A 144,179-nucleotide genomic window follows, 5' to 3' on the forward strand; every position below is an offset into this window, starting at 1 on the left:
TCGATAAAAATATGATCAAGAAGTGATCCTAGAACAACCTACGTCAAGCATTACTCCAACATCGTGTTCACTTCCCGGACCCCGCCGAGAAGAGACCATCACGGTAACACACGCGGTTGATGTATTTTAATTAAGGTCAACTTCAGGTTTTCTACAACCGGACATTAACAAATTCCCATCTTCCCATAACCGCGGGCACGGCTTTCGAAAGTTCAATCCCGGCAGGGGTGTCCCAACTTAGCCCATCACAAGCTCTCACGGTCAACGAAGGATGTTCCTTCTCCTGAGACATTCCGATCAGACTCGGCATCCCGGTTACAAGACATCCTCGACAATGGTAAAACAAGTCCAGCAACACCGCCCGAATGTGCCGACAAATCCCGATAGGAGCTACACATATCTCGTTCTCAGGGCACACTCAGATGAGACATCCTACGAGTAAAACCAACCCTCAGGTTGCCCCGAGCTGGCCCCGCAGTCTACTCGGTCGGACCAACACTCAGAGGAGCACTGGCCCGGGGGGTTAAAATAATGATGACCCTTGAGTCTGTAGAACCCAAGGTAAAGAAAAGGCTAGGTGGCGAATGGTAAACCCAATGTTGGGCATTGCTGGAGGAGTTTTATTCAAGGAGAACTGTCAAGGGGTTCCCATTATAACCCAACCGCGTAAGGAACGCAAAATCCGGGAACATAACACCGATATGACGGAAACTAGGGCGGCAAGAGTGGAACAGAACACCAGGCATAAGGCCGAGTCTTCCAACCTTTACCAAGTATATAGATGCATTAATTAGATAAGAGATATTGTGATATCCCAACAAGTAAACATGTTCCAACAAGGAACAACATCTCCATGTTCCAACAAGGAACAAACTTTAATCTTCACCTGCAACTAACAACGCTATAAGAGGGGCTGAGCAAAGCGGTAACATAGCCAAACAATGGTTTGCTAGGACAAGGTGCGTTAGAGGCTTGGTTCAACAATATGGGAGGCATGATAAGCAAGTGGTAGGTATCGCAGCATAGGCATAGCAAAAGAGAGAGCATCTAGCAAGCAAAGATAGAAGTGATTTCGAGGGTATGGTCATCTTGCCTGAAATCCCGCAAGGAAGAAGAATGAGTCCATGAAGAAGACAAACGGACGTAGTCGAACGGTTCCCCACAAACGCGATGTTATCGGAACCAACCCGAAGAAGCAACACCGGAAAGAAGCACAACATAGTAAACAACCATCACATAATCATGGCATGATGCACAATCAAGTATGATGCATGTTCGGATTAATGAGGCATGGCATAGCAAAGTGCACAAGCAATCCTACAAATTAAGTGGAGCTCAATATGCAACGAGTTGCATATTGACGGAACACCACATCAATGATTTAGTTCACTCCCGGTTAGGTACTCAACAATATTAAAGGTTGGTTAACATGGCAAGAGGTGAAACATGAGTAAAAACATAGTTAGGCATTTTAAATGAGGCCAGAAACATCAAACAACAATTCCGGTATATCCTCATGTGCATTAGCAATTTAAAGCAAACAACAATTTTAAACATCTTAATGTTGTTAACATGATGCGGATGACATGTTCAAGTTTATGCACTTTTAAGAAAATGTTGACATGATAAGATATAAGGCATTTGTCATCGTGGCGGAAACGAAGGGGGTGCCACGACAACAATTCCGAAAATGATGCCACGGCAACATAACGGTTCCGGTAGCTCATGGATATATCGGTGCAAAGGAAGTGTGACGGGAGTGTGTCATGCAAGGATGGTGGGGTGCTCCCGGATACCGGGTTCCCACATGTCGACGACGGTGCCAAGCGGGGGAAACAACTAACGTTCGCGGGAGGATACAACATCCAAACATGCATCTCATACCACACAAGCATTTGTTCACGGGCGGTCGTCTCGGGGTTATACCTTCGAAGTGTGCGTTATCGGAGCGGTTCGAGTTCGATGCGGTGTAGGGGAAGTAGACGTTTTCGGGACATTCGTAGTGGAAGTAGTCATTCTCGCATGCTCTAGGGTCGACGGTAGAGGTTCTCGCGATCTCGGCGACGGTAGTGGTACATGTTTATCATTGCGCGAATTTCCGTAGATGTTCGGGGTCACGGCGAGGAACTTGATGCATCGTTGAACTTAGCGTCCGAGGAATCCCGCGTAGTCATACAAGAGTCATAGTCGAACTTAACGGTTCTGTTACACGGTTCTTCAGAGACGGTAGTTAGTTCTCGATTCGTAGACGAACTTGACGGATCCGAGGGCTCCGGCCATCGGGGTACTTGACGCAATGCCGAGTAGTTGTACATTTTGAAGAGGAACTTGGTGTATGAAGGTGTACTTGGCGGACAACGGTCGTCGTGGAAGTAGTGGTACTTAGGCGTTTCGGTCAGCACTCGTTCGGGCATCCAAGGTCTTCGGCTCTACGGTAGTCGAACTTGACGTTTCCAAGGGGCTCCGGGTGTCTGGGTACTTGGCGACTCCGCGAAACGGTCTTGGTGTCTTCGCGCATAGGGGTACTTGTTCGTTTACTCCACGGTCTTGGCGGATCCACGCGATGGTAGTGGTACTCGCGAAGAGGTACTTTGTAGTCTCGACGATGGGCATACACGTTTTCATAGATGGGGTGCTTGCAGGAGTGGTAGAAGCATGGGGCAAGGGCAGCAGGAGGTTGCTGGCTGGCGCGGGCTCATCGGAGCATCCGGTGCTCGCGGTGGCAAGGTGAAGCAGGGCTGAGCAGCAGCAGGAGTAGAGGCGGAGGCGAGCTCGCGCAAAGGAGGCGGCATCCGTCGACCCACGCCCTGGCGGCTCGATGTAGGGGCGCGGGGGCGCTCGAGGCAGTGCCGGAACCTGCGGGTGGCGACGCGAGAGGACCCGGGCGGAGGAGACCCGAGGCGGCGGGGCGCTCAAGTGGGGTAGGCAGGACGGCGGCGGCAGCCATGAGAGGTGGAGCTCGCGACAGGAGGGAGGCACTGCAGCGGCGCGGGAATGGCGGCACTTGGACTCGTTGGATCCAGTGCGAGGAGGACAGGAGCAGGCTGCCGGCGTGGTGCTCCTGGACGGGCAGCTCGGGCGCGAGGCTAGGAGGAGAACCAGGGGGCGACAAGGTCGCCTGCAGGTGACCAGAGGCTGGCCGGGGTGGCCGCCGGCGGCGTCGGCGGGGGAAGATGGAAGGGCGAGGAGAGGGGATACTCTGGCAGCGCGGGGGAGATGGTGAGGGAGAGACGCGGGGATCGAGCACAACACCAGGGGATCGGGCGCGGGGTTCTGGCGCTGCCCCTCTCTCTATGTGTGTGTGGCGGCGCCAGGAGGAAGGAGGGGATCGGGAGGGAGAGAGGCTGAGCGAGGCTAGGGTTGTAGAGGCGGCTGGGCGTAGGAGGCCGCGGGAGGCCTTGGGTCGAGAGGAGCAAATGGCCAGGGAGGAGGGCTCCCTCTTCTCTCTCTCCGACTCTAAAGAAAAAAACAAAACAGAGATAAGAAAGAAAAGAAAGGGAGGTTAGGGGAAGAAGTTGGACACGCGGATAATTTTCCCGGACTCGCAAAAATATGAGGAATTTAAATAAAATGGCAAGAGGATTTTTGGAGAACAAAAGATTCACACATGTTGAATTTAATTCAACATGTTTGAATTTTGAAACCCATTCAAAAGGACTCTAAATGGGCTGAGATTTTTTTTGAGGAGCCTCGATAAAAGAGATGAGAAATATTGGCAAGGTTTGAAGGTCAAACTCGAAGAGGAATAGACATGGAAAATATTTTGCACGTGTGTTATGGGTGATTCCGAAGATGGAATATTTAATATAGCTCCCTAATATCGGGAGGATATGTTATAAAGAGAATCACCATGTTAATTCCCTCGATTTAAATGGATCAAAGATCCATGCCATTTATTTAGTTGAGTTAAGAAAAGAAATGACATGATGGCATGATGACATGATGCAATGCACATGATGCAATGATGAATGAAATGAACCAAAAAAAACACACAACGAAACCCGGAAACCCTGGAAGGCATCTGAAGCTCCGGTCTTGGGGCGTTACAAGTTACTACTGAACCTCGTGGGTCAACCAGAGTAAGATCCGCACCGGAGTGGTACGGTAATCCTGTTTTGGAGGTCATGTTACTTGACCATGCTGAACATACGAGCTATGAGGAAGCGATGATGGGATCCATGTATGAGAACAAAGTGTGGACTTTGGTTGACTTGCCCGATGATCGGCAAGCCATCGAGAATAAATGGACCTTCAAGAAGAAGACTGACGCTGACGGTAATGTTACTGTCTACAAAGCTCGACTTGTTGCAAAAGGTTTTAGACAAGTTCAAGGAGTTGACTACGATGAGACCTTCTCACCCGTAGCGATGTTTAATGATTATGAAATTTGGCAAATGGATGTAAAGACTGCATTCCTGAATGGATTTCTGGAAGAAGAGTTGTATATGATGCAACCTGAAGGTTTTATCGATCCAAAGGGTACTAACAAAGTGTGCAAGCTCCAGCAATCCATTTATGGGCTGGTGCAAGCCTCTCGGAGTTGGAATAAACGTTTTGATAGTGTGATCAAAGCATATGGTTTTATACAGACTTTTGGAGAAGCCTATATTTACAAGAAAGTGAGTGGGAGCTCTGTAGCATTTCTAATATTATATGTGGATGACATATTGTTGATTGGAAATGATATAGAATATCTGGATAACATAAAAGGATACTTGAATAAGAGTATTTCAACGAGAGACCTCGGTGAAGCTGCTTATATATTAGGCATCAAGATTTATAGAGATAGATCAAGACGCTTAATTGGACTTTCACAAAGCACATACCTTGATAAAGTTTTGAAGAAGTTCAAAATGGATCAAGCTAAGAAAGGGTTCTTGCCTGTTTTACAAGGTGTGAAGTTGAGTAAGACTCAATTCCCGACCACTGCAGAAGATAGAGAGAAAATGAAAAGTGTTCCTTATGCTTCAGCCATAGGCTCTATCATGTATGCAATGCTGTGTACTAGACCTGATGTGTGCCTTGCTATTAGTTTAGCAGTGAGGTACCAAAGTAATCCAGGAGTGGATCACTAGACGGCGGTCAAGAACATCCTGAAATACCTGAAAAGGACTAAGGATATGTTTCTCATTTATGGAGGTGACAAAGAGCTCGTCGTAGATGGTTACGTCGATGCAAGCTTTGACACTGATCCGGATGATTCTAAATCGCAAACCGGATACGTGTTTATATTGAACGGTGGAGCTATCAGTTGGAGCAGTTCTAAACAAAGCATCGTGGCGGGATCTACATGTGAAGCGGAGTACATAGCTGTTTCGGAAGCAGCAAATGAAGGAGTCTGGATGAAGGAGTTCATATCCGATACAGGTGTCATACCCAGTGCATCGGGTCCAATGAAAATCTTTTATGACAATACTGGTGCAATTGCCTTGCCAAAGGAATCCAGATTTCACAAGAGAACCAAGCACATCAAGAGACACTTCGATTCCATCCGGGATCAAGTCCAGGTGGGAGACATAGAGATATGCAAGATACATACGGATCTGAATGTTGCAGACCCACTAACTAAGCCTCTTCCATGAGCAAAACATGATCAACACCAATACTCCATGGGTGTTAGAATTATTACTATGTAATCTAGATTATTGACTCTAGTGCAAGTGGGAGACTGAAGGAAATATGCCCTAGAGGCAATAATAAAGTTATTATTTATTTCCTTATTTCATGATAAATGTTTATTATTCATGCTAGAATTGTATTAACTGGAAACATAATACATGTGTGAACACATAGACAAACATAGTGTTACTAGTATGCCTCTACTTGACTAGCTCATTGATCAAAGATGGTTAAATTTCCTAGCCATAGACATGAGTTGTTATTTGATCAACGGGATCACATCATTAGGAGAATGATGTGATTGACTTGACCCATTTCGTTAGCTTAGCACTTGATCGTTTAAGTTTACTGCTATTGCTTTCTTCATGACTTATATATGTTCCTATGACTATGAGATTATGCAACTCCCGAATACCGGAGGAACACTTTGTGTTCTACCAAACGTCACAACGTAAGTGGGTGATTATAAAGGTGCTCTACATGTGTCTCCAATGGTGTCCGTGGAGTTGGCATAGATCAAGAATAGGATTTGTCACTCCGATTGTCGGAGAGGTATCTCTGGGCCCTCTCGGTAATGCATATCACTATAAGACTTGCAAGCAATGTGACTAATGAGTTAGTTGCGGGATGTTGCATTATGGAACGAGTAAAGAGACTTGCCGGTAATGAGATTGAGCTAGGTATTGGGATACTGACGATCAAATCTCGGGCAAGTAACATACCGATAACAAAGGGAACTGAAGGAAATATGCCCTAGAGGCAATAATAAAGTTATTATTTATTTCCTTATATCATGATAAATGTTTATTATTCATGCTAGAATTGTATTAACCGGAAACATAATACTTGTGTGAATACATAGACAAACAGAATGTCACTAGTATACCTCTACTTGACTAGCCCGTTGATCAAAGATGGTTATGTTTCCTAGCCATATACATGAGTTGTCATTTGATTAATGGGATCACATCATTAGGAGAATGATGTGATTGACTTGACCCATTCCGTTAGCTTAGCACTCGATCGTTTAGTATGTTGCTATTGCTTTCTTCATGACTTATACATGTTCCTATGACTATGAGATTATGCAACTCCCATTTACCAGAGGAACACTTTGTGTGCTACCAAACATCACAACGTAACTAGGTGATTATAAAGGTGCTCTACAGGTGTCTCTGAAGGTATTTTTTGGGTTGGTGTATTTCGAGATTAGGATTTGTCACTCCGATTGTCGGAGAGGTATCTCTGGGCCCACTCGGTAATGCACATCACTTAAGCCTTGCAAGCATTGCAACTAATGTGTTAGTTGCGGGATGATGTATTACGAAACGAGTAAAGAGACTTGCCGGTAACGAGATTGAACTAGGTATTGAGATACCGATGATCGAATCTCAGGCAAGTAACATACCGATGACAAAGGGAACAACGTATGTTGTTATGCGGTCTGACCGATAAAGATCTTCGTAGAATATGTGGGAGCCAATATGAGCATCCAGGTTCCGCTATTGGTTATTGATTGGAGACATGTCTCGGTCATGTCTACATAGTTCTCGAACCCATAGGGTCCGCACGCTTAAAGTTTTGATGACGGTTATATTATGAGTTTATGAGTTTTGCTGTACCGAAGGTTGTTCGGAGTCCCAGATGTGATCACGGACATGACGAGGAGTCTCGAAATGGTCGAGACATGAATATTGATATATTGGAAGCCTATATTTGGATATCGGAAATGTTCCGAGTGAAATCGGGATTTTACTGGAGTACCAAGGCATTACCGGAACCCCCTGGGGGCTTAATGGGCCATAGTGGGCCTTAGTGGAGAAGAGGAGAGGCGGCTAGGGCAGGGCCGCGCGCCCCTCCCCCTCTAGTCCAAATATGACAAGGAGAGGGGGGTGGTGCCCCCCTTTCCTTCCTCTCTCCCTCCTCTTTCCCCCCTTCTCCTAATCCAACAAGGAAGGGAGGGAGTCCTACTTCCGGTGGGAGTAGGACTCCTCCTGGCGTGCCTCCTCCTGGCCGGCCGCACCTCCCCCCTTGCTCCTTTATATACGGGGGCAGGGGGCACCCCATGGACACAACAATTGATTTGATCTTTTAGCCGTGTGCCGTGCCCCCCTCCACCATAGTCCACCTCGATAATACTGTTGCGGTGCTTAGGTGAAGCCCTACGTCGGTAGAACATCATCATCGTCACCACGCTGTCGTGCTGATGAAACTCTCTATAACACCCTCGATGCGACTATAGCTCCCACGTGTCGAGGCACGACTTAGAGACATAATCGCATTGAAGGCATATGTCGCAAGTTAGGCAATCTTCACAACATCCCATGTAATATAGATAATAAAAGGGAAGATAACATAGTTGGCTTACACTCGCCACGTCAATCAAGTACATAAATAGCATTACAACATTCAAACACTCATGGCCCGACTATGGCACCAAAATAAAAGACAACCCAACATGCGACACGGTCCCGATCACCCCAACTGGGCACCACTACTGATCATCAGGAAAACAAACATAGTATCATTGAGAGTCCTCGTCGAACTCCCACTTGAGCTCACGCGCGTCACCTGGAGCAGAATCATCAGGCCCTGCATCTGGTTTAATAGTAATCTGTGAGTCACAGGGACTCAGCAATCTCGCACCCTCGCGATCAAGACTATTTAAGCTTAATAGGTAAGGTAAGGTAAATATATGTGGAGCTTCAGCAAGCGACTAGCATATATGGTGGCTATCCTATTCGCAAAAGAGAGCGAGAAGAGGAGGCAAAGCGTGAGCGAGAAACTAGAGAACAACCTGCGCAAGCATTACTCCAACACCGTGTTCACTTCCCGGACTCCGCCGAGAAGAGACCATCACGGTAACTCACACTGTTGATTCATCTTAATTAATTTAAGGTTCAAGTTATCTACAACCGGACATTAACAAATTCCCATCTGTCCATAACCGCGGGCACGGCTTTCAAAAGTTCAAATCCCTGCAGGGGAGTCCCAACTTAGCCCATGACAAGCTCTCACGGTCAACGAAGGAATAGACCTCCTCCCGAGACGTTCCGATCAGACTCGGTACCTCGGTTCTTCAAGACACTTCGACAAGTTAAAACCAGACCAGCAACACCGCCCGAATGTGCCGACAAATCCTGATAGGAGCTGCACATATCTCGTTCTCAGGGCACACTCAGATGAGACATCCTACGAGTAAAACCAACCCTCAAGTTGCCCCGAGGTGGCCCCGCAGTCTACTCGGTCGGACCAACACTCAGAGGAGCACTGGCCCGGGGGGGGGGGTTAAATAAGATGACCCTCGGGCTTCGGAAACCCAAGGGAAAAAGAGGCTAGGTGGCAAAAGGTAAAACCAAGGTTGGGCATTGCTGGAAAAGCTTTAATCAAGGCGAACTATCAAGGGGTTCCCATTATAACCCAACCGCGTAAGGAACGCAAAATCCGGGAACATAACACCGATATGACGGAAACTAGGGCGGCAAGAGTGGAACAAAACACTAGGCGAGAGGCCGAGCCTTCCACCCTTTACCAAGTATATAGATGCATTAAGATAACATGGCAATATAATGATATCCCAACAAGTAAATAATGTTCCAACAAGGAACGGTCTCCAATCTTCACCTGCAACTAGCAACGCTATAAGAGGGGCTGAGCAAAGCGGTAACATAGCCAATCAACGGTTTTCTAGGACATGGTGGGTTAGAGGTTTGACATGGCAATTTGAGAGGCATGATAAGAAAGTGGTAGGCATCGTAGCATAGGCATAGCAAAAGAGCGAGCAACTAGCATAGCAAAGATAGTAGTGATTTCGAGGGTATGACCATCTTGCCTGCAAAGTTGTCAGAGTTGACTGGATCCTCGAAAGCAAACTCAACGGGCTCCTCGTTAGCGAACTCGTCTCCCGGCTCTACCCAAACAAGCAACAAGGACACAATCAACCACGTGCAAACTCAAACAACATGATGCAAGGATGGTATGCTATGCGAGATGCAATATGTGATGCAAATGCAAGATTTGACAAGGAAAGCATGGACCTGGCCTTAACTTGGAAAACCAAGTGTTCCACTGGAAAGATGAGATGAAATCGCTTGAAAACGATATAAAGAATGCCTGAATCGGAGTTACGGTTTGGAAATGGCAAGCAATACAAATATGACCACGATCTGCGATTTATAGCAAGTAGCCATCTAAATGCAAAAAGATGAACACGCTACAGCACCCAAACATGATAACAAAATACATGGCAGGGATGCATTCATGATGCTTAATAAAAGTCTAGCACTGAGCTACGGCCAATTCATCTATTAACAGGTTCAAACAAGCATGGCAAAAATGCATTTGGTAAACAGATTTCAGACTTAGTGAAATTAACACTTGTCTGAAATCTCAGATCAGATAGCACTCTTTGGAGCAACAAAACGACATGCTACATGACCTGGACATGGCAAAGTAAAACATGGCATGGAGCTACTCAAAAAGCTTAACAAAAGTCCCTTAGTGACCTTGAGCCAAAAGGGATCAGAAAACACATTTGCAAGCATGTGAACATGGCAAAACATCATCATTTCTCAGACTTAGTGAAAACTGGAGCATGCTGAAAACCGATATCAAGTAGGCATGTTTACGAGCTCGATGCACTCACTACAGAGCATGTCATGATAATCTAAGCATACACCCATCAAGAATACACAAAATGCAAGCTAGACATGACAAGAACATTAACATAGCATGCACGGATCAACTACAACATCCTCGGCAAAATTGCTAACAAGTAGAAAATCTGCCCGGATTCACGAAGTAGCAAAAGTAGAGCTCGATTGACTCAAGATAGGGTGCTCCATCAATGCAAACAAAGACATGGATGGATAGAGCACTACAATATTAACAAAACATCCTTACTGATCATCCTCAAAAGAGGCACGGATCACTAGGAAACAACAAGAACATATGGCATAATGAGATAAACAGGCCAAGGACTTAATGGAAATGCTAAGTCCCTGAAATCAGCAATACCAAGTGCCTCACTTTGCAAGCTTGTGATAGTCACCACACACATCACAAAAATACATGGGTTTCACCTCTGGATAGATGGCAAAACATATAACAAAACACATGTAGAGCTCATGGGCATATCATGCACACAATAATCATGGCAAAAATGACAAATATCTAAATGGAGCAGCGAATCTGACAATTATCTCAAATAGCACTCTTCTAACAGCATTTCGGGCATCAAGATGAACTCAAATGAAAATTATGCAATGAGATGAAATGATGTACTCTCTGAGGCGAACATTTTGATATGCTATATGCCAAAAACGGAGCTACGGATGCAAAGTTATAGCATGATGAACAGGGCAATATGAACTAGGGTTTCGGGAGAAAGTCAACCCAAACGTCCAGATCCAGATCCGGTGCACGGGAATCGAGGTCGCCGGAACAGTACGCCGGAGGTCGCCGGAGATGGCCGGAGGAGTCAGGGCGGTGGCCGGAGGAGGAGGATCCGGCCGCGGGGACGTGCGGCGGCGCGGCGATCGCCGGAGGGAGGTGCGGCGCCGTGGACTTGAGGCGGCGGTGGTCTAGGTCGGCGAGGTCGCCGGACGCCGGCCTCGGGCGGCGCGCGCTCTGGCGCGGCGAGCTGGGAGGCGGCGGGGCGTGCGAAGGGGCGGCGCGGCGACTCGGGCCCTCGGGGGCCGGCTGCGTGCCGGGCGGGCCGCGGCGGTGGGAGGAGGCGGCCGGCCACGTGGCGGCTCCTGAGTGGTCGGGCGTGGTGGCGCGGGCGTGTCCGGCCGGGGACGGACGTGTCCGGCCGGCGCGAGGGGTGGATCTAGGGTTAGAGAAGGAGGGGATCCAGGATTTTCGGGGAGGGACCTTTATATAGGCATAGAGGGAGCTAGGAGAGTCCAAATGAGGTGCGGTTTTTGGCCACGCGATCGTGATCGAACGCTCTAGATGATGGAGAAGGTTTTGGTGGGTTTTGGGCCAAATTGGAGGGGTGTTGGGCTGCAACACACACGAGGCCTTTTCGGTCCCTCGGTTAACCGTTGGAGCATCAAACGAAGTCCAAATGGTACGAAACTTGACAGGCGGTCTACCGGTAGTAAACCAAGGCCGCTTGGCAAGTCTCGGTCCAATCCGGAAATGTTTAATCCCCACACACGAAAGAAAGGTAGAAATGACCACCGGAGGAGAACGAAGCGCCGGAATGCAAAACGGACAACGGGGAAAGTGCTCGAATGCATGAGATGAACACGTATGCAAAAGCAATGCACATGATGACATGATATGAGATGCATGACAACGATACAACACACAGAGACAAAAACCCGAACCCGAGAAAATAAAAGAACTTAAGGCCGGAAACGACAAGAGTTGGATTACATATTGGGTAAATCATATCCAGGGTGTTACAACACTCCACCACTATGAAAGGATCTCGTCCCGAGATCTAGGACTAAAAGAACGCCGGGTACTCAGAACGGAGGTGATCCTCACGTTCCCAGATAGCTTCACGGTCGGAATGGTGTGACCACTTGACTTTGAGGAATTTGATTGACTTGTTGCGAGTCTTGCGTTCAGTCTCTTCAAGAATAGCAACTGGGTGCTCACGATAGGAGAGATCTTCTTGGAGCTCAATGTCCTCGAAGTTGACAGTACGGTCAGGAGTCTTGAAGCACTTTCGAAGCTGAGAGACATGGAACACATCATGAACATTTGCAAAGTTTGAAGGAAGCTCGAGCTGATAGGCGAGATCGCCTCTCTTGCTGACAATCTTGAAAGGTCCCACGTATCTAGGGGCAAGCTTCCCTTTGATACCGAAGCGACGAGTACCTTTCATAGGAGAGACGCGGAGATAAACATGATCTCCGATCTCGAAAGCCAAATCACGGTGCTTACTATCATAGTAGCTCTTCTGACGGGATTGGGCTGCTTTGAGGTTATCTCGAATGACTTTGCACATTTCCTCTGCCTCTGTGATTAAGTCATTTCCCAAAAGCTGACGTTCACCGGTTTCAGACCAGTTGAGAGGGGTACGGCACTTCCTGCCATACAGAATTTCAAATGGGGCCTTGCCCGAACTTGCTTGAAAACTGTTGTTGTAGGAGAATTCAGCATAAGGAAGACAATCCTCCCACTTCATGCCGAAGGAGATCACACAAGCCCTGAGCATATCTTCAAGAATCTGGTTGACACGCTCGACTTGACCGCTAGTTTGAGGATGGAAAGCTGTGCTGAAGCGGATGTTGGTGCCCATGGCCTTCTGAAAAGAATCCCAAAACTTGGAGGTAAAGATGCTGCCACGGTCTGAAGAGATCACTTGAGGAATACCGTGCAGAGAGACAATTCGAGAGGTATAGAGTTCCGCCAATTGAGCTGCAGTGATTGACTCTTTGATAGGCAGAAAGTGAGCCACTTTAGTGAGTTTGTCGATGACAACGAATATAGCATCATTGCCACGTTTGGACTTTGGAAACCCAGTCACGAAGTCCATCTCAATGTGGTCAAACTTCCATTCTGGAATGGCAAGAGGTTGGAGGAGACCCGCTGGCCTTTGGTGTTCTACCTTCACTCTTCTGCAGACATCACACTCATTCACGAATTGAGCAATCTCGCGCTTCATTCGAGTCCACCAATAAGCCTGCTTGAGGTCCTGATACATCTTCGTGCTCCCAGGGTGGATGGAGAGGAGAGAATTGTGAGCCTCGTTCATGATCACTTTACGAAGGTCACCTTTGGGCACAACAATACGATCCTCGAAGAAAGAGTATCCTTGTCATCAAGGCGGTAGCACTTGTACTTGGAGACTCTTGACAATCCCAATCTTCACCTTTTTCACCATAGCATCAAGAAGCTGGGCTTGGCGAATCTGGTCTTCCAAGGTAGGAGAGACTTTAAGGTTGGCGAGGAAACCTTGAGGAACAACTTGCAGATTAAGTTTGCGGAAAGCTTCACAAAGCTCGGGTTGATAAGGCTTGAGAATCAGACTGTTGCAATAAGCCTTTCTGCTCAATGCGTGAGCAATCACATTGGCCTTGCCTGGAGTATACTCGATACTCGGATTATACTCTTGAATCATTTCGACCCATCGAGTCTGCCTGAGGTTGAGATTAGGCTGAGTGAAGATGTACTTGAGACTCTTGTGATCAGTGAAGATGTCCACTTTTCTTCCCAATAAGAGATGTCTCCAAGTCAAAAGAGCATGCACAACTGCCGCCAACTCGAGATCATGAGTGGGGTAGTTCTTCTCATTGGGCTTCAACTGGCGAGAGGTATAAGCCACAACTTTCTTCTCTTGCATCAACACTGCACCAAGACCTTGGAGAGAGGCATCACAAAAGACCTCGTACGGTTTGGATTCATCAGGCGGAGTCAGAACTGGAGCAGTAATCAATTTCTCTTTCAAAGTGTTGAAAGCAATGTCACACTCCGGAGACCAAACGTACTTGACGTGCTTCTGGAGAAGATTTGAGAGAGGCTTCGCGATCTTAGAAAAGTTTTCAACGAATCTTCGACAGTAGCTTGCGAGACCGAGGAAGCTACGGAGTTGCTTCACGTTCTGAGGAGGTTCCCAATTCACAATTGCAGACACCTTCTCAGGATTCACCGCAATGCCCTTGGCAGAGATGATATGACCAAGATAAAGAACCTCATCGAGCCAAAATTCGCACTTGGAGAACTTGGCGTAGAACTGGTGTTCCCTCAGCTTATCGAGTACCAAACGCAAGTGCTTGGCATGATCTTCCTTGTTCTTCGAGAAAACCAGAATGTCGTCGAGATAGACCAAAACGAAGTCATTGGTGTAGGCGTTGAAGATGAAGTTCATCATGCGAGAGAAGTCGGAGGAGCGTTGACGAGGCCAAAAGACATGACAGTGTATTCATATGAACCATAGCTTGTCCTGAAAGCCGTCTTGGGAATATCTTGCTCACGGATTCGAATCTGATGATAACCCATACGGAGATCAAGCTTGGAGAATACTTGGGCACCTTTGAGTTGTTCGAACAGCTCGTTGATGTTGGGAAGTGGGTATTTGTTCTTGATGGTCTTCTTGTTCAATGGACGGTAATCAACACAAAGTCGGTCCGTTCCATCCTTCTTCTTCACAAAAAGAACACCACAACCCCACGGAGAAGAACTAGGCCGGATGAGACCCATTCTCTCTTGAATATCGAGTTGCTTCTTCAGCTCCTTCAACTCTTCAGGTCCGAGCTTGTAAGGACGCTTGCACACTGGTTCCGCGCCAAGCTCAAGATCAATAACGAATTCAACTGGCCGGTGTGGAGGCATTCCTGGAAGCTCTTCTGGAAAGACGTCTTGATATTCGCAAACAACTGGAATCTGCGAGATAGCATCCAGTTCACCCTTCTCATTGAGAGAGAACAGACGGATGGTATCATCACGAGCGGCAAAGACAATTATATCCTCAGACGAATGAGTCAATTGAATCTGCCTGGCTGCACAATCAAGATGCGCCTTGTGCTTAGATAGCCAATCCATTCTGAGAATAAGATCAATATCTGAGTTGCTAAGAACCACCGGAGAAGAGAGAAACTTGTAATCGCCCAACGTGATAGAGATGTCGGGAGCAACCAAACTAGAAGTCAAAAGCTTGCTGGGAGAAACAACTTGCATGACTTTGGGCATGATCTCAGTATCAACATTGTGCTTTGATGCAAACGGGCATGACAAGAAAGAATGCGATGCACCAGTATCAAAAAGTACTTTTGCAGGAACATCGTTAACAGGAAGGTTACCCATGATGACATCTGACGAATCCTCTGCCTAAGCTACATTCATCAAGTTGACCTTGGCGTGCTTGGGGTTATGCTTGACCACAGCTGTACTTGCCGATCTCACAGGAGAGGAGGAAGACGCCTCTGGTTGAAGCACTTGTTGGCATAGTGACCCTTCTGTTGGCACTTGTTGCACATGGCCTCTGAAAGCGGACGGTGATACGGAGCACTCGATCTTGGAGCTTGAGACAAAGTCTTGTTCTGAAAGCCAGGGTTGGGTGGGTGGGAAGATCCACTGCCACCTTTGCTCTTCTGCTGATATGGCTGACGGAACGGAGGAGGAGAAAGCCAATATTTCTGCTGCTTGGCCACTTGAGTAGAGGAAGAAGGAGTAGCATCTCTGACTCGCTTCTTGGAAGCATCACACCTTAGTTGAGCGGCCTCTTGCTTCAATGCCATGTTGTAGAACTCATCGTACCTCAAGGGCTCAAAGAGAACAAGAGCTAGCTGGATTTCTTCTCTGAGACCACCCCTGAACTGGTATATCATGCTCTTCTCATCAGGAACGTCCTTCTTGGCAAAGCGGGCGAGCTTTTGGAACAACTTGTTGTAGTCATAGACAGACAAAGAGCCTTGCTTCAGGTTGCAGAATTCCTCACACTTGCTTTCAACCACGCTCTGAGGAATATGATGAGCTCTGAAATCTTGACGGAATTCATCCCAGGTAATCACACGTCCTCCTCTGGAATCCTTGTACTGCTGGAACCATTCTGCAGCTTGGTCTTTGAGTTGGAAGGAAGCGAACTTGACAAAGTCCTCAGGCCTGACGTTACTGCACTCGAAATGCTTGCACAGATCCACGAGCCAATCGTCAGCATCAGTTGCCTCAACACAATTGCTGAAAGTCTTTGGCCCGTTAGCAAGGAACTGGTTGAGTGTAGCAAAGTGATTCTGATTGTTGTCTTGGTTCCCTTGATTCGCTCGATTGCGCTCTTGAAGAATTTGCATGATCAACGGCGTGTTTGCATTGGTTGCGGCCATCACAGCTTGCCATGCCTCCGGAGGAGGTGGAGGTGGTGGCGGATCAGGATTTGGAGTCGTGCGCGTTGGAGGAGCCATCCTAAAGAGGTTGACATCCATTAGCACATTGATAGACAAATATTGAAGCTGAATCCAACGGAATGAAAATTGCAACATATAGTCTTCACATCCGAACAAAATGAACGAATTCAATCCTCTTGAAATGGTCACATATCCATAAATTGAGAAGCCACGTAGAATTTAGGTAGAGAAATAAATCAACAAGGTACGGATCAAGAACGAATACTCGGTAAGAAATCCCAATCTCAAACCAAATATTCATGGGAGAAGAACTAGAGCTACAAGAATTCCCACCTATGAAACTCCCGAACCTTTCCGGTTATGCAATCAGGTGTTGGGGATACAGGGGAAGCATAATATCTCACCCAAATCTAGCAAATCCTACATCCAGCTGTATCCATCCTTCAACACATAACCGAGAAAAACTTCGGAAACCATCTACCTCAACCTTCGAAAAGCATCCGTTATACGAGTTATGGCGATATTCTCGAACTCCCGCCCCAGTACTGGGTGGCGTCGAGTTTATCTCACCAACGAACTGCATAAAAGAGATTTTCGATGTCGGCGTACTAAACTCAGGTATTCCAGAATTGCAACGATAAAATTGTGACGACAACACCTCGGAGCTCAACTCCCCGGGACACTGCCACAAAACCCCTCACAGTAGGCACCAAGACAATGTTCTCATCACAACACCATCGGAATGATTCCAAGATACCCGCATGATCCTAAATTTTTTTTAGTGAAATTTGAGAAGAGAAGAGTCAAAACTCTACGTCAGGATGCCTTACCAAAGCGATGAGGAGACTGGGAAGTAAAAAGAATTCCTAAACTCTCCGATATATAATTCCCAGATGACTCAAAACATTTTTCTAGACACAACTCGGCTGCTAAAAACGATCAAGCAATGGGGGCTCCTAAGGTCGGGGAAGGCTCTGATTACCAACTTGTAACACCCTCGATGCGACTATAGCTCCCACGTGTCGAGGCATGACTTAGAGACATAATCGCATTGAAGGCATATGTCGCAAGTTAGGCAATCTTCACAACATCCCATGTAATATAGATAATAAAAGGGAAGATAACATAGTTGGCTTACACTCGCCACGTCAATCAAGTACATAAATAGCATTACAACATTCAAACACTCATGGCCCGACTACGGCGCCAAAATAAAAGACAACCCAACATGCGACACGGTCCCGATCACCCCAACTGGGCACCACTACTGATCATCAGGAAAACAAACATAGTATCGTTGAGAGTCCTCGTCGAACTCCCACTTGAGCTCAAGCGCGTCACCTGGAGCGGAATCATCAGGCCCTGCATCTGGTTTAATAGTAATCTGTGAGTCACAGGGACTCAGCAATCTCGCACCCTCGCGATCAAGACTATTTAAGCTTAATAGGTAAGGTAAGGTAAATATATGTGGAGCTGCATCAAGCGACTAGCATATATGGTGGCTATCTTGTTCGCAAAAGAGAGCGAGAAGAGGAGGCAAAGCGTGAGCGAGAAATTAGAGAACAACCTGCGCAAGCATTACTCCAACACCGTGTTCACTTCCCGGACTCCGCCGAGAAGAGACCATCACGATAACTCACACTATTGATTCATCTTAATTAATTTAAGGTTCAAGTTATCTACAACCGGACATTAACAAATTCCCATCTGCCCATAACCGCGGGCACGACTTTCGAAAGTTCAAATCCCTGCAGGGGAGTCCCAACTTAGCCCATGACAAGCTCTCACGGTCAACGAAGGAATAGACCTCCTCCCGAGATGTTCTGATCAGACTCGGTACCTCAGTTCTTCAAGACACTTCGACAAGTTAAAACCAGACCAGCAACACCGCCCGAATGTGCCGATGAATCCCGATAGGAGCTGCACATATCTCGTTCTCAGGGCACACTCAGATGACACATCCTACGAGTAAAACCAACCCTCAAGTTGCCCCGAGGTGGCCCTGCAGTCTACTCGGTCGGACCAATGCTCAGAGGAGCACTGGCCCGGGAGGGTTAAATAAGATGACCCTCGGGCTCCGGAAACCCAAGGGAAAAAGAGGCTAGGTGGCAAAAGGTAAAACCAAGGTTGGGCATTGCTGGAAAAGCTTTAATTAAGGCGAACTATCAAGGGGTTCCCATTATAACCCACCGCGTAAGGAAGCAAAATCCGGGAACATAACACCGATATGACGGAAACTAGGGCGGCAAGAGTGGAACAAAACACTAGGCGAGAGGCCGAGCCTTCCACCCTTTACCAAGTATATAGATGCATTAAGATAACATGGCAATATAATGATATCCCAACAAGTAAATAATGTTCCAACAAGGAACGGTCTCCAATCTTCACCTGCAACTAGCAACGTTATAAGAGGGGCTGAGCAAAGCGGTAACATAGCCAATCAACGGTTTGCTAGGACATTGTGGGTTAGAGGTTTGACATGGCAATTTGGGAGGCATGATAAGCAAGTGGTAGGCATCATAGCATAGGCATAGCAAAAGAGCGAGCAACTAGCATAGCAAAGATAGTAGTGATTTCGAGGGTATGATCATCTTGCCTGCAAAGTTGTCAGAGTTGACTGGATCCTCGAAAGCAAACTCAACGGGCTCCTCTTTAGCGAACTCGTCTCCCGGCTCTACCCAAACAAGACAAACAAGCAACAAGGACACAATCAACCACGTGCAAACTCAAACAACATGATGCAAGGATTGTATGCTATGCGGGATGCAATATGTGATGCATATGCAAGATTTGAAAAGGAAAGCATGGACCTGGCCTCAACTTGGAAAACCAAGTGTGCCACTGGAAACATGAGATGAAATCGCTTGAAAACGATATAAAGAACGCCGGAATCAGAGTTACGGTTTGGAAATGGCAAGCAATACAAATATGACCACGATCTGCGATTTACAGCAAGTAGCCATCTAAATGCAACAAGATGAACATGCTACAGCACCCAAACATGACAACAAAATACATGTCAGGGATGCATTCATGATGCTTAACAAAAGTCTAGCACTAAGCTACGGCCAATTCATCCATTAACAGGTTCAAACAAGCATGGCAAAAATGCATTTGGTAAACATATTTCAGACTTAGTGAAATTAACACTTGTTTGGAATCTCAGATCAGATAGCACTCTTTGGAGCAACAAAACTACATGCTACAGGACCTGAACATGGCAAAGTAAAACATGGCATGGAGCTACTCAAAAAGCTTAACAAAAGGCCCTTAGTGACCTTGAGCCAAAAGGGATCAGAAAACACATTTGCAAGCATGTGAACATGGCAAAACATCATCAGTTCTCAGACTTAGTGAAAACCGGAGCATGCTGAAAACCGATATCAAGTAGGCATGTTTACGAGCTCGATGCACTCACTACAGAGCATGTCATGATAATATAAGCATACACCCATCAAGAATACACAAAATGCAAGCTAGACATGGCAAGAACAATAACATAGCATGCACGTATCAACTACAACATCCTCGGCAAAATTGCTAACAAGTAGACAATCTGCCCGGATTCACGAAGTAGCAAAAGTAGAGCTCGATTGACTCAAGCTAGGGTACTCCATGCAAACAAAGACTTGGATGGATAGAGCACTACAAGATTAACAAAACATCCTTACTAATCATCCTCAAAAGAGGCACGGATCATTAGGAAACAACATGAACATATGGCATAATGAGATAAATAGGCCAAGGACTTAGTGGAAATGCTAAGTCCGTGAAATCTGCATTACCAAGTGCCTCACTTTGCAAGCTTGTGCTAGTCACCACACACATCACAAAAATACATGGGTTGCACCTCTGGATAGATGGCAAAACATATAAAAAACACATGTAGAACTCATGGGCATATCATGCACACAATAATCATGGAAAAAATGACAAATATCTAAATGGAGCTGCAGATCTGACAATTATCTCAACTAGCACTCTTCTAACAGCATTTCGGGCATCAAGATGAACTCAAATGAAAATGATGCAATGAGTTGAAATGATGTACTCTTTGAGACAAACATTTTGATATGCTATATGCCAAAAACGGAGCTACAGATGCAAAGTTATAGCACGATGAACAGGGCAATATGAACTAGGGTTTCGGGAGAAAGTCAACCCAAACGTCCAGATCCAGATCCGGTGCACGGGAACCGAGGTCGCCGGAACAGTACGCCAGAGATGGCTGGAGGAGTCGGGGCGGTGGCCGGAGGAGGCGGATCCGGCCGCGGGGACGTGCGGCGGCGCGGCGATCGCCGGAGGGAGGTGCGGCGCCGCGGACTTGAGGCGGCGATGGTTGAGGTCGGCGAGGTCGCCGGACGCCGGCCTCGGACGGCGCGCGCTTCGGCGCGGCGGCGGATGGCGGCGGCGGAGCGAGCTGGGGGCGGCGGGGCGCGCGAAGGGGCGACGCAGTGACTCGGGCCCTCGGGGGCCGGCTGCGGGCCGCGGTGGTGGGAGGAGGCGGCCGGCCACGTGGCGGCTCCTGAGTGGCCAGGCGCGGCGGCGCACGCGTGTCCAGCCGGGGACGGACGTGTCCGGCCGGCGCGAGGGGTGGATCTAGGGTTAGAGAAGGAGGGGATCCGGGATTTTCGGGGAGAGACCTTTATATAGGCATAGAGGGAGCTAGGAGAGTCCAAATGAGGTGCGGTTTTCGGCCACGTGATCGTGATCAAACGCTCTAGATGACGGAGAAGGTTTTGATGGGTTTTGGGCCAAATTGGAGGGGTGTTGGGCTGCAACACACACGAGGCCTTTTCGGTCCCTCGGTTAACTGTTGGAGCATCAAACGAAGTCCAAATGGTACAAAACTTGACCGGCGGTCTATTGGTAGTAAACCAAGGCCGCTTGGCAAGTCTCGGTCCAATCCGGAAATGTTTAATCCCCACACACGAAAGAAAGGTAGAAATGACCACCGGAGGAGAACGAAGTGCCGGAATGCAAAACGGACAACGGGGAAAGTGCTCGAATGCATGAGATGAACACGTATGCAAAAGCAATGCACATGATGACATGATATGAGATGCATGACAACAATACAACACACGGAGACAAAAACCCGAACCCGAGAAAATAAAATAACTTAAGGCCGGAAACGGCAAGAGTTGGATTACATATTGGGTAAATCATATCCGGGGTGTTACACTCTCCCTCAACACTCGGCTGGATCGGAGTTCGAGGGACATCATCGGGCTGAACGTGTGCTGAACTCAGAGGTGTCGTGGGTTCGGTACTTGATCGATCGGATCGTGAAGACGTATGACTACATCAACCGCGTTGTGCTAACGCTTCCGCTTTCGGTCTACGAGGGTACGTGGACAACACTCTCCCCTCTCGTTGCTATGCATCACCATGATCTTGCGTGTGCATAGGAATTTTTTTGAAATTACTACGTTCCGCAATAGTGGCATCCGAGCCTGGTTTTATGCGTAGATGTCATATGCACGAGTAGAACACAAGTGAGTTGTGGGCGATATAAGTCATACTGCTTACCAGCATGTCATACTTTGGTTCGGCGGTATTGTTGGATGAAGCGGCCCGGACCGACATTACACGTACGCTTACGTGAGACTGGTTCTACCGACGTGCTTTGCACACAGGTGGCTGGCGGGTGTCAGTTTCTCCAACTTTAGTTGAACCGAGTGTGGCTACGCCCGGTCCTTGCGAAGGTTAAAACAACACCAACTTGACAAACTATCATTGCAGTTTTGATGCATAGGTAAGAACGGTTCTTGCTCAGCCCGTAGCAGCCACGTAAAAACTTGCAACAACAAAGTAGAGGACGTCTAACTTGTTTTTGCAGGGCATGTTGTGATGTGATATGGTCAAAGCACGATGCTAAATTTTATTGTATGAGATGATCATGTTTTGTAACCGAGTTATCAGCAACTGGCAGGAGCCATATGGTTGTCACTTTATTGGATGCAATGCAATCGCCCTGTAATGCTTTACTTTCTCACTAAGCGGTAGCGATAGTCGTGGACGCATAAGATTGACGAGACGACAACGATGCTACGATGGAGATCAAGGTGTCACGCCGATGACGATGGTGATCATAACGGTGCGTCGGAGATGGAGATCACAAGCACAAGATGATGATGGCCATATCATATCACTTATATTGATTGCATGTGATGTTTATCTTTTATGCATCTTATCTTGCTTTGTTTTGACGGTAGCATTATAAGATGATCTCTCACTAAATTTCTAGATAAAAGTGTTCTCCTGAGTATGCACCATTGCCAAAGTTCGTCGTGCCCAGACACCACATGATGATCAGGTGTGAGAAGCTCTACGTCCATCTACAACGGGTGAAAGCCAGTTTTGCACACGCAGAATACTCAGGTTAAACTTGACGATCCTAGCATATGCAGATATGGCCTCGGAACACTAAGACCGAAAGGTCGAGCGTGAATCATATAGTAGATATGATCAACATAGTGATGTTCTCCATTGAAAGCTACTCCATTTCACGTGATGATCCGTTATGGTTTAGTTGATATGGATCACATGATCACTTAGAGGATTAGAGAGATGTCAATCTAAGTGGGAGTTCTTAAGTAATATGATTAATTGAACTTAAATTTATCATGAACTCAGTACCTGATAGTATCTTGCTTGTCTATGTTGTTTGTAGATAGATGGCCCGTGTTGTTGTTCCGTTGAATTTTAATGCCTTCCTTGAGGCAAAGTTGAAAGATGATGGTAGCAATTACACAGACTGGGTTCGTAACTTGAGGATTATCCTCATTGCTGCACAGAAAAGTTATGTCCTGGAAGCACCGCCAGGTGTACCACCTGCGCCAGCAGCTGCAGACATTGTGAATGCCTGACAGTCACGTGTTGATGACTACTCGATAGTTCAGTGTGCCATGCTTTATGGCTTAGAACCGGGACTTCCACGATGTTTTGAACGTCATGGAGCATATGATATGTTCCAGGAGTTGAAGTTAATATTTCAAAAGAATGCCCGGATTGAGAGATATGAAGTCTCCAATAAGTTCTACAACTGCAAGATGGAGGAGAATAGTTCTGTCAGTGAGCATATACTCAAGATGTCTGGGTACTGCTATCACTTGATTCAACTGGGAGTTAATCTTCCGGATGATAGAGTCATTGACAGAAATTCTTCAATCACTGCCACCAAGCTACAAAAGCTTCGTGATGAACTATAACATGCAAGGATGGATAAGACGATTCCCGAGCTCTTCGCAATGCTAAAGGCTGCGGAGGTAGAAATCAAGAAGGAGCATCAAGTGTTGATGGTCAATAAGACGACCAGTTTCAAGAAGAAGGGCAAAGGGAAGAGAAGGGGAACTTCAAGAAGAACAACAAACAAGTTGCTGCTCAAGAGAAGAAACTCAAGTCTAGACCTAAGCCTGAGACTAAGTGCTTCTACTGCAAGCAGACTGGTCACTGGAAGCGGAACTGCCCCAAGTATTTGGCGGATAAGAAGGATGGCAAGGTGAACAAAGGTATATGTGATATACATGTTATTGATGTGTACCTTACCAGAGCTCGCAGTAGCACCTGGGTATTTGATACTGGTTCTGTTGCTAATATTTGCAACTCAAAACAGGGACTATGGATTAAGCGAACACTGGACAAGGACGAGGTGACGATGCGCATGGGAAACGGTTCCAAAGTCGATGTGATCACCGTCGGCACACTACCTCTACATCTACCTTTGGGATTAGTATTAGACCTAAATAATTGTTATTTGGTGCCAGCGTTGAGCATGAACATTATATCTGGATCTTGTTTGATGCGAGGCGGTTATTCATTTAAATCGGAGAATAATGGTTGTTCTATTTATATGAGTAATATCTTTTATGGTCATGCACCCTTGAAGAGTGGTCTATTTTTGATGAATCTCGATAGTAGTGATACACATATTCATAATGTTGAATCCAAAAGATGCAAAGTTGATAATGATAGTGCAACTTATTTGTGGCACTGCCGTTTAGGTCATATCGGTGTAAAGCGCATGAAGAAACTCCATACTGATGGACTTTTGGAACCACTTGATTATGAATCACTTGGTACTTGCGAACTGTGCCTCATGGGCAAGATGACTAAAACGGCGTTCTCCGGAACTATGGAGCAAGCAACTGATTTATTGGAGATCATTCATACTAATGTTTGTGGACCAATGAATATTGAGCACTACAAAAAAAGACACATCCGTGACATTTTGGGCCGAACGAAAAAAAATTCTATCATACATATGACACTTCTATGACAATAATTGTGACAAAACCCGGTATCATCATAGATATGGTGGGCTCCAGCTTCTATGACAAAAAATCATGACAAAAAATGGGCTTTTCGTCCTGGGCAGGCCGAAGACGCAGCTGCATGACATTCTTTGGGCCGTCCATGACGGAAAAAACCGTGGTAGAAGTGAGGGCGAGGAAAATTTTGGGGAGTTCCCGGTTACGGTGGGATGTCGGGGGCCGAGCGATGCGCGTTTCTCTCGTACACGTACGCGCGTGTGTGTGAGGCGTTGGCTCTAACTGAACCCGAGCGAGGCATTGGGCTCTCACTGAACCCGAGCGATTGCACTGCAGGCTACGCGTTACTGAACCCGAGCGATCGATCGATGGCTGTTAACTGAAGCCGATCAAGAGATTCCTTCGCTACGACGGTGGAGGGGTGTCGTGGAGGGGTGGTTGAACAGGACCCCGTGGTGTGGAGGGCTGGATGAACAGTAGACGGTGGAGGGGTGCCCGTGGAGGGGTGGTTGAACAGTAGTCGATGGAGTAGCGCGCGGTGGAGGCTGGATGAACAGGAGCCCGTGGAGGCTGGAGGAGGTCGACGGTAGCCCGTGGAGGCTGGAGGAGGTCGACGGTGGAGATGAACTGTATCCCGTGGAGTCCTGTTTTGCGGTACGCCACACCCCTCCCGATGAACAGGACCCCCGTTTTGACCATAGGAGGTCCGTTTCGTCCGTTTTGCGGTACGCCACACGCCTCCCGATCAACAGGACCCCCGTTTCGACCGTAGGAGGTCCGTTTCATCCGTTTTGCAGTACGCTACACCCCTTCCAATCAACATGACCCCCGTTTCGACCGTAGGAGGTCCGTTTCCTCCGTTTTGCGGTATGCCAGACCCCCCCCCCCGATCAACAGGACCCGTTTCGAATGTAGGAGGTCCGTTTCCTCCGTTGTGCGGTACGCCAGGCCTCGTTTCCATCGCCTGTTCCATCCAAGCCCTCCCGATGAACACAACCACGCATTCCGTTCCGACCCAGCCGGTTGGCTCCCATGCGTTCCGTTGCCTCCCAATGAACATGACACATTCCGTTGCCTCCCCATGAACACGACGCATTCCGTTGCCTCCCCATGAACACGACGATGTTGTTTCTCCGTTCCGACCCAGCCATGTACACGAGCCCTGGTCGTACGTATGCGCGAGTAGGCGTTCGAGACCCCGCCCGTATGTACACATACGTGGCCGTATTTTCTTTCTTGCACCCTGGTCGCTGTACGTACGCGTACATGCTACGTGCGCGCCTCTACTATGACACGTGCGCGCCTCTACATCCACCAGTATATATGTACATACACGTTCGCGACCAGAATGACAATGCTACGTACGCTTCGACCAGGTGGGTCCCGACTGCCACACACTTCCTTGCCTGCGAAGATGTAGCTGGTGGGTCCCAGCAGTCAGGGGGGCGAATCGTTTTTTTTGCCCGGACGCACTTCCTTGCGTGCAGAGATGTAGCTGGTGGGTCCCAGCAGTCAGGGGCAAACGTTTTTTCGCGAAATACGGTGGCCCGTCCGGTGGGTTCCCGTTGTCAGGTGGAGGAATAATTATTTTGCACGTAATAAGGAGGCAATTCCTTGCTGCGGCCGTGGACCCAGCTATCAGCCTCTCCACGTACAGTCCACGTCTGTTGGAAGTCGTTCCTTGACCACGTTGACCACGCCGTGTCGAGAGCACCAGGGTGGTGGACGACGACGAGGCCTAGGAAGGGCCGCCACGAAGCCGGGGAAGATGCGGCAGTGGATGCCCACGCGTAGAGGAGTACGAGGGTTCACTGGTTCGCTGCGGTGTGAGGCTGTCGTCGCCATAGAATAACAGGGGGTGTGGGTGAGTAGAGGGATGGCTGGCCAGCGGTGGGAGTAGTAGGGGCGGTGAGGCCTCCGCCGCATCGCAGCCGGCCACGGGAGGCAAGAGCACGAGGCACGACCGACGCTGGTTTGGGCGGCTGGAGCAAGAAGACAAGAGGTTGAAGAAGCACTACATCCATTGGATGGACATCGTACGGTCACTGGAGCTAGAATCGTGCATATTGACTAAGTTGACAAGTCCCTCCGTCCCCGTCAACTTAGTAGGCCCACAAGTCAGCTTGCCACTATACTGGGTCCCAACTAACAGGGGGAGTATTCATTTTTTTGTGCGTAATAAGGAGGCACTTCCTTGCATGCGAAGATATAGCTGGTGGGTCCGAGCTGTCAGCGGCGGTAACGGTTTTTTCGCGAAATACAGAGGCCCTTTCGGTGGGTCCCTGATGTCAGGTGGAGGAATCATTATTTTGCGCGTAATAAGGAGGCATTTCCTTGCATGCGACCGTGGACCCAGCTGTCGGCCTCTCCACATACAATCCACTTCAGATGCATGTCGGTCGTTGACCATGTTGACCAGGCCGCGCCGAGAGCACCAGGGCGGTGGACGACAGCGAGGCCTAGGAAGGGAACGACACAGAGGCAGGAAAGACTCGGCAGTTGTTTCCCACGCGGAAGGGAGTACGACTGTACGAGAGTTTACTGGTTCGTCTGCCATCGCTGGAGAATAACAGCAGGTGTGGGTGAGTAGAGGGATGGCTAGTCCAGCGATGGGAGTATGGTGGGGCGGTGAGGCCTGCGCGGCAGCAGAGCCGGCCGCATGGAGGAGGGAACAGGTAGTCCCGCCGGCGCTTGCTTGAGCGGCTAGAGCAGGAAGAGCAGAGATTGAAGAAGCACGACGGCCGTTGGATGGCCATCCAATAGTCACTGCTTGTGCGTTAACCTTTTTTTAGGAAAGCCTCAAATCTGTGGAAAACATCATACAACCCATCTGCCATTATTTCTAATAATTTATAGCCCATTTGCTAATTATTAAGGTTTTTTGGAGCCCATATTTTTTTGTTAGCATTACAGCCCATATTGTGGCCATGGTTAAAAAATTATACGAATTTTTGCATATTTCGGTGCGGTCCGAACTGTTTTTAATCCCGAATTTTGACTCACATTCAAACTGATTTTAAAAATAAATGTATATCAATATAAAATCCAACAGATTCTCCACGCATAAAAATTAATGTAATTTAAAATCTCGAAATGAAAAAAAGATATTTGAAACTAATTGCCGGTTTGATGTGTTTTAAAAATGTACAACCCATTTCTCATTACTGATGGGCCATTTTCTCAGCTAGCCGAATGAAAGCTCTCCTTGTCTTGAAATATTTGCAGCCCAACAGGCCTAACAAAGCGACTTACTTGTTAAATCACAAAAAACTGGGTTGTGGCCATGGACCTAGCTGTCAGCCTCTCCACGTACAGTACTCTTCTGATGGAATGTCGTTGACCACGTTGACCACGCCGCGGTGGACGACGACGACGCCTAGGAAGGGGACGACGCGGAGCCGGGGAAGACGCGACAGTGGATGCCCATGCGGAGAGGAGTACGAGGGTTCACTGGTTCGGCTGCGGTGTGAGGCTACCGTCGCCGCAAGGCCTGGCTAGCAGTGGGAGTAGTAGGGGGCAATGAGGCCTCAATGGCAGCACAACCGGCCACTGGAGGCAGGAGCAGGCGGTTTCCCCGGCGCTGGTTTGAGCGGCTGGTGCAAGAAGAGCAGCGATTGAAGAAGCAGCAGGACCTTTCGATTCAAATCCAACGGTTACTGCTGCTAGAATCGTTTGTTGACTAAGTTGACAAGCCATGCGTACACGTCAACTTAGTAGGCCCACAGGTCTGCTTCCCAACCGCTGCGCCCCAGATGTCAATGGGAGGAATCATTTTTTCGCGTAATAAAGAGGCAGTTGATTGCATGCGGCCAGGCCAGCGGAGGGAGTAGGGTGGGCCCTGGAAGCCTGTGCGGCAGCACAGCGGACATCCAACAGTCACTTATGCTAGAATCGTGTGTTCACTGACAAAGCCTTGCGTAAACAAGTCAGCCTCGAAATCTATGGCGTGTACAACCCATTTGCTATTATTTTTATAATTTTTACTCATTTTCTAATTCATATGGAATTTATTGTAGCCCGTTTTCCATTTCTAGAATTGCTGGCCATTTTCTGGTCAGTACCAGGGTCAAAAAATCAACTAAATATGTGGGAAATTGTCAAAATTCGCAAATTTTTGCTGGGGAACGAAATATTCTTAATCCAAAAATTAATAGCCGTACTAAAACAAATTTAAAAATAAAGTAGTACTATGTCATGTTAAATCCAATGAAATACGTATAAGATATCAGTGAAGAACAAAAACTAAAAAGAAACTTATATCCCATTTGCTATAATTTTTTTGGAATTTTCAACCCCTTTTGATATTACTTTTAACAGACATTTACCATACTCTTAAGCCAGGCCGGAATGCATCCCTCCTCGTCTTGAAAGATTTGCAGCCCAGTAATTCGGAGAAAACAAATAGGCCTAGCTTGGGTATTCTTCAAAAAGAAATACTGGGCTACCTATTTTCCCAAAGAACTGGTGCATGAGCATTTAGCTTTATTTATTTATTTATTTATTTACTTATTTATGTTTAGGGGACCATGAGCATGTACCTGGGTCAGATTCATGTGATAGCCTCCCTTCCAGTTAATTATGGGCTTCTCTATTGGGCCTTCATCAGTGGGCTGCATGTTATCAATAAGTGGAAAATGTGTTCCGTACGAAAAATAGTATGCGCTACGTACGGTACGAGGCACTAAAGGATCGAACCATGCAAGGACTTCCAAAACATTGTGTTTGTCGTTCTAACAACACATTTATTCAACCAACAGACGAAATATACTACTGATTTACATTGAAAACAGCAGCAGCAACAACCAGGGTTGGGGGTGCAACAGAAGCAGTAAGCAGGCCAGAAGAGTGAAGACACAGCTCTCTCTTCCAAACCAAACACCAGCCATCATTACAAAAGGGCTACCAAAAAAGAACAAGTGTATGCATCAAAGTAAATAAAGATCCTACTACACCAAGTGTACGCATCTAACTAACTGGCTCAGTTAGACGTTACTATTTATTAAGCTGTGGAGATTGGCTGACGGCTTGAACCAGATGGGTGCCTGACGGGGGAAACTCCAGCCAGCAGGTCCAAGTCTGATACTTGCGACCCTCTCTCATACTTTGGGATGCAGAGCATGGCGACACATATCAGGGTATGGTGCATGCAGAGACGCATGGTACGCTGTGTATACACAGTTTTGCCTGATGAACGAAACCGCGCTGCCATGATGATCCTTGCCGTCGATTATCTCCTGGTTAATCGGATAATTCAGTCCGACAAACAGAGAGCGTGTACCAAGGCTACTTACCAGCCTCCAGTCAAAAATTCCTGAAGGCCTAGAGAAGCTGGGATCCTGCTCAAAGACCTTACAGTGACTGTGATTGTATTCCACGAAACAACACGTCCGGTACGTGCGAACGATCATCAATCTTTCGTCATCGTCTGATTGAGCCAGGAACCACCTGCAACTGCCATGCCGCTTTTCTTTGAAAGGTTCTAGGATTAGGAAGGGTAGGGACACCAGGCGGCCTACAACATCATATCAAGTTGGAGTCAAATAAAAAAGGGCTCTTGATTTAAACACATTTGCATTGGTAAACACATTTTTTGTGAAGAACGACGGCACTAGTTGAGTACTTTTGCAGACTTCAAAAACTATTCGACCGCCTCTACTATCTTGCTAAGAGTAGGTGAATTTTTTGAATCGAGCCCTTTAAACTAGAAGGGAGGTAGTGGTACTCTAATAGCTAACCTTGTTGTGATGACAAGATAGGACATGGCACGCACGTGGACGAAGGAACTAGTCTGCATTGTGCAGTTAAGTTTTGTCTGAAGTCAATGTACCTCTACTTACACCAGACTTATAGAAAAATGTGTTAACATTCACAATGTCAAATCAATATTTTTACACTCATTATAAAACGTAGTTCTTATACTCATTATAATCAGTAGTGTAGATATTGATATTTTTAGTATAAATTTGGTCGTGGGATTTCATTGATGCCTGTCAAAGCGTGGAGGAAGCGAAGCTTAGGGCTTGCATTGCCGGTCTCTACATAGGTATTTCTCTTCATAATCCTGTAATTTTAGAGACTGATTGCGCTTTTGTGGTAGCGTCTCTTGCATCGGGGGACTATGACAGGTCTGCTATGCGTGACCTGAAGATGAAAGCGTTGAGCATCTCGAAGTTGATCAGCAATCTTAAATTGTCAAAGATTAGTCGTTCGTCCAATAAGGTGGCACACTTAATCGCTAAGTATAGCTTTGACAATAGATTAGATGGTATCCTTGTAAATAACATACCGCCATGTGTGGTGAATATTGTATCGAATGAGTGTACTGGTGTGGCTGGTTAATTAATATAAGGTGGTCTTAAAAAAGTATAAATTTGGTCAAACACTTTGCAAACGGTTGATGGGAGTAAAAAGGACCAGAGGGAGTATCATGCATGCGGAGTAGGCAAAAAAATTGCTTGTCTAAAAAAAGGCAAAAAATATTGCTCATTTATAGTCGGTCGAAGTCTGAAAGGGCGCGACCGCACGAGGGAAGCGAAGGTCATGGGAGGCGCAATGTTTGACGGAATTAAGTGAAGTTACATCCACGCGCCAGCTTGGCGTGCGAACAGGCAGAAGCTATACCGTCAGGTCTACGATATGGGTCTAGTAGACATGACATCTAGTGGGTCCCGCATAGTTCTCAAGAACTCTTTGGGGGCTTGCAGCCATTTATCCACCGGGTAAGCCAGCAACCCCATGCCGTTCGCACGCCCTACTCGTCCCCGTCTTCTACCTTACAATAGTTCGCTCCCAGTCGTCCTGTCCTTTCATATTAGTTCGCTCCCAGTTTTTTTGCGGGGTACAATAGTTCAACTTCTCCTAACCCTCCTCCAAAATCCATGGCCTCCCAAATCTCCATGGTCGCCGCTGAGTACCAGGTTAGAGCCATCACCGGCGATCAGTTCATCGTCATCTACACACGTGGATCCGAGATGGTGAAAGCATGGCTTGCTCGCTTCCTACGCATGTTCAACAGTTCAACGGATGAGTGGGTCGCTGGGCTAGATGTTGAGTACACCACAGTCCTGGGACGAGAGAAGGATCTAAAGGACGAAGAGAGGAAGAAGCCCGCCATGATCCAGGTTTGCGTACATAACATTTGCTTGGTCTACCACATATGCCATGCCGACGTTGAGTGCCAGGATTTTAAGAACTTCCTCAAGGACAAAAGAGTGAAATTCGTTACTGTAGGCTTTAAGAACGACAGGGATGTCCTGCGTCAGATAGGTCTCGTTGTAGGCCAGCCCTTCGATCTCCAGAAGGCAAGCCTGGTGTCCTCCTCTCAACCTTCAATGCTGACCCTGGCAGCAGCCATGATTGATCCTTCGTACGCTAAACTAAAGAAACCTCATCACGAGTTTCATCATGCATGGGAGTCGAAGACATTAGATGAAGATCACATCCTGTACGTAGCAATGGATGCCTACCTTTGTTTAAATATCTACAAGGGTTGGATGAAGAAGCAGAGCCCAGTGTCCGGTTCAAGCAAAGAAGCGTCGGTTAAGAGGAAGAGGAAGAGGGACGAGGACGAAGTCGAGGACGTGGACTCGGACTCCGAGTAGGTGGCAGTGTGGTCGCTCATGCTGGTTCTACTACAGTTTCAAGCGGACTAGTTGCTTAGTTTATTTTCAACGGTGTTGTGCTGAGGCCCCAGCAGAACTATGTTTTTGTTCTTTCTCATTATTTGAACTCTTTAGTACGTACAATAGTACTAGTACTATGTCTTACTACTGTTCTTCTTGCAGTTGGTACTACTGCTCGTATCTTCGTGTTCCTACTGTACTTAATACGTTCGTACTAGTAGTATAATTTGGGTCAGTCGATTTGTGAAAGAAGTTCGACGGAGCGAAGGAAGAAGATGGCAGAAGAGGTGGAAGAAGCCTTTCTAGCCATCCATGTTGCATCAAACGGCTCACATGAGTCGACTGACCCAAATTGTTCCTTCAGATTGCAGGATCCACGTGGCATTCAAGGTCTCGAAGGTAGATTCTGCGTCCGCACCCGGTTTGCGGGCTCGACGCGCGCGCGACCGGCTTCCGCCGCGACAGCCACCATGCGCGCCTCCTCCGCGCGGCCGGAGACGACAATGACATGGTAGTTCCTCCTCGCCGGCGTGCTGGAGCACACGCTCGTCCTCCTCTTCGTACGCTGCATGCATAGACGCGGCTCCACCAGCTGCTCGCGTACTTGGCAGCGCGGCGGCATCGCGAGGAGGGACTGCAGATGACGTGAGCGGGTGAGCCTTCGGCTTCATGGCACAGGGATGGCGGCGACACGGCGGTGATGGACGAGAAATTGTTGGCCGGAGCAGGCGGGCGTCGGCATGCGCAACGGCGGCGGCATATTGATGAGTGCGCGTGTGGGAGCTTACTTTAGTTATATATATATATATAAGGTTCGTCAAACTTAAAAGAAAACCGTACTAGTACACGTAAACATTAGACTTAGGCAACGCTTTTATTAGTTGGTACCACAGCCACGATACGGAATCCTGTGCAAGCGCGTGAACCGCGGCCGCGCGGTCGATCGAACGGTGCGTCACCGTGTCGCGCTCGAAGGACATCCACCGAACCTTTTTGTGTGTGTGAAAACAATCCTCGAATATTACTCAACTTTTTTTCCTATGAAAGTTCTTGACGCTGCAATATTTCCATATATTTGAATTTATCTCTAGTTCGTGTTTATTTGGATTTGGACATTTTAGGTGCGCCCTAGTTTTTTAATACTGATTTTGTGTGTGTGACTGAGAGAGAACGTGTGTATGTGTCCATATGTGTGTTGTGGCGGAAGGGCAATGTGGAGACGGTGTGTGTGTGATACAGACATAGAGAGGTGTGAATGTGCAAATGATCATGCATGAGTGAGACATAGACAGATGCCGATACGTTGTGTATACATGAGAGAACGGTCTTCTAGTTTAGGGCATGTTTGGTTCCAATAAGTCACCTGACTTATAAGTCAGGTGACTTAAAATCATTGACTTATAAGTCACGCCTGTTTGGTTGTCATCTGACTTATAAGTCACCTGACCACACCTTCCCACCTTGTTTTTTAATGTAAAGGTGATGGGACCCACGTAAAAAGGGGTGACTTATAAGTTTTAAGTTGGGGTGGAGCAACTTATGACTTATAAGTTGGGGTGACTTATAAGTTGGGTCCGTTTGGCAAAATAAGTCACTTTTTGCACTTTTCGACTTATAAGTTGGTGACTTATTTGGAACCAAACAGGGCCTTACTTGTGTGTGTGAGAGAGAGAGAGGGAGAGAGAGAGAGACAGAGAGAGGAGCATCCGTAACACAACAACCATCTCTCTCGATTCGTCCGTCCCTCGCACGGTCGCATGCAACACATGCATCAACACGCACATTTTGACACCCTCACCCGGCCCCTGCCCACCTCAAGGCCCGTACAATCTCTTCGTGAATACCCATTTCTCTCCTTAGGTTTGTTTTCTCTCAATATCTGACACACACACACAGGGAGAGACACACGCAGCACAACACACACACACACACACTCCCCCGAGCACACAATTCATCCCCATCCAAGGTTATACGGCGACCACTCTCGCCTGTGCTTCTTTGCACCCCAACATGCACAACACCTCAATCTTCAAAGAGGGCATCGAGCAGATCGAAGACGGCGACCACACCGCGCTAGAGAATGCGGGGTCATTTGGAAGCAGGGTGATGTGACGACGGCTGACTGACTCCTCCCCCCACCCTCTCTCTCTCTCTTGCACAAAATTACCAATCCCTCTCTCCCCCGCACAAAATTGTCAATCCCTCAACCCACGAGATCCTTCCCCTCTCGTCCATGTTTTTCCAGCTCTCTCATCAAACATGTTGTCTCTTCTCCTTCCACGTATACAGAATCCAGATGCACACGCATCTCATGTATATTACATGTATCCATCTTTCTCACAGACCTAACTTCTTCCTCTCTCTTTCTCTCTCTATCTCTCTCTCTGTCTCGTTAGGTTTGTCTCCTACTCTCTCGTCCACATACATACAATCTTTCCCGCCCTATCTGCTCCATCTTCAAAAGCTCTCTCTGCACGTTTCATTCACACATTGGGATATGTCAAAATGTTGCTTCTATAATGGCTGATGTAGAGTTATGGTTGTTTTTGTTGCATCCTACAAAGTAATAACTATGAAATGCATTTAGATTCTCATTTGACTGGGATTATGTGAGTTTGAGCATGTTGTGAAGTACTATAGACCTTGTATACATCTTGGGATTCGACAATGATTGTAACTATTGAATTGTATAGACCATTACATTCGAAGTCAATAGCCTAATATATTTATTTCACAATTTCAACAAATGATTAGTTCACTACAAACTAAGAAAACAAATGTGTACTCCCTCCGTTTTTATTTAAGTCCGCGTATTAGCATTGGTCAAAGTCAAGTTTTGTAAACTCTCAGAAAGCTTATAACAAAAAATATTAACATATACAATAACAAATAAATACCATTAGATTCATTATTGAATGTACTTTCACATCATACATATTTGTTATGGTAAATGTTTATATTTTTCTATAAACTTGGTCAAACTTTAGGAAGTTTGACTTCGGTCAAACCTAATATGCAGAGTTTACTACTACTACTCGCTAGTTGCTTAGCCGAATCACTCAACACGCCACACGGGGAGTCCAGTGTCACAAAATTTTGAGGTCGGCGGGAAAATCTCCCGCGACCCTGATTCGAGAAGTGGGAAGTTACCATCACAGCCTTAGGAACATGCCTATGGATGACGCTTGGTAGGGGGCTGTTTTCGTAACTTCAGGTTCACCCTACCCAGCCAACCCCACCCCGGCACCCAGAGTAATACACCTGAATACTCCCCATTTTCTATCCCCGCCGCAAAATAGACTTCTCCACGGCACCGCAGCCTTCGTGCTCCTCCACTTTACACCAGCGCACTCGTCCACCGCAACGCATCTGCCTCATCGACAACCTTGTACGCCGCACTGGAGCTGGTCCACCGTCGTTGTCATACATGGAGCCTCTTCCCCGGCATGGTCTTCCATGGTATTGGTTCTGCTTCCCGAAAGCCGACGCCAAGCGCAGAAGTACCACCGTCGTGGACAATGAACTGACTCTCGTTGTCGACCATGACTCATAGAGGCCGCCGCGACCATCATTCTCCTCCTCGATTGGTAATGTGTGTATTGAATCACTTAGCAGTACATGTGCAGTTCCAATTTTGTTCATACCTACCCTTCAAATTTCCTGGGTGCTATTGTTCCCGTAAAAGTAATTGATTATAGCTTCCATTGTCCAACAGAATATCAGCTTGTAATTGTGCGTCGCTCCTATATCGCGCTGTGCTTGGGTAGGTTTTTCATCTGCAACCAGTAGTGTGGCAAATGATGGAAAGGTTTTTAGAACTAGCAAGATGCCCATGCGTTGCACGCATCAAGATGCATTTGTATGAGTAGTTTATCTTGTGGGAGAAAAGGATGAACGAGGGAAGTGCAAATCTGGAGAGGGGTATGGGTATCTTTTTGCAAAATTCCCATTTGTTTCCTTCCTATCTGTCAGATATAAATCGGACGGCCGTATAGAGAAAAAAGTAGACAGTAAAGGAAGTAGAGATAAATATAAAATATTAAATATAAAATAAATATAACAGTAGAGAAGAGAGTAGAGATAGAATGTTGAGATTTTTAAAGCACCGCGCGTTACGATTCTGTTGGAGATGCTCTAACATGGCAGACGAGTGCTTTAATGTTGCCCACAAGATGCGCGAGTATTACTAGTAGTATATTTTTCTTGCCATGTTGAGATTTTAAAACCACGAGTGCGAACATGCAGAGGAGCAATGAAGACCAAACACGGGATATTCGGGACATCTTCAAGGAGCGTGGCAAGTTAAAGAGGAGGTGCACCGAACCTGTAAAACGAGCTTTGGTAAGTAACACCCTTTCAATTACTTTCGTGTAGCCTCGTGTTCTTTGATGTGTATATGTTGTAGTTTCTGTTTGTCTTAAGCGTGGTGTTCTTCGATGTGTAATAAGAAGAGTCTTAATCGTCCTAATGCTTTCGTTTTTAGCTTGATGTAGGAAGTGGGTGTTCTCACCTTGTAGTCTGTTTTTATTTTTTTCCTTTTGAATTCACTTCTCCGAGTTCTGTTTATCTGGCTTCTACTAAATGGATCTGGGTTGCTCTGAGTATTGATCTAAAAAAGAAGTAACTTCATGTCAGGATGCAGTTCCTGCGAGGAGGGAAGTATGGTCAACCTCGAGATCATGTTTCCAAAATGAGGCTGGATTACACACAAGGTGCCAGTTCCCTAATGATGCTGGATTAGACACAAGGTGCAAATTCCCAGATGATGCTGGATTACACACAAGCCAGGTGGAGTCGTCAGCTGTTCGTGTCCTCGTGGCATTAGTAAAGGCTGAAAGAAAGCGTGCAGCAGCCCTTGAGAATGTAGCTGAGTTCCTGAAGAAGCGAAAAGAGCAATCAGATGCTCTCTTCACCCAAGCCAAAGAAGAGATGGAAGAAGCCAGAAATAAGCTAGCAGAGGCAGAGCAGGCTAGGCGTCTCCTGCTATCTAAAACTGTTGTCAATACAAAATTTCCTTCATAATAGCTAGGTTCAAATGTTTATCCAGTCAGCATGCCTGTTGTGATGTCCGTGCATCTACTGATGTGGCACAAAATGTATTTTTTCGGGTCATGTAATAACAGCAATTACTTTCCAAACAATAACAGACGAAGCATTGGACATGGTATAGTTCACGCGCAAGCCCGACATTCCAAGTTCAACTTCCACATCAAACTCATGTTCACAGATATCTGCACATTCATACATAATGTCCACAACCATGATTCACTTCAAAGCCAAAAAAATGTGAGGAGAGTTATAAATAAAGAAAATCCTCTACTAGTTCCTGCTACCAGTGCGAGCACAACAAGTCAAGACCATGCGTAAATTAATTATATTTTAGTCATTTTTTGTGTTCTAAAATGCCTGCCGGCTCGCGGAAGGACGTGTTGCCGGCACACGCGCAGATTCAATGAAGGCAGGCGGGGCAGTCTTAAGCTGGTTGCACGCGGCGAGGAGGCGTGCTCAGCTGGGCCTGCAGCGAGTGCGGCCCTCTTGGCCGGCGCGCCGGTTCAATGCCTGCGCTATGAGAGGTCACGTCTGTGTCAGAGCAATTACGCGGCGAGGAGGCGTGCTCAGCTGACTATTCCTACAAAGGTGCTCCACCACGTACCCGGTACCCGCGAATGCAGCAATCGTGCACCTAGGGTTTTAGGGTTTATTTGTTAACGTCGCCTTTACGTAACACTCATGTGTGCGAGACAGCGAGAGGCCGACTGCGTGCGTGCGCCTCTTCTCTTCGTATATGTACTCCACCGTTTGTCTGGTGTCCAAAAAATTATAATAACTACTAGCAATGTGCCAATGCGTTGCCACACGATCAAAGTAGATTAATACATATTCACCGATTTGATAGAAAAAAAGTCTAGTTTTGAAATACGTATATCACTAAAAATATGTTATGTTTCACTCAAAATATATTCCTTTGGCGGTTTTGATGAGATAAGGGAGGAATGTTGTTGGTTTCAAGATTCGAGAAGTGGTATATGTCTAATTTCTACTCTTACTAGCAAGATGCCCGTGCGTTGCACGGAACATCAAGATCTTGTGGGAGAAAAGGATGAACGAGGGAAGGCCTTATCTGCAAATGTGGTGAAGAGTGCGGGTAAATTGCCATATTTTCCTTCCTATCCGTCAGATATAAATCGGACGACCTACATTGCAGGATGGCAGGCCCACCATCATCACCAACTCTATTTTTTATCCCTACTCTTATAAAAAGCATTGTCGGTGATGATCGTGTGCCTGCCATCCTGCAATATAGGCCGTCCGATCTATATCTGACGGATAGGAAGGAAACTATGGCAATTTTGCAAAAAGATACCCACACCCCTCTCCACATTTGCAAATAAGGCCTTCCCTCGTTCATCCTTTTCCCCCACAAGATAAACTACTCATACAAATGCATCTTGATGTTCCGTGCAACGCATGGGCATCTTGCTAGTTGTTGCAAAAAGCCCATGTGTGTGTGAGAGAGAGGGAGAGTGGAGGAGGACGGAGTGCATGTGTGACAAAGACACAAGGAGTGTGTGTGCGATAGGTATCAGCTTAAAATGAGGCGATAGTGTGTGTGTGCACGATCGAGAGGGCGTGTCTCAAGAAGGGAAGAAAAATCTACATAGATACAAGGAGCGGGAGAGAGACATGTATGCGATGGTGGAAGCACGAGTGTGCGGGTGTATAAACCTATCTAGAGGCTAGCTAGTCGATAAATGTTTGTGAGAGAAATACGAGTCGGGGTGCGAAAGCGAGAGTTTTGTGTGTGTGAGAGAGAGACGGTAGTCGGGAAGGGGAGTGGAAGCAGGAGTTGTGTGTGTGTGTGTGTGTCTGTGAGAGAGAGAGAGGAGACGGTAGTCGGGGTTGTCTGATCGGTAAACAAATGAATAATGTCAGTCTGGGATGGAGACGAAAAGGAGACCGCAACAAATGTTGTGTCTACAGGAGAGAGAGAGAGAGTAATTTTAGTGGTATGAGTCATATGTAGAGACATATAGGGTGTGTGAGAGAATCCCATAGAGAGAAAGACAAAGTGAAAGACGAGTGGAGACTGTGTGTGTGGCGGTGAAAAAGAAAGCTTAGGTACCGAGTGATACCAGAGAACAGTAGAGACGTGAGAGATAATGAAAACCGTGTAATGTATAATGATAGGGAGAGTGTGACACTTCTCAAGGGAGACGTCGAGAGACCATGTTTGCGAGGATAGGAGAAACATGAAGTGAGCGTGCGGGTGAGCTGGAGAAAAGAGAGTGATAGCTACCTGAAGGAGCATGCATGCGAGAGAGATGGGCGTGAAAGGAGTGAACAAAAAAGGGATTCAAATATTTGAATTCGAGATGATGATACATGTAATCCATACTCGAACCAAAATTGATCTATCAAACATGCATACTCATATGAATTCACGCACATCTATGTTATTTAATATGTAGATATTACTGATCCATACATTTTAGTAGAACATAATTTGGTTAAATTTTTTCGAATTCAACCTTAAGATTTCGAGATCGTTGTATTTGTAAATCATATTATACATATAAAGGATCATAATTCTTTGTTGTTCTTTTGAAAGTATATATAAAAATGATGTATATAGAATGTAATTCCAATTGAAAATGGATCTCGCCCGAAAAAATAGAATACAAACGGGATTCGAATTGAGTTGGCACGGTAAACGTGCACTCTGCAAAATTTGAACGAAGCGGGGAAAGTCGCAGTAACCGCCCGAAACCAAAATCTGCGAGATGGAAATCACTACTGCCTATCCCTGCCACGCAAAGCCTATCTGCCGGATTTCTATAGGTTTCGATAGGGGTAGGTTTGTAATTTCACCCAAACGTGACGTAACCGCCTCTCACCCGGATTCATACACGGTGGGCGCCAAAACAGAGTGTGTCCTCGGCCGAAATCGACTCCCTCCCCGATTCATATTCATACACGGTGGGCGCCAAAAACAAACTCTCGTCGGCAAATATTCGGTGTATGCGAGATTACCGTCCTATCCCCAACCGACTAATGTTGCTGTGATGTAGTAGAAATTTGAAACGGGGGCTAAGTTTGTAAATTTCCTCGCATTTGAGACAAGCGCGCCCTGAATACATGGTTCCCCCCTTCCTCTCTACCTCCCTTTTCCCCATTCGTACTCCGTGGGCGCCAAAACACCCTCTCCACCCCACCCTCCTCCGTCCGCCGCCGTCCGCCACCCCATCCACCGCCGTCCTCCTCCACCATGCCGGAGCTGATACCCCGACGCCGCCGTCCATTACAAGAGATCGACCTCTCTCATCCACGGCTTCGGACCGGGATCCTTGCATCCCGTCCTCTCGCTTCATCCCCGCCGTCGTCCACCTTGCCGGCGCCGCTCCTACGACCGTCTCGTCCACCGCGCCCCGCCGCCACCGTCTACCCTCCTAGATCTGCTTCCACGCCGCCGACAGCCATCGCTACCGCAGCACCGTCAAATTCTCAGCAGATGCGTACACGGCGCCGCACCAGAGGCGGTACTCTTTCGTATCTGCTCAACTTATTTATCGCAGCAAGAAAATAGATCGCCACTGCTTTACTCTGATTTCTTGTCTTGGTTGCGAAGTTGCCTTTGTCCGGTTTGCACCTTCAGATCCGCCATGGCACGCTCAACACTATACTCCCAATGCTTATGGTTTTCCCCTTTTATATTCCACACTAGTTAAATCACAGTAGACTAAATTTCAAAATTGGGTCAGTCGATTTTTCAGAGCTCGCCGGAGTTCGCCGGTGCGATCGAAGGGGCTCGGGTGGTTGTGGGGCCTCGCCGAATGAAGAAAACTCGACGCGGGTGGGGGTTGGGGGGGTGGGGGTGGGGGTGGCGGAGGAACACAGGCGGTGGGGGCCGGTGGTCCGGCCGGCGGCCCGTGCGGTGTTCTGTATGGGAAGAATCAGAGACGAGGAAGAAGAAGGGTTAGGAGACGTAGGATCTTCATCCAACCGCCTGAAATGGTCGAGAGACAGCTGGGAGTTGCATTCTTAATGCGCTCTGGTTCATCATGTGTGGGCACTGCGCAACCAACATTTTATTATCCAAAATCTGCTTGCTCTTCTTTACCATGTTCCTCTTCCGTTCTTCTTTAATATGTACTCTCTCCGTTCCTAAATACAAGTCTTTGTATAGATTCCACCATGGACTACATATGGAGCAAAATGAGTGAATCTACACTCTAAAATGTATCTGGATACATCTGTATGTGATCCATAGTGGAAATCTCTACCAAGACTTATATTTTGGAACGGAGGGAGTATGATAGTAGTACAGTATGTTCCTTGTACTGAAGATGAGCAGGGACATTTGCAGTGTAGAGGTCTATACGGTCGGTTGTGATGGACACTTTGAGCCTCTTTGATTCGTAGGATCTTGTAAACATAGGAATAGGATTTGTAGTGGCCTGCCCACTTGAATCCTATAAGAATAGCAAGGAAATGCGGGGAGCTGTGTCGCCTTTGAGAGTTACACTGATATTAACAGTACCGCACCTTCACTTGAAGAGAGCTGGTATCCGAAGCCTTTCTAGCCGTACCGGCAATACTAGCACATATATTCCAGCAAGTTCCACTTTGCTGATTTTACTCTGATGCTTAAGGTTTTCCCGTTATATCTACACTATGATCTGTGTAGCTGCTTTGTGTCGCACTAGCAGCAGTCCACTCTTGAAGCTAAACACTGCAATGACTTACAAAATTGGCACCAAGGCATTGAGTGCCATTCTGGATGCAATGAACTCATACGCTCCCACCTTGATTCTTGTTCAGAATATGATCCTAATGACTATTCTAACCTCGAGGAGTCAAAGGCAGATGGCCTGTCCTGTTCACCCATCAAGGTGCCTGTTCTAATTTGGCAATGTTTTATTGATTGCGGGTATCTTGCATATGTTGTCTTGCATTTCTTCTACTTTGTTGCACCGCCATCTGCTTAGTTTACTCATCATATATGTCGAGATGCCATGCCCATCCATTATCAATACATATTCCATCTGTCATCATACCATGTTTTTCCACTCAAATGTTGTTCTTGTGCATCAGACATCAAAAAGGAAGAGGGTGATTGCCGAACCTGAAGGAGCACCAGCAAAGTCCTTGAAAAACATGGTGGTGCCGGAGAAATCAGACAGCACCCCACTTATATTGGTTGTACAACCAGTGACACAAAACGTAGGACCGACTCCAGCAGACTGTACCCATACTTCACTGGCCACACCACTAGCCCCACCACACAGGACCTGCACTCCAGCAAAAGGTATACCGATTTCATTTGCCATAGCACCAGCTGTACCACAGAAAAATCCCACTCCAGCAAAAAGTACAGCAAGTCCACCGGCCGAAGACCTATCCCAACTGCAGAGACGGCCAATTCCTGCAGATTGGAACCCCATTCCATTTATTCCCAGTTTAAAAGACAATGCTTTCAATGTTGTTAGGGACTACGTGCATATATTCCCATCATGGGAAGATTATTGTGAAGACAAACACCATTTTCACATCTTCCTGTCCAACTTACGTGTAAGTGCTATTATTCATGGTTATTATTTTCCTGTTTTCTGCTGATTGAACACATCAATGATTTACATTACATTGTTGTAACTAGGCGAGGGTCAATCTGGATAGTCATGACGAGCAAAGCTTGCTTGTGCTTTTCAAGGAAGCATTGCAGCAGTATCGGTGTTACCTGAGGAAATCACACTTTGATGGCAAGTCTATAAACGAATTTCCGGTGAAGTCTCCTGTGCTAAATTTAGAAGACATTGAATGGAAAAACCTTGTTATGCACTGGTCTCGTTCCCAGGATGAGGTACTGTCTATGAAATCACATGACAATTTGAACTTCTACTTTTCCGCATGTGCCTTACGGATCTTTTTTGCAGGAAATCTGCTCGAAGAAGAATTCCGGTTTGACAAGAACGACAGGATATCGCAAATATGCTGCCCGCTGCTTTGCTCTTGTTAGTACCTGTTGTCCTGTATCACTGTACTTGCATACATACCTGGTTCATTATGTGACAGCAGTATGCATGATAGCTTGCTTATCAATTGTTCGCTCCAAATTATCTGATCTGTATGAATGGTTACATTAGTGTAGAATATATCCAATGCCAATGTTTTTTAGCTCTGCATTGTTCTTGTAAGTACATGCTGTCCTTTATCAGTGTACTTATAATGACAGGTAGTTGTTCATGTACCATCACTCTGCAGCTTATTTTCCTTTGCCCTCCATTTTCTACACATCAGATCTATATTTACTCTTACCATAAGGTTGGTACTGAAGAAGTTTAGCTGTGCATTGCTCTTGGCTGTACCTTTTGCCTGTATCGCTGCACTTACATTTATAGCTACTTGGTTATGTAGCATCACTCTTCATCTTATCTTAAATATTCTCCATTTTTTCGTATATTATCACATCTATATTTACTCTTAACAAAATGTAGAATAAAGGCAATGCTTTTGAAGAAGATTATGTGGTAAACTTCTTGAATTGCCCCCCCCCATCAGCATGGACAAGGCCTTTATAGAGCCTGTCTTCACCAATAATGTAAGTTTGTCCATCTCAAGCCTTCAAACTTTGTTGTATATATTTGGTTAGGCATGACTGCAACAGCTGTTTATTTTTGGTGTTTGCATCAAATTGCTTGTTTAAAGTTTATTATGTAGTTCATAAACAAAAGTTTGTCCTTTCTCAATTTAAGTTTTCAGTTGTACAACCAAGTTCCTTCTTCATACCATGTAAATTAAACTATACAGAGCAAGTGATCTTCTTTTGCACTGCATGTATGCTTCTGTTCTTCATCCGTAATCCAGTGGTGTGGTGAACCTACCCACTACAGCACAATGTCATATTCTGCAATGTCTTAACTATGAACAATGTCATATCATTCTACTATTATTTAAACCGTCTCTTTATTTGCCAATCTGAAATGGTATAAATTGACAGCACACTAACCATTGATACTTATGAGTTCTTGATCTGTAATCCAGTGGTGTCGTGAAGCTGCCAACTCCTTCACAATGTCATTTCCTGCCATGTCTTGACCTGAACAATACCATATTGTGTTAATGCAATTTTAAACTGTGTCACTTTATTCGTCAGTAAGAAATGTGATGAATTGTCAGCACTGATACTTTTATGTGCAAAACCTGTCATCTGTCTGCTTGTTTATCTTTCAGAGTGAGGAAGATATAAGTGTTGAACAAGCGCAGTCTCATCATCTTGCTCAGCTGCTTGCGCTGCAGCTCCCCAGCAGGGCTAACCTTTCTTGAACTCTATTGAAGTGCTGTCGGTTTTGTATATTATTTTGTCGGCGTGTTTATTTGCACTGGTGGCGATCTTTGATGCCCAGTGTATGTAATCTGCTGTCTGCTTGTGCTTTATTATCATAGTGGCGAACTTTGATGCCCAGTGGATGTAATATGACGTAATTTATTTATTGTATAGTCTAGGTTTTTTCTTATTCATGATGCTGCAGTTATTTTACTGTGTATATATCCTGTCTTCGCAGTAAACCGGCCAAACCGTAAAATTACAGTACATAATCGGGCCGTCATACAATCACGATGTAGGTTGGGCTTGAAACGTACCGAACAGCTCAGGGGCCGGCAGCAGCGCGAAATGAACCCCGTCCCATGATTGTGTGAATCAAATCACGGGCTTTTAACGGGCCAAAATTGTCTCGGTCCTTGTTTGGCCCAATCAGATATCGGCTGCGAGCAGGCCGGATGCAAACCGGGCCGTAGTTAGGCCCAACTATATGACGGGCTTTTAACAAGCCGAAATTAATATAGGGCTGAAATGTTAAACGGGCCCTTAACAGGCCAAAAGTAATATCAGGCTGAATTACGGCCTTTAGCAAGTGGGCCCAAAAGCATAGTGTCCAGTTGACGGGCCGAATCTGATATGGGCCATAATTGAGCCCAAAGCCTCTTAAAGGGTCGGACCTGATCTGGGCCAAAATTTGGCCCAGAACATGGTAGGCTTTTAACGGGTCATATCTCATATGGGCCACTATTAGGCCCGGAGCGTGGCAGGCCATTAATGGACCAGATCAAATCTGGGCCGGCATTTGGCCTAAAACATGGCAGCCAGTTAATGGGCCGGCCTACTAGGGTCCTCAAAATCTTGTGGGCCTACAGCTGGGCCGGCCCATTAATGTCGGCGAAATCTCATGGGCCTTTAGCTGGGCCAGCCCATTATGATCTGCAAGAATCTTGTGGGCCTTTACCTAGGCCGGCCCATTGTGGCACAGAAAAATCTTGTGGGCCTTTACCTGGGCCGGTCCATTATGGCCCACAAAATCTTGTGGGACTTTAGCTGGTCCAACCCATTATGGTCTGCAAAATCTCGTGGGCCTTTATGTGGGCCGGCCCATTATGGTTCGCAAAATCTTGTGGGCCTTCAGTTGGGCCGGCCCATTTAAACTTGATGGGCCAGTCCACGTGTCAACATATCATAGGCGCGTCTCGCCCATTGGATGAGTGACACCTGTGCCAATGCGGACCTGACACGTGTCTCCTCCAGCCAATGATGATTTTACACGTGGAAAATCCCCATTGGTCGGGGCTGTTAACGAGTTATCAAATCCAAAACCCGACCCGATAGCTTAACGGCGTTCCGTTACGATGGATGCCACGTGTCGGTCACCCTTGACGAAAGCACTTCTGTGACGCGCGATTTATCGTCATGGAAGTGGACACTTCCGTGATGATAATTTTGGTAATGTCATGGAACACTTCTATGACAGCACAGGTATGACTATCTTGATTCTGTCATAAATTTGTCATGGATGTACATGCATGAAAAAAAACGCGACCTACTGTGACAAACACGTATCATCACGGAAGTGTATTTTTTGTAGTGGAGGCTCACGGCGGGTATCGTTATTTTCTCACCTTCACAGATGATTTAAGCAGATATGGGTATATCTACTTAATGAAACATAAGTCTGGAACATTTTAAAAGTTCAAAGAATTTTAGAGTGAAGTTGCAAATCATCGTAACAAGAAAATAAAGTTTCTACGATCTGATCGTGGAGGAGAATATTTGAGTTACGAGTTTGGTCTACATTTGAAACAATGCGGAATAGTTTCGCAACTCACGCCACCCGGAACACCACAGCGTAATGGTGTGTCCGAACGTCGTAATCGTACTTTATTAGATATGGTGCAATCTATGATGTCTCTTACTGATTTACCGTTATCATTTTGGGGTTATGCTTTAGAGACGGCTGCATTCACGTTAAATAGGACACCATCGAAATCTGTTGAGACGACGCCTTATGAACCGTGGTTTGGCAAGAAACCAAAGTTGTCGTTTCTGAAAGTTTGGGGCTGCGATGCTTATGTGAAAAAGCTTCAACCTGATAAGCTCGAACCCAAATCGGAGAAATGTGTCTTCATAGGATACCCAAAGGAGACTGTTGGGTACACCTTCTATCACAGATCCGAAGGCAAGACTTTTGTTGCTAAATTCGGATTTTTTTTAGAGAAGGAGTTCCTCTCAAAAGAAGTGAGTAGGAGAAAAGTAGAACTTGATGAGGTAACTGTACCTACTCCCTTATTGGAAAGTAATACATCACAGAAACCGGTTTCTGTGACACCTACATCAATTAGTGAGGAAGCTAATGATAATGATCATGAAACTTCATATCAAGTTACTACCGAACCTCGTAGATCAAGCAGAGTAAGATCCGCACCAGAGTGGTACGGTAATCCTGTTCTGGAAGTCATGCTACTAGATCATGATGAACCTACGAACTATGAAGAAGCGATGGTGAGCCCAGATTCCGCAAAATGGCTAGAAGCCAGGAAATCTAAGATGGGATCCATGTATGAGAACAAAGTGTGGACTTTGGTCGACTTGCCCGTTGATCGGTAAGCAATTGAGAATAAATGGATCTTCAAGAAGAAGACTGACGCTGGCGGTAATGTTACTGTCTATAAAGCTCGACTTGTTGCAAAAGGTTTTCGACAAGTTCAAGGGATTGACTACGATGAGACCTTCTCACCCGTAGTGATGCTTAAGTCTGTCTGAATCATGTTAGCAATTGCCGCATTTTATGATTATGAAAGTTGGCAAATGGATGTCAAAACTGCATTCCTGAATGGATTTCTGGAAAAAGAGTTGTATATGATGCAACCAGAAGGTTTTGTCAATCCAAAGGGAGCTAACAAAGTGTGCAAGCTCCAGCGATCCATTTATGGACTGGTGCAAGCCTCTCGGAGTTGGAATAAACGCTTTGATAGTGTGATCAAAGCATTTGGTTTTGTACAGACTTTTGGAGAAGCATGTATTTACAAGAAACTGAGTGGGAGCTCTGTAGCATTTCTGATATTATATGTGGATGACATATTATTGATTGGAAATGATATAGAATTTCTGGATAGCATAAAGGGATACTTGAATAAGAGTTTTTCAATGAAAGACCTCGGTGAAGCTGCTTACATATTGGGCATTAAGATCTATAGAGATAGATCAAGACGCTTAATTGGACTTTCACAAAGCACATACCTTGACAAGGGTTTGAAGAAGTTCAAAATGGATCAAGCAAAGAAAGGGTTCTTGCCTGTGTTACAAGGTGTGAAGTCGAGTAAGACTCAATGTCCGACCACCGCAGAAGATAGAGAAAAAATGAAAGATGTTCCCTATGCTTCAGCCATAGGCTCTATCATGTATGCAATGCTGTGTACCAGACCTGATGTGTGCCTTGCTATAAGTCTAGCAGGGAGGTACCAAAGTAATCCAGGAGTGGATCACTGGACAGCGGTCAAGAACATCCTAAAATACCTGAAAAGGACTAAGGATATTTTTCTCGTATATGGAGGTGATAAAGAGCTCATCGTAAATGGTTACGTTGATGCAAGCTTTGACACTGATCCGGACGATTCTAAATCGCAAACCGGATACGTGTTTTTACTGAATGGTGGAGCTGTCAGTTGGTGCAGTTCTAAACAAAGCGTCGTGGCGGGATCTACGTGTGAAGCGGAGTACATAGCTGCTTCGGAAGCAGCAAATGAAGGAGTCTGGATGAAGGAGTTCATATCCGATCTAGGTGTCATACCTAGTGCATCAGGTCCAATGAAAATCTTTTGTGACAATACTGGTGCAATTTCCTTGGCAAAGGAATCCAGATTTCACAAGAGAACCAAGCAAATCAAGAGACGCTTCAATTCCATCCGGGATCTAGTCCAGGTGGGAGACATAGAAATTTGCAAGATACATACGGATCTGAATGTTGCAGACTCGTTGACTAAGCCTCTTCCACGAGCAAAACATGATCAGCACCAAGACTCCATGGGTGTTAGAATCATTACTGTGTAATCTAGATTATTGACTCTAGTGCAAGTGGGAGACTGAAGGAAATATGCCCTAGAGGCAATAATAAAGTTATTATTTATTTCCTTATATCATGATAAATGTTTATTATTCATGCTAGAATTGTATTAAACGGAAACATAAGACTTGTGTGAATACATAGACAAACAGAATGTCACTGGTATGCCTCTACTTGACTAGCCCGTTGATCAAAGATGGTTATGTTTCGTAGCCATAAACATGAGTTGTCATTTGATTAACGGGATCACATCATTAGGAGAATGATGTGATTGACTTGACCCATTCCGTTAGCTTAGCACTCGATCATTTAGTATGTTGCTATTGCTTTCTTCATGACTTATACATGTTCCTATGACTATGAGATTATGCAACTCCCGTTTATCGGAGGAACACATTGTGTGCTACCGAACATCACAACGTAACTGGGAGATTATAAAGGTGCTCTACAGGTGTCTCCGAAGGTATTAGTTGGGTTGGCGTATTTCGAGATTAGGATTTGTCACTCCGATTGTCGGAGAGGTATCTCTGGGCCCACTCGGTAATGCACATCACTTAAGCCTTGCAAGCATTGCAACTAATGAGTTAGTTGCGGGATGATCTATTACGGAACGAGTAAAGAGACTTGCCGGTAACGAGATTGAACTAGGTATTGAGATACCGACGATTGAATCTTGGGCAAGTAACATACCGATGACAAAGGGAACAACGTATGTTGTTATGTGGTCTAACCGATAAAGATCTTCGTAGAATATGTGGGAGCCAATATGAGCATCCAGGTTCCGCTATTGGTTATTGACCGGAGACGTGTCTCGGTCATGTCTACATAGTTCTCGAACCCATAGGGTCCGCACGCTTAAAGTTTCGATGACGGTTATATTATGAATTTATGAGTTTTGATGTACCGAAGGTTGTTCGGAGTCCCGGATGTGATCACAGACATGACGAGGAGTCTCGAAATGGTCGATACATGAAGATTGATATAATGGAAGCCTATATTTCGATATCGGAAATGTTCCGGGTGAAATCGGGATTTTACCGGAGTACCAAGGGGTTACCGGAATTCCCCGGGGGCTTAATGGGCCATAGTGGGCCTTAGTGGAGAAGAGGAGAGGTGGCTAGGGCAGGGCCGCACACCCCTATGATAATCCACAAGTATAGGGGATCGCAATAGTTTTCAAGGGTAGAGTATTCTACCCAAATTTATTGATTCGACACAAGGGGAGCCAAAGAATATTTTCAAGTATTAGCAGTTGAGTTGTCAATTCAACCACACCTGGAAACTTAATATCTGCAGCAAATTATTTAGTAGCAAAGTAATATGATAATAGTGGTAACGGTAGCAAAAGGTAACGGTAGCAAAAGTAATGTTTTTGGTATTTTGTAGTGATGATAGCAATAGCAACGGAAAATTAAATAAGCGAAGAACAATATATGTAAAGCTCGTAGGCAATGGATTGGTGATGGAGAATTATGTCGGATGCGGTTCATCATGTAACAATCATAACATAGGGTGACACAGAACTAGCTCTAATTCATCAATGTAATGTACGCATGTATTCCGAATATAGTCATACGTGCTTATGGAAAAGAACTTGCATGGCATCTTTTGTACTACCCTCCCGTGGCAGCGGGGTCCTAATGGAAACTAAGGGATATTAAGGCCTCCTTTTAATAGAGTACCGGAACAAAGCATTAGCACATAGCAAATACATGAACTCCTCAAACTATGGTCATCACCGGTAAGTATCCCGATTATTGTTACTTCGGGGTTAACGGATCAAAACACATAATAGGTGACTATAGACTTGCAAGATAGGATCAAGAACTCTCATATATTGATGAAAACATAATAGGTTCAGATCTGAAATCATGGCACTCGGGCCCTAGTGACAAGCATTAAGCATAGCAAAGTCATAGCAACATTAATCTCAGAATATAGTGGATACTAGGGATCAAACCCTAACAAACTAACTCGGTTACATGATAAATCTCATCCAACCCATCACCGTCCAGCAAGCCTACGATGGAATTACTCACGCACGGCAGTGAGCATCATGAAATTGGTGATGGAGGAAGGTTGATGATGACGATGGCGATGGATTCCCCTCTCCGAAGCCCCGAACGGACTCCAAATCAGCCCTCCCGAGAGGTTTTAGGGCTTGGCGGCGGCTCCGTGTCGTAGAACGCGATGAATCCTTCTCTCTGATTTTTTTCTCCCCGAAAGCAAATATACAGAGTTGGAGTTTAGGTCGGAGGAGCTCCAGGGGGGCCATGAGGTAGGGGGGCGGCGCGCGCCCCCCACCCTCATGGACAGGTGGTGGGCCCCCTGGTCTTCATCTTTTGCAAGGATTTTTTATTATTTCTGAATAGATGTTCCGTGAAGTTTCAGGTCATTCCAAGAACTTTTGTTTCTGCACATAAATAACACCATAGCAATTCTGCTGAAAACAACGTCAGTCCGGGTTAGTTCCATTCAAATCATGCAAGTTAGAGTCCAAAACAAGGGCAAAAGTGTTTGGAAAAGTAGATATGACGGAGACGTATCAACTCCCCCAAGCTTAAACCTTTGCTTGTCCTCAAGCAATTCAGTTGATAAACTGAAAGTGATAAAGAAAAACTTTTACGAACTCTGTTTGCTCTTGTTGTTGTAAATATGTAAAACCAGCATTCAAGTTTTCAGCAAAGATTTTGACTAACCACATTCACAATAACACTTAGGTCTCAAGTTTACTCATATCAATGACATAATCAACTAGCGAGCAATAATAATAAATCTCGGATGACAAGACTTTCTCAAAACAATCATAATATGATATAACAAGATGGTATCTCGCTAGCCCTTTCCGAGACCGCAAAACATAAATGCAGAGCACCTTTAAAGATCAAGGACTGACTAGACATTCTAATTCATGGTAAAAGAGATCCAGTCAAATCATACTCAATGTAAACTAACAATAATGAATGCAAATGACAGTGGTGCTCTCCAACTGGTGCTTTTTAATAAGAAGATGATGACTCAACATGAAAGTAAATAGATAGGCCCTTCGCAGAGGGAAGCAGGGATTTGTAGAGGTGTCAGAGCTCGGTTTTGAAATAGAGATGAATAATATTTTGAGCGGTATACTTTCATTGTCAACATAACAACCAAGAGATGGCAATATATCTTCCATGCTACACACATTATAGGCAGTTGCCAAACAGAATGGTAAAGTTTATACTCCCCCTCCACCAACAAGCATCAATCCATGGCTTGCTTGAAACAACGAGTGCCTCCAACTAACAAGAGTCCCAGGGGGAGTTTTGTTTGCAATTATTTTGATTTGATTTGCATAAAGCATGGGACTGGGCATCCCGGTGACTAGCCACTTTCTCGTGAGTGAGGAGCGGAGTCCACTCCTCTTGAGAATAACGCGCCTAACATGGAAGATACGGACAGCCCTAGTTGATACATGAGCTATTCTAGCATACACAACAGGATATTTATTTGAAGGTTTAGAGTTTGGCACATACAAATTTACTTGGAACGACAGGTAGATACCGTATATAGGTAGGTATGGTGGACTCATATGGAATAACTTTGGGGTTTATGGAGTTGGATGCACAAGCAGTATTCCCGCTTAGTACAGGTGAAGGCTAGCAAAAGACTGGGAAGCGACCAGCTAGAGAGCGACAACAGTCATGAACATGCATTAAAATTAATCAACACCGAATGCAAGCATGAGTAGGATATAATCCACCATGAACATAAATATCGTGAAGGCTATGTTGATTTTGTTTCAACTACATGCGTGAACATGCGCCAAGTCAAGTCACTTAAATCATTCAGAGGAGGATACCACCCTATCATACCACATCACAACCATTTTAATAGCATGTTGGCATGCAAGGTAAACCATTATAAGCTCCTAGCTAATCAAGCATGGCACAAGAAACTATGATCTCTAGTTGTCATTGCAAACATGTTTATTCATAATAGGCTGAATCAGGAACGATGAACTAATCATATTTACAAAAACAAGAGAGGTCGAGTACATACCAGCTTTTCTCATCTCAGTCAGTCCATCATATATCGTCATAATTGCCTTTCACTTGCACGACCTAATAGTGTGAATAATAATAATAGTGCACGTGCATTGGACTAAGATGGAATCTGCAAGCATTCAATAAACAGGAGAAGACAAGGCAATATGGGCTCTTTTGTCAGATCAACAATAATGCATATAACAGCTACTTCAACAATTTAATTATGGTCTTCTCCTATCGACCCCAAAGAAAAGAAAAGAAATAAAACTATTTACACGGGAAAGCACCCAACAAGCAAAAGAAGAACAAGAAATCTTTTTGGGTTTTCTTTTTAATTACTACTACAAGCATGGAAAGTAAACTAATTAAAAGCTACAACTATTTTTTTGTTTTTCTTAAGGTTTATCAAACACACAAGAAGAGAGCATAAATAGGAAAATAAACTAGCATGGATGATACAATGAAAAAGTATGAGCACTGACATCTAGCAATGAGTGTGTGAACATGAATATAATGTCGCTGAGAAATGCGTACTCCCCCAAGCTTAGGCTTTTGGCCTAAGTTGGTCTATGGCCACGGTTGGCCTGACGGATATCCATAATAATAATTGGGGTCGTACTGCGATAAAGAAGACTCTGATTGCCACTGGTTGGCAATCATCTCCGGATCCCAATGGTAATTAGACTGTCTTGGAGGATCAACTTGTGGTTCCGACTCTGGCTCTATGGCTGATGTAGGGTTCTGGTAGGCGTGAATAGCCTCTAACAGAACAAGGTACTGGCCTGAAGATAAATCAAACAAGGAAGTAGCAGGCAGGGTAATAGTCTCAGGATGATGTTTATGAAAGAACAATTTGTATTTAAGCTCCCCTTCCCTATTATTAACAATAAAATCGCGTGCCACCATACTCTTATAATCTAAATAAACACAAGGCGGCAATTTTTCTTCCTTCTCATAATGCCTAATAGGTATGTTAAAATGTGCAGCTAGGCGTGAAGCATAGATGCCTCCAAAGATGGGGCCCTTTGTACGGTTCAGACTTAACCGTTTAGCAATAATATCGCCCATACTAACAGAGTTATCACTGAATAAACCGTGGAACAAAATAATAATATCAGGAACACTAAGGTTTCCACAGTTTCCGCGACCAATTAAGCAACGACTAGCAAATATTGCAAAGTAGCGTAAAACAGGAAAATGTATGCTAGTGATTCGTGCATCGGAAACCTTCCTCGTTTCCCCTACAGTGATGGTATCAATAAACCCATCCACATCGCCGCGATGTGGTTCCTCTATCGTGCCCTCAAAGGGACCAAACAAACCCAAAAAAATTCATAAAGTGACATCTCCTTATGCTCATTATATAAATAAAATTCCACCATAGGTGGTGAGCTCCTAGAATGGAAATGAAAGTTTTGCACAAAGATATTTGTGATTAAGAGATACTGGTCGTGTTGGTCGTGGAGGAAAGCGGTGAGGCCTGCATTCTCAGCCAATTCATAAAAATCATCATAAATCCCGGCTGCTCTCAAGAACTCATCAGAAGTCCATTCACACGGCCGAACCTCCGCGGTGCGAGGCAAATTATACTTGGGCTTTGCTGCCTTTTCATTTTGCTTTTCCTTCGAGCTTCGGCTCGATGAGCCCCTCAAAAATCTCTTCATTATTTTCTGAAAAATTATGAAATTTTTAGTAACTTCAAAATAAAAGTAAACCAAACTCAACAAAATTGATAGCCACTACTCCTACAAGTGCCTAGAGACTATATCATGCATCAAAACTACTTTTGACCATATAAATTTGACATGCAAGCTCAAGAATAGGGTCACCTAAGCAACACAAATTTGCAATGAATAAAGCACTAGAACAAAAACTAATTGGACCAATGGAGGAGTCACATACCAAGGAACAATCTCCCCAAGTAGTTTTGTGAGAGGTGCTTTGAGCAAGGAGATAAAAAATGGCAGCAAAATGAGCCTGGACTCGGGTTTGAGCTGGATATTCGTGTTTGTGGGAGGAAGAAGGAGTGTGTGGGTGCAGGAATAAGTGGAGGAGGGCCACCGTGGGCCCACGAGGCAGGGGGCGCGCCCAGTGGGGTAGGGCGCGCCCCTGACCCTCGTGGCCAGGTGCCAGCTCCTCCTGTTGTGTTCTCGGTGCCAAATATTCTCAAATATTCCAAACAAAATCATATTTAAATTTCAGGGCATTTGGAGAACTTTTATTTTTGGGGTATTTTTATATTGCACGGATAAATTAGATAATAGACAGAAAAATACTATTTTTATTTTATTTAATATAAATAACAGAAAGTAAGAGGAGGGTACAACAGGTTGTGCCTTCTAGTTTCATCCATCTCATGCTCATCAAAAGGAATCCACTAACAAGATTGATCAAGTCTTGTTAACGAACTCATTCCGAATAACATGGAACCAGAGAAATTTCGAATAACACTATGTTACCTCAACGGGGATATGCACATCCCCAATAATAAGAATATCATATTTCTTCTTGACAGTAGGAAGAGGAAATTCAAAACTTCCAAATATAATCGATGGAATTTTTCCAATAGAGTTGATACTATGAACTTGAGGTTGTTTCCTCGGAAAGTGTACCGTATGCTCATTACCATTAACATGAAAAGTGACATTGCCTTTAGTGCAATCAATAACAGCCCCTGCAGTATTCAAAAAGGGTCTTCCAAGAATAATAGACATACTATCGTCCTCGGGAATATCAAGAATAACAAAGTCCGTTAAAATAGTAACGTTTGCAACTACAACAGGCACATCCTCACAAATACCGACAGGTATAGCAGTTGATTTATCAGCCATTTGCAAAGATATTTCAGTAGGTGTCAACTTATTCAAATCAAGTCTACGATATAAAGAGAGAGGCATAACACTAACACCGGCTCCAAGATCACATAAAGCAGTTTTAACATAGTTTCTTTTAATGGAGCATGGTATAGTAGGTACTCCTGGATCTCCAAGTTTCTTTGGTATTCCATCCTTGAAAGTATAATTAGCAAGCATGGTGGAAATTTCAGCTTCCGGGATCGTTCTTTTATTTGTAACAATATCTTTCATATACTTAGCATAAGGATTCATTTTGAGCATATCAGTTAATCGCATACGCAAAAAGATAGGTTTGATCATTTCAGCAAAGCGCTCAAAATCCTCATCATCCTTTTTCTTGGATGGTTTGGGAGGAAAAGGCATGGGTTTCTGAACCCAAGGCTCTCTTTCGTTACCGTGTTTCCTAGCAACAAAGTGTTTCTTATCATAACGTTGATTCTTTGATTGTGGGTTATCAAGATCAACAGCAGGTTCAATTTCTATATCATTATCATTACTAGGTTGAGCATCATCATGAACATTATCATTAATATTATCACTAGTTTCAAGTTCATTACCAGATTGTGTTTCAGCATCAGAGATAGAAATATCATTTGTATTCTCAGGTGTCTCAGTAATAGGTTCACTAGAAGCATGCAAAGTCCTATCATTTTTCTTTTTCTTCCTATTAGAAGGACTAGGTCCATCCACATTATTTCTCTGAGAATCTTGCTCAATTCTCTTAGGGTGGCCTTCAGGATACAAAGGTTCCTGATTCATTTTACCACCTCTAGCCATAACTCTAACAGCGTTATCATTATTCTTACAATTTAATTCATTGAGAAAATCATTTTGAGCTTTAAGTACTTGTTCTACTTGAGTGGTAACCATAGAAGCATGTTTACTAATAAGTTTAAGTTCACCTTTGACATTAGCCATATAATTACCCAAGTGTTCAAGCATATCTGAATTGTATTTCAATTGTCTACCAAAATAAGCATTAAAATCTTCTTACTTAACCATAAATTTATCAAACTCATCTAAGCATGGGCTAGCAAATTTAGTAAACCGGATTTCAGCTTTATCATATCTATAGAGAGAATTTACCTTTACTACCTGTGTCAGGTTATCAGGACCATGAGTTTCTTCAATAGGAGATGGATTAAGGTCATATGTTTCTTCAACACGTGGTAAATTAAGACCGTGTATTTCTTCAATAGGAGGTAAATTCTTAACATCTTCAGCTTTAATACCTTTTTCTTTCATAGATTTCTTTGCCTCTTGCATATCTTCAGGACTGAGAAATAGAACAGCCCTCTTCTTCAGAGTTGGTTTAGGAATAGGCTCAGGAGTTGGTTCAGGAAGTGTCCAATTATTTTCATTTGTCAACATATTATTCAATAGAATTTCAGCTTCATCTGGCATTCTTTCCCTGAAAACAGAACCAGCACAACTATCCAGGTAATCTTTGGAGGCATCGGTTAGTCCATTATAAAAGATATCAAGTATTTCATTTTTCTTAAGAGGATGATCAGGCAAAGCATTAAGTAATTGGAGAAGCCTCCCCCAAGATTGTGGGAGACTCTCTTCTTCAATTTGCACAAAATGATATATATCCCTCAAAGCAGCTTGTTTCTTATGAGCAGAGAAATATTTAGCAGAGAAGTAATAAATCATATCCCGGGGACTACGCACACAACCAGGATCAAGAGAATTAAACCATATCTTAGCATCACCCTTTAATGAGAACGGAAATATTTTAAGGATATAAAAGTAGCGAGTTCTCTCATCTTTAGTGAACAGGGTGGCAATATCATTTAATTTAGTAAGATGTGCCACAACAGTTTCAGATTCATAGCCATGAAAAGGATCAGATTCAACCAAAGTAATTATATCAGGATCAACAGAGAATTCATAATCCTTATCAGTAACAGAGATAGGTGAAGTAGCAAAAGCAGGGTCAAGTTTCATCCTAGCATTTAGAGATTGCTTATTCTATTTAGCTAATAACCTCTTAAGTTCATAACTATCTTTGCAAGCTAAAATAGCTAAAGAAGATTCTTTATCAAAAACATAACCCTTAGGAATAACGGGCAAGTCTTCATCATCACTTTCATCAATATTATCAGATTCAATATTTTCATTCTTTCTAACCCTAGCAAATTGTTCATCAAGAAATTCACCAAGTGGCACAGTAGTATCAAGTATAGAAGTAGTTTAATCATAAGTATCATGCATAGCAGAAGTGGCATCATCAATAACATGTGACATATCGGAACGAATAGCATAAGAAGGTTTAGGTGTCGCAAGCTTACTAAAAACAGAAGGTGAATCAAGTGCGGAGCTAGATGGCAGTTCCTTACCTCCCCTCGTAGTTGAGGGATAAATCTTGGTTTTTGGATCTCTCAAGTTCTTCATAATGATAAGCAGATATAAATCCCAAGTGACTCAAAGAATAGAGTTATGCTCCCCGGCAAGGGCGCCAGAAAATAGTCTTGATAACCCACAAGTATAGGGGATCGCAACAGTTTTTGAGGGTAGAGTATTCAACCTAAATTTATTGATTCGACACAAGGGGAGCCAAAGAATATTCTCTAGTATTAGCAGTTGAGTTGTCAATTCAACCACACCTGGAAACTTAATATATCTGCAAGAAAGTATTTAGTAGCGAAGTAATATGATAGTAGTGGTAACGGTAGCAAAAGGTAATGGTAGCAAAAGTAGTGTTTTTGGTATTTTTGTAGTGATGATAGCAATAGCAAACGGAAAAGTAAATAAGCGAAGAACAATATATGGAAAGCTCATAGGCAATGGCTTGGTGATGGAGAATTATGCCGGATGTGGTTCATCATGTAACAATCATAACATAGGGTGACACAGAACTAGCTCCAATTCATCAATGTAATGTAGGCATGTATTCTGAATATAGTCATACATGTTTATGGAAAAGAACTTGCATGACATCTTTTGTCCTACCCTTATTAAGGCCTCCTTTTAATAAAGTACCAGAACAAAGCATTAGCACATAGTGAATACATGAACTCCTCAAACTATGGTCATCACTGGTAAGTATCCCGATTATTGTCACTTCGGGGTTAACGGATCATAACACATAATATGTGACTATAGACTTGCAAGATAGGATCAAGAACTCTCATATATTGATGAAAACATAATAGGTTCAGATCTGAAATCATGGCACTCGGGCCCTAGTGACAAGCATTAAGCATAGCAAAGTCATAACAACATCAATCTGAGAACATAGTGGATACTAGGGATCACACCCTAACAAAACTAACTAGATTACATGATAAATCTCATCCAACCCATCACCGTCCAGCAAGCCTACGATGGAATTACTCACGCACTGCGGTGAGCATCATGATATTGGTGATGGAGGAAGGTTGATGATGACGATGGCGACGGATTCCCCTCTCTGAAGCCCCGAACGGACTCCAGATCAGCCCTCTCGCGAGGTTTTAGGGCTTGGCGGCGGCTCCGTATCGTAAAACGCAATGAATCGTTCTCTCCGATTTTTTTCTCCCCGAAGCAAATATATAGAGTTGGAGTTTAGGTCGGAGGAGCTCTAGGGGGCCCACAAGGTAGGGGCGCGCCCGCCACCCTCGTGGACAGGTGGTGGGCCCCCTGGTCTTCATCTTTTGCAAGGATTTTTTATTATTTCCAAATAGATGTTCCGTGAAGTTTCAGGTCATTCCGAGAACTTTTGTTTCTGCACATAAATAACACCATAGCAATTCTGCTAAAAACAACGTCAGTCCGGGTTAGTTCCATTCAAATCATGCAAGTTAGAGTCCAAAACAAGGGCAAAAGTGTTTGGAAAAGTAGATACGACAGAGACGTATCACCCTCCCCCTCTAGTCCGAATAGGACAAGGAGAGGGGGGCGGCGCCCCCCCCCCTTTCCTTCCTCTCACCCTCCTCTTTCCCCCTTCTCCTAATCCAACAAGGGAGGGAGGGAGTCCTACTCCCGGTGGGAGTAGGACTCCTTCTGGCGCGCCTCCTCCTGGCCGGCCGCACCTCTCCCCTTGCTCCTTTATATACGGGGGGCAGGGGGCACCCCATGGACACAACAATTGATTTGATCTTTTAGTCGTGTGCGGTGCCCCCCTCCACCATAGTCCACCTCGATAATATTGTTACGGTGCTTAGGCAAAGCCCTGCATCGGTAGAATATCATCATCGTCACCACACCGTCGTGCTGACGAAACTCTTCCTCAACACTCGGCTGGATCGGAGTTCAAGGGACGTCATCGGGCTGAACGTGTGCTGAACTCGGAGGTGCCGTGCATTCCGTACTTGATCGGTCGGATCGTGAAGACGTACGCCTACATCAACCGCGTTGTGCTAACGCTTCCGCTTTCGGTCTACGAGGGTACGTGGACAACACTCTTCCCTCTCGTTGCTATGCATCACCATGATCTTGCGTGTGCGTAGGAATTTTTTTGAAATTACTACGTTCCCCATCAGGAACAATGTATATTGTTATGCGGTTTGACCGATAAAGATGTTCGTAGAATATGTAGGAACTAATATGAGCATCCAGATTCCGCTATTGGCCGGAGACATGTCTCGGTCATGTCTACATTGTTCTCGAACCGGTAGGGTTCGCACGCTTAAAGTTCTGTGACGATCGGTATTATGAGTTTATATGTTTTGATGTACCAAAGGTAGTTCAGAGTCCCGGATATAATCACGGACATGACGAGAAGTCTCGAAATGGTCGAGATATAAAGGTTGATATATTGGAAGTCTACATTTGGACATCCGAAGAGTTCCGAGTGATGCTGGAGGGGTTACCAGAACCCCCCGGGGGTTAATGGGTCTTGTTGGGCCCTAGTGGAGAGAGAGAGAGGGGCCGACCAGGGCAGGCCGCGCGCCCCCTCCCCCTCTGGTCCGAATTGGACTAGGAGAGGGGGGCCCTTTCCTTCTTCTTCTCCCCCTTCCTTTCCCCCTCCTAGTAGGAGTAGGAAAGAGGGGAATCCTACTCCTACTAGGAGGAGGATTCCTCCTCCTGGCGCGCCCTCTAAGGCCGGCCGGCATCCCCCCTTGCTCCTTTATACACGGGGGCAGGGGGCACCTCTAGACACACAAGTTGATCATTGATCTCTCCCATCCGTGTGTGGTGCCCCCCTCCACCATAATCCACCTCGGTCATACTGTAGCGGTGCTTAGGCGAAGCCCTGCAACGGTAGCTTCATCAACATCGTCACCACGCCGTCGTGCTGACGAAACTCTTCCGTGAGCTCTACTGGATCGTGAGTTCGCGGGACGTCACCGAGCTGAACGCGTGCTGAACGCGGAGGTGCCGTACGTTCGGTACTGAGGATCGGTCGATCGTGAAGACGTACGACTACATCAACCGCGTTGTCATAACGCTTCCACTTAACGGTCTACGAGGGTACGTGGACGACACTCTCCCCTCTTGTTGCTATGCATCGCCATGATCTTGCGTGTGCATAGGATTTTTTTTGAAATTACTACGTTCCCCAACACATATTAGGTGGGTCATTGCATCCCGATCCAAAGACCACCCCTGTAACATTGTTCGTCTCTCCCACCTTCTTCATTCCAGCGACGGGACCGCCAACCTGCCCATGCCATCAACAAACGCCGACTTAACGGCTTGCTCATGCCCACCCGCCTCTTGCTACCGCGACCACCTCGCCGCCCCATTCTCCGCTGGCTTCCGCCCACCATCGTATTGCCGCTGCCCCAACTCTCCCTCTACCCTACCTCTTGTTCTCCTTCGGTGACGGTAGCCCCCACCCCACCTGCACTAGTCAGCCCCCCCCCCCCCCCCCCCGCACCGATCAATCTCTTCGCCGCCTTCATCTGGGATGCCGCAGTCCGTTGCGCTCACTGCACAACCCCCGTCTCCAACGAGGTCTTGCCGTGGCCTCGCCAGGGCCGATGCTCATCATTGCCGCTTGTCACATCGCCCCCTCCTTCGGCCTAGGCAGAGTCGACGGACGATTGTAAAAATTCGAGGGACCAAATAAATAGCAAAATCGTTGGAAATTAGGTGGACGGTGATTTAATTGAAACCGCCAGTGCGGGTTCGCTAGACTAGAAGAAGATGGCACGAGGAAGTCTCAAACTTCTGCCACCAACAAAAAAAGTGTCTGCCGCCAACCGTGCAACCGCGGTCGCGGACAGCAGCAGGGCTTCCGTGAGCATTCTGGTAGCGGCCTTTACCAGTCGTGCAACGCACACCACACGTACCTGCCACGTTGACCTCCACCGCCACCACCAGCACTAGCCCGGTATACTCTGCACCTCGCATTCTGTTACTCCATCCTCCATGCCCTGTGTTCCCCAAGCAACGGCATCCTCCCGTCCCACTGATCAGCCCATCTCCTCTCCCCGCCATGAAGTCCCACACGAGCAAGAGCGGCCCGTCTTCTCCGAAGCGCTCGGCCGCCTTTGCCGCGCCGGTGGCCTTCCTGCTCGTCCTGGTGCTCGTCACGCTCTACGACTTGTCCTTCGCCGACCGCCGTTACCTGCGCATACATGGCGCCCCCTCCTCATCGTCCTCGGCGTCGTCTCCGGCCTGCGACCTCACGCGGGGCGAGTGGGTGCAGGACGCCGTGGAGGCGCCGTACTACACGAACCTCACTTGCCCCTTCATCGACGACCACCAGAACTGCATGAAGTTCGGCAAGCCGAGCCTCGAGTTCCTGCGCTGGAGGTGGCGGCCGGACGGCTGCGAGCTCCCCCGCTTCGACGCCGCGCGGTTCCTGGAGGCCATGAGGGGCAAGTCCATGGCCTTCGTCGGGGACTCCCTCGCCAGGAACCACTTCAAGTCCTTGCTCTGCCTCCTGTCCAGGGTACGTCTGTGGTGCATGCACTCGGCCATTAACGTGTTGTTTCTGATGGAAGCTAACCAGTGGAGACATGCAGGTGGCGCAGCCGGTGGAGGTCGGGGGTGAGTCGGAGATCGACCCGACGGGGAGGGCCGTCCGGCGGGACTACTACTACGGCAGCCACGACTTCACCGCCTCCCTCTTCTGGTCGCCCTTCCTGGTCAAGGCCAACCTGTCCAACGCCACGCTCGGCATGTGGGACGTGCACCTGGACACGCCGGACGCGCGGTGGGCGTCGCACCTCGCCGGCTTCGACCACGTCGTCCTCTCGGGCACCAACTGGTTCCTCCGCCCCTCGGTGTACTACGAGGGCGGGCGCGCCGTCGCGTGCAACGGCGGCGCGAGCTGCGTCAACGGGAACGTGACGGCCGAGATGACCGTGCCCCGCGCCCTGCGCGCGGCGTTCCGGACGGCGCTCGGCGCCGTCGCCGCCAGTGAGGGGTTCCGCGGCAAGGCGGTGCTCCGGACGGTGACGCCCGCGCACTTCGAGGGCGGCGAGTGGAACACCGGCGGCGACTGCGTCCGCACGCGGCCCTACCGGCGCGGCGACCGCGCCCTGGGCGCCTTCGAGTCCGAGTACCGCAGCGCGCAGGTACGTAAATGGCGCAAACCTCGTAAACCCCCATGATCTCGTGCCACGCGGAACGTGACGGCTGCTAAATTAAATGAAATGTTGTGACTCGACTAGGTTGAGGCGCTGCGGGAGACGAAGGCGGCGGCCGCGACGACGAGGAGGGACGGCGCGGAGGCGGAGCTGGTGCTGATGGACATCACGGAGGCGATGGACCTGCGGCCGGACGGGCACCCGAGCCGGTACGGGCACCCGCCGGGCGGGAGCGTGGAGGGCAGCTTCGTGGTGGACTGCCTGCACTGGTGCCTGCCGGGGCCGATCGACCTGTGGAGCGAGCTGCTGGCCCAGATGCTCCTGCATCCACGTCGATGAGTTCGGGCGCTTGTCAACCGTCCGAGTGATTAAAAAGTCTCTATACACGGCCGTGATTCTTTGATTCTTGAGACGTGAAACGGTTGAAGGACAATGTATAGTGATCATCGTGCTTGGGTCAAGTGGGCGCCTCGTGGATCGTCGGCAGAAGTTGTATTTGCACCAGCTTTGGAAGCAAAGTAGACCCTCCACTAAACATGGCTAGTGTCACGCTGTCAACACGCTGACTTGCTTAAATGAGTATGTTCTGTGTCGTGTCGTGTCGTGGCCACTTGCTAATTAGTGTTTGTTTGCTTTGGTGACTTTGGAGTGGAGGTTGTCCATAGAGAAACGTTTCGGGACGGAGTGCCGGCCGAAGCTTCGGCCGGTCACGTCCATGTGCACTCCCTCGCAACGATTCGGCTAGCGAAACGTGGGATGTGGACCCTGCTCACGCGTGCGCGTGCCTTCTTCGTATTTTCTTCCACGTCCTTTATCGTCCTCCTCGCATCTCTCTCTCTCTCTCTCTCTCTCTCTCTCTCTCTCTCTCTCTCTCTCTCTCTCTCTCTCTCTCTCTCTCTCTCTCTCTTTCTCTCGCTCGCTCGCTCTCTTTCTCTCTCTCGCAGCGCCTCCTCCCGCAGAGCCCTCCTCCCTTCCTTGTTCTCCGCACAACGAGCGTGAACCTCCCCCTCCACAAATCCTCCACACCAGGGCCAGACAGCTCCTACATCCATTCACGCCGGAGATGCGCCCCACGACGACGGCCATACCTTTTTTTTGTTCCAAACCCTTGAAGCTGTAACGACCCTCACGGTTTGCTGCAAACTTGGCGCAGAATGCTACAACCACCTCACAGGGAGCTGCAACCACGGTCAAGCAAACCTACAGCGCGTGCGCCGACTTGGTTTTTGCTACAACGGAAGCACAGAATGCTACAACCACATCCTAGAAAGCTGCAACTAGCGTCGAGCGAAGCTATAGCGCGCGCGGTGACTTGGTTTTTGCTACAACCGACTTCGCCTTTTGCTATGACCGGCTCCAGTTTTTGCTACAGCCGGCATCACAATTTGCTACAACCGGTGTGGCATTTTTTGCTACATTGCACAAGCCGACGTTGGGAATTTTGCTACAACCAGCGTCTCAAATTGCTACAACCGGCGGCAGTGCAAGCGGCAACCGGCATCGCGACTCATTGGCAAAGATGATTTTTTGCTGGAACCAGTGACCGGGATGTTACGACTGTGAGATGTGACCGATGAGCATCAGTTGTGGCATCAGCCGTGAGTGACGACGAGCACGCCGCAAGCTGCAACCGGCCATGGAGATTTGTTGGAACCGGCTGCTTGGCGTGCTGGAAACAGCTAAGCGGCGAGCTGCAACCATGATGTTGTTCTCGACCGCGGCGGTGCCTACACGAACAGTAGGGATGCTGTCACCACGTTTTGTGGAGCTGCAATTGAGTTAGTGTTTTGCTGGAACCAAGTCTTGTGGACGCTACAATGGTGATCATGGCATTCTGCAATGACGGGCACGGCGAGCTGGATTCCTACAAAGCAGGATGTTGCTGCCATGCTTGCGGCGTGCTGGAACCTTGTCCATGTAATGCTACAATGCCCCCCCTCCCCGGCGAGCTGCAATGATGGCAACAACGAGACTAGTTTTTTTCTGGACGTGGGGGGAGATGCTACAACGGTGTCGGTGGCGAGCTGGAACCGCGTCTGCGTGATGCTACAATGGTGACCGTGAACGAGATCAGAGCTTCAAACATGGGGGAGTCACCGGGCTGACGCCGACGAGTTGTGTGATGCTGCAATAGAAGCATGCGGAGGATACGGGAGGGAGGAGGTGGTGCATGGGTGCAGGAGATGGACACGGGGGAGGCGGGGGGGGGGGGGGGGGGGGGGGGGGGGAAAGCGGAAACACGACGACGACAAACTTTGACCCGCGGTGAGGGCGGCGACCTGCGTGGTGGGGGCAGGGCAGGTGGTCGGGGATTGACTGGTGGCGTGGGTGTGTGCTAGCTGCATGCGGCACAGCGTTCTTTTTTTTTTCTGGCGAGGAATGTGTGCGTGAGGAAGGAGAAAGTTGACTTTGTGCGAAGGGACAAGTCTAATCTGACGACCTCCAGCGCTTGCATCTCACGGTTTGGATGCGACCGGTCGAACCCCTGGCCGGTCCGCCGACGCGTCGTACTGGCCCTTGTCCATATCCATCGACTCCTCACCGGCATTACCATGTGAGACGAGACAAACGAAGCCGTGGACTTATTACCGATCGACGCGGAGTGCACCAACGTGCGACCCATGATCGTAGATTCCCTGACCTTTCTGGAATATAGTATCTATTTTTGCCACAGAAGGAGCTGGTCAACTGGATGCTGAGTTCCTGATTCAGACTCGCACATGCCGCCGCCTCCTTCGTTTGTGCCATGGAATGTGCTTCCTCGTACCTTACTGGAGCACTAGTACTCCCATTTAGAGCTTATCTCAGCATCTTAATCTCTGCACGAGATTCGCAGAAAGAAAAAGAAAAAGAGGTAAATACACTAGAGGTTTTAGAACTTGCGTGCGGCGGTTACTTTGGTGCACAAAGTTGTAAAATACGTGTTTGTGGTCATTAAACTTGCGAGGCCGTTCAAATACAGTCACTCTCACCGTACGCATGCGTATCCGTAGACGCCAGCATGGCACGGGCCCGCTGTCAGCCACCGTAATTGCTCTTGTATGATAGATTTGTAGAAAAGCCCGCAGTTCTTTTTTTATTTACATAGAAACCCCTAAAATAAGAAAAATAGTGGGGCGGCGGGGTTCCATACTTGGACGTACTGCTAAGTGGCACGATTGAACAACCACCACGCCAACAGTATCATGTGTTTACTTTGCACTACTATATTAAACTGTATATCCTATCAGGGTGGACCCAAAAAGTGATAATGAAGAAATTTATGTCTTCTAATAATAAGAATGCAAAGTGCAACCGGTGGGTTCGAACCTGTGACATGGAGATTCACTCGTGCATAAGCCAACCACCAAGCAACTGCGACATGTGATGTAATTTAGAGATAGACAATGTATATGTTTTTATCACTCTTGTTCTCTGTAAGTATGTGCCATTTAAAAAAATGTTTAAACATTGTAAAAAATGTTCGTGTAATTCAAAATATGTTCATGCAATAAAAAAACTACGCGAACAGTTTTTTGAACCATGCGAGCATAATTGTACATTGTGTAAAACTCACAATTTTTTTTGAAATGTGTCAACATTTTTTAAATGCAATGTACATTTCTTAATTTACATGAATATTTTTCATAGTGTTTAAACATTTTTATAAATGCCATGTAGTTTTTTAACGCATGTACATATTTTGAATTGCACAAACAATATTGTTTGAAAATAATACATGAACAATTTTTTCTGATCCACGAATTTCTCAAATAAAACGAATAGGTGTTATTATGAATATTTAAAAACTATTTGTGTTATTATTATGCAAACATTTTTATAATTCATAAGTATTATTTTAGAATAATACATGAAAATTATTTGAAATTATCTTATTAATGGCATTATAATTTGCATACTATCTACAAATTTCTGAAAAATAAACAAGTGCAAAATGGGTCGCCGGACCACAGCCCATTTCTGTTCCATGAGCGCTTCCGTTTTTATACATTAATCTTAGTTACTCTTAATAGCTGTCTACAGATGTGTGGCACAGTTTGTGTGACCTGTATTGTACTAGCATTAGGTCAGGGTTCGAGATCTGGCAGTTAAACTTTTCGTCCCATCGATTGTTGATTTTTTATTTTGCATAGAAGAAGAAGAAGAAGAAGAAGAAGAAGAAGGGGTTTTGTGCAAAAATGCGTCCATGTGTCATTGACAGTGGGCCCATGCCATGCTGGCATCGACGGATACTCTCGCGTACAGAGAGAGTGACTGTATTTAAACAGTCTCACAAGTTTAGTGACCACAAATACGTATTTTGTAACTTTGTGCACTAAAGTGACCGTCCGTGCAAGTTCTAAGACCTCTGGTGTATTTACCTCAAAGAAAAACCCCTGCACCAGACTCTTTTGTCAATAGTGCTGCCACTAGCACATGAAATCTGTAGTTTACACGGCCCGTTTTACAGAATCTCGCATCTAATCCTAGCGATCCAAACAGCCACTAAGCAAGACGGTGATCCAGGAATTATTATGCATTCTAAGGTGTTACAGTTCGAATCCAATGATTGATTCGTAGTCGTACTACGGAAACTGACGGTGTGGTCTACAGTTGACCGAACAGGTTAATTTAGGACTAGATGCAGTGTAGACCCCGTAACCAATTGCGGCGTGATCAGTGTCTTCGCACGATGCCATCTACCGACCGGTTGCAGCAGCATCCGACGTGCAGCCTGAGGTTGACTTCGACGTGTGTGGTAGCGTGGGGCGTGATCAAGTTGGCGTCAGGAGGCCAACTGCGAATTGTGCAATTTGATTAAGCTTTTCGGATTTTCTATTTCTGAGCCGATCGAGTTGTATATCAAGTTGTGTTGGTTTTGGCGGCAGAGTGAGCTCTGGGCTTGGTCCCGTCGCTGCGGTGCTCCCCTTCCGGCCGTGTCGCCGGTGGCGACTCCGTCCATCCGCAGAGTCCTGATGTGCTTCGAGTGTGGGGCGTTGTGGGGCGTTGGTGATTCCTCTGCTTCGGGTGCTCTGATGGGCGAGACTTTGACGTAGTTGTTTTGAGCTTCCCTGTCGATCGCTTACCTTTCTCACCTTGTACCTGCTGTTTCGGGTTGCATCCCATTTTCTCTGTTGTTGTTGTTGTTGTTGTTGTTGTTGTTGTTGTTGTTGTTGTTGTTGTTGTTGTTGTATCTTGATCGGTCGATGGCTTTGTTAATTAAAAGCGGGGTTAGGTCCAAACTTTACTTGGGCTTGGCCAAGCCTTTTCTCTAATAAAAAAGTTGTATATCAAGTTCGGAGTTGTGAAAAAGAATTGCGCAACGGTAGGTCTAAAATTATACGACTAGTTTCATATCTCCAAATGATCAGATCTGAATTATAAAATGTGTAAATGGTCAAATAACCATTAGATGGGAAAAAATCAAGCCCAAAATGTTGCCTATCCCAGAATAACCGCTGAAAAGCTTGGGAATGGACATTTAAAGTTTCACCTTCACAGATGTGGTTGCGAAGGGGAAGAATAAAATGATAAGCCCATTCAAGAGGGGGGGGGGGAGGTGTCTAGCAATGGCAATCGGCAACAAGCTCGATGGTCACAAGGTTACCGTGAGGACAATAGATAAGGTGCCGAATTGATAATAAGCATCGTTGCCCGCTTACAAAGAGGTCTTAGGGCATCTCCTATATATGTCAACCCTCAAAACGATACATATATTTGTCTATGGACTGGTCTGCGGATACGGATACGAGAGCCGACCATCCAACCCTATCTCATAAGGTGGCATTTGGTTCACGGGCGAGGATTACCTGGATGAGGATCCTTAGAGCATATCTAACATGCATCCAAAAACTACTCCGCGCGCTAAAATTTGAGTTTTTTGGGCGCCGGACAGCTGCAGCAGAAGCTGTAAAACAGTGCGCGTGCAAAAAAGAGTTGGGCGCGCACTGAAAAACGCTATCGCATGCTACAACTTTGAGGCGCTGGATTGCACGCGCTTCACAATTTACACTGCGTGTTTTTTTGGGCACGCGTTTTTTGGCATCTGGTAAAGCAAATGTTGGGTCCGACGCGCTAAAAGTGCTAGTGGCGCGCTAAAACTATTTCAGGGCACGAAACTTTTGTGCGCCTGTTAGAGATGCTCTTAACAATGTGGTTGGGGATAGTCAATTTAGATCGTCTGTTGTGAAGGATTGCGTGAGTTGGATAACCTCATCTTTATTTGGTAGGAAGGACAGAGGCGGCTAGAGATAGCCATTTGTGTGTTTGGTTGAAAGGATGGAAGAGTGAATGATTGTTGTACTCATCATTTTGATTGAGGCGGTGAGATTACCTCTATGGTATGTAATTTTAGTCAAATTTGGGCCCAACTTTGATTTTAATATTTAAAACCAAACTTCACCAACATAACATGTCAACAACAATAATTTCAAAAATATGAATCAAAGTTCAACATCATAACCAACACCATAGTTGAACATCATAGACAAGTAGAAACTATACATAATAAACTAGTAGTAGTGAGATATAGACATGAAACAATACATCATATCTAAGTTATACAACCCATAGCTTATAGTTTGGTTGACATAAAGAATAAGTCATACAACCCAAAGTTCATAATATTGGGTTATATCAAAAGAGGTCATGCAAATACCACATGTGCCTTCAATCTTCAACCATCTATTTCAGCAAAGGTGTTCTTCACATACCTAACAACCCAAATGCTCTTTTGGTCGTTCTCCAATAGTTGAAACACCAATGCAATATTAGGATTCTCAACCAACTAGGCAAAATAATGGGCAAGGAAATCCAAACCGAAAAGGGGAAGATTGTTCATAGAGTTTTGTGGGTGCTACCACTCTTCTCTATGGTAATAGCAAGACTTTCACCCACTGTCGTAAGGGTTGATTGCAACCCGTCATCAACACTAGGTCTAGTTTTGGCTCTTTTGTGATGGAGAGACAAAGAATCACCACCATTGTGTGATTTGCTACCTTCTTCAAGTGGGAAGCTTAATTATCTGAAATGGCATTCATGTATGTAGCTCGAGGATCATTTGAGCCTTTTGTATATTGACCCGTGGCCATACTATTACCATGAATGATAGCCATTTCTTTATAGTGCTTGCGAGTCTTGTTGAGAAAAGGCTCATCCTCTTTGTGGATCTAGAAAAAAAGAAACAACTCCAACAACTAGTATTACAACAAGTATTTGTCATAAGTAAACAAATTCCAGCAACTTTTTGACATAAAGAAAATCATTTCAGGTTGTATTTCACATATAGAAACAAATTCCACCAAGTTTTTGGCATATACGAACTATTTGATATTGATAAACTTATTTCAGCGTATATTTGATATGTAGAAACAAATTCCAGCAAATATTTGACATGTAGAAACTATTTCCAGCTAGTATTTGACATTGATAAACTCATTTTGGCTTATATGAGACATATAGAAACAAATTCCAACAAGTATTTGACATATAGAAACTAGTTCCAGCAAGTATTTATATATAGAAACAAATTTCAGCAAATATTTGGCATTTAGAAACATATTCCAGCAAGTATTTGACATATATGCACTGGTGCAGAAATGCTTACACACAATCCTAATTGTGGCGCACCATTTTTAATCGACGCCACTTCTATTGTTTTTAAAAATAGTGGCGACATGGGCATATTTTGTATGCCACCTGTAATAGGTTATTGGTGCGTGACTACTTTTTCACATGCCATAAGTTTATGGGACCAAGTATCCTTACCAGGCACAAGTTAGTGGTGGCATGCGCCTTCTCTGCACGCCACAGGTACTGCCACCAGTGTTAGCGTGAGCCTTCTCTACATGCCACTGGTATATGATAGTCTCTAAATTGTTACTCCTATATGACTGCACTTCTTTTTCTCTTCTTCTGTACTTGCACCTATCACTTGAAATAGCTCCACTTAGTTTTATTATTTCTCTCATAGCTATGTAGCCAGTAATGGATCCACCCAGACTTGAAGAATCAGCACGAGCCCCGCGCGCAAGGCTACGTCGTGTGAGAGCGCCAAAAGATTGGGCATCTGCCCCACTTGGCTCGGCCATGAGTTCGGCACCATGGTCTATGCAGCTAGTCGTGTCCGATCAATCATCATGTTGCAGCAGCACACCCATTTCATCCGGCGGTGAAGTGGGCCTGGATTCGGTGAGGCCACCCGTGCTGCTTTGTGTCTACCAATGCCCTCTTGACAAGAACTGACGTGAGTTGAAGGTGCACTGCCGTCATCATATCTCCCTTAGAGGAGTTGGACAAACATTGTTGTAGTAGAAAATCGAGAATTCGTCGTGCTAAGGCCCCAAAGGACCAGCACACTAGAACAACAACCATCACCGATGAAGAGAAGCGTTGATCGAAAGGATCCAATTCGTAGACACACGGACACAGTCGAACTAAGGCCAGATCCACCAAAGAAAAACACTGATTGGATTCCGCAAGATCTACCGGAGAGACACCTCCACATGCCTTCGACGACGCTATACGCACCGCCGAGATGGGGGCTAAGAAGGAAGAACCTTATTCCATCTTTAGAAAGCCACCACTGTCTCGCCTTCCTAAGAAAGACACAAACCTTAACCAAACTAAAATAATCACCAAAAAATGGAGCAGGACAATAATGCAAGGACACAGAGGGATACTAACATCACACCGTACCACTATCCAATAACTATATCTTTGTCGATTTTGAAATAGACTGCCAAAACATCACTCAAAATGTACAACTATCGAATCATGATCTTCGTGTGGTAGCTTATTGGTCTCTAGCTCCATAGGGGCATGGAGTTGATGTAACATCATTGACCATGGGATGGTTTGTGTCATCTCTATGGAGTTGTATGCTGAGAATGTTGATCACACATCTTCGCCTCATAAACATTTAGTTTCAATGGTTGATGCGGCTTGAAGCTACGTCGGTATTTCCCCAAAGAGGAAGGGATGATGCAGCACACAGTGATGAAACCAAAGTTATCGAACCGGTAGGAGAACCAAGCAACAATACGTAAACGGCACCTGCACACAAATAACAAATACTCGCAACTGGACGTATTAAAGGGGTTGTCAATCCCTTTCGGATAATGGCGCTAGAAATTGGCAAACGGACGTGAATAAATTGTAGTAGATTGATAGATCGAATGCTAAATAAAATAAATAAGAATAAATTGCAACAAGGTATTTTTGTATTTTTGTTTTAATAGATCTGAAAATAAAAGGCAAATAAAATAGATCACAAAGGCAAATAATATGAGAAAGAGACCCGGGGGCCGTAGGTTTCATTAGTGGCTTCTCTCGAGAAAAATAGCAAACAACGGGTAAACAATTATTGTTGGGCAATTGATAGAACTTCAAATAATCATGACGATATCCAGGCAATGATCATTATATAGGCATCACGTCCAAGATTAGTAGACCGACTCCTGCCTGCATCTACTACTATTACTCCACACATCGACCGCTATCCAGCATGCATCTAGTGTATTAAGTTCGTGGAGAAATGGAGTAATGCAATAATTACGATGACATGATGTAGACAAGATCTATTTACATAGAAATAGACTCCATCCTTTTATCCTTAGTAGCAACAATACATATGTGGCGGTTCCCCTTCTGTCACTGGGATCAAGCACCATAAGGTCGAGCCCACTACAAAGCACCTCTTCCCATTGCAAGATAAATAGATCAAGTTGGCCAAACAAAACCCAAATATCGGAGAATAAATACGAGGGTACACGCAATCATGCATATAAGATATCAAAGAAACTCAAATAAATTTTATGGATAAAAAGAGATAGATCTGATCATAAACTCAAAGTTCATTCGATCCCAACAAACACACCGCAAAAGAGTTACATCATATGGATCTCCAAGAGACCATTGTATTGATAATCAAACGAGAGAGAGAGGAAGCCATCTAGCTACTAACTATGGACCCGAAGGTTTACAAAGAACTACTCACGCATCATCGGAGAGGCACCAATGGAAGTGGTGAACCCGTCCGCGATGGTGTCTAGATTGGATCCAGCAGTACAAAGATTCCAGAGGAGGCCGTGTGATTACCTGGGATGAATTACGTCAAGACTTCAAAGCTCATCATATTCCTCAGAGCGTGGTTGAAAGCAAGCGTGAGGAATTCCGCAACCTGAAGCAAGGCTCTTTGTCTGTCTATGACTACAACAAGTTGTACCAGAAGCTCGCCCGCTTTGCTAAGCAGGACGTCCCTAACGAGAAGAGCATGATATACCAGTTCAGGGGTGGTCTCAGAGAAGAAATCCAGCTAGCTCTTGTTATCTTTGAGCCCTTGAGGTACGATGAGTTCTACAACATGGCATTGAAGCAAGAGGCTGCTCAACTGAGGTGTGATGCTTCCAAGAAGCGAGTCAGAGATGCTACTCCTTCCTCTACTCAAGTGGCCAAGCAGAAGAAGTATTGGCTTCCTCCTCCTCCGTTCCGTCAGCTGTATCAGCAGAAGAGCAAAGGTGGCAGTGGATCTTCCCACCCACCCAACCTTGGCTTTCAGAACAAGAGTTCGTCTCAAGCTCCAAGATCGAGTGCTCCGTATCACCGTCCGCTTTCAGAGGTCACGTGCAACAAGTGCCAACAGAAGGGTCACTATGCCAACAAATGCTTCAATCATAGGCGTCTCCCTCCTCCTCCTGTGAGATCGGCAAGTACAGTTGTGGTCAAGCATAACCCCAAGCACGCCAAGGTCAACTTGATGAATGCAGCTCAGGCAGAGGACTCGTCAGATGTCATCATGGGTAACCTTCCTATTAACGATGTTCCTGCAAAAGTACTTTTTAATACTGGTGCATCGCATTCTTTCTTGTCATGCCCTTTTGCATCGAAGCACAATGTTGATACTGAGGTCATGCCCAAAGTCATGCAAGTTGTTTCTCCCGGCAAGCTTTTGACTTCTAGTTTGGTTGCTCCCGATATCTCTATCATGTTGGGAGACTACAAGTTTCTTTCTTCTCCGGTGGTTCTTGGCAACTTGGATATTGACCTTATTCTCGGAATGGATTGGCTTTCTAAGCACAAGGCGCATCTTGATTGTGCTGCCAGGCAGATTCAATTGACTCATTCGTCTGAGGATGTAATTGTCTTTTCCGCTCGTGACGATACCATCCGTCTGTTTTCTCTCAACAAGAAGGGTGAACTGGATGCCATCTCTCAAATCCCAGTTGTTTGCGAATATCAAGACGTCTTTTCAGAAGAGCTTCCAGGAATGCCTCCGCACCGGCCAGTTTAATTCATCATTGATCTTGAGCCTGGCACGGAACCAGTGTGCAAGCGTCCTTACAAGCTCGGACCTGAAGAGTTGAAGGAGCTGAAGAAGCAACTCGATATTCAAGAGCGAATGGGTCTCATCCGACCTAGTTCTTCTCCATGGGGTTGTGGTGTTCTTTTTGTGAAGAAGAAGGATGGAACACACCGACTTTGTGTTGATTACCGTCCATTGAACAAGAAGACAATCAAGAACAAATACCCACTTCCCAACATCAACGAGCTGTTCGAACAACTCAAAGGTGTCCAAGTATTCTCCAAGCTTGATCTCCGTATGGGTTATCACCAGATTTGAATCCATGAGCAAGATATTCCCAAGACGGCTTTCAGGACAAGCTATGGTTCATATGAATACACTGTCATGTCTTTTGGCCTCGTCAACGCTCCTCCGACTTTCTCTTGCATGATGAACTTCATCTTCAACGCCTACACCAATGACTTTGTTTTGGTCTATCTCAACGACATTCTGGTCTTTTCGAAGAACAAGGAAGATCATGCCAAGCACTTATGTTTGGTACTCGATAAGCTCAGGGAACACCAGTTCTACGCCAAGTTCTCCAAGTGCGAATTTTGGCTCGATGAGGTTCTTTATCTTGGTCATATCATCTCTGCCAAGGGCATTGCGGTGAATCCTGAGAAGGTGTCTGCAATTGTGAATTGGGAACCAGCTCAGAACGTGAAGCAACTCCGTAGCTTCCTCGGTCCCGCAAGCTACTGTCGAAGATTCATTGAAAACTTTTCTAAGATCGCGAAGCCTCTCTCAAATCTTCTCCAGAAGCACGTCAAGTATGTTTGGTCTCCGGAGTGTGACATTGCTTTCAACACTTTGAAAGAGAAATTGGTCACTGCTCAAGTTCTGACTCCTCCTGATGAATCCAAACCGTACGAGGTCTTTTGCGATGCCTCTCTCCAAGGTCTTGGCGCAGTGTTGATGCAAGAGAAGAAAGTTGTGGCTTATACCTCTCGCCAGTTGAAGCCCAACGAGAAGAACTACCCATTCATGACCTCGAGTTGGCGGCAGTTGTGCATGCTCTTTTGACTTGGAGACATCTCTTATTGGGAAGGAAAGTGGACATCTTCACTGACCACAAGAGTCTCAAGTACATCTTCACTCAGCCTAATCTCAACCTCAGGCAGACTCGATGGGTCGAAATGATTCAAGAGTATAATCCGAGTATCGAGTATACTCCAGGCAAGGCCAATGTGATTGCTGACGCTTTGAGCAGGAAGGCTTATTGCAACAGTCTGATTCTCAAGCCTTATCAACCCGAGCTTTGTGAAGCTTTCCGCAAACTTAATCTGCAAGTTGTTCCTCAAGGTTTCCTCGCCAACCTTCAAGTCTCTCCTACCTTGGAAGACCAGATTCGCCAAGCCCAGCTTCTTGATGCTATGGTGAAGAAGGTGAAGATTGGGATTGCCAAGAGTCAACCCAAGTACAAGTTCTACCGCCTTGATGACAAGGATACTCTTTTCTTTGAGGATCGTATTGTTGTGCCCAAAGGTGATCTTCGTAAGGTTATAATGAACGAGGCTCAAAATTCTCTCCTCTCCATCCACCCTGGGAGCACGAAGATGTATCAAGACCTCAAGCAGGCTTATTGGTGGACTCGTATGAAGCGCGAGATTGCTCAGTTCGTGAATGAGTGTGATGTCTGCAGAAGAGTGAAGGCAGAACAACAAAGGCCAGCTGGTCTCCTCCAACCTCTTGCCATTCCAGAATGGAAGTTTGACCACATTGAAATGGACTTCATGACTGGGTTTCCAAAGTTCAAGCGTGGCAATGATGCTATATTCATTGTCATCGACAAACTCACTAAAGTGGCTCACTTTCTGCCTATCAAAGAGTCAATCACTGCAGCTCAATTGGCGGAGCTCTATACCTCTCGAATTGTCTCTCTGCATGGTATTCCACAAGTGATCTCTTCAGACCGTGGCAGCATCTTTACCTCCAAGTTTTGGGATTCTTTTCAGAAGGCCATGGGCACCAACATCCACTTCAGCACAGCTTTCCATCCTCAAACTAGCGGTCAAGTCGAGCGTGTCAACCAGATTCTTGAAGATATGCTTAGGGCTTGTGTGATCTCCTTCGGCATGAAGTGGGAGGATTGTCTTCCATATGCTGAATTCTCCTACAACAACAGTTTTCAAGCAAGTTCGGGCAAGGCCCCATTTGAAATTCTGTATGGTAGGAAGTGCCGTACCCCTCTCAACTGGTTTGAAACCGGTGAACATCAACTTCTGGGAAATGACTTAATCACAGAGGCAGAGGAGATGTGCAAAGTCATTTGAGATAACCTCAAAGCAGCCCAATCCCGCCAGAAGAGCTACTATGATAGTAAGCACCATGATTTGGCTTTCGAGATCGGAGATCATGTTTACCTCCGCATCTCTCCTATGAAAGGTACTCGTCGCTTTGGTATCAAAGGGAAGCTTGCCCCTAGATACGTGGGACCTTTCAAGATCATCAGCAAGAGAGGCAATCTCGCCTATCAACTCGAGCTTCCTTCAAACTTTGCAAATGTGCATGACGTGTTCCATGTCTCTCACCTCCGAAAGTGCTTCAAGACTCCTGACCGCACTGTCAACTTCGAAGACATTGAGCTCCAATAAGATCTCTGTTACCGTGAGCACCCCGGGGCTATTCTTGAAGAGATTGAACGAAAGACTCGCAACAAGTCAATCAAATTCCTCAAAGTCAAGTGGGCACCATTCCGACCGTGAAGCCACCTGGGAATGCGAGGATCACCTCCGTTCTGAGTACTCGGCGTTCTTTCAGTCCTAGATCTCAGGACGAGATCCTTTCATAGTGGTGGAGTGTTGTAACACCCCGGATATGATTTACCTATTATGTAATCCAACTATTGCCGTTTCCGGCGTTATTTTATTTTATTTTCTCGGGTTCAGGTTTTTGTCTCCGTGTGTTGTTATCGTTGTCATGCATCTCATATCATGTCATCATGTGCATTGCATTTGCATACGTGTTCGTCTCATGCATCCGAGCATTTCCCCGTTGTTCATTTTGCATTCCGGCGCTCCGTTCTCCTCCGGTGGTCTTTTCTACCTTTCTTTCGTGTGTGGGGATTAAACATTTCCGGATTGGACCAAGACTTGCCAAGCGGCCTTGGTTTACTACCGGTAGAATGCCTGTCAAGTTACGTACCATTTGGACTTCGTTTGATGCTCCAACGGTTAACCGAGGGACCGAGAAGGCCTCGTGTGTGTTGCAGCCCAACACCCCTCCAATTTGGCCCAAAACACACCAAAACCCTCTCCATCATCTAGAGCGTTCGATCATGATCGTGGGACCGAAAACCGCACCTTGTTTGGACTCTCCTAGCTCCCTCTATGCCTATTTAAAGACCCCCTCCGAAATTCTCCTTCTCCTCTCCCCAAAACCCTAGATCCGCCACCTCGCGCCGCGCCGGACACGTCCGGTCCGGCCGGACACGTTCGCCGCCGCCGCCCGACGAATCGCGCATCGCCATGTGGCGCGGGCAGCCCCACTTTGCCGCCGGCCCGCCCGAGCCCGCGGGAGGCCCCCGTGGCCCAGATCCGGCGCCGCCCCACACCCTTCTCCTTCCCCGCACCCTGTGCCCGGCACCGCCGCACGCCATCGCCGGCCCCGCCGCTCCGGCGAGGCACCGCCGCCCGACGCCACCACCGCACCGCCACCCGACGCCCCCATCGCCGGTGCCCCTCTCCGCCGCCTCCGCCGCACCGCCCCAAGTCCCACTCCGGCCGCCCCACGAGCTCCTTCCACTCCGGCGATCTACTTCGTCTCCGGTGAGCTCGAGGCGAACCTTGGGAAGCATGCAGATCTCAGATCCAAAACATCTCGGTTGACTTTTTGCCCCGAAACCCTAACTATTTTGCTATGTTCGTCGTGCCGTAACTCAGCATCCGTAGCTCCGTTTTGGGCATATAGCATATCAAAATGTTCGTCTCAGAGAGCACATCATTTCATATCATTGCATCATTTTCATTTGAGTTCATCTTGATGCCCGAAATGCTGTTGGAGGAATGCTATTTGAGATAATTGTCAGATCTGCTGCTCCAATTAGATATTTGTCATTTTTTGCCATGATTATTGTGTGCATGCTATGCCCCTGAGCTCTACATGAGATTTGTTATATGTTTTGCCATCTATCCAGAGGTGAAACCCATGTACTTTTGTGATGTGTGTGGTGACTAGCACAAGCTTGCAAAGTGGTGCATTCGTTAATGCTGATTTCAGGGACTTAGCAATCCCACTGAGTCCTTGATCTGTTTATTTCAATATGCCATATGTTCATGTTGTTTCCTAGTGATTCGTGCCTCTTTTGAGGATGATCAGTAAGGATGTGTTGTTAATCTTATAATGCTATAACCATCCATGTCCTTGTTTGCAATTATGGAGCACCCTAGCTTGAGTCAATCGAGCTCTACTTTTGCTATTTCGTGAATCTAGGCAGATTATCTACTTGTTAGCGATTTTGCCAAGGATGTTGTAGTTGATCCGTGCATGCTATCTTATTGTTCTTGCCATGTCTAGCTTGTATAATGTGTATTCTTGATGGGTGTATACTTAGATTGTCATGACTTGCTCTGTAGTGAGTGCATCAAGCTCGTAAAGATGCCTACTTGATATCTGATTTGCATGCTCCAGTTTTTCACTAAGTCTGTGATCTGTTTATGTTTTTGCCATGTTCACATGCTTGCAATTGTATTTTATGATTCCTTTTGGCTCAAGGTCACTAAGGGACTTTTGTTAAGCTCTTTGAGTAGCTCCATGCCATGCTTTACTTTGCCATGTTCAGGACCTGTAGCATATAGTTTTCATGCCCCAAAGTGTGCTACCTGATCTGAAATTCCAGACAAGTGTTAATTTCACTAAGTCTGAAATCTGTTTACCAAATGTACTTGTGCCATGCTTGTTTGAACCTGTTTATGGATGAATTGGCCGTAGCCTAGTGTTCATCTTTTGTTAACCATCATGAATGGATCCCTTCCATGTATTTTGTTGCCATGTTTGGGTGCTGTGGCATGTTCATCTTGTTGCATTTAGATGGCTACTTGCTGTATATCGCAGACCGGTGTCATATTTGAATTGCTTGCCATTTCCAAACCGTGACTCCGATTCCGGTGATCTTTATATCGTTTTCAAGCGATTTCATCTCACCTTTCCAGTGGCACACTTGGATTTCCAAGTTGAGGCCATGTTCATTCATTCCTTGTCAGTCTTGCATATGCATCACATATCGCATCCCGCATAGCATACCATGTTTGCATCATGTTGTTTTAGCTTTGCACGTGGTTGATTGTGTTCCGTTTGCTTGTTTGTCTTGTTTGGGTAGATCCGGGAGACGAGTTCGCTAACAAGGAGCCCGTTGAGTTTGCTTTCGAGGATCCAGTCAACTCTGACAACTTTGCAGGCAAGATGATCATACCCTCGAAATCACTTCTATCTTTGCTTTACTAGATGCTCGCTCTTTTGCTATGCCTATGCCACGATGCCTACCACTTTCTTTTCATGCCTTCCAAATTGCCATGTCAAACCTCTAACCCAGAATGTCCTAGCAAACTGTTGATTGGCTATGTTACCGCTTTGCTCAGCCCCTCTTATAGCGTTGCTAGTTGCAGGTGAAGATTGGAGACCGTTCCTTGTTGGAACATTATTTACTTGTTGAGATATCATTATATTATCTTGTTATCTTAATGCATCTATATACTTGGTAAAGGGTGGAAGGCTCGACCTCTTGCCTAGTGTTTTGTTCCACTCTTGCTGCCCTAGTTTCCGTCATATCGATGTTATGTTCCCGGATTTTGCGTTCCTTACGCGGTTGGGTGATAATGGGAACCCCTTGATAGTTCGCCTTGAATAAAGATTTTCCAGCAATGCCCAATCTTGGTTTTACCATTTGCCACCTAGCCTCTTTTTCCCTTGGGTTTCCGGAGCCCGAGGGTCATCTTATTTAAACCCCCCCAGGCCAGTGCTCCTTTGAGTGTTGGTCTGACCGAGTAGACTGCGGGGCCACCTCGGGGCAACTTGAGGTTTGGTTTTACTCGTAGGATGTATCATCTGAGTGTGCCCTGGGAACGAGATATGCGCAGCTCCTATCGGGATTTGTCGGCACATTCGGGCGGTGTTGCTGGATTTGTTTTAACTTGTCGAAGTGTCTTGTAGAACCGGGATACCGAGTCTGATCGGAATGTCTCGGGAGGAGGTCTATTCCTTCGTTGACCGTGAGAGCTTGTCATGGGCTAAGTTGGGACTCCCCTGCAGGGATTTGAACTTTCGAAAGCCATGCCCGCGGTTATGGGCAGATGGGAATTTGTTAATGTCCGGTTGTAGATAACTTGAACCTTAACTTAATTAAAATGAACCAACTATGTGAGTTACCGTGATGGTCTCTTCTCGGCGGAGTCCGGGAAGTGAACACGGTGTTGGAGTAATGCTTGCCCTAGGTTGCTCTCTAGTTACTTGTTCACGCTTTGCCTTTCTCTTCTCGCTCTCTTTTGCGAATAGGTTAGCTACCATATATGCTAGTCGCTTGCTGCAGCTCCACATTTTTACCTTGCCTTACCCATAAGCTTAAATAGTCTTGATCGCGAGGGTGCGAGATTGCTGAGTCCCTGTGGCTCACAGTTTACTTCCAAACCAGATGCAGGGCCTGATGACTCCGTTCCAGATGACGCGCTTGAGCTCAAGTGGGAGTTCGACGAGGACTCACGCCGTTACTATGTGTCTTTCCCTGATGATCAGTAGTGGTGCCCAGTTGGGGCGATCGGGACCGTGTCGCATGTTGGGTTGTTCTTTTATTTTGGCGCCGTAGACGGGCCATGAGTGTCTGGATGATGTGATGCTATTTATGTACTTTGATTGACGTGGCGAGTGTAAGCCAACTATGTATCCCCCCTTTTATTATCTATATATTACATGGGATGTTGTGAAGATTGCCTAACTTGCGACATTGCTTTCAATGCGGTTATGCCTCTAAGTCGTGCCTCGACACGTAGGAGATATAGCCGCATCGAGGGCGTTACAGGATGCCCCGCTAGGCATCCCACCTTTCTTCTTCAACAATTATCGGTTAGTATCGGTTGAGCCTAAGTTTTTGCTTCTTCACATGATGTGTAATATTCTTAGAATGTCATTTTATTTTGTTTTTCCTTGATGTTTTACTAAAATACTTAGATCTGAAAGTTTTTGAGTAAGAGAGAGTCCTCAAATAGTTACCTATTTACTTAACTACTCGCTTGGTCTTCACTTATATCTTTTTTGGAGTAGCTTGTCATTTGCTCTAGTGCTTCACTTATATATTTTTGAGCACGGTGTGCTTTAGTATTTTTGACAAAAATTCTCTCTTGCTTCACTTAAACTAATTTGAGAGAAAGAAATATTATGCTCATGATCTTCACTTATTTTTGTTTGAGCTTATCAAAAGCAACACATGAAAAATAGTTACAAAGTGATTGATATCCAAGAAGGATATAATAAAAACTTTCATGAAGACCATTGGACAAAATAAACTTGATTCCTTGTAATAGTTTTGAGATATGATGATCTGATATGTGAGTCATGCTGATGAGTAATTATGCTTTAGTAAGAATATTGGTGTTAAGGTTTGTGATTCCCTATGCAAGCACGAAAGTCAATAGTTGTGCAATGAAATTACATCCTACTGATGTCGCTCGAAGATACATCGGTATTTCCCCAAAGAGGAAGCGATGATGCAGCACAACGGCGGTAGGTATTTCCCTTAGATATGAAACCAAGGTTATCAAACCATTAGGAGAACCAAGCAACACAACGTAAACATCACCTGCACACAAATAACAACTACTCGCAACCTGACATGTAAAAGGGGTTTTCAATCCCTTTCGGGTAGCGGTGCCAAAAATTGGCAAACAAACGTGAGATAAATTGTAGTAGATTGATAGATCGAACGCCAAATAAAATAAAGTGCAGCAAATTATTTTTGTATTTTTGGGATTAATAGATCTAAAAATAAATGCAATGGAAAATAGATCGTAAAGGTAAATAATATGAGAAAGAGATCCGGGAGCCGTAGGTTTCACTAGTGGCTTCTCTCGAGAAAAATAGCAAACGGTGGGTGAACAAATTACTGTTGGGAAATTGATAGAACTTCAAATAATCATGACGATATCCAGGCAATGATCATTATATAGGCATCACGTCGAAGATTAGTAGACCAACTCCTGCCTGCATCTACTACTATTACTCCACACATCGACCGCTATCCAGCATGCATCTAGTGTATTAAGTTCATAGAGAAACGGAGTAATGCATTAAGAACGATGACATGATGTAGACAAGATCTATCTATGTAGAGATAGACCCCATCGTTTTATCCTTAGTAGCAACGATACATATGTGTCGGTTCCCCTTCTGTCACTGGGATCAAGCACCGTAAGATCGAACCCACTACAAAGCACCTCTTCCCATTGCAAGATAAATAGATCAAGTTGGCCAAACAAAACCCAAATATCGGAGAAGAAATACAAGGATATAAGAGATCATGCATAAAAGAGATCAAAGAAACTCAAATACTTTCATGGATATAAAAAGAAATAACTGATCATAAACTCAAAGTTCATCAGATCCCAACAAACACACCGCAAAAAGAGTTAGATCATATGCATCTCCAAGAGACCATTGTATTGAGAATCAAGCGAGAGAGAGGAAGCCATCTAGCTACTAAGTATGGACCCGAAGGTCTACAAAGAACTACTCATGCATCATCGGAGAGGCACCAATGGAGGTGGTGAACCCCATCCGAGATGGTGTCTAGATTGGATCTGGACTCTACTGCGGCTGGATCAATATTTCATCGACTCCCCTAGGGTTTTGGGAATATTGGGGTATTTATAGAGCAAAGAGGCGGTCCGGGGGCACCCGAGGTGGGCACAACTCACCAGGGCACGCTTGGGCCTCCTTGCGCGCCCTGGTGGGTTGTGCTCTCCTCGGAGCACCCCCAGGCGCAGCCAGGGCCCATTAGGTGCCTTCTGGTCCATAAAAAGCTCCGTAAAGTTTTGTGGCATTTGGACTCCATTTGGTATTGATATTTTGTGATGTAAAAAACATGCAAAACAACTGGCACTTGGCACTATGTCAATAGGTTAGTACCAAAAAATGATATAAAATGACTATAAAATGATTATAAAACATCCAAGATTGATAATATAACAGCATGGAACAATAAAAAATTATAGGTACGTTGGAGACGTATCAGCATCCCCATGCTTAAGTCCTACTCGTCCTTGAGTAGGTAAGTGATAAAAACATAATTTTTGATGTGGAATGCTGCCTATCATGTCATATCATATTCTTTTCTTTATAGCATGGACATTTGGACTTTTATATTGTTCAATGCAATAGTCTAGTTTTGACATGATAATTTAAATACTCAAGCATATCAACAAGCAACCATGTCTTTCAAAATATCAACGCTAAAATAAGCTATCCCTAGCCCATCATGCTGAACCATTGATCCATTCATGAAACAGACTCGCATATTAACTACACCCAGTACTCAAGTACGATCGTATTGACTCCTAGTTGGTGCTTTTATAAGAGAAGATGGAGACTCAAATTCAAAAATAAAAAAATGCATAAAGTAAAAGAAAGGCCCTTCACAGAGGGAAGTAGGGATTTGTAGAGGTGCCAGAGCTCAAAGCGAAAAACTTAGAGATAAAAACATTTTGGGAGGTGTATCCATCCCACCAACGAAAACGACTTAGAGTTCCCAACACTTTCTATGCTGGATATATCATAGGCGGTTCCCAAACAGGAAATAAAGTTTATTCCTTTTTCAACCATACTTTCACTTTCCATGGCTAGCCGTATCCACGGTTGCCCTCCATACTAACACTTTCCAAGGAATTTACTATTTGACAACATAAAGTAAATTCATTTTTCATTTCGGGACTGGGCATCCCTAATACCTTTGCTTACTCTCGTGCAATGACAAGTGGATAAACACTCATCATGAGAATGACACATCTAGCATGGAAAATATTAGCCACCCCTCACCGCTCCGCGAGCGAAACGAACACACTAAAGAGAAGTTTATTTTGAAAATTAGAGATGACACATACAATTTTTCTTAGAACGGCAAAAGAATAACGCATATAGGTAGATATAGTGGACTCATGTGGCAAAACTGGTTTAAAGGTTTTTGGATGCACAAGTTGAGATCATACTTAGTGAAAAATGAAGGCTAGCAAAAGGTTGAGAAGCAACCAACCAAGAGACGAATAATCTCATAAGCGAGCATTAAGCATAATTAACATCGAATAATGCACCACAAGTAGGACATAATCTCATTGCATAATTATTGACTTTCATGCTTGCATAGGGAATCACAAACCGTAACATGAATATTCTCACTAAAGCATAATTACTCATCAACATAACTCACATATCACATCATCATATCTCAAAACTATTACTAAGAATCAAGTTTATTTTGTCCAATGATCTTCATGAAAGTTTTTTCTTATATCCTTCTTGGATATCAATCACTTTGGAACTAATTTTCATATGCTGCTTTTGACAAGCTCAAATAAATGTAAGTGAAGATCATGAGCATAATATTTCTTTCTCTCAAATTAATTTAAGTGAAGCAAGAGATAGTTTCTTGAAAATTTTACTAACTCTCAAATAAATCTAAGTGAAGCAAGAGAGAATTTCTTCAAAAATACTAAAGCACACCATGTTCAAAAAGATATAAGTGAAGCACTAGAGCAAGTCCATAGCTCATAAAAAATTTAAGTGAAGCATAGAGAATAATTCTAACAAGTCATGGCATAATTTTGGCTCTCTCAAATAGGTGTGTCCAGTAAGGAATCAAGACTTAAAACACAAAATAAAACAAGCAAAGACTCATATCATACAAGACGCTCCAAGAAAAACACATAGTATGTGACGAAAAAAATATAGCTTCGAGTAAAATACCGATGGTCGTTAGAAGAAAGAGGGGATGCCACTCATGGGCATCCCCAAACTTAGTTGCTTGCTCTCTTTTGGATAATAGCTTGGGATGCCGGGGAATCCCCAAGCTTAGGCTCTTCTTACTCCTTATTCCTTCATCCATCGTAAGATAACCCAAAACTTGAAAACTTCAATCACACAAAACTCAACAAAACCTTCGTGAGACCCGTTAGTAAAAGAAAATAAATCACTACTATAAGTACTATATAAAACCAATTAATATTTTGTTCTTGCATTATATATACTATATTCCAACTTCTATATGGCAAAAAATCATCGAAGAAAACCATAGAGCCATAAAAATAAGCACACAACGCAAAGAAAACAAAATCTGTTAAAAATAGAACAGTCTGTAGTATTCTGGGTGTTTCAAATACTTCTGTAACTCCAAAAATTCTGAAAAATTAGGACGACCTGAGTAATTGGTATATTGATCTACTGCAAAAGGAATAGGCATTTTATCGCTCACTGGTTAAAAATGAGAATTACTTTCGCGAGTGCAAAAGTTTCTATTTTTCAGCAAGATCAAACAACTATCACCCAAGAAGATCCTAAAGGCTTTACTTGGCACAAACACTAATTAAAACACAAAAAACACAATCATAACAGTAGCATAATTGTGCTAACACTCAAGAATAGAAAGCAAAAAGAAAAAATAAATTTTATTCATTGGGCTGCCTGTTGGGGAACGCATTATTTCAAAAAATTTACCTACAATCACACAAGATCTATCTAGAGGATGCATAGCAATGAGAGGGGAGAGTGTGTCTACGTACCCTTGTAGACCAAAAGCGGAAGTGTTTAGTAACACAGTTGATGTAGTCAAACGTCTTCGTGATCCAACTGATCAAGTACCGAACGCACGGCACCTCCGCGATCTGCACACGTTCAACTCGGTGACGTCCCTCGAACTCTTGATTCAGTTGAGGCCGAGGGAGAGTTTCGTCAGCACGACAGTGTGGTGACGGTGATGATGAAGTCACCGGCGTAGGGCTTCGCCTAAGCACTATGACGATATGACCGAGGTGTGAAACTGTGGAGGGGGGCACCGCACACGGCTAAAAGATCAACTTGTGTGTCTATGGGGTGCCCCCTCCCCCGTATATAAAGGAGGGGAGGAGGAGGCCGGCCGGCCCTAGGGGGCGCGCCCAAGGGGGGGAGTCCTACTCGAAGTAGGAATCATCTCCCCCCTTTCCTAGTCCAAGTAGGAGAAGAAGGAAGGAGAGGGAAAGAGGGGCCGCAGCCCCCTCCCCTAGTCCTATTCGGACTCCCCTTGGGGGGGGGGGCGACGCTGAGGGAGTCCTGGACTAAGGGGTCCTCGGGCGTCCGACCTGTTATCTATGGGCCGGACTGATGGGCTGTGAAGATATGAAGACCAAAGACGGTGCCCGTGTCCGGATGGGACTCTCCTTGGCATGGAAGACAAGCTTGGCAAACAACTATGAAGATTCCATATTATGTAACCGACTCTATGTAACCCTAGATTCCCCCGGTGTCTACATAAACCGGAGGACTTAGTCCGGATAGGGGATACTCAATACCTTAGTCATACAGGCTAGACTTCTAGGGTTTAGCCATTACGATCTCGTGGTAGATCAACTCTTGTAATACCCATATTCATCAATATCAATCAAGCAGGACATAGGGTATTAACTCCATCGAGAGAGCCCGAACCTGGGTAAAACATCGTGTCCCCTGCCTCCTGTTACCATCAACCTTAGACACACAGTTCGGGACCCCCTACCCGATATCCGCCAGTTTTGACACCGACATTGGTGCTTTCATTGAGAGTTCCACTGTGCCGTCATCGCAGAGGTTGATGGCTCGACTTATCGTCAAGGAAAATATTACCTTTGGAGGAGCTCTGGCCTCGAGCCAAACCCTCCGGCTGGGCGATTTTACCATGATCGCCCGCTTGGCCTCTGAGCCAGCGAGGATGACCTCTCGAGTCATCGAAAAACGCATCTGCGTTGATTCTGAATACGCCAAACGGATGGATCCGACGGAGTTATCGTCTTTGAACGAACTCCTAGATCGCATTACCGCCTTGGGAGTCACTATAGACTACGATCAGATTGGGCTTAAACCCGACCAGAGAGAGATTAATTCTCCACCGATCACCCACTAGATAGCGGTAGTCGAGGAGCAAGATAACCCTTCCTCTATATTGAGGATGAATTATGTTCGGATCTCTGACCTCGAGAAGCCGGACACTTAACGGCAAAAGGACACGCCTTGCCCTCCGAACTTAGAGTCGGACGGTAGGCTTCAAAAATCAGAAGACACTCCGGAGCCCGGACTGTTCAGTCTGGAAAAACCTCATACTCCGGATCATCGATCGGGTCAGGGTTCAGATCCAATTCCACCCACCCACCCAGACATAAGTGTTCTCACGAGCACAAAACAACAGTCTTGAGAAACGGCCCATCACTTCTGGGCCAGATTTCTCCTTGTCAAGGACAAGGTCAAGGATTGCCGTGATGAGGACGCAATATCAGTGTTCCGCAATAACTGCAGAATGAAGCACTCCTCAATGCCATTAATCGCCGCCGCATACTACACTTCGCTGACTTGGCAACTATTGTACAGAAGTATAGCACAATGGAGACCTCCTGGAGAGATCACACAGTTTGGGAGCTATCGGCCCCAACTCAACCACTGGTCCAGGCAAAAAGGGTGCACCCCTGTAACGCGCCCATACCAGTAGCCAAGAAATACAAACCCATTACGCGGCGTGGAACCATTCTGGAGGGATGGCTTGATGACATCTGCAAAATACACACCACACCGGATACTATACCAACCCACAACCTTAGAGCATGTTGGATACTCCGGTAGGTAGCCAAAAACGGCGAGGACATCCTCACCAAGGACATCCCGGAGCAACACCCTCCAGAAGACGACGAACCCAGAGTACTGACAGTCTTTGAGACATTCACTTCAAACAATAGGCGCAAAAGGGCACTCCGCGAACTCGCTGAAGTCTGCCAGATCGCAACAATAAACCCCTGGAACAACATAGCGATAACCTTTAATGCTGGCGATGAACCAAAACACATGACAATCCGAGCACCAGCCGCCTTGGTCCTCAGCCCAATTGTGGATGGCTTTCGGCTCACCAAGGTTCTCATGGACGATGGTAGCGGACAAAACCTCATTTATGAGGATACAATACGAAAGATGGAAATAGACATGAGCCGCATTGAGCAAAGCAGCATCACCTTCCGAGGAATCATTCCCAGTCGGGAGGCACGGTGTGCGGGAAAAATCACACTCGACGTGGTATTCGGCACGCCGGAGAACTATCGGTCTGAAGAAATAACCTTCCAGCTGGCCCCCTTCAACAGCGGATATCACGCCCTCTTGGGGCGAGATGCATTCACGCGCTTTCACGCAATACCCCATTACGGGTACATGAAACTTAAGATGCCCGGGACCAACGACATAATCACTCTAGTTAGTAATCCGGACATAGCACTCCGTGCCGAGAATAAAACCGCGTCCCTGGACCTTGAGGCATTATCTGAAGCCCTCGCGGCCGAAGAATTAACCGCGCTGCGCTCCATGGTGGACAGAGATGATGTATTCCTAGACAAACGACCCAAATCCACCTCATTCAAGCCGGCAGAAGAAATAGTCAAATTCCAAGTCCACCCAACGGACCCCAAGAAGACAACATCCATAGGAGAACAACTAGACCCAATGGTTGACGCCGCTCTACGAGAGTTCCTGTGCGAGAATTGGGATATATTCTCCTGGCACCCTTCTGATATGCCAGGAATCCCACACGAGTTGGCCGAACACAGCCTCAATATATTGAAGGGACACAAACCGGTCAAGCAAACACTGCGGCGCTTCTCCGAACCCAAACGCCAAGCTACGGGGGAAGAGCTAGCCAAGCTAATCGAGGGCGGATTCATTAGAGAAATAAAACATCCGGACTAGCTGGCAAATTTGGTGATGGTACCAAAGAAGGACAAATCCTGGCGCCTGTGTGTTGATTTTAAAGACCTCAACAAGGCATGCCCCAAGGATCCCTTCCCCCTCCCCCGCATCGATCAAATCATTGACGCCACCGCAGGACACGACTCATTGTTTTTTCTTGACGCATATTCTGGATACCATCAAATCAAAATGAAGGAATCCGATCAAGCTGCAACGACATTCATCACCCCATATGGGCCATTTTGCTTCAACACTATGCCCTTGGGGCTCAAGAACGCCGGTGCTACATACCAACGCATGATTCAAACATGCATGGAGAAACAGATCGGCAAGATAGTTGAAGCTTACTTGGACGACGTCGTCATCAAAACTAGGCATGCCGAAACACTAATAGACGATTTACGTCTCACATTCGACAACCTCCGCGTGTATATGACATTAAGCTCAATTCGGAAAAGTGCGTTTTCGGCGTCCCTGCTGGAAAACTGCTGGGCTTCATCGTTTCCAATAGAGGAATTGAAGCAAATCCAACCAAAATCCGAGCTTTGTCACAATTGGCTAAGCCAACAGACCTTAAACAAGTTCAAAAGCTCATGGGTTGCATAGCAGCTCTAAGCCGCTTTATCTCCAGATTGGGAGAAAAGGCACTGCCACTCTATCGCCTTCTACGGCGAACCGACCACTTTGAGTGGACGGATGCGACAACAGCCGGACTGGAGGAAATAAAAACCCTTCTAGCGAGCAATCCAATCCTGGCCGCACCAAATGCCGGTGAACCGATGTTATTATACATATCGGCAACACATCAGGTGGTGAGCGCTGTACTCGTCATTGAGCGAGAACAGGACGGACATAAATTCCCGCTTCAGAAGCCAGTATACTACGTATCTACTGTCCTTACACCATGCAAATCCTGGTACCATCATTATCAAAAGATAGCATACGTGGTCTTCATGGCATCCCGAAAGCTCCGTCACTACTTCCAGGAGTGTTCGATCATGGTGGCCTCCGAGGTACCACTCAATGAAATTATAAACAACCGCGATGCTATGGGCCGGATTGCCAAATGGGCCATTGAGCTCCTCCCATTTGACATTACATATAAGCCACGTCGCGCTATCAAATCCCAAGTACTGGCCGACTTCGTCGCCGAATGGACAGAGGTCGAACTCCCTAAAGAGTATGACACATACTCCAATTGGGTCATGTACTTTGGCGGCTCCAAAATGCTGGCAGGGTTAGGAGTGGGCATCATTTTAACGTCCCTTACTGGAGACGTCGCCTAGTAAGTTCTCCAAATACTATACATAGACTCCAATAACGCAGCCGAATACGAGGCCTTATTGCATGGTCTCCGGATGGCTGTCTCCATGGGCATACAACGCCTAGAAGTGCGTGGGGACTCAAACCTTGCAATATCTCAAATAAATGGAGATTTCGATGCCAAAGATCCGAAGATGGCAGCGTATCATAATGCAGTCATAAAAATGTCGGCCCAGTTCAAGGGGCTCGAGTTCCATCATGTGGCTTGAGAAAGTAATCAAGCGGCAGATATGCTTGCTCGTATCGGCGCTAAGCGCGACCCTGTCCCACCTAATATTTTCCTGGAAAGGCTCTTTAAGCTATCCGTGGTGTGGCACGGGGGAAACGACAATACTAGTCCGGATCCAAACATAACCCCAGATCCCGGAAACACCGACGTCATCGGGGGCTCAGCCACCGAAATAACATCGTCGGCGCATCTCATCATGGCAGTCATTGCCCCATGGACCGAACCCTTCCTGGCCTACCTTAACAGGAAAGAGCTTCCTGAGGACCAGAATGAGGCCCGCTGCATTGTCCGGCGTTCAAAGGCATACACGGTTCATGATGGAGAGATCTATAAGAAAAGCGCCACCGGAGTCCTTCAACGATGTATATCTAAGGAAGAGGGGCCGCAACTCTTGGATGAAATTCATGCCGGACTTGGCGGTCACCACGTTGCAGCTCGAGCCCTTGTTAGCAAGGCCTTCCATACAGGGTTTTATTGGCCGACGGCCCGAGCAGATGCACAAGACCTTGTCCAACATTGCGTCGGATGCCAACTCTTTGCCAATCAAAGCCATATGCCCCCCACTACCTTACAAACAATCCCCATCACTTGGCCTTTTGCGGTCTGGGGACTCGATATGGTCGGACCCCTTAAAGGAGGAAGCCATAAGATAAAGTATTTGCTGGTCATGGTGGATAAATTCACTAAGTGGATAGAGGCCAAACCAGTTAAAATGGCCGAAGCGGGGCCAATAATAGATCTCATATCCGGCGTGGTACACCGTTACGGTGTCCCGCACAATATAATCACCGATAATGGCTCCAATTTTACAGCCGATGAGGTGAAAACCTGTGCGCTAATCTAGGCATTAAGCTCGATTACGCCTCTGTCTATCACCCAGAAACAAATGGTCAAGTCGAACGGGCTAATGGTCTTATTATGAGCGGCATCAAACCCAGACTAGTGCGGTCTCTGAAGGAATCAGACAAGCACTGGGTGGAGGAACTTGACTCCATACTCTGGGGGCTGTGGACCACGCCCAGGATATACACCCTTCCTCATGGTGTACGGTGCGGAAGCAGTGTTACCCTGCGATATTATTCATGACTCACCTCGAGTGCGCATGTACGAAGAGATAGAAGCCGAGCTTGATCGGCAGGACAGCTGGGATGCCTTAGAGGAGGAGCGCGACGTCGCCAAAGCCCGTTTCACATTTTATCAACAGCAGGCTTGCAGGTATCAAAGCAGAGACGTGCGGGCCAAGATGTATAACATTGGTGAACTCGTTCTACGCTTGCCAGAGAAGAAAAAAGACAAACTCAAGCCCAAGTGGGAGGGTCCCTTCATCATTGACGAAGTTCTCACCGGAGGAGCGTACCGCCTACGTGATGCGTCAGATAATCACCTGGAGCCGAACCCCTGGAATGCGGCCAGACTACAACGATTTTATGCGTAACACCGAACTTCATGTTCGTTTCCTCCCTCCTGTTATTTCCATTATTTATTTTTTATCTCTTTTCGTCTTTTACCTTTTTTCGTTTTCTCTTTAGCCTTACGGCTTTAGTGCGGCTAGACCATCCCTACCTGACGCGTACATCTCTATATATGTACGTTCATTATACCTAGGGGCTTCTCCTATAGAAGCTTGCGACTATTCTTCGAGCATCAAGCTCAGCACATATGCGTTCCCTTTTTTCCCATATGTACCTTTTCTTCGCCACTATATGCATCGATATGACTTAAGTTTTGGCCAAGATGGGTTGCCTGGCTCCTGTGCTTATGCCCTACGTCCCCATTAGTTCGGCTAGGGCATAAAGGGAGCACCTCTGCGATTGTTACTGTTGGGTCATCCGGATGTGTACCTCAGACTGGGTAAAGCCAAAAGCTAGCGTTCTTAAGGGAATATCCGGTCGGCGTATTAAAGGTGTTTCCGCATTCACTCCATTGTGAACCCCAGATGTTACTTACTCTACGATTTTATCAATCACAGTTCGGACATGCACATTAACATGCATGCACACCCAGGGAAAGGAACCCTTAATGGAACTATTATTTCTGGAAGATGTTTCTTACATAATGTAATATAACATAACTAGCCAGATACACATTGTCTGTTTGAGCAATTATGATCCCTATGCCTGGTATCCACGCATACCCCGGTATATTCTACTGCTACGGTATTCGGAAACACTCCGAACCTTCGGGTCAAGAGGTTGAAGTGAAAAGGTCGGCGATGACAATTGTCTTTATTATCCAGCTAGAAGGGAAGTACATAGTCGCTCACGACTCAAACACTTCCTCCTCTATACCGTCCAAAAGGCGGTCTAATTTACAATCCTGTTGGGAATATTTGGTGGCCACCTCTACTTGGTCATATACTAAACTAACGGGAATTTCTTCCCCATTCCGCCCTAGCCATCCGACATGTGCCATGTGATTAGGATCCATCTTGGTATATCGCATCTTCACCATGGCCCAGGCCTCACGCGCACCCTCTCGGCAGGCTGATATCTTCCATAGCCGGACACGCCGCCACGCTCCCTTGAACAGCTCTACCAGCTTCTCCATGCTTCCTGGAGGGGAGTCGAATGGCCATAAGGCCTTGGCTACACTCCACATCGCCTGCCAAGCTTGCTCGTGCAACCACGACAGCCCTTGCAGAAGATCACTTGATGATCCGGACACCTCGTCTTCGGGGTGGTTCGTCAATACACCTGTAATTACAGCTATATCAGCTACCGTTACCTCCAAACTGTTATAAGATAAAAGCAGCCACATACTGAATATGCCACCTCACAGCTTCTTGTTCTCCTTCACAGAGTCTGCTAGCTGGGCTCGCACATCTTTCAGTTCTTCGCCCAGTTTGGTGTTCGAATCCTGGAGTTTTTTTTCTCTTGAACGACTTTTGTCAATACACGCTCGCCCGCTGCTAGTAGCTTTTTGGCTCCGTGTTCTTCGCTTCGCGCGGCGTCCAGCTGCTCCCATACTTGGTCTAACGGCCCAACACAAAGATAAGTACCCATATTCACACTATCAGTGTATCGTTATGAATTTTTGATAGAGGGAAATATTACCGGGAGATGCCTTGTATTTCTCCAGTTCGACATTGGCAGCAAGTAGCTGGCGCTGACACTTTTCTAGTTCCTGAGCTAGCTGGGTGTTCTTCTCCATAAGCACCTGGTTGTACATTGATCCTTAAATCAGTTGTTTCAACAACTTTAAGTCTCGGGGGCTACTGGCATATGGTTATCATAGTCAGACAAAACAAATTTACCTACACATCTTTCAAATTTTGCTTTGTGGCCCTGTTAATTCCATCTCGAGCAGCTCGGATGTATGCATCAGCCGAGCTGAATGCGTTAAACAACTCTTCTGAAAAGTCAGGGTCTTGTAAAATGGCCCGGCGGTGCCGATGATCCATGGCACTTTCCACTTCCGAGTTGGTGACGGATACATTGTTTGGGTCCTCGGCTGGAGGACAGTCCGGCGTCGCCCCCGCATCAGCCCCCGTCTTCACGGCAGGATTTGAATCCTGGCTGCGGGAAGTACGGCCGCTCGAACCTCCGGATATAGTCCGGCACACCTTTCTCCTGACACATGGAAAACGGGAAGGTCACGGTTGGATCTGACTGCTCAGGTGCATGCTGGCGAATTCATACCTCTTCGATGAAGGTATGGCCGTGTCTTCGTTTGCTTTCCTCTTGGAAGACTCGCCCGGAGTGGGGGACACCCTCTTTGGAGGTACCCTTGGAGCGGTACGGTGCACCGAACCCTTCCCCTTTTGAGCACATGATAGTGCGGTGGGTAAGAAGGAAGGAGAGATTTCTTTTGAATAAGGTGTCTTCGGATCACTTATGTGTGAAGCCGAAAGGAGCCCGGGGTAATCAGCAATAATAGGTACATATGTACCGTCGTAGCTCATCTGATAGAACGTTCCCTCCTCAAGCTCCACGAGTATGTCCAGGTCTTCTTCATATCCAAGGTCAAGATCCCGGTTGCGTTTCTCCGGCAGAGGGGCAGGGTCATGGATCCCCTCGATAGCCTTTCGCCATTCCTATTATGAGCAGATAAGATGCTGCCTGTCAACGAATGATCCAAGGACAAGATAAATTAAGTAAAGACGAACCTTACCCAGCTGAGAGGATTGTACATGGAAAGTCCGTCTCGATGTTGGAGATGGCTGAACTCCTCCTTCTCCCCTTTATACAGCTCGGCTAGGATCTTGTCTAGAGCGGCGGGGGTCTTCGGGCCTTTTCGGCCATAACATGAGGCGTCGTCTTCTCCGTTATAATGCCACATGGGCAGTCCTCGGTATTGGAGTGGCTGGACCCCCCGCGTTATGGAAATTGCCATCACTTCAACTATTGACAATCCGGACTGGGCAAGCGTTTTAATCTTGCCCACTAGCAAGCTGATCTCCGCACTATCCTCTTCCACGAGGCTTCGAGGACACCAGCTATGGCGCTTCTTCATAGGAGCATTTGAAAACTCGGGGAGGCCTATGCGGACAGGGTCGGGTAGAGCGACGTTGTCAATGTAGAACCATTCGGAAGACCACTCTTCGGGAGCTTTCTTCGGCGTGCCGGACAGATGTCCGGTCCCGGCAATACGCCACACTTCGGCCCTCCCACTTCAACGATTGATCCACCTTGATTGCGAGGGACGAGGCAGAATAGTCTTCTCCATAAATCAAAATGGGCCTCACAACCCAGGAATAGTTTGCATAGGGCGACATAACCCACAATGTGCAGGATGGAGCCAGGGGTAAAATTGTGCAGCCGGAGGTCATAGTACTCCAGCAACCCTCGGAGGAATGGGTGAATTGGAAACCCCACTCCCCTTAGTAGACAGGGGACGAAGCATACCTGTTCTCCCGCAGACGGATTGGGAGAATCCTCTGCCTGGGTTTTGCCGTTGAAGGAGGCCAACCCTGCTCGAACAGGGACCATATCTGCTGGAGGGAGAAATCCCTGCGTTTGCAGCTTTGCTAATTGACTATGGGACACAAAGCACCTCTCCTACTCGCCTCTCTCTATGTTGGAACGAGAAGAGGAGCTGGGGTTGCTGGCCATGTTGGAATGGTCCTTCCTGGCAGTCTCTGAGGATTTTCTCTGCTTGGTATCGAAAGGATCTGAGATCCAATCTCTTTAAATAGACACTCTTCCTTGCAGGGCTGGGGTGTTATTTGCAAAAAATACCCTAACTGTCTGCATTCGCTCAACACGTGGAAAACGACGACATTAAGCGCGTAGAAGCCGAGGGGAGACATCGAATCTATGGACAACTACACTACTTAAGGGAGGGACCTGCCTTGCAATACCGAAGATAATCCGTGCGCCGAACACCTTGCTATTGAAGACTGGTAAGGGGCTACTGAGGGAGTCCTGGACTAAGGGGTCCTCGGGTGTCCGACCTATTATCTATGGGCCGGACTGATGGTCTGTGAAGATATGAAGACCGAAGACGGTGCCCGTGTCCGAATGGGACTCTCCTTGGCGTGGAAGGCAAGCTTGGCAAACAACTATGAAGATTCCATATTATGTAACTGACTCTATGTAACCCTAGATTCCCCCGGTGTCTATATAAATCGGAGGACTTAGTCCGGATAGGGGATACTCAATACCGTAGTCATACAGGCTAGACTTCTAGGGTTTAGCCATTACGATCTTGTGGTAGATCAACTCTTGTAATACTCATATTCATCAATATCAATCAAGCAGGACGTAGGGTATTACCTCCATCGAGAGGGCCCGAACCTGGGTAAAACATCGTGTCCCCTGCCTCCTGTTACCATCAACCTTAGACGCACAGTTCGGGATCCCCTACCTAAGATCCGCCGGTTTTGACGGCGACATGTGCCACCTCCTGGCTGCTGCCCTCTCTCTCCCCTAAGGCCCATTAAGGCCCATTACTTCCCCGGGGGGTTCCGGTAACCCTTCCAGCACTCCAGTTTTATCCGAAACTATCCGGACCACTTCTCGTGTCCGAATAACATGGTCCAATATATCAATCCTTATGTCTCGACCATTTCGAGACTCCTTGTCATGTCCATGATCTCATCCGGGACTTCGAACAACCTTTGGTACATCAAATCACATAACTCATAATACAAATCATCATCAAACGTTAAGCGTGCGGACCCTACGGGTTCGAGAACTATGTAGACATGACCGAGACACATCTCCGGTCAATAACCAATAGCGGAACCTAGATGCTCATATTGGTTCCTACATATTCTACAAAGATCTTTATCGGTCAAACCGCATAAAAACATGCATGTTCCCTTTGTCATCGGTATGTTACTTGCCCAAGATTCGATCGCCAGTATCATCATACCTAGTTCAATCTCGTTATCGGCAAGTCTCTTTACTCGTTCCGTAATGCATCATCCCGCAACTAACTCATTAGTCACTTTCCTTACAAGGCTTTATAGTGATGAGCATTACCGAGAGGGCCCAGAGATACCTCTCCGAAACACGGAGTGACAAATCCTATTCTCGATCTATGCCAACTCAACAAACACCATCGGAGACACCTGTAGAGCATCTTTATAATCACCCAGTTATGTTGTGACGTTTGATAGCACACTAAGTGTTCCTCCGGTGTTCGGGAGTTGCATAATCTCACAGTCATAGGAACATGTATAAGTTATGAAGAAAGCAATAACAATAAACTAAATGATCATAGTGCTAAGCTAACAGATGGGTCTTGTCCATCACATCATTCTCTAATGATGTGATCCCATTCATCAAATGACAACACATGTCTATGGCTAGGAAACTTAACCATCTTGGATTAACGAGCTAGTCAAAATAGAGGCATACTAGGGACACTCTGTTTGTTTATGTATTCGCACATGTACTAAGTTTCCGGTTAATACAATTCTAGCATGAATAATAAACATTTATCATGATATAAGGAAATATAAATAACAACTTTATTACTGCCTCTAGGGCATATTTCCTTCAGTCTCCCACTTGCACTAGAGTCAATAATCTAGATTACATAGTAATGATTCTAACACCCATGGAGTCTTGGTGCTGATCATGTTTTGCTCGTGAGAGAGGCTTAGTCAACGGGTCTGCAACATTCAGATCCATATGTATCTTGCAAATCTCTCTGTCTCCCTCCTTGACTTGATCGCGGATGGAATTGAAGAGTCTCTTGATGTGCTTGGTTCTCTTCTGAAATCTGGATTCCTTTGCCAAGGCAATTGCACCAGTATTGTCACAAAAGATTTTCATTGGACCCAATGCACTAGGTATTACACCTAGATCGGATATGAACTCCTTCATCCAGACTCCTTGCTGCTTCTGAAGCAGCTATGTATTCCGCTTCACACGTAGATCCCGCCATGATGCTCTGCTCAGAACTGCACCAACTGACAGCTCCACCATTCAATAAAATTACGTACCCTGTTTGTGACTTAGAGTCATCCGGATCAGCGTCAAAGATTGCATCGACGTAACCGTTTATGACGAGCTCTTTGTCATCTCCATAAATGATAAACATATCCTTAGTCCTTTTCAGGTATTTCGGGATGTTCTTGACCGCTGTCCAGTGATCCACTCCTGGATTAGTTTGGTACCTCCCTGCTAAACTAATAGCAAGGCATACATCAGGTCTGGTACACAGCATTGCATACATGATAGGACCTATGGCTAAGGCATAGGGAATGACTTCCAATTTCTCTCTATCTTCTGGAGTGGTTGGGCATTGGGTCTGACTCAACTTCACACCTTGTAACACATGCAAGAACCCTTTCTTTGCTTGATCCATTTTTAACTTCTTCAAAACTTTATCAAGGTATGTGCTTTGTGAAAGTCCAATTAAGCGTCTTGATCTATCTCTATAGATCTTGATGCCCAATATATAAGCAACTTCACTGAGGTCTTTCATTGAAAAAGTCTTATTCAAGTATCCTTTTATGCTATTCAGAAATTCAGTATCATTTCTGATCAACAATATGTCATCCACATATAATATCAGAAATGCTATAGAGCTCCCGCTCACTTTCTTGTAAATACAGTCTTCTCCAAAAGTCTATATAAAACCATATACTTTGATCACACTATCAAAGCGTATATTCCAACTCTGAGATGCTTGCACCAGTCCATAAATGGATCACTTGAGCTTGCACACTTTGTTAGCACCTTTTGGATCGACAAAACCTTCTGGTTGCATCATATACAACTCTTCTTTAAGATATCCATTAAGGAATGTAGTTTTGACATCCATTTGCCAAATTTCATAATCATAAAATGCGGCAATTGCTAACATGATTCGGATGGACTTAAGCATCGCTACGGGTGAGAAGGTCTCATCATAGTCAACTCCTTGAACTTGTCGAAAACCTTTCACAACAAGTCGAGCTTTGTAGACAGTAACATTACCGTCAGCGTCAGTCTTCTTCTTGAAGATCCATTTATTCTCAATGGATTGCCGATCATCGGGCAAGTCAACCAAAGTCCACACTTTGTTCTCATACATGGATCCCATCTCAGATTTCATGGCCTCAAGCCATTTCACGGAATCTGGGCTCATCATTGCTTCCTCATAGTTTGTAGGTTTGTCATGGTCAAGTAACATGACCTCCAGAACAGGATTACCATACCACTCTGGTGCGGATCTTGCTCTAGTTGACCTACGAGGTTCGGCATCAATTTGATCAGAAGTTTCATGATCATCATCATTAGCTTCCTCACTAATTGGTGTAGGAATCACTGGAACTGATTTCAGTGATGAACTACTTTCCAATAAGGGAGAAGGTACAATTACCTCATCAAGTTCTACTTTCCTCCCACTCACTTCTTTTGAGAGAAACTCCTTCTCTAGAAAGGATCCATTCTTAGCAACGAACATCTTGCCTTCGGATCTATGATAGAAGGTGTACCCAACAGTCTCCTTTGGGTATCCTATGAAGACACATTTCTTTGATTCGGGTTCGAGCTTATCAGGTTGAAGCTTTTTCACATAAGCATCGCAGCCCCAAACTTTAAGAAACGACAACTTGGGTTTCTTGCCAAACCACATTCATATGGTGTCGTCTCAACGGATTTCGATGGTGCTCTATTTAACATGAATGCAGCCGTCTCTAAAGAATAACCCCAAAACGATAGCGGTAAATCAGTAAGAGACATCATAGATTGCACCATATCTAATAAAGTGCGGTTATGATGTTCGGACACGCCATTATGCTCTGGTGTTCCTGGTGGAGTGAGTTGCGAAACTATTCTGCATTGTTTCAAATGAAGACCAAACTCATAACTCAAATATTCCCTCCACGATCAGATCGTAGAAACTTAATTTTCTTGTTACGATGATTTTCCACTTCACTCTGAAATTCTTTGAACTTTTCAAATGTTTCAGACTTATGTTTCATCAAGTAGATATTCCCATATCTGCTCAAATCATCTGTGAAGGTAAGAAAATAACGATACCCGCCGCGAGCATCAACACTCATCGGAACGCATACATCAGTATGTATTATTTCCAATAAGCCTGTTCTTGCTCCATTGTTCCGGAGAATGGAGTCTTAGTCAGCTTGCCCATGAGGCATGGTTCACAAGCATCAAGTGATTCCAAAAGTCCATCAGCATGGAGTTTCTTCATGCGCTTTACACCAATATGACCTAAACGGCAGTGCCACATATAAGTTGCACTATCATTATTAAACTTATATCTTTTGGCTTCAATACTATGAATATGTGTATCACTATTATCAGATTCAGTAAAAATAGACCACTCATCAAGGGTGCATGACCATAAAAGATATTACTCATATAAATAGACCAACCATCATTCTCTAATTTAAATGAATAACCGTCTCACATCAAACAAGATCTGGATATAATGTTCATGCTCAACGCTGGCACCAAATAACAATTATTTAGGTCTAAAACTAATCCCGAAGGTAGATGTAGAGGTAGCGTGCCGACGGCGATCACATCGACTTTGGAACCATTTCCCACACGCATCGTCACCTCATCCTTAGCCAATCTTCGCTTAATCTATAGCCCCTGCTTCGAGTTGCAAATATAGCAACAGAACCAGTATCAATTACCCAGGAGCTACTGCGAGCATTAGTAAGGTACACATCAATAACATGCATATCAAATATACTTTTCATGTTGCCATCCTTCTTCTCCACCAATACCTGGGGTAGTTCCGCTTCCAGTGACCAGTCCCTTTGCAGTAGAAGCACTCAGTCTCAGGCATAGGTCCAGACTTGGGCTTCTTCACTTGAGCAGCAACTTGCTTGCCGTTCTTCTTGAAGTTCCCCTTCTTACCTTTGCCCTTCTTCTTGAAACTAGTGGTCTTGTTGACCATCAACACTTGATGCTCCTTCTTGATATCTACCTCCGCAACCTTTAGCATTGCGAAGATCTTGGGAATTATCTTATCCATCCCTTGCATATTATAGTTCATCACAGAGCTTTTGTAGCTTGGTGGCAGTGATTGAAGAACTCTGTCAATGACACTATCATCAGGAAGATTAACTCCCAGTTGAGTCAAGTGGTTGTGGTATCCAGACATTCTGTGTATATGTTCACTGACATAACTATTCTCCTCCATCTTGCAGCTGTAGAACTTATTGGAGACTTCATATCTATCAATCCGGGCATTAATTTTCTTGAAATATTAACTTCAACTCCTGGAACATCTCATATGCTCCATGATGTTCAAAACATCGTTGAAGTCCCGATTCTAAGCCGTAAAGCATGGCACACTGAACTATCGAGTAGTCATCAGCTTTGCTCTGCCAGACATTCATAACATCTGGAGTAGCTCCTGCAGCAGGCTTTGCACCTAGCGGTGCTTCGAGGACGTAATTCTTCTGTGCAACAATGAGAATAATCCCCAAGTTACGGACCCAGTCTGTGTAGTTGCTACCATCATCTTTCAACTTAGCTTTCTCTAGGAACGCATTAAAATTCAAAGGAGCAGTAGCATGGGCCATTTATCTACAACAACATAGACATGCAAAATACTATCAGGTACTAATTTCATGATAAATTAAAGTTAAATTAATCATATTACTTAAGAACTCCCACTTAGATAGACATCCCTCTAGTCATCTAAATGATCACGTGATCCATATCAACTAAACCATGTCCGATCATCACGTGAGATGGAGAAGTTTTCAATGGTGAACATCACTATGTTGATCATATCTACTATATGATTTATGCTCGACCTTTTGGTCTCAGTGTTTCGAGGCTCATCAAGTTTAACCTGAGTATTCTGCTTGTGCAAAACTGGCTTGCACCTGTTGTATGTGAACGTAGAGCTTATCACACCCGATCATTGATACGTCTCTGTCGTATCTACTTTTCCAAACACTTTTGCCCTTGTTTTGGACTCTAACTTGCATGATTTGAATGGAACTAACCCGGACTGACATTGTTTTCAGCAGAATTGCCATGGTGTTATTTTTGTGCAGAAATAAAAGTTCTTGGAATGACCTGAAAATCAACGGAGATTATATTTGGAATATATAAAAAATACTAGAAGAAGAATCCACGTCAGGGGGCCCACACCCTGTCCACGAGGGTGGGGGGTGCGCCTACCCCCTCGGCGCGCTCCCTGCCTCATGGGCTCCCTGACGCTCCACCGACCTCAACTCCAACTCCATATATTTGTGTCCGGGGAGAAAAAGATTAGGGAGAAGGATTCATCATGTTTTACGATACAGAGCCACCACCAAGCCCTAAACTCTCTCGGGAGGGCTGATCCGGAGTCTGTTCGGGGCTCCGGAGAGGGGAATCCGTCGCCATCATCATCATCAACCTTCCTCCATCACCAATTTCATGATGCTCACCACTGTGTGTGAGTAATTCCATCCTAGGCTTGCTGGACAGTGATGGGTTGGATGAGATTTATCAAATCGAGTTAGTTTCATTAGGGTTTGATCCCTAGTATCCACTATGTTCTGAGATTGATGTTGCTATGACTTTGCTATGCTTAATGCTTGTCACTAGGGCCTGAGTGCCATGATTTCAGATCTGAACCTATTATGTTTTCATGAATATACGTGAGTTCTTGATCCTATCTTGCAAGTCTATAGTCACCTATTATGTGTTATGATCCGTTAACCCAAAGTGACAATAATCGGGACCATTACCGGTGATGACCGTAGTTTGAGGAGTTCATGTATTCACTATGTGTTAATGCTTTGGTCCGGTACTCTATTAAAAGGAGGCCTTAATATCCCTTAGTTTGCAATAGGACCCCGCTGCCATGGGAGGGTAGGAAAAAAGATGTCATGCAAGTTTTTTCCCATAAGCACGTATGACTATATTCGAAATACATGCCTACATTACATTGATGAACTGGAGCTAGTTCTGTGTCACCCTATGTTATAACTGTTGCATGATCGATCGCATCCAACATAATTATCCATCACTGATCCAATGCCTACGAGATTTTCATACATTGTTCTTCTCTTATTTACTTTTCCGTTGCTACTGTTACAATCAATATAAAACCAAAAAAATTACTTTGGCCACCCTTGCCACTCTATCATATTACTTTGCCACTAAATACCTTGCTGCAGATATTAAGTTTCCACGTGTGGTTGAATTGACAACTCAACTGCTAATACTTGAGAATATTCTTTGGCCCGCCTTGTGTCAAATCAATAAATTTGGGTTGAATACTCTACCCTCGAAAACTGTTGCGACCCCCTATACTTGTGGGTTATCAAGACTATTTTCTGGCGCCCTTGCCGGGGAGCATAGCTCTATTCTTTGAGTCGCTTGGGATTTATATCTGCTTATCACTACGAAGAACTTGAAAGATCAAAGAACTAAGATTTTTCCCTCAACTACGAGGGGAGGTAAGAAACTGCCATCTAGCTCTGCACTTGATTCACCTTCTGTTTTGAGTAAACTTGTGACACCTACACATGCTATTGATTCTGATAGGTCGCATGTTATTGATGATGCCACTTCTACTTTGCATGATACTTATGATGAAACTACTTCTATGCTTGATACTACTATGCTACTAGGTGAATTTCTTGATGAACAATTTGCTAGGGCTAGAGAGAATGAAATTATTGAAACTGATAATATTGATGAAAGTGATGATGAAGATTCTCCCCTAGATATGAATTGCCTGTTGTTCCTGAGGGTTATGTTATGGATGAAGAAACTGCTAGAGACTTCTTAGCATGCAATGATAGATCTGATCTTAAGAAATTATTAGCTAAGTTTAAAGAAAAGTCTCTGAATGCTAGAATGAAATATGACCCTGCTTTTGCTACTTCACCTATCTTTATTACTCATAAGGGTTATGATTTCTCTGTCGATCCTGAGGTAATTACTTTGGTTGAATTTGAACCTTTTTATGGCTATGAATCTGAAACTATTGTGGCACATCTTACTAACTTAAATGATATTGACACCCTGTTTACTCATGATGAGAAAACTCGCTATCACTTTATCCTTAAGTTGTTTCCATTCTCATTAAAGGGTGATGCTAAAACATGGTTTAATTCTCTTGATCCTGGTTGTGTGTGTAGTCCCCAGGATATGACTTTTTACTTCTCTGCTAAATATTTGCCCACTCATAAGAAACAAGCTTCCTTAAGGGAAATATATAATTTTGTGCAAATTGAAGAAGAGAGTCTCCCACAAGCTTGGGGGAGGATTTTCCGATTACTTAATGCTTTGCTTGATCATCCTCTAAAGAAAAATGAAATACTTGATATCTTTTATAATGGACTAACCGATGCTTCCAGAGACCACCTGGATAGTTGTGCTGGTTGTGTTTTCAGGGCAAGAACTGTTGATCAAGCTGAATTGCTATTGAATAATATGTTAACAAATGAAAATAATTGGACATGTCCTGAACCAACTCCTAAGCCAACTCCGAAGAAAAGGGGTATTCTATTTCTCAGTCCTGAAGATATGCAAGAGGCAAAGAAATCTATGAAAGAAAAAGATATTAAAGCTGAAGATGTTAAGAATTTACCACCTATTGAAGAAATACATGGTCTTAATTTGCCGCCAGTTGAAGAAATACATGGTCTTGATAACCCGACGCATGTAGTAAAGGTAAATTCTCTCTATAGATTCGATAAATGTGAAATCCCGTTGACTAAGTTTGCTAACCCATGCTTGGATGAGTTTGATGACTTTATGGTTAAACAAGAAAACTTCAATGCTTATGTTGGTAGACAATTGAAACACCTTGAACACTTGGGTGATTATATGGCTAATGTTAAAGGTGAACTTAAACTTATTAGTAAACATGCTTCTATGGTTACCACTCAAGTAGAACAAGTACTTAAATCTCAGAATGATAATGATGTTAGAGTTATGACTAGAGGTGGTAAAATGACTCAGGAACCTCTGTATCCTAAGGGCCATCCTAAGAGAATTGAGCAAGATTCTCAGAGAACTAATGTTGATGCACCCAGTCCTTCTAAGAGGAAGAAAAAGAAGAATGATATGACTTTGCATGCTTCTAGTGAACCTTTTATTGACACACCTGAGAATCCTAATGATATTTCTATTTCTGATGCTGAAACATAATCTGGTAATGAACATGAACCTAGTGATAATGTTAATGATGATGTTCACGTTGATGCTCAACCTAGTAATGATAATGATGTAGAGATTGAACCTGTTGTTGATCTTGATAACCCACAATCAAAGAATCAACATTATGATAAGAGAGACTTTGTTGCTAGGAAGCACGGTAAAGAAAGAGAACCACGGGTTCAGAAACCCATGCCTTTTCCTCCTAAACCATCCAAGAAAAAGGATGGTGAGGATTTTGAGCGCTTTGCTGAAATGATTAGACCTATCTTTTTGCTTATGTGTTTGACTGATATGCTTAAAATGAATCCTTATGCTTAATATACGAAGGAAATTGTTACTAATAAAAGAAAGATTCCGGAAGCTGAAATTTCCACCATGCTTGCTAATTATACTTTTAAGGGTGGAATACCGAAGAAACTTGGAGATCCAGGAGTACCAACTATACCATGCTCCATTAAAAGAAACTATGTTAAAACTGCTTTATGTGATCTTGGAGCCGGTGTTAGTGTTAGGCCTCTCTATTTATATCGTAGACTTGATTTGAATAAGTTGACACCTACTGAAATATCTTTGCAAATGGCTGATAAATCAACTGCTATACCTGCGGTATTTGTGAGGATGTGCCTGTTGTGGTTGCAAACGTTACTATTTTAATGGACTTTGTTATTCTTCATATTCCCAAGGAAGATAGTATGTCTATTATTCTTAGAAGACGCTTTTTGAATACTGCAGGGGCTGTTATTGATTGCACCAAAGGCAATGTCACTTTTCATGTTAATGGTAATGAGCATATGGTACACTTTCCGAGGAAACAACCTCAAGTCCACAGTATCAGTTCTATTGGAAAAATTTCAACAATCACTATTGGAGGTTTTGAATTTCCTCTTCCTACTGTCAAGAAGAAATATGATGTTCTTATTGTTGGGGACATGCATATCCCTGTTGAGGTAACCTAGTGTTATTCGAAAATTCTTTGGTTTCATGTTATTCGAAATGAGTTTGTTAACAAGACCTGATCAACCTTGTTAGTGGATTCCTTTTGATGAGCATGAGATGGATGAATTTAGAAAACACAAATCTCTGTACCCTCCTTTTACTTTCTATTATTTATATTAAATAAAGCAAATAGTATTTTCTGTCTGTTTTCTGAATTATCCATGCAATAAAAAATACCCCGAAAATAAACGTTCTCCAAATGCCCTAAAAATTAAATATGATTTTTCTAGAATATTTGAGAATATCTGGCACTAAAGACACAGCAGGGGGAGCAGTCACGTGCCCACGAGGGTGGAGGGCACACCCCCTGCCTCGTGGACCCCATGTGTGTCCCCTCCACTTATCCCAGCCACCACACACGCCTTCTTCCTCCCAAAAATATCACCAACCAGCTCAAACCCGAGTTCTTGCTCATCTTGTTGCCATTTTCGATCTCCTTGCTCAAAGCTCCATTCACAAAACTGCTTTGAGGGATTGTTCTTTGGTATGTGACTCCTCCAATGGTCCAATTAGTTTTTGTTCTAGTGCTTTAGTCATTGCAAAGTTTTGTTGCTTAGGTGATCCTGTTCTTGAGCTTGCATGTCAAATTTATATGGTCAAAAGTAGTTTTAATGCTTGATATGGCCTCTAGGCACTTGTAGGAGTAGTTGCTATCAATTTTGTTGAGTTTGGTTCACTTTTATTTTAAGTTACTAAAAATTTCAGAAATTTTCAGAAAATGATGAAGAGATTTTTGAGGGGCTCATTGAGCCGAAGCTCGAAGGATAAGCAAGATGAAGAGAACAAGAAGCCCAAGTATAATCTCCCACGTACTGCGGAGGTTCGGCCATGTGAATGGCCTTGTGATGAGTTCTTGAAAGAGGCCGGGATTCATGAAGATTTTTATCATTTGGCTGAGAATGCAGGCCTCACCGCCTTCCTCCACGACCAGCGTGAACAATATCTCTTACTCACCAATATCTTTGTGCAAAATTTTCATTTCCATGCTAAGAGATCACCACCTTCGTGTTGGAGATATGCCCTAGAGGCAATCATGTATAATGATATTTCCTATGTGTTTATGAATAAACATAGTCCTTAGACATTATCAATGATGTGTATCAGCAAGTACATGACTTGTTTGTGGGACTATGCATTGTATGATGACTGTCCTAAAAGGTCCCTAGTCGAAAGGGCTGTGTGGATGCGCAGCAAACTAGACTAGCATATGACACGGTCGATGGCTTGGTCTCACTAGCCATGGAGCATTGGATGCTAACCAAATAATATGGACTTGGAAGGATCTGGTCGGATTCGACGTAGTCGGATCCGAGTCGAGATAAGGTCCGAGTCGGACAGACCCAACTATGAGACGCAGCGATATGTCATTTGTGAGTCTCTAGTACAACATATGTTCTGTGTCCTAAGACCTGAGCTGACGCATGTACTCGGGATGGTGACAGACTTGCTTTGGGCTGACCAAACACTACTCTGTAATTGGGTAGTTATAAAGGTAGGTTTCGGGTTTGTCCAGAACCATGCTGCGAGACATGGTCGAGCAAGATGGGATTTGCCCCTCCGATCAAGAGAGATATACTCTGGGCCCCTTGTGTGATCCGACCAGGATAAGCATGGCCATGCGACAAGGATTATGAGATAATCCGGTTTGTGGTTGGCATCACTAGAACGAGAAAGAGGTTGGCACAAGGATGACAGACTCGCCTTGAGCTCGACAACATATATCACGTGGCAAAAGGAATGGAAGTGTCATGTATAGGTTCGCTAACAAGCTTCATAGTCTACTTGGTGTTCGGCATGCCTTGCTAGAGGCCGCTACCAACTATGTAGTTCGGAGGTGATCCAAACTGCGACCAAGCCAACTTGAACCTAAGGGGTCGCGCGCTTAAGGGAAGGAAGCTACGAGGTCGGATCCGAGGACACTGGTCGGATGTGATCCGATCTGTATTCGGATTGTGGCCGAGTAGGCTTATGGGCTTTAGGGTCCGTGCGAGGCCCAAGTGTTGAGCCCGTGACGGACGCCTATATATATAGTGGAGGTGCTGCACACTCAGGCGGTTGATCGCTTCGGCACTGTCACTAGGGTTTGCATGTGTTGCGAATAGACACCTCCACTCGTTGCCGGTTGTGTGATCGGACCTAGCAGTCCGCCGCACGATGTTCCTCCTGCACGCGCGGATACCTTTAGAGGCGGTGCACTTGCGCCGCTCTAGCGAACCTGTATGTGGGAACCGACCACCGGTTGTATAGGGGAGATCGGACGAGGAGGAGATGATCCACATGGACGCGCTGCCCCAACTCTTCTTCCGCTGCACGGCACTGCGTGTCTAGTGGTAACAAACTGTGATCCATCTCCCGTAGCATGTTCTTGGTTGTTCTGCGCATAGGAAATTTTAATTTGCAGTCGAAGCACCCTACCGTAGATCCCAACACTTCGGTGGAGTTTTATTTATATGATGTGCATAAGGAGATATCACTTTATGATTTTTGCCAGATCTATTTGATACCCTTTGAGGGCAGCATAGAGGAACCACATTGTAATGATATGGAGGCATTTATTGATATGATTGCTGTAGGGGAAACGAGGAAAGTTTCCGATGTGAGAATCACTAGCATACATTTTCCTGTTTTACGTTACTTCGCAATATTTGCTAGTAGATGCTTAATTGGTCGCGGGAATTGTGGGAACCTCAGTGCTTCGGATATTGCTATTTTTCGCCATGCCTTGTTTAATGATACTACTTTCAGCTTAGGCGCTATTGTTGCTAGACGATTAAATCTGAACTGTACTAAGGGCCCCGTCCTCGGAGGCATCTTTGCCTCGCGCCTTGCTGCACACTTTAACATACCTATCAGGCATTATGAGAAAGAGGAAAAGTTGCTACCTCCTATTGCTCTAGGTTATAAAAGTATGGTAGCACACGAGTTTATTGTTAAGGATAGGAATAAGACACTCAAATACAAATTGATATTTAACAAAAAAAATTGTGAGTTTATTACCTTGCCTGCGCCTTCTTTGTTTGACATATTTTCAGGCAAGTACCTTGTTCCGCCGGAGGACATTCTTGCCTACTGGAACCAGATGTCAGCTGCAGAGCCGGAGCCACAATCTGACCCTCACCATTAGTCTACTTATCAGTGGAACCCGGAGGAGATCGCCAGCCAGTGGAAATCTGAGGACCCTTCTCAGTACGACCCCAGCTACAACTTTGATCCATGGGCATAGACCAACTTAGGCCAAAATCCTAAGCTTGGGGGAGTACGTATCTCTCACCGACATTACATTCATGTTCACACACTCATGCTAGTTGTCGGTGCTTATACTTTTTCATTATATCATCCATGCTAGTTTATTTTCATTTTCTCGCTTTCTTCTTGTGTGTTTGAAAAACCTTAAGAAAAACAAAAAAAATAGTTGTAGCTTTTAGTTAGTTTACTTTCCATGCCTGTAGTAGTAATTAAAACAAAACCCAAAAAGATTTCTCGTTCTTCTTTTGCTTGTTGGGAGCTTTCTCGTGTAAATAGTTTTGTTTCTTTTCTTTCCTTTGGGGGTCGAGAGGAGAAGACCATAATGAAAATGTTGAGTGGCTCTTATATGCATTATTGTTGATCTAACAAAGATGCCATATTACCTTGTATTCTCTCTTGAATTGAATTCTTGCATATTTCAGCTTAGTCCAATGCATGTGTACTATTATTATTATCCACACTATTCGCTCGTGCAAGTGAAAGGCAATAATGATGATTATATGATGAACTTATTGAGATGAGGAAAGCTGGTATGAACTCGACCTCTCTTGTTTTTGTAAATATGATTAATTCATCATTCCTGATTCAGCCTATTATGAAAGAAACATATTTGCAATGACAATTAGAGATTATAGTTGCTTATGCCATGCTTAATTTGCTAGGAGTTTATAATGGTTTACCTTGCGTGCGAACATGCTATTAAAATGGTTGTGATGGGGTATGATGGGGTGGTATCCTCCTTTGAACGATTCGAGTGGCTTGACTTGACACATGTTCACGCATGTAGTTGAAACAAAATCAACATAGCCTCCACGATATTTATGTTCATGGTGCATTATATCCTACTCATGCTTGCATTGGGTGTTGATTAATTTTAATGCATGTTCATGACTGTTGTCGCTCTCTAGCTGGTCGCTTCCCAGTCTTTTTTTGGCCTTCACTTGTGCTAAGCGGGAATACTGCTTGTGCATCCAATTCCATAAACCCAAAAGTTATTCCATATGAGTCCACCATACCTACCTATATACAGTATCTACCTGCCGTTCCAAGTAAATTTTTATGTGCCAAACTCTAAACCTTCAAATAAACATTCTGTTTTGTATGCTCGAATAGCTCATGTATCAACTAGGGCTGTCTGTATCCTCCATGCTAGGCGGGTTATTCTCAAGAGGAGTGGACTTCGCTCCTCATTCACGAGAAACTGGCTGGTCATCGGGATGCCCAGTCCCATGCTCAAATCAATCAAATAATTGCAAACAAAACTCCCCCAGGATTGTTGTTAGTTGGAGGCACCCGTTGTTTCGAGCGAGCCATGGATTGATGCTTGTTGGTGGTGGGGGAGTATAAACTTTACCATTCTGCTTGGGAACCGCCTATAATGTGTGTAGCATGGAAGATATCGAGATCTCTCGGTTGTTATGTTGACAATGAAAGTATATCGCTCAAAATATTATTCATATCTATTTCAAAACTGAGCTCTGGCACCTCTACAAATCCCTGCTTCCCTTTGCGAAGGGCTTATCTATTTACTTTTATGTTGAGTCATCATCCTCTTATTAAAACGCACCAGTCGGAGAGCACCACTGTCATTTGCATACATTACTGTTAGTTTACATTGAGTATGACTGTGACTGGTTCTCTTGTACCATGAATTATAATGTCTAGTCAGTCCTTGATCTTTAATGGTGCCATTGATATGAGTAAACATGAGACCTAAATGTTATTGTGAATATAGTTAGTTCATAATCTTTGCTAAAAACTTGAATACTGGCTTTACATATTTACAACAACAAGAGCAAACAGAGTTTGTAAAAGTTTTTCTTTATCACTTTCAGTTTATCAACTGAATTGCTTGAGGACAAGCAAAGGTTTAAGCTTGGGGGAGTTGATACGTCTCCATCGTATCTACTTTTCCAAACACTTTTGCCCTTGTTTTGGACTCTAACTTGCATGATTTGAATGGAACTAACCCAGACTGACGCTGTTTTCGGCAGAATTGCCATTATTTTTGTGCAGAAATATAAGTTCTCGGAATGGCCTGAAAATCAACAGAGATTATTTTTGGAATATATAAAAAATACTGGAAGAAGAATCCATGTCAGGAGGCCCACACCCTGTCCACGAGGGTGGGGGGCGCGCCTACCCCCTTGGTATGCCCCCTGCCTCGTGGGCCCCCTGACGCTCCACTGACCTCAACTCCAATTCCATATATTCGTGTTCGGGGAGAAAAAAAATCAGGGAGAAGGATTCATCGCGTTTTATGATACGGAGCCATGACCAAGCCCTAAACTCTCTTGGGAGGGCTGATCTGGAGTCCGTTCGGGGCTCCGGAGTGGGGAATCCGTTGCCATCGTCATCATCAACTTTCCTCCACCACCAATTTCATGATGCTCACCGCCGTGCGTGAGTAATTCCATCGTAGGCTTGCTGGACGGTGATGGGTTGGATGAGATTTATCATGTAATTGAGTTAGTTTTGTTAGGGTTTGATCCCTAGTATCCACTATGTTCTGAGATTGATGTTGCTATGACTTTGCTATGCTTAATGTTTGTCACTAGGGCCCGAGTGCCATGATTTCAGATCTGAACCTATTATGTTTTCATGAATATATGTGAGTTCTTGATCCTATCTTGCAAGTCTATAGTCACCTATTATGTGTTATGATCCGTTAACCCCGAAGTGACAATAATCGGGACCATTACCGGTGATGACCGTAGTTTGAGGAGTTCATGTATTCACTATGTGTTAATGCTTTGGTCCGGTACTCTATTAAAAGGAGGCCTTAATATGCCTTAGTTTCCAATAGGACCCCGCTGCCACGGGAGGGTAGGACAAAAGATGTCATGCAAGTTCTTTTCCATAAGCATGTATGACTATATTCGGAATACATGCCTACATTACATTGATGAACTGGAGCTAGTTCTGTGTCACCCTATGTTATAACTGTTGCATGATCGATCGCATCCGACATAATTATCCATCATTGATCCAATGCCTACGAGCTTTTCATACATTGTTCTCGCTTATTTACTTTTCCATTGCTACTGTTACAATCACTATAAAACCAAAAATATTACTTTTGCCATAGTTACCACTACTATCATATTACTTTGCTACTAAATACCTTGCTGCAGATATTAAGTTTTTAGGTGCGGTTGAATTGACAACTCAACTGCTAATACTTGAGAATATTATTTGGCTCCCCTTATGTTAAATCATTTGGGTTGAATACTCTACCCTCGAAAACTGTTGCGGTCCCCTATACTTGTGGGTTATCAATCATCATGTGAAGTCTTGGCACAACGAGCTGTAGCAACGGTGCATACTCAGGGAGAACACTTATACCTTGAAATTTAGTGAGAGGTCATCTTATAATGCTACCGCCGAACTAAGCAAAATAAGATGCATAAAAATATAAGCATCACATGCAATCAAATAAGTGATATGATATGGCCATCATCATCTTGTGCCTTTGATCTCCATCTCCAAAGCACCGTCATGATCACCATCGTTACTGGCTTGACACCTTGATCTCCATCGGAGCATCCATGTCGTCTCGCCAACTATTGCTTCTAACACTATCGCTACCGCTTAGTGATAAAGTAAAGCAATTACGTGGCGATTGCATTTCATACAATAAAGCGACAACCATATGGCTCCTGCCAGTTGCTGATAACAGTTACAAAACATGATCATCTCATACAACAATTTATATAACATCACGTCTTGACCATATCACATCACAGCAAGCCCTGCAAAAACAAGTTAGATGTCATGTACTTTGTTGTTGCTTGTTTTACGTGGCTGCTATGGGCTTCTAGCAAGAACCATTCTTACCTACGCATCAAAACCAGAACGATTTTTTGTCAAGTGTGCTGTTTTAACCTTAACCAAGGACCGGACGTAGTCAAACTCGATTCAACTAAAGCTGGAGAAACAGACACCCACTAGCCACCTGTGTGCGAAGAACGGCAGTAGAACCAGTCTCATGAACGCGGTCATGTAATGTCGGTCTGCGCCGCTTCATCCAACAATACCGCCGAATCAAAGTATGACATGATGGTAAGTAGTATGACTATTATCGCCCACAACTCTTTGTGTTCTACTCGTGCATATAACATCTACGCATAGACCTGGCTCTGGTACAACTGTTGGGGAACACAATATTTTAAATTTTTTTACCTACGATCACGCAAGATCTATCTAGTAGATGCATAGCAACGAGAGGGGAGAGTGTGCCTACGTACCCTTGTAGATCGAAAGCGGAAGCATTTAGTAACGCGGTTGATGTAGTCGAACTTCTTCGCGATCCAACCGATCAAGTACCGAATGCACGGCACGTCCACGATCTGGACACATTCAGCTCGGTGACGTCCCTCGAACTCTTGATCCAGTTGAGGCCGACGGAGAGTTTCATCAGCACGACAGTGTGGTGACGGTGATGATGAAGTTACCGGTGCAGGGCTTTGCCTAAGCACTACGACGATATGACCGAGGTGTGAAACTATGGAGTGGGGGCACCGCACATGGCTAAAAGATCAACTTGTGTGTCTATGGGGTGCCCCCTCCCCCGTATATAAAGGAGGGGAGGAGGAGGCCGGCCGGCCCTAGGGGCGCGCCCAAGGGGAGAGTCCTACTCCAAGTAGGAATCGGCTCCCCCCTTTCCTAGTCCAAGTAGGAGAAGAAGGAATGAGAGGGAGAGGGAGAGGGAAAGAGGGGCCGCACCTCCACCCCTAGTCCTATTCGGACTCCCCTTGGGGGGCGCCACCTCATAGCTACCACCCTCTCTCTCTCCCCTAAGGCCCATTAAGGCCCATTACTTCCCCGGGGGGTTCCGGTAACCCTTCCGGCACTCCAGTTTTATCCAAAACTATCCGGAACACTTCCGGTGTCCGAATAACATGGTCCAGTATATAAATCCTTATGTCTCGACCATTTCGATACTCCTCGTGATGCCGCGATCTCATCCAGGACTCCGAACAACCTTCGGTACATCAAATCACATAACTCATAATACAAATCGTCATTGGACGTTAAGCGTGCAGACCCTATAGGTTCGAGAACTATGTAGACATGACCGAGACACATCTCCGGTCAATAACAAATAGCGGAACCTAGATGCTCATATTGGTTCCTACATATTCAATGAATATATTTATCAGTCAAATCGCATAACAACATACGTTGTTCCCTTTGTCATCGGTATGTTACTTGCGCGAGATTCGATCGTCGGTATTATCATACCTAGTTCAATCTCGTTATCGGCAAGTCTCTTTACTCATTTCGTAATGCATCATCCCGCAGCTAACTCATTAGTCACCTTGCTTGCAAGGCTTTATAGTGATGAGCATTACCGAGAGGGCCCAGAGATACCTCTCTGAAACACGGAGTGAAAAATTCTATTCTCGATCTATGCCAACTCAAGAAACACCATCGGAGACACCTATAGAGCATCTTTATAATCACCCAGTTACGTTGTGACGTTTGATAGCACACTAAGTGTTCCTCCAGTATTCGGGAGTTGCATAATCTCTTAGTCATAGGAACATGTATAAGTTATGAAGAAAGCAATAGCAATAAACTAAACGATCATAGTGCTAAGCTAATGGATGGGTCTTGTGCATCACATCATTCTCTAATGATGTGATCCCGTTCATCAAATGACAACACATGTCTATGGCTAGGAAACTTAACCATCTTTGATTAATGATCTAGTCAAAATAGAGGCATACTAGGGACACTCTGTTTGTCTATGTATTCACACATGTACTATGTTTCCGGTTAACACAATTCTAGCATGAATAATAAACATTTATCATGATATAAGTAAATATAAATAACAACTTTATTATTGCCTCTAGGGCATATTTCCTTCATTGCCTCCCAACAAGCGCTATCGTTTCACGCCCCTAGCTAGGCATAAGATTTCAACGATGCTCACACGGAAGATAATAATTGAAACAAAAAGAGAGCATCATGAAACATGTGACAAACACATTTAGGTCTAACATACTTCCTATGCATAGGAATTTTATAGGAAAACAAATTGTCAAGACAATAAATATCTAGCATACGCAAAGGAGAGGAATAAAACATTGACAATCTCAACATAACGAGAGGAAATTTAATAACATGAAAATTTCTACAACCATATTTTCCTCTCTCATAATAATTATATGTAGGATCATAATCAAATTCAATAATATATCTATCATATAAATTTTTCTCGTCACAATCCACATGCATAAAAGTTTTATGATCCTCCAAGATAGTGGAATCAACTAAAGTCATGACCTCTCCAAACCCACTTTCATCAAAAAATTCAAAAGATTGAACACTCTCCAAATATGTGGGATTATTTCTGTTGGGGAACGCAGTATTTCAAAATTTTACCTACGATCATGATAGATCTATCTAGGAGATGCATAGCAATGAGCGGGTAGAGTGTGTCTACGTACCCTCGTAGACCAAAAGCAGAAGTGTTTAGTAACATGGTTGATGTAGTCGAACGTCTTCGTCATCCAACCGATCAAGTACCAAATGCACGGCACCTCCACGATCCGCACACGTTCAGCTCGATGACGTCCCTCGAACTCTTGATCCGGTTGAGGCTGAGGGAGAGTTTCGTTAGCATGATGGTGTGACAATGATGATGAAGTTACCGACGCAGGGCTTTGCCTAAGCACTACGACAATATGACCGAGGTGGAAATCTGTGGAGGGGGGCACCGAACACGGCTAAGAAATCAACTTGTGTGTCTGTGGGGTGCCCCCTCCCCCGTATATAAAGGAGGGGAGGAGGAGTAGGGCCGGCCTCAAGGGGCGTGCCCAAAGGGAGGATTCCTACTCCTAGTAGGAGTAGGTTTCCCCCTTTCCTAGTCCAAGTAGGAGAAGATGGAAGGACAGGGAGAGGGAGAAGGAAAGAGGGGGGCGCCACCCCCTCCTAGTCCAATTCGGAGCAGCCCATGGGGGGGGGGGGCATGGCCACCCCTTGAGGCCCTTCTCTCCTTTCCCGTATGGCCCATTAAGGCCCACTACTTCCCCGGCGAATTCCCGTAACTCTTCGGTACTCCGAAAAATACCCGAATCACTCGGAACCTTTCCGATGTCCGAAGATAGCCTTCCAATATATCGATTTTCATGTCTCAACCATTTAGAGACTCCTCGTCATGTCCGTGATCTCATCTGGAACTCCAAACAACCTTTGGTACATCAAATCACATTACTCATAATACAAATCATCATTGAACGTTAAGCGTGCGGAACCTACGGGTTCGAGAACTATGTAGACATGACCGAGACACATCTCCGGTCAATAACCAATAGTGGAACATGGATGCTCATATTGGCTCCTACATATTCTACGAAGATCTTTATCGATCAAATCGCATAACAACATATGTTGTTCCCTTTGTCATCGGCATGTTACTTACCCGAGATTCGATCGTCGGTGTCATCATACCTAGTTCAATCTCGTCACCGGCAAGTCTCTTTACTCGTTCCGTAATGCATCATCGTGTGACTAACTCATTAGTCACATTACTTGCAAGCCTTATAGTGATGTGCATTACCGAGGGAGCCCAGAGATACCTCTTCGACAATCAGAGTGACAAATCCTAATCTCAATCTATGCCAACTCGACAAACACCATCGGAGACACCTGTAGAGCATCTTTATAATCACCCTGTTATGTTGTGACATTTGATTGCACACTAAGTGTTCCTCCGGTATTCGGGAGTTGCATAATGTCATAGTCATAGGAACATGTATAAGTCATGAAGAAAGCAATATCAATAAACTAAACGATCATAATGCTAAGCTAACGGATGGGTTTTGTCCATCACATCATTCTCTAATGATGTGATCCCGTTCATCAAATGACAACACATGTCTATGGCTAGGAAACTTAACCATCTTTGATTAACGAGCTAGTCTAGTAGAGGCATACTAGGGACACTCTGTTTGTCTATCTATTCACACATGTACTAAGTTTTCGGTTAATACAATTCTATCATTTTCGGGGGTGTCGTGTGAGATATGCCAAAGGATGGCTTATCATGGTGGGGGATAGTAAGACGTCGCCGGTGCCAGGAAACGGGATGAGGCGTTGACATGTACGACGGCGAACTTTACCCAGGTTCGGGGCTCTCCTAGGAGATAGCACCCCTACTCCTGCTCTGCGGGGTCTTCGCATGATCACTCAAGCAACAATGGTAGCTACAAGCTTGCTCCTTGAGCTGTTTCTCTAGAGGGGGAAGAAGAACAAGGCTAGCCCTAACTTCCTCTCTCTATGGGTGTGTGTGTGTGTCTAAGGTATGAAACCTTTGCATGGGTGCCCTGGGGGGTTTATATAGGCCTACCCCCAGGGGTACAATGGTAATCTGGCCGGGTGTAGGACCCGCGTGTCAGTGTCTATGGTTGCCGGCTTCTCCGCTGGCCACTGGGGCCCGCCACCTAGCGGGTCCCGCCGGCTGTCTTGTACTTCACCGATAGGCCGTGCTCGCCGCTTGCTAGTCCTGCCGGCAGCTTAACACTGTGGTGATGCCACTGCTGATGTGTGCTTTGCCGGGGAAGGCATGGCTACAGTGCCGCCGTCTCGCGGGCGTTCACTGTAGCAATTCCCCATCTCCTCAGGTTAATGGCGCACAAACTCTAAGGGAGGGGGAGGGCCGCCTGCTGGGAGTCGGCCTCCCCTCCGCTTGCTGGTCGAAGCTTGCCGCCTTCCGGCTTTTGACAGACAAGTAGGGCCTGATATGTCCCGTCGTATATACTTTTCCAAACACTTTTGCCCTTGTTTTGGACTCTAACTTGCATGATTTGAATGGAACTAACCCGGACTGACGCTGTTTTCAGCAGAATTGCCTTGGTCTTATTTATGTGAAGAAACAAAAGTTCTCGGAATGACCTGAAACTTCACAGAACGTCTTTTTGGAAATAATAAAAATCCTTGCAAAATATGAAGACCAGGGGGCCCACACCCTAGCCATGAGGGTGGGGGGCGCGCCCCCTACCTCGTGGGCCCCCTGGAGCTCCTCCGACCTCAACTCCAACTCTCTATATATTTTCTTTCGGGGAGAAAAAAATAGAGAAGGAGGATTCATCGCGTTTTACGATACAGAGCCACCGCCAAGCCCTAAAACCTCTCGGGAGGGCTGATCTGGAGTCCGTTCGGGGCTCCGGAGAGGGGAATCCGTCGCCATCGTCATCATCAACCATCCTCCATCACCAATTTCATGATGCTCACCGCAGTGCGTGAGTAATTCCATCATAGGCTTGCTGGACGGTGATGGGTTGGATGAGATTTATCATGTAATCGAGTTAGTTTTGTTAGGGTTTGATCCCTAGTATCCACTACGTTCTGAAATTGATGTTGCTATGACTTTGCTATGCTTAATGCTTGTCACTAGGGCCCGAGTGCCATGATTTCTGATCTGAACCTATTATGTTTTCATGAATATATGAGAGTTCTTGATCCTATCTTACAAGTCTATAGTCACCAACTATGTGTTATGATCCGGCATCCCCGAAGTGACAATAATCGGCACCACTCCCGGTGATGACCGTAGTTTGAGGAGTTCATGTATTCACTATGTGTTAATGCTTTCGTTCGGTACTCTATTAAAAGGAGGCCTTAATATCCCTTAGTTTTCGCTAGGACCCCGCTGCCACGGGAGGGTAGGACAGAAGATGTCATGCAAGTTCTTTTCCATAAGCTCGTATGACTATATTCGGAATACATGCCTACATTACATTGATGAATTGGAGCTAGTTCTGTGTCACCCTAGGTTATGACTGTTACATGATGAACCGCATCCGGCATAATTCTCTATCACCGATCCATTGCCTACGAGCTTTCCATATATTGTTCTTCGCTTATTTACTTTTCCGTTGCTATTGTTACAATCACTACAAAATACCAAAAACATTACTTTTGTTATCATTACCTTTTGCTACCGTTACCACTACTATCATATTACTTTGCTACTAAATACTTTGCTGCAGATATTAAGTTTCCAGGTGTGGTTGAATTGACAACTCAGCTGCTAATACTTGAGAATATTCATTGGCTCCCCTTGTGTCGAATCAATAAACTTGGGTTGAATACTCTACCCTCGAAAACTGTTGCGATCCCCTATACTTGTGGGTTATCAAGACTATTTTCTAGCGCTATTGCCGGGGATCATAGCTCTATTCTTTGAGTCACTTGGGATTTATATCTGCTTATCATTATGAAGAACTTGAGAGATCCAAAAACCAAGATTTATCCCTCAACTACGAGGGGAGGTAAGGAACTGCCATCTAGCTCTGCACTTGATTCACCTTCTGTTTTGAGTAAGCTTGTGACACCTAAACCTGCTTCTGCTATTCATTCTGATATGTCGCATGTTATTGATGATGCCACTTCTGCTATGCATGATACTTATGATGAAACTGCTTCTATGCTTGATACTACTATGCTACTTGGTGAATTTCTTGATGAACAACTTGCTAGGGTTAGAGAGAATGAAATTATTGAAACTGATAATATTGATGAAAGTGATGATGAAGACTCTCCCCCTAATGAATATGAATTGCCTGTTGTGCCTAAGGGTTATGATCTGGATGAAGAATCTGCTAGAGCTATTCTAGCTTGCAATGATAGATATGATCTAAAGAGGTTATTAGCTAAATGGAAACAGCAATCCCTTAATGCTAGAATGAAACCTAACCCTGCTTTTGCTACTTCACCTATCTGTGTTACTGATAAGGATTATGAATTCTTTGTTGATCCTGAAATAATTACTTATGGCCATGAATCTGAAACTGTTGTGGCACATCTTACTAAATTAAATGTTATAGCTACCCTGTTCACTAATGATGAGAGAACTCGCTACTTTTATATCCTTAAAATATTTCCGTTCTCATTAAAGGGTGATGCTAAGATATGGTTTTATTCTCATGATCCTGGTTGTGTGCATAGTCCCCAGGATATGATTTATTACTTCTTTGCTAAATATTTCCCTGCTCATAAGAAACAAGCTGCTTTGAGGGATATATATAATTTTGTGCAAATTGAAGAAGAGAGTCTCCCACAAGCTTGGGGGAGGCTTCTCCAATTACTTAATTCTTTGCCTGACCATCCGCTTAAGAAAAATGAAATACTTGATATCTTTCATAATGGACTAACCGATGCTTCCAGAGATTACCTGGATAGTTGTGCTGGTTCTGTTTTCAGGGAAAGAACACCGGATGAAGCTGAAATTCTATTAAATAATATGTTGACTAATGAAAATAATTGGACACTTCCTAAGCCTATTCCTAAACCAACTCCGAAGAAAAGGGGTGTTCTATTTCTCAGTCCTGAGGATATGCAAGAGGCAAAGAAATCCATGAAAGAAAAGGGTATTAAAGCTGAAGATGTTAAGAATTTACCTCCTATTGAAGAAATACATGGTCTTAATTTACCGCATGTCGAAGAAATGCATAATTTTAATCCATCTCCTATTGAAGAAATACATGGTCTTAATAACCCGACATAGGTAGTAAAGGTAAATTCTCTCTATAGATATGATAAAGCTGAAATCCCATTTACTAAGTTTGCTAGCCCATGCTTAGATGAGTTTGATAAATTTATGGTTAAGCAAGAACACTTCAATGCTTATTTTGGTAGAGAATTAAAACGCAGTGCTGATATGCTTGAACACTTGGGTGATTATATGGCTAATGTCAAAGGTGAACTTAAACTTATTAGTAAACATGCTTCTATGGTTACCACTCAAGTAGAACAAGTACTTAAAGCTCAAAATGATTTGCTCAATGAATTGAATAGTAAGAATAATGATTATGCTGTTAGAGTGGCTACTAGAACTGGTAAAATGACTCAGGAACCTTTGTATCCTGAAGGCCACCCTAAGAGAATTGAGCAAGATTCTCAGAGAAATAATATAGATGCACCTAGTCCTTCTAAAAGGAAGAAAAAGAAAAATGATAGGACTTTGCATGCTTCTAGTGAACCTATTACTGAAACACCTGAGAATCCAAATGATATTTCTATTTCTGATGCTGAAACACAATCTGGTAATGAACCTGAAACTAGTGATAATGTTAATGATAATGTTCATGTTGATGCTCAACCTAGCAATGATAATGATATAGAAATTGAACCTGCTGTTGATCTTGATAACCCACAATCAAAGAATCAACGTTATGATAAGAAAGACTTTGTTGCTAGGAAACATGGTAAAGAAAGAGAACCATGGGTTCAGAAACCCATGCCTTTTCCTCCCAAACCATCCAAGAAAAAGGATGATGAGGATTTTGAGCGCTTTGCTGAAATGATTAGACCTATCTTTTTGCGTATGCGATTAACTGATATGCTTAAAATGAATCCTTATGCTAAGTACATGAAAGAAATTGTTACTAATAAAAGAAAGATACCGGAAGCTGAAATTTCCACCATGCTTGCTAATTATACTTTTAAGGGTGGAATACCAAAGAAACTTGGAGATCCAGGAGTACCCACTATACCATGCTCCATTAAAAGAAACTATGTTAAAACTGCTTTATGTGATCTTGGAGCCGGTGTTAGTGTTATGCCTCTCTCTTTATATCGTAGACTTGATTTGAATAAGTTGACACCTACTGAAATATCTTTGCAAATGGCTGATAAATCAACTGCTATACCTGTCGGTATTTGTGAGGATGTGCCTGTTGTGGTTGCAAACGTTACTATTTTAACGGACTTTGTTATTCTTGATATTCCCGAGGACGATAGTATGTCTATTATTCTTGCAAGACCCTTTTTGAATACTGCAGGGGCTGGTATTGATTGCAACAAAGGCAATGCCACTTTTCATGTTAATGGTAATGAGCATACGGTACACTTTCCGAGGAAACAACCTCAAGTCCACAGTATCAATTCTATTAGAAAAATTCCATCAATTATTTTTGGAGGTTTTGAATTTCCTCTTCCTATTGTCAAGAAGAAATATGATATTCTTATTGTTGGGGATGTGCATATCCCCATTGAGGTAACCTAGTGCTATTCGAAGATTCTCCGGTTCCATGTTATTCGGAATGAGTTTGTTAACAAGACCTGATCAACCTTGTTAGTGGATTCCTTTTGATGATCATGAGATGGATGAATTTAGAAAACACAACTCTCTGTACCCTCCTTCTACTTTCTGTTATTTATATTAAATAAAATAAAATAAGTATTTTCCGTCTATTGTCTGAATTATCCGTGCAATATAAAAATACCCCGAAAATAAAAGTTCTCCAAATGCCCTTAAATTTAAATATGATTTTTTTCTGGAATATTTGAGAATATTTGGCACTGTGAACACAACACGGGGGGCATCCACCTGGCCACGAGGGTGGAGGGCGCACCCTACCCCCCTGGGCGCGCCCCTACCTCGTGGGCCCATGGTGGCCCTCCTCCACTTATTCCTGCACCCACACACTCCTTCTTCCTCCCACAAACATGATTATCCAGTTCAAACCCGAGTCCAAGCTCATTTTGCCGCCATTTTCGATCTCGTTGCTCATAGCACCTCTCACAAAACTGCTTGGGGGATTGTTCCTTGGTATGTGACTCCTCCATTGGTCCAATTAGTTTTTGTTCTAGTGCTTTATTCATTGCAAATTTGTGCTGCCTAGGTGACCTTGTTCTTGAGCTTGCATGTCAAATTTATGTGGTTCCAAGTAGTTTTGATGCATGATATAGGCTCTAGGCACTTGTAGGAGTAGTTTCTATCAATTTTGTTGAGTTTGGTTTACTTTTATTTGAACTTACTGAAAATTTCAGAAATTTTTCAGAGGAAGAAATATGTTTAGGAAAATGTACCAAGGTGGCTCTTCAAGGAAACAAGAACCCATGCTTGCAATGCGTGATGCTGATGATGAGCCACCAAGGGACGCTCCAGTGCGGCCCTGTACATGGCCTTTAGAGGACTTTATGGATCGAGTGAAAATCAAGGAAGAATTTAACGCATATTTGCGTAACGCTGATCTTGTGAGCTTCGAGGAGGAAAAGTGCCGCCAATACCACTATCTCACTAGTTCCTTTGTGAGGAGGTTTGAATTTTCATCTTCACACAATTCTCCAACTGTCCTGTTTGATCTTTATGAAAAATCTTATACGATGGACTTAGAGGATTTTACCACTACTTGCAAACTTCCACAATGGGGTAGTGTTAGGGAACCTCGCAAATCTGAATTTAGAGATTTTCTTGCTAGTATAACTGGGAATCTAGAGATATAACAGAAGCTTCCATAGGGAGCATTCACTTTCCTGCTATACATTATTTTGCTCTCTTCATAGGTAGATGCATTAATGGTAAAGATGAGGCATGTCACATGTGTGTCCCTGACCTCAGTATTCTTAGGAGTGCTGTGTTAGGAGATAAATCTTATAATTTGGGAGCCATTGTTGCACGTAGGTTGCATCTTAATAGATTTAATGGAGATTTCTTTGGTGGAATTTATGCAACCCGCATAGCTAATTTTCTTGGTATAACCATACGTGAGGATGATATTGAGTTGGCTCCTGCTTATTTGGATTATGAGGCTATGGTTCATCATCAGTTTGCTGAGAGGAACGATCAGTTCCTCCAGTACCGACTAATCTTTGACAGACGACGCACCTATCACGTCGCTCTCCCTGCTTCTACTTTCTTTGACTTTCAGGCAAAAAGGAGATATTTTATAACCAGAGAGGAGGCGGAAGAGTATAAGAGGAGAGCTAAGATAGCTCGCCTCCAAGCTGCGGCCCACGATGCAATGACTGCTACATCACAATACGACCCTAGTCACAACTTTGGATATCCGCCAGGCCAACCGTGGCCATAGACCAACTTAGGCCAAAAGCCTAAGCTTGGGAGAGTACGTATTTCTCACCGGCATTACATTCATGTTCACACACTCATTGCTACATGTTGGTGCTCATACTTTTTCGTTGTATCATCCATGCTAGTTTATTTCCTTTTTATGCTTTCTTCTTGTGTGTTTAATAAACCTTAAGAAAAACAAAAAAATTAGTTGTAGCTTTTAGCTAGTTTTAATTTCCATGCTTGTAGTAGTAATTAAAAAGAAAACCCAAAAAGATTTCCTGTTCTTCTTTTGCTTGTTGGGAGCTTTCCCGTGTAAATAGTTTTATTTCTATTCTTTTCTTTGGGGGTCGATAGGAGAAGACCGTAATTAAATTGTTGAAGTGGCTCTTATATGCATTATTGTTGATCTGACCAAAGAACCCATACTACCTTGTCTTCTCCTGTTTATTGAATGCTTGCAGATTCCAGCTTAGTCCAATGCACGTGCACTATTATTATTATCCACATCGTTCGGTCGTGCAAGTGAAAGGCAATTATGACGATATATGATGGACTGACTGAGATGAGAAAAGCTGGTATGAACTCGACCTCTCTTGTTTTTGTAAATATGATTAGTTCATCGTTCCTGATTCAGCCTATTATGAATAAACATGTTTGCAATGACAACTAGAGATCATAGTTTCTTGTGCCATGCTTGATTAGCTAGGAGCTTATAATGGTTTACCTTGCGTGCCAACATGCTATTAAAATGGTTGTGATGTGGTATGATAGGGTGGTATCCTCCTCTGAATGATTTAAGTGACTTGACTTGGCACATGTTCACGCATGTAGTTGAAACAAAATCAACATAGCCTTCACGATATTTATGTTCATGGTGGATTATATCCTACTCATGCTTGCATTCGGTGTTGATTAATTTTAATGCATGTTCATGACTGTTGTCGCTCTCTAGCTGGTCGCTTCCCAGTCTTTTTCTAGCCTTCACCTGTACTAAGCGGGAATACTGCTTGTGCATCCAATCCATAAACCCCAAAGTTATTCCATATGAGTCCACCATACCTACCTATATACGGTATCTACCTGCCGTTCCAAGTAAATTTGTATGTGCCAAACTCTAAACCTTCAAATAAATATCCTGTTTTGTATGCTCGAATAGCTCATGTATCAACTAGGGCTGTCCGTATCTTCCATGTTAGGCGGGTTATTCTCAAGAGGAGTGGACTCCGCTCCTCACTCACGAGAAAATGGCTGGTCACCGGGATGCCCAGTCCCATGCTTTATGCAAACTAAATCAAAATAATTGCAAACAAAACTCCCCCTGGGACTCTTGTTAGTTGGAGGCACTCGTTGTTTCGAGCAAGCCATGGATTGATGCTTGTTGGTGGAGGGGGAGTATAAACTTTACCATTCTGTTTGGGAACCGCCTATAATGTGTGTAGCATGGAAGATATCGCCATCTCTTGGTTGTTATGTTGACAATGAAAGTATACCGCTCAAAATATTATTCACCTCTATTTCAAAACCGAGCTCTGGCACCTCTACAAATCCCTGCTTCCCTCTGCGAAGGGCCTATCTATTTACTTTTATGTTGAGTCATCATCCTCTTATTAAAAAGCACCAGTTGGAGAGCACCGCTGTCATTTGCATTCATTACTGTTAGTTTACATTGAGTATGACTTGACTGGATCTCTTTTACCATGAATTACAATGTCTAGTCAGTCCTTGATCTTTAAAGGTGCTCTGCATTTATGTTTTGCGGTCTCAGAAAGGGCTAGCGAGATACCATCTTGTTATATCATATTATGATTGTTTTGAGAAAGTGTTGTCATCCGAGATTTATTATTATTGCTCGCTAGTTGATTATGCCATTGATATGAGTAAACATGAGACCTAAGCGTTATTGTGAATATGGTTAGTTTATAATCTTTGCTGAAAACTTGAATGCTGGCTTTACATATTTACAACAACAAGAGAAAATAGAGTTTGTAAAAGTTTTTTTTTTATCACTTTCAGTTTGTCAACTGAATTGCTTGAGGACAAGCAAAGGTTTAAGCTTGGGGGAGTTGATACGTCTCCGTCGTATCTACTTTTCCAAACACTTTTGCCCTTGTTTTGGACTCTAACTTGCATGATTTGAATGGAACTAACCCGGACTGACGCTGTTTTCAGCAGAATTGCCATGGTGTTATTTATGTGCAGAAACAAAAGTTCTCGGAATGACCTGAAACTTCACGGAAGGTCTTTTTGGAAATAATAAAAAATCCTTGCAAAAGATGAAGACCAGGGGCCCACACCCTAGCCATGAGGGTGGGGGGCGCCCCCTACCTCGTGGGCCCCCTAGAGCTCCTCCGACCTCAACTCCAACTCTATATTTTCTTTTGGGGAGAAATAAATAGAGAAGGAGGATTCATCGCGTTTTACGATACGGAGCCGCCGCCAAGCCCTAAAACCTCTCGGGAGGGCTGATCTGGAGTCCGTTCGGGGCTCTGGAGAGGGGAATCCGTCGCCATCGTCATCGTCAACCATCTTCCATCACCAATTTCATGATGCTCACCATCGTGCGTGAGTAAATCCATCGTAGGCTTGCTGGACGGTGATGGGTTGGATGAGATTTATCATGTAATCGAGTTAGTTTTGTTAGGGTCTGATCCCTAGTATCCACTACGTTCTAAGATTGATGTTGCTATGACTTTGCTATGCTTAATGCTTGTCACTAGGGCCCGAGTGCCATGATTTCAGATCTGAACCTATTATGTTTTCATGAATATATGAGAGTTCTTGATCCTATCTTGCAAGTCTATAGTCACCTACTATGTGTTATGATCCGGCAACCCCGAAGTGACAATAATCGGGACCACTCCCGGTGATGACCGTAGTTTGAGGAGTTCATGTATTCACTATGTGTTAATGCTTTGGTCCGGTACTCTATTAAAAGGAGGCCTTAATATCCCTTAGTTTCCGCTAGGACCCCGCTGCCACGGGAGGGTAGGACAAAAGATGTCATGCAAGTTCTTTTCCATAAGCACATATGACTATATTCGGAATACATGCCTACATTACATTGATGAATTGGAGCTAGTTCTCTGTCACCCTAGGTTATGACTGTTACATGATGAACCGCATCCGGTATAATTCTCTATCACCGATCCATTGCCTACGAGCTTTCCATATATTGTTCTTCGCTTATTAACTTTTCCGTTGCTATTGTTACAATCACTACAAAATACCAAAAACATTACTTTTGTTATCATTACCTTTTGCTACCGTTACCACTACTATCATATTACTTTGCTACTAAATACTTTGCTGTAGATATTAAGTTTCCAGGTGTGGTTAAATTGACAACTCAGCTGCTAATAATTGAGAATATTCTTTGGCTCCCCTTGTGTCGAATCAATAAATTTGGGTTGAATACTCTACCCTCGAAAACTATTGCGATCCCCTATACTTGTGGGTTATCAGGGCCCGCCGCCAGTGGGCCATACCGACAGCCCGTAGTGGGGGCATGACCTTCTCTGCCATGAGTGATGTCACGGGCCGCGTGGCAACAGTGCCGCACTAGACGGGGGTGTCCATCCAGTACGCTGCACTGTGGTCACGCTCCGCCCTGGATTGGGGGGTGGCAGACGGTACTATAGCCACACCCGTCTTGTTGCCTTAGTGTGGTGCAAACTTTGAGGGCATGAGGGACTGCCTGCTAGGAGTCGGCCTCTCTGGAGGCCGCCTGCTAGGAGTCGGCCCATATCATGCCTTTCTTTTGAAAAGCGCTACCCTCCGGCAGCCGGCCGATGTTACTAGCCGGCCCAGAGAAGGTGGTACTTCGTCGTTAGGGTTCGAGGGGCGCAGCCGGGCCCGATGTCTTGAATTGCCATGTGGAGCAGATGAGGCTACCCGTGGTCATTTACTCCGATAGTAGTCCCCGAAGCTGGTGGGGCGCCGCCGCTGTGAAGGCGAGAAGCCTCAGCAGCCTCCTACTCCGAGTGGTCTGATGATCTTGTTTCGTCCGCCCTTTGAAGTGCCGACTGGTACGAACCGGCCGCAACCTGGCGGACCGCCTGATGATATTGAAACGTCATGGCGGGAGCCGGGTGGCGCGCCAGCCGGCTGGGCCGGCCTGCCGGCTCACGCGCGTGATGGGACGTCGCCGCAGGCTGGGGCCCGCCACTACCATGCCTCGGAGCGCGCGCGGATCTGGTGCGGCCGAGGCGAATGGTTGGAATCCCGCCACGCAGTAACTACACACCGTTACTGGACGGTTAACGCGGGGTCGTGGGGGCTTGGGTGTAGTTAATCCCACGACCCCCACGTTCTTGCCCCTTCGGCTTCACTGCCTGGGGCTATAAGTAGGGGGAGGTGAGGGGTGGCAGATGCACGCGCACCCCACTCTCTGCTCTTCTTCCTCCCGCTGCTGCCGCTGTGCTCCCGTTGCCTTGCCGAAGCGCCACCGCAGCTCCTAGTCGCCGAGTGCGTCTCGCCCGCGGAGCTGCCGCACCACCACGGGTTCGCTCGCTCGCCCAAGTTCTTCGCCTCCGTCGAGTCCGAGCCTCATGGCGCGGGCCGGGGCTTGGGATGGATCTAACAATCATGAAGATCACATCGCCTTCCTACTCCAAACGCGGCAGCTGCCCGGCGAGGACTACGTCCGGGCACGTCCGCCGCCCGAGGGGGAGATCGTGTCGGCGCCGCAGGAAGGCGAGCGGGTCGTCTTTCGCTCGCACTTCATCTATGGCCTCGGCCTGCAGGCGAGCGACTTCCTTCGAGCCTTCCTCCACTTCTACCGCCATCAGCCGCACCACCTGACGCCCAATATGGTGGTGTTGCTATCGGCCTTCGTTACCCTCTGCGAGGGATATCTCGGCATTCGCCCCACCCTTAAGCTGTGGGGGGAATTCTTCTACACCAAGCTTGGCATGGCCGCCAAGAACGAGGCGGCTCAGTGCGGCACCTTCGTCGCAGTGCATCGCCCGGGTGACGGGAACTGCTTCTCGGCCATCAGCCTGACACAGTCGGTCAAGCTTTGGCAGCGGTCATACTTCTATGTGAAGAACGTCCACCTGGAGCACGACTTCATCAACCTGCCGGCGTACAAGGCCGGCCCGCCAACCGAACCCCGCACTAACTGGACCTTCAAGCCGAAGGCATTGTCGGATGCCTCCCTTGCCGCCACCACCCGGCTCCAGGAGATGACGGAGTCGGAAGGCCTGAAGGCCTCGGAGCTGCTGACCGCCTTCGTGGTGCGCCGGGTGCTCCCCCTCCAAACCCGGCCTCACCTGATCAGCTGGATGAGAGGGCTCCGAGACCCGAGCCGGATGTGCACCAGGGAGATGCCGAAGGTGGAGGGTGGCCCACCTGGTAAACTTTATTTCAAACTGCAAGCTCTCGGAGGGAGAGTGGCAGTTCGGCAAGCGGTCGTACTCCCGCGCAAGCCCTCCGCCTGCAGTAAGCCCTCAATTCATTTTATTCTTATGTGCCGAGTTCTGCTTTTTGCCGCTTGATCAATCAATCACTTGTGCAGATCCTTACGTCCCAGTCGGCAGCCGAAGCCTTGGAGGAGGGTCAAGAATACCTGCCAGACCAGACGGTGAGCGATGTGGACGACCCCGACTTGGGGGTGGCCGCCTTTTAGGAAGACGACGCCACATGTGGTGGCAGCGGAGCAGGCAGCTCCAGAGGAGACGGCATTGAGGCGTGGCTAGACGACGATGAGGATGAAGACGAGCCACGCCGCCCTCACAGAGTCGACAAGGCGGGCGGGAGCTAATCAGCCACGCCAGGCGGCTCACAGAAGCACCGAGCAACCAAGCCGTTGTTCGGCAGCCGGCCAAAGAAACCGAGGAACCCGGCCGCTGCGAAAGTGGCCCAATTCTAAAGGGCCCCAAAGCAGCCCCCAACAGTATCTGCGTAAGTACTTTGAATCCCCTCGCGTTTTTTTCTTTGCCCTTCTTGCAATTATTCTTTCTGAATTTCTTCTTCTCTTTTTAGATCAGGGCCCCACTCTCTCTTGAGCGGTCAGCCTCTGCTTCCATCATCTGGGGGATGGAGAGCTCTGCCAACACCCGCCGCATAGACCCGCACGCCGAGCTCCAGGTGGCAATAGAGAGGAACGCGCGGGAGGCGTGTGAGGAGCGGGCAGAGGCCAAGCGGCCAAAGGCGGCGGCGGCCAAGGCGGCGCTGGAAGAGACCGACGCGGCCGCCAAGGCCCAGGCCGACGCTGCGGCCAAGGAACGCGTGGACGCGGTCGCCAAAGCGCGGGCAGAGAAGGCCACGTCCGTCCTGGCACCACAGCTAATCATCCCTCTGCGCCCCGCCCCGCCAGTGCCAGGGGCTGAGGTGCCAACTGGAGGAGCCGGTGACGACCAGCCGGTCGCAGAAGGCGGAGGAGGCGACACCGTCATCTTGGGGGTGGAGGAGCCACTGCAACCGCCGACTACATATGCGCCCAGCAGGGGCCAGAGGAGCCGCCGGCTCCACCAGGTGGCAACGAGTTGGTGGTGGGTTCTGCCCTGGTGGTCCGCACTCAGGGGCGTCGCCCGGAGAAAAAGTGTCGGCGCCAAGGCTGTTGGAAATTGGGGCCGCGAGCTCTTCGGCCCCCGACACCGAAGCCAGCAGCGCCGCTCCGCCGGAATGGACTCTCGGAGGCGGGACAAATGTGCTGAACCGTGCCGCCATCGACGTCCAGGCCCATCTCCAGGCCCAAATCTCCTCCCTCGAATAATACACCAAGGAGTTCCTGGCAATGCGGGCCGCCATCCGGGTATGTCTCCTGAGTCTTGTATGTTTCTTGAAATCTTCCATGGGGGTGCGCGAGCACACCCACTGGGTGTAGCCCCCGAGTTCCGGGCCGGCTGCTGAGCAGGCAGCTCGGAACTTATGGTAAGTTCCGAGTGCTAACATCTTCTTCTTTCTTCTCTTGTCTTGGTTGCAGGATTATCGCAACATGCGTGCGGCCGCCTTCAACTCTCATGTCCGGGAGCTGGCCAAGCGGACTGCTGAACTGACCGGCAGCCGGCGTAAGTGCTTCTTCCTTATTCACGTGGGGGCACGCGAACGCACCCGCGGGGTGTAGCCCTCGAGATCCGGTCCGACTGCTGAGCAGTCGGGCCGGATCTTCCAGCGACTACTCTTTTTTCTTTTGCTATATATTTTCCTGTCTGTCTTTTCTTTTTATGTCTTCTGCAGGAGCCAATGCCGACTTGCAGCAGCGGCTGGGCGAAGCGCAAACTGCGTCGCGCGCCAAGGAGGAGGAGCGCAGTCAGATGGAGCAGGAGTGCGACCGCCTGGCCTGGAATTTGGCTGACCAGGCGGACCAGCACCAGGCGGAGCTACAGAAACTCCAGCACATGGAGAAGGCGCTCGAGGCTGAGTTCGAGGCCCAGCGCTCGAGCTGGGTTGATAAGGAGAAGGCTCTGACCGACGGCTACGGCGAGATTGAGGACATGCTCGATGGTAAGCCGTTCTTCCCTTTCTTCTGTCTGCCGACTTCTCATTCAAGCCGGACCTCCGACTTCATGCTTCTTTTTTCTTCTTGTGCAGAGTATTTCCCTAGTCACGCCGTCACCGCCAACCAAGCCATCGAGGCCTTCTGTGACGAGCGAAGGCTAGCTGGTGCAGAAATTGCACCCAACTCTCCCCAAACCCTCGCCAGTAGCTTCTTGCCATTCAAGCTCGCCTCTAGCCAGCCAACCGGGCGCTCCGCTGCCTGCAGCGTGTCGGAGCTTAGGTGGTTTCTGCCCTTTGGTCGGGTACTCTGATTCTACGCACTCCCAGTTGGACCTCTGACTGGTTAGAGGTGGCCATTGGCCGCTTCGAGGCGTGGAAGGGCTCCACAGCCCGAGCAAACGCACGGCGGGCCCTGGAGTTCGTCCAGGGGTGGTACCCCGGGCTGAACCTGGACTAACTGGCCACCCTCCATGCTGAAGCCGTCGAAGAGCTGGCGGTGGTGGCGCCCGACCTCTATCGTTGTGCCGCGTCGATAGCCGAGTACACGGACACCAGCGTCTTCCTCCCCGAGCTGAATGAGGAGGGTGCCGAGGCGCCACCCAACTGGTTCGGGCTGAACCCTGAAGGCGGCGAGGACTTGGTGGAGGAGATCGCCTCCAACGATGAAGGCGAAGAAGAGGAGGACAAGGACGAGGACGGCAGAGACGATGCATCGGATGATGGAGGCGATAGCCAGTGTCATCCTGACCAAATCTCGCCCAACGGGCGGCATGCCGACGAGCTGACTGCCGCTGGTGCTGACCAGGCCGAGATTGACCAGGCGACCGCTCCACCACGTGGAGCCTCGACCTCCGCCGACCCCTCTTATCCAGCTTCTACTCCTCTGGCCTAGGCGGCCACATTATCTTCTTCTTCCTGTTTTGTAATTTCTTTCGAACAAACTTGTTAGATTTGAGCAGTTCCACCCGCTAGGGGTGTATTCAAACTCTGTTGAATGCTGACCAAGGGCCTTTTGCTATGTAAATTATCTTTGCCAATTTCCAACTTGCCTTGCTCTTCTGCTCTTTTTGACTTTTTCCTTTGCCGCATTCCCTTAACTGCCGTCTTGTCAACCGGCCAGCCGCTCTGCGGTCTGTGGCTGGGTCAAGTACTTGGCCATTTTTTGGGAAGGCAAGTACTTAGCCTTTGTAGAGCGTAGCAAGTTTAAGTTGTAGAAACCGGCCGGTCGGCTACTCAACAGTCAGTCGGCAAGGCAAGGTGCCAGATTGTCTTATGTGAATGCTTTGGTCCTTAGCCATTTTTCATGTGGGCACCCTTTCCTGCCTTTAACTCTTGCCAGCCGGATAGTCGCTCTGCGAGCTGCGGCTGATGGCAAGAGAGGGCTTTGGTGCCAGCACACTACTTGTCCGACTACAGGTAGCATGGGCATAGCACAAGGCGGCAAGCCCTCGGGCCGACTGGTCGAACCTGGTGCCAGGCAGAATAACAAATAACACATTTATAGACACATAACTCGTCATATAGATAAAGAGGGTAGCCCCCGAGTGCTCCTCGAGGGTCCTGATGTCTTAGCGTTTAGTATAAAAGATGGCGTGGTACATACTGCTTTCACTGTAAAATCTTCGGATGAGATCTGCATTCCACGGGCGCTCTAATTCCTTGCCGGAGTCATCTCTCTTGCATGCTCTGGGCTTATGTGCATTGATGAGGTAGTAGGAGTCGTTGCCCAAAGCTTTGCTGATGATGAACGGGCCTTCCCAAGGGGCCGAGAGCTTGTGCTGGCCGGCTATTCACTGGATCAGCTGGAGCACAAGGTCTCCTTCTGGGAATGATCATTGCTTGACCTTCCGACTGTGGTAGCGGCGCAAACTCTGCTGGTAGATGGCGGACCGGATGAGTGCTAACAACTGGCCCTCTTCTAGCAGATCAACGCCGTCTTCTCTTGCTTCTTTCGCCTCCGCCTCCGTGTACATGGTGACGCGAGGTGAGTCGAACTCGATGTCGGTTGGGATGATGGCCTCGGCCCCATAAACAAGGAAGAATGGAGTGAATCTAGTTGATTTGTTCAGAGTGGTGCGGAGGCTCGAGAGGGCAGCCGACAGCTCATCGATCTAGCAGCTGGCCGATCTCTCTAGAGGCTCGACCAGTCAGGGTTTGATGCCAGAGAGGATGAGCCCGTTTGCTCGCTCGACCTGGCCATTTGACTGCGGATGGGCAACGGACGCTAAGTCCAGCCGGATGCCCTGCGTCATGCAGAAATGGGCCAGGGATCCCTTGGCAAAGTTTGTGCCATTGTCAGTGATGATGTTGTGCGGTACGCCGTATCGGACGGTGATGTCGGCAATGAAGGTCACAACAGTCGGACCATTCAGTTTGTTGATTGGTTTTCCATCGATCCACTTGGTGAATTTGTCCACGGCGACAAGCAGGTGGGTCATGCTGCCGCGTGCTGTGTTGAATGGTCCCACCATGTCCAACCCCCACACAGCGAAAGGCTAGGTAAGGGGGATGATTTTAAGTGCAGAAGCCGGTAGATGTTGCTTGGAGCTGAACTTCTGGCACCCTTTGCAATGCTTGACCAACTCCTTGGTGTCCTCCAAAGCAGTCGACCAGAAGAAGCAATGGCGGAAAACTTTGGCGACAAGGGATCTGGAGGCTGCTTGGTGGCCGCACTCGCCTTGCTGGATATCTTTGAGGATTGCTTGACCCTTCTCTAGTTCTATGCAGTGTTGGAAGACTCCGGTCACGCTGCGCCTGACAAGCTCTCTGTTTACTATCGTGTAGGCTCCTGCTCGGCGCTGCACTTGCCGGGCTGAGATCTCGTCAGCCGGCAGTTCTCTGGTCACCAGAAACTTGAGGATGGGCTGTGCCCATGATGGTGCTTGAATTTCTTCTTCTGCCACTACAACCACTTCTATTAGGGCGGTTGGGTTGGGAAGTGGCGGGTTGGGGCCGGCCGCCGCTTGCTGAGTTGTTGAAGTCTCTGGACCGACTGCCGCAGCCCTTGGGCCGAGCTGTGAAGTCTCCAGGCTGGGTGCGGCTGCTGCAGTTTCCTAGCCGCCTGGTGAATTCCTCGAGCCGGTTACTGCAGCCCCCGGGCCGGGCTGTGAAGTTCCTAGGCCGGGTGCGACTACCGCAGTCCCCGTGCCGCCTGCCGAAGTCCCCGGGTCGGCTGTTGAAGCTCTTGAGTCAGATCCGACTGCTTCGGGAGCAACCAGCACGAAGATAGAATCGGACTCTGGAGAAGGCTTGATCGATGGCTTGTGGAGGCATTGAAGGGAGACGCCAGCTGGTATTGCTTGGCGGGTGGAGCCGATCCGTGCCAGGGTATCAGCTGGCTCGTTTTCGTTGTGTGGCACGCGAAGGAACTCGCACCCCTCAAAATATCTGCTGAGCTGCTGAACGAGGAAGCAGTAACTTGCTATATTTGCATCCTTGGTGTCCCAGTCCCCAAACGGTTGTTGGACCACCAGGTCAGAGTCGCCGTAGCACAGGATCCATCGGATGCCAATCTCTTTGGCCAGCCAGAGGCCGTGTACTAGCGCCTCATACTCGGCCATGTTGTTGGAGATGGTGAAGTGAATTTTCAATGTGTATCTGAGCTTGTCGCCTTTGGGAGAGGTGAGGACAACGCCGGCTCCCAAGCCGGTGCGCATTTCGAGCCATCAAAGTGCATCCGCCAATTGGTGGAGTCTGGAGCTGGCGGCAGGTACTGGGTCTTGGCCCAGTAGTCGACGAGGGAGTCGGCCAGTGCTTGGGACTTGATGGCGGAGCATGGTTGGTAGAAGATGGTGTAGGGGGCCAGCTTGATGGCCCATTTGGCCACTCGGCCAGACGCATCTCTATTGCCTATGATCTCGGCAAGTGGAGCAGTGATGACAACCGTGATGGGGTGCTCTTGAAAATAGGGCTTCGGCTTCTTGGCGGCAAAGTGCACGCCGTAGCACATCTTCTGGTAGTGGGGGTAGTTCTGCTTTGAGGTGGACAGCACCAAGCTCAGGTAATACATAGGCCTCTGGACCGGCTGTGCCCTGCCGTCCTCTGGGCGCTCCACTACTATGAAAGTGCTGACCACCCGGCTGGTGGCGGCGATGTAGAGGTACATGTGCTCTTTAGCAGCCGGGGCCGCCAGGACAGGCGGGGTAGTCAACATCTTCTTCAGCTGGAGAAAGGCCTCATCCTCCTTATCGTTCCACTCAAAGTGTGTGGTTTTCTTCATGAGTTGGTACAGGGGAAGAGCCTTCTCACCCAGCCTACTGATGAAGCGGCTAATGGATGCCAAGCAGCCGATGAACTTCTGAATGTCTCACAGTCGGGTGGGCTTCTCCATCCTCTCAATGGCTTTGATCTTCACAGGGTTGCACTCGATGCCGCGTTCTGTGACCAGGAAACCAAGGAGTTGTCCAGCTGGTACCCTGAAGACGCATTTCTCCGGGTTGAGCTTGATCTGAAACCGGCACAGATTATCAAAAGTTTCCTTCAGATCTTCCAAGAGGGTGCCATGCTTCTCCGTCTTCATCACAATATCTTCTACATAGACGTGGGCATTTCTGCCGAGTTGCTTGAGGAGGCACTTCTACATGCAACGTTGAAAGGTGGCACCGACATTTCTCAGCCGAATGTCATGGTCAGGTAGCAGAAGGCTCCGAATGGTGTGATGAAAGCGGTCTTCAGGCGGTCTACCGGGTTCAACTTGATCTGGTGATATCCTGAATAAGCATCCAAAAAACTCAACAGCTCGCATCCGTCTATGGAGTCTATCACTTGGTCAATCTGAGGCAAAGAAAATGGATCCTTGGGACAAGCTTTATTGAGGCTGGTGTAATCAATGCACATGCGCCACTTGTTGTTCTTTTTTAGTACAAGGACTGGGTTGGCGAGCCACTCTGGAAAAAATACTTCCATGATGAAGCCGGCTTCTAGAAGCCGGGCTATCTCTTCACCAACAATTCTTCTTTTATCCTCCAACAGTTGGCGAAGGGGTTGCTTGACCAGCATGGCATCTGATCTGACATGTAGCTTGAGCTCGGCAAAATCCATCGGAACACCCGGCATGTCCTTGGGAGACCATGCGAAGATGTCCCGATTTTCTCATGGAGGAAATCAACAAGCTCGCTTTCCTATTTGATTTCGAGGTTGGCCCCTATGATAGCGTGGCTTTTCGGGTGCTCTGGGTCCAAGGGAATCTTCTTCATCTCTTTGGCGGACTAGAAGGAGCCCTGGGTCTCTGACTCTTTGGGCTCTGGTGACATGTCCGGCTGCTTGCCGGTCATGGCCACAACCCGGTCCAGGAGCTTCTTCTCAGCAGCAATCACAAGGGATTCGGCCAGACGGCTACTGGCCGCACCACAATCGGCCGACTTCTCATAGTCTCCAGATATCATGATAATGCCCTTGGTTCCAAGCATCTTCATCTTGAGGCAGGCATAGTGTGGCACTGCCATGAACTTGGCTAGAGCCGTCCGGCCCAGGAGTACATGATAAAGGCTCTCGAGGTCCACCACCTCAAACCAAATCGCCTTGCGGCAGAAGTGATCTTTGTCTCCGAAGATGATATCTATCTTGACCTTGCCGATTGGTGAGTAGGATAGGCCAGGCATAATACCATGGAAAACAGTCCGGCTGGGCTGGAGCTGCCTCTCTTTAATGCATAACTTTTCCATGGTATCGCGGTATAGGATGTTGATGCTGCTGCCGCCATCTATCAGAATTCGGGAGAAACGAGCAGCTCGCCTCTCCGTTGCAAGGGTGGCATCCAACACCAGAGCATAAGAACCTGAGAGGGCATCACCTCGGGTGGTCAGCACAGCTCCAACTGATGGGCTTCTCGACCAATGCATGAATTCTGGAGCACTTGAAGCAATGGCGTTCACCCTCTCAGTGTTGTTGACGCCGAGTACGCCGATCGTCAGCCACACTGGTGAAGACAACGTAGGCTCCATGTTCTTTGGGGTCAATCATCTTGATGGCATGACTACTGGTCGGCGCCGACTACTGGGGAGGAGCAGCGGCGGTCCAGCAGGCGGAGGGGAAGCAGTCCTTCGCCCTTGGAGATTCGGGTGAGCCAGTGGCACTACCGGGTGTGTGATTGGACGGCTTCGCGCTGCTGTGGAACTTGCAGGAGCATCAAGGGTCTGCTCGTAGGAGAAGGGAGGCAGCCAAGCAGGCTTGTCGCCCTTCTGGCGCTTGGGCCGGGTTGTCCATCAGGCTGCTAATCTTCGACTGTCGCCACCTGCTGGCTAGTGGGAGCCGACAGCGGGCCCTGTGCTTGTTGTCGTTCGGCTTGCTGCCGCGACTGTTTTCGGCAGCCGACGTTCTAGGGGCCAGAGGGAGCACCTTTCCAGAAGTGTCCACTCAGAGCTCCGACTTCATGGAGGAGTCGGCAGTGGCATACTTGTCTGCTATGATCAGCAGTTCATCGAGTGTAGCAGGCTCATCGCAGAGGAGTCGGTCCTTGAGCAGGGTGCCCTCTCGGCACCCACGGCGAAGTATTCAATTGCCTGGACCTCATGCACCCCTTCGCAGGAGTTGCGCAATTCAGCCCACGTGTCAGGTAGTCGCGAGTGGACTCATCAGGGCCCTGAACGCACAACGAGAGCTGGCGGGGCTTGGGCGGCCGTTCGTAGGTGCTGGTGAAGTTGCGGATGAATACTTAGGTGAAATCCACCCAACTGTTGATGCTATAGGGTTTGAGGCTATTAAGCCACGTTCGGGCCATGTCCTGGAGCATGAGCGGGACGTATTTCACGGCAACGTGCTTGTTGCCGTTTGCTATGCTTACGATTGTGGAGTAGTCCACCAGCCAATCCTCTGGCTTCACGGAGCCGTTCTACTTGGGTGTGTCTCTTGGGAGTGAGAACTCATTGGGGAAGGGCTCATCGCGAATAAGGGGGCCGAATCAAGGTGGGCCCATCGCGTCTTCTTCTTCCAGCGGCAGGGATCGTGCTAGGCGGTCAATCGGGTGGTGGGCATCATTCTCTCCGGCTCCCTCGGCGGCCTAGCCGGTCGCGGAAGTGTCGGGTGGTCAACAGGCGGCGGGGAAACGCGCCTCTCCCTTCGAGGAGGCGGAGGTGGTGGATAGTCGCACCGTTGCACTACTGCTCGTGGGCGGCCGTCTTGGTCGCGCTCGATGGTGATGCGTGTCCAGCTGCGGCTTGCAGCCGGCTCCTTGTCTCATCTATTGCGGACGCCACCTGTCGGCGTCCGGGAAGTTGCGCCATGCTCTTGGCGAAGGGGCGGGTTCTCCACCCGTTGGCCGGGCTCTTCCGCACGGCAGCCGGCCTCTTGCAGGGCGGGCCGCTGCGTTGATAAGCTGTTGAACATGCTTCGTTATGTACGACGCTCGTCGCCCTCCAGGTGGTCCAGCTCGTCTGCTGCCGCCTGGGCAGCGCGTATGTTCTTCCATGGGCGTGGCCTAGACAGGGCGGTCTACTCCAATCATGCTGACGATGGTGCCACCTCGCTGTCAGACCATGCCCCATGCGCTGGGCCGCCAGCAGTCGCGTGCGTACAACAGCGCGGGTCATCCTCGGCGCTGGAAGGCCTCGCAGAGGCGTCTCATGGTAGCCAGCTTCTGGCTTTTCAACGAGTGAGACGCACAGGCCTCTAGCGTCTCGGCATCAGCATCTCGCGCAAATGGGTGTGGACAGGTCCCACATTGGCCGCCTGCAATGGTTCTGGCTGGCTCCTCCGGAGGCCCCATCGTGGCTGATGACGAAGCACCTCCGTGATGTGCTGGTGCCGCTCTCCGCCGTGAGGGAGCGGGTCGTCGATACCACATGTTGGTGGGGAAAGGAGTCGAAGGAGGTCGTATCAGTGTCAACAAGCATCAGGTCGGTGGAGCCAACCGACTCTAGGTCAGTGGCGGGCTTGTTGGCGATGTGGAGCTTACCAAGGAGGTTGACGAAGTAGCTCTCGGAGCTGAGTGCGCCCGCGTCGGGCGCGGGCTCATCGGAGAGGCGGATCTCGCCAACAAGATCGGCGAGGCAGGCCGCGGCGCAAGCGACTTCCGCACCATGCAGCGTGTCGGCGCAAGCGCCATCGGGCGTGCCAGGCTGGCTGCGCTCTCTAGGGAGAACAAGATTCCGTCCAAAACAGATCTCCAGACGATGGTGCAACAGGCCCCACGGTGGGCACCAAAATGTCGGGGGTGTCGTGCGACATATGCCAAAGGATGTCTTATCATGGTGGGGGATAGTAAGACGTCGCTGGTGCCAGGAAATGGGATGAGGCGTAGACACGTAGCCAGCAAACTTTACCCAGGTTCGGGGCTCTCCCAGGAGATAACACCCCTACTCCTGCTCTGCGAGGTCTCCGCATGATCACTGAAGCAACAATGGTGGCTACAAGGTTTGCTCCTTGAGCTGCTTCTCTAGAGGGGGAAGAAGAACAAGGCTAGCCCTAGCTTCCTCTCTCTATGGGGTGTGGTGTGATGACTAAGTCTGAACCCTTTGCATGGGTGCCCTGGGGGGTTATATAGGCCTACCCCCCAGGGATACAACGGTAATCTGGTCGGGTGTAGGACCTGGCAGTCAGTGTCTATAGTCGCCGGCTTCTCCGCCGGTCGCTGGGGCCCGCCGCCTGATGGGTCCCGCCGGCTGTCTTGTACTTCACCGACAGGCCGTGCCCCGCCGCTTGCGGGTCTTGCCGGTAGCTTAACACTGTGGGCCATGCCACTGATGATGTTTCTTTGCAGGGGAAGGCGTTGGCTTACAGTGTCGCCGCCTGGCGGGCATTCACTATTAGCCATTCCCCATCTCTTCTGGTTAATGACGCACAGATTTTGAGGAGGGGGAGGGCCGCCTACTGGGAGTCGGCCTCCCCTCCGTCGGCTGGTCAAAGCTTGCCGCCTTTCGGCTTCTGATGGACAAGTAGGGCCCGCCGCCAGTGGGCCATATCGACAGCCCGTAGTGTTTGGCATGGCCTTCTCTGCCATGAGTGATGTCATGGGCCGCATGGCAACATTGCCGCGCTAGATGGGGGTGTCCGTCCGGTACGCTGCACTGTGTCCATGCTCTGCCCTGGATTCGGGGGTGGCAGACGGTACTATAGCCACACCCGTCTCATCGCCTTAACGTGGTGCAAACTTTAAGGGCATGAGGGACCGCCTACTAGGAGGCGGCCTCTCTGGAGGCCGCCTGCCAGGAGTCGGCCCATCTCATGCCTTTCTTCTGAAAAGCGCCGCCCTCCGGCAGCTGGCCGATGTTAGTAGCCGGCCCAGAGAAGGCGGTACTTCGTCCTTGGGGTTCGAGGGGCGTAGCCAGCCCTGATGTCTTGAATCTCCATGGGGAGCAGATGAGGCTAGCCGTGGTCGTTTACTCTAACAAGCATTCATAATAAACATTTATCATGATATAAGGAAATGTAAATAACAACTTTATTATTGCCTCTAGGGCATATTTCCTTTAGTCTCCCACTTGCACTAGAGTCAATAATCTAGTTCACATCGTCATATGATTTAATACCAATAGTTCACATCTTTATGTGATTAGTTCACATCGCCATGTGACTAATACCCAAAGGGTTTTACTAGAGTCAATAATCTAGTTCACATCATTATGTGATTAAAACCCAAAGAGTACTAAGGTGTGATCATGTTTTGCTTGTGAGAGGAGTTTAGTCAACGGGTCTGCCACATTTAGAGCCATATGTATTTTGCAAATTTTCTATGTCTACAATGCTCTGCACGGAGCTACTCTAGCTAATTGCTCCCACTTTCAATATGTATCCAGATTTAGTCTTAGAGTAATCTGGATTAGCGTCAAAACTTGAATTGACGTAACCCTTTACGACAAACTCTTTGTCACGTCCATAATCGAGAAACATATCCTTATTCCACTAAGGATAATTTTGACCGATGTCCAATGATCCACTCCTGGATCACTATTGTACCCTCTTGCCAAACTCATGGCGAGGTACACAATAGGTCTGGTACACAATATAGCATGCTTTATAGAACCTATGACTGAGGCATAGGGAATGACTTTCATTCTCTTTCTATTTTCTGCCGTGGTCGGGTTTTCAGTCTTACTCAACTTCACACCTTGCAACACAGGCAAGAACTCCTTCTTTGACTGTTCCATTTTGAACTACTTCAAAATCTTATCAAGGTATGTACTCATTGAAAAAACTTATCAAGCGTCTTGATCTATCTCTATAGATCTTAATGCTCAATGTGTAAGAAGCTTCACCGAGGTCTTTCTTTGGAAAACGCCTTTCAAACACTCCTTTATGCTTTTTAGAAAATTCTACATCATTCCCGATCAACAATATGTCATTCACATATACTTATCAGAAAGGCTATAGCAATCCCACTCATTTTCTTGTAAATACAGGCTTCTCCAAAAGTCTGTATAAAACCATATGCTTTGATCAACTCATCAAAGCGTATATTCCAACGCCGAGATGATTGCACCAGTCCATAGATGGATTGCTGGAGCTTGCACATTTTGTTAACACCTTTTGGATTGACAAAAACTTCTGGTTGCATCATATACAACTCTTTATTAATAAATCAATTAACGAATGTAGTTTTGATATCCATTTGCCAGATTTCATAAACAGCGGCAACTATAACATGATTCGGACAGACTTTTAAGTATCGATATGAGTGAGAAAATCTCATCGTAGTCAACACCTTGAACCTGTCGAAAACCTATTGCGACAATTCGAGCTTTGTAGATAGTAACACTACTATCAGCATTCGTCTTCCTCTTGAAGATCCATTTATTCTGAATGGCTTGCCGATCATCGGGCAAGTCAATCAAAGTCCATACTTTGTTCTCATACATGGATCCCATCTCAGATTTCATGGCCTTAAGCCATTTCGCGGAATCTGGGCTCATCATTGCTTCCTCATAGTTCATAGGTTCGTCATGGTCTAGTAACATGACTTCCACAACATGATTACTATACCAATCTGGTGCATAACTTAGTCTGCTTGACCTACGAGGTTCGGTAGTAACTTGATCTGAAGTTTCATGATCATCATCATTAACTTCCTCACTAATTGGTGTAGGCATCACTGGAACTGATTTCTGTGATGAACTACTTTCCAATTCGGGGAGAGGTACAGTTACCTCATCAAGTTCTACTTTCCTCCCACTCACTTCTTTCAAGAGAAACTCCTTCTCTAGAAAGGATCCACTCTTAGCAACGAAGATCTTGCCTTCAGATATGTGATAGAAGGTGTACCAACAGTTTCTTTTGGGTATCATATGAAGACGCACTTCTCCGATTTGGGTTTGAGCTTATCAGGCTAAAACTTTTTCACATAAGCATCGCAACCCCAAACTTTAAGAAACGACAGCTTAGGTTTCTTGCTAAACCACTGTTCATACGATGTCTTCTCAACGGATTTTTAGACGGTGCCCTATTTAACATGAATGCAGCTGTCTCTAATGCATAACCCCAAAACGATGGTTGTAAATCGGTAAGAGCCATCATAGATCGCACCATATCTAATAAAGTATGGTTATGACGTTCGGACACACCATTACGTTGTGGTGTTCCAGGTGGCCTGAGTTCCGAAACTATTCGGCATTGTTTCAACTGAATGCCAAATTCGTAAATCAAATATTTCAACTCCAGGATCAAATCGTAGAAACTTCATTTTCTTGTTACGATGATTCTCCACTTCAGTCTGAAATTCTTTGAACTTTTCAAATGTTTTAGACTTGTGTTACATTCAGTATATATACTCATATATGCTCAAATCATCTATGAAGGTCAGAAACTAACGATACCCGCCGCGAGCCCCAACACTCATCGGACTGCATACATCAGTATGTATTATTTCGAATAAGTCAGTGGCTCGCTCCATTGTTCCAGAGAATGGAGTCTTAGTCATCTAGCCCATGAGGCATGGTTCGCAAGCATCAAATGATTCATCATCAAGTGATTCCAAAAGTCCATCCGCATGGAGTTTCTTCATGCGCTTTACACCAATATGACCTAAACGGCATTGCCACAAGTATGTTGCACTATCATTATCAACTTTGCATCTTTTGGCATCAATATTATGAATATGTGTATCACTACGATCGAGATTCAATAAACCATTTATATTAAGTGTATGACCATAGAAGGTTTTATTCTTGTAAACAGAACAACAATTATTATTTGACTTAAATGAATAACCGTATTGCAATAAACATGATCCAATCATATTCATGCTCAACGCAAACACCAAATAACATTTATTTTAGGTTCAACACTAATCCCGGAGGTAAAAGGAGTGTGCTATGGTGATCTTATCAACCTTGGAATCATTTCCAACACACATCGTCACCTTGCCCTTAACTAGTCTCCGTTCATTTTG

General features: G+C 46.0%; 1 protein-coding gene across 1 annotated transcript; it reads left to right on the plus strand.

Moving 5' to 3' along the window:
• Positions 1-61,847: 61,847 nt before the first annotated feature.
• LOC123130900 (protein trichome birefringence-like 19) lies at positions 61,848-63,692 on the plus strand. Its single transcript, XM_044550691.1, has 3 exons — positions 61,848-62,407; positions 62,481-63,035; positions 63,132-63,692. Exons 1-3 carry the CDS (start codon positions 61,949-61,951, stop codon positions 63,384-63,386), a joined length of 1,269 nt encoding a protein of 422 aa, XP_044406626.1. The 5' UTR covers positions 61,848-61,948; the 3' UTR covers positions 63,387-63,692.
• The last annotated feature ends 80,487 nt before the right edge of the window (positions 63,693-144,179 follow it).

The sequence above is a fragment of the Triticum aestivum genome, chromosome 6A (genome assembly GCF_018294505.1).
Source record: "Triticum aestivum cultivar Chinese Spring chromosome 6A, IWGSC CS RefSeq v2.1, whole genome shotgun sequence".
NCBI classification, from domain to species: domain Eukaryota; kingdom Viridiplantae; phylum Streptophyta; class Magnoliopsida; order Poales; family Poaceae; genus Triticum; species Triticum aestivum.

Excerpts from the sequence above, each read along its gene's own strand:
- LOC123130900 (XM_044550691.1), top strand. The coding sequence starts at position 61,949 with ATGAAGTCCCACACGAGCAAGAGCGGCCCGTCTTCTCCGAAGCGCTCG. Across the intron at positions 62,408-62,480 it reads TGCTCTGCCTCCTGTCCAGG|GTGGCGCAGCCGGTGGAGGT; the intron begins GTACGTCTGTGG and ends GGAGACATGCAG. Across the intron at positions 63,036-63,131 it reads CCGAGTACCGCAGCGCGCAG|GTTGAGGCGCTGCGGGAGAC; the intron begins GTACGTAAATGG and ends TGACTCGACTAG.